Genomic DNA, 138393 nt, shown 5'->3' with positions numbered 1-138393 from the left:
CTTATGTACAATCATGTATAATACGGATGGGCAAATTTCAATTGGTTTCTCTCCATTTCTAATTTTTCCAGTCTTACATTCAGTTCTCTACATTTCCACATTGGTTTGCAAATAAATAAATAAATTGTAAGTTCTCGTGAAAATTCATCAGTATTTTGGTGAGAATTTCACCGAATAGTCACATCTTTGTAAGCACCTTAGCTATGCGCTTTTGCAAAGCAGTGTACCTAATATCATGTACTTTCCCATGTTATTTATTACTACAATGCATTTTTACACCTACTTTAGTATATGCACATTACTTGGCTGGAGAACTGCATTGCAAAATTCAGAAAAATTCAAATTTTGAAGGATGGATGTTTGGGTTTTTGGTGTATTGCTTCAGAAAGCACAAATTAGGCAGATTTGCCTTTAAATGTGAACTGAGTTAAATTTCTTCCCCATCGGTAATGTATGGTATTTTTTCTCTCCCCAGTCCCGCAAAACCTTTATAACGTTGATTGTGGTTCACAATAACTCACTCCACTGACTTAACAGTGGCTTAACTGTATCTAGCCCGGCAGTTTACCTAGGAAGTCAAGCACAGATTTCCTACCTGGTTCGCAGTGCTGAATGCCAAAATGAAAAGCAACTCTTCATCGCATGTGCTCTTGATGTAGTGTTGGGTTCCGACGGGGAAAAACACGACATCTCCAACGCCAATGGTGAAGTCAGTGGTGAGTGATGGTGAAACGATAATGCCCACCTGGAGAGAGAATGCACCAACAAGGAAATATACCCCAAAACCCATCCAACTGAATCTGTGGTTCTCAAAGGACTTCATGAAAAATGTCACAAATCCAGGCGTCTGTAATGTCTCCCAGAGCCGAAGGTTCAGAAAAGGGAAAAATAGAATGATCCAGAAGATAGAGCAATTCCCCTATGAAAAAATGCGACCACATCTGGGGCTTTTTAGTTTCGAGAAAAGGTGAACAAGGGAGGGACATGATAGAGGACATTATTCATGGTGTAGAGCAGACATGTCCAACTGGTCGGCCGCGATCGACAGGTAGATCCCCCATTGATAATGGTCGATCACGGGAATAAAAGAACTGTGGAATGAATGTCTCCGCCCCCTGCCCCTTGCTCTGTCCCTCTGGGCGGAGTTTGGCGCTATCGCTTTGCGATGTTGAATACGTTGTATGGCTTTAGCGCTGCGTGCAGTTTTCCAGGTTAGTGATTAATGTCATACCCCTGTATAGAAGCTGTTTCCCCCAAAAAAACTCAACAACTCTTGTCTCCCCCAAAAAAGCTCAACAACTGTGGTCAATCCTCAATGACAATGGGTAGATCACTGCCAGTTTTTTTATATTGGGAGTAGATCGCGGTCTCTTGGTAGTTGGATGGGCCTGGTGTAGGGAAAGCAGATAATTGCCATATTTTTCGCTCCATAAGAAGCACCTGACCATAAGACGCACCTAGTTTTTAGAGGGGGAATGCAAGGGGGGGGGGGAATTCTTTAAAGGGAGTGCTGAGCAGAGCCTGTATGCATCCCAGGCTCTGCCCAGCGCTCCCTTTCACGAGCTGTGTGGAGTGTGTGTGCGTCGCTTGCAGGCTTTTCCCCGGAGAAGGGAGAAGGGCAGCCCATCACTGATGAGTTGCCCTTCTCCCTCCTTGGGGAAAAGCCCCCAAGAGCTGTACACACGCTTCGCGCGGCTAATAAGAGGGAGTGCGGCTCTTGGGGGCTTTTCCGGGAGGTGGGGGAAGGGACTGAGGGGCTAAGCCAGAAGCTAGAACAGTGAGAGGGAGCGCAGCAATCCCTCTTGCTGTTCTGGCTTCTGGGATAGCTGTGCAGCCTCTTCAGGGCACCGGGATGAAGGCTCCCCCTGCCCTGAAGAGGCTTCATGCGGCTAAGCCAGAAGCTAGAACAGTGAGAGGGAGCACAGTGATTCTGGCTTCTGGGATAGCTGCGCAGCCTGCATTCGCTCCATAAAACGCACACACATTTCCCCTTACTTTTTAGGAGGGAAAAAGTGTGTCTTATAAAACGAAAAATACGGTATGTTTTTCTCCCTCATATACTGTTATAAAGCTGTGTAAGGGGACAGGAGGAACCAGGAGGAGCAGCACAATGGATACAGGAGAGTGGCCTTCCTCGTAGGACAGGACTTGTAGACAACCTGATGTGCAAGGCTACGGAGCTCCAAGATTTCTTTCCCAACTCTGCCTTGCAGAAAACTGGAAGGAAGCAGAGCTAGGAACAGTTTGATTCTCCTAACCCAGCAACAGTCACTGGGTGAGTACCTGATATTGGATTACAACTCCCATCATCCTAGTCATGTTTTCTGTGGCTGATGGGAGTTGTAGTTCACTATCTTGAAGGCACCAAGTTGGCTAACCCTGCAACCTCCTTGCCACCAGCCCAAAATGCTGGCATTTCTTCTTTGAAAATATTCATAACCTTTTTCTTTTATAGAAAAGCTTATAAACTGCTTAAGGAGAAAAAAACGTAATTGACGTACATAATAACATCACCAATAAAACATGATTAAATCATCAAAACTTAAAAAAGCAAATATACATAAAATAATCACCGATAAAACTCAGATAAAAAGCAGCAAAACTGGGGGGAAAGGCATAACTAAACTGTATGCCTGGGTAGGATTGCTAAAATAAAAACAATTATGGTGTAAGAGACAGAAGATAAGGTGCAGCAAAGAAGGAGAAATTAACAAAACAACACAGTGGAAATGGGATGGGAGGCTGACAAAAACAAAAGAAAACTGATTATGTATTGGAGTGTAACTGTGAAACTTGTAAAAATTTAATAAAATATAACCGGGAGGGTGAAATAAAAGTCTAAAAGAGTCCAAAACAATATTGTGAGAGTTTCTGCTTCCTGGCAATAGCTAAGCACTTGTTCCTTATCCAAGGAAAACTCAGAACAGTTTACATCGCAGTGGTTTAAGTTAAATAGCTACCTGTCCACACCCACTGATGACGTATCCCATCTCGTTGGCATTGAAATGAAAGTGAGGCTGCCGTAGACCATTGCTATAGATCCTGAGTGTCCCCAAAGTAAGAGCATCTTCCTTCTGAGAGCAAGGAGAGCAAACAAAAGCACGTGAGCATGTGAGGTTGTGCAAAATAACAACAGGGTGTCTCAAAGCATTAAAACAGGGGTTGGGAACCAGAGGCCCTGCAGACCTGTTGGACTCCAACTCCTATCATCCCTGACCACTGACCATGCTGGCTGGGGCTGATGGGAATTGGAGTCCAACAACGTTAGAAATCTCAGGTGGCTCCATGGGTCAGTGCAACTGGCTGTTAACCAGAAGGTTGGTGGTTTGAGCCCATGCAGAGACGGCTGTGGGCAGGGTTTCTGTACTGCTCCCCAAATGGAACATTTGACTCAGATCTCCATGGTCTCATCCACTATAACAGGCAGCGCTTTTTCTCTCAATACTTACTGAATGGAGAAACTCGCTGTAAATTCTTTCATTCGTACTCAAGCCTTTTCCATCTTTCACATACCGAGCAAACTGGATTATTCCCCCGGGGAAACGGAACTCAGTTGACCCTGAATGGAGGACAAACGCAGCATCCTCAACAATCAGACAAGCTTGGGAGACCTAGTTCGTGATCATCACAGAATATTTATTAGCTTACATTGCTCGCTAAGCCATCCTTGCTGTTCTGAGACATTTGCCATCACTTAGCAGCAGACCATGTGTTCTGGATATAGAAGTGCCAGACATACTTCTGTGAGGCCAAAACTCCATAGCTTAGGAAGAAAGAGAATAGACTTTCCCAGCCTTCCTCCACCCCGTCCCAAGTTCCAAGGGTGGTGGAACTACTAAGAGAGTCCTGAGTTAGGGCTGCCATTTTTCAAAAAGCGAAAACCTGGACACATAAAAATTGACATTTTGAGCTATTTTTAAGGGAAGTCAGCAAAAACAACACTGGGTTACCATACGTCCAGATTTTCCTGGACGTTTTGCCAATTTCCACCCAGACACTGCTTCTGACTGCAATATTCCGGGTATGTTTGGGTGTATGATAACCCTATCTGAGTGCCAATCTTACCACCCAAGAGGGTTTCTTTAAAAAACCAAGGCTTTAAAAAGAGAATATTTGATTCCTCCATGGGCATTTAATTAGGAATAAGCTCAGCTGCTTGGTTTCGCAAACAGCAGAGTTTCTGTATCCAGCTTTGCCCACGCTCTGGAATGAACTGTGGAACCAGAAATAGATTCCGCCACTGATTTTGGGCAATCCTTCCCTGGCTGGGTCTCTGAGATTGTCTGGAAATATCTTGGGTAGCAAGTGGATGCCACCAGCTCCTTCCTGCATCAGAAGCCCAGGAGAACGTTCCTAAGGTGATGGTGGGGCTGGTCCTCTATTGCTTCTGCTCCCTTTGCTGAAGCAACCCCGACCCACATTGCTAACTGTCTGGAAACAAAGGTCCCTGTTAATGCCATCTCAGCTTTCTCTGAAGTACCTTTGAGATCAAAGAAGTACCGCCACACAAGTGGGTCTTCAGACTGCTGGTAGTTGGGATTCTGAACGAACTCTGCTAGGTTTGGAGGAAGGTTGACAGCTTGGTCTTCTGCTTGCTTCTGGAAAGACCTGATGAAGGCCACTCCACCTTGAGGCTAGAAAACATGCAGCAAACGTTGGATTTAGCTTCTCAGCAGCAGTGACTTAAAGGAGCTCCAGCTAGAGGAGTTTGTTTTTGTCACTGAAATTCTACTCAATATTGATCCAGAGTAGATTCCAATGTGTAGTTAGCAGAGTAACAACTTAAACATGTTGCAGGATTCCCAAAAACTAGATCAGAGGCAATTAATATTTCATCCAGCAGAGCTTTTCTGCCACTGAAGGCAAATGAGTATAATGGTCACAAATCCAATACATTCAGGATTGGCACTGTCTATAAAAAATCCAGTTGCAGCAGACTTAGCTTAAACTTACAATAACTTATACTAAGCATACAAAACACCATACCAGAAAGAAAGAAAGAAAGAAAGAAAGAAAGAAAGAAAGAAAGAAAGAAAGGGTGAGACCCAGGCTCCTTCTGGCCTCACAGTCAGCATGACCTTGACAGAAAGAGATAACAGAACCAGTTTAAACCAGCTGTACTCAGCTTCTTTGAAGGAATAACCCAAACATCAGGAACCTTCTGCTTGTTTGCTTGTTTCTTTCACACAAAGAAGCTTACGGAAGCTTCTTGAATTAAGTAGAATAGGAAAGATCTCTACACATCAGATCAGTATTTTCTGCACTAAGAAATGCAAACTGACAGTTTAAGCCCTAAAAGAGATGGGAAGGGGGGTGGGAACCAAATTTTCAAGAACAAATGAAATACTTTAAAGGCTTCTTAAAAAAAGAAAAACTAAAACATCCTGTGCATTAGTGGTGGGCATATTCTGCTTTATTGGTTGTTCTGAGAAGCTTCCCCAATGATGCCACATAACTGCTTTCTAGAGGGGCTGAAGCACAACAAAAAGGGGACCAAAAAAGAACACCCGACCCCAGAACAATTTGTGGTAAGAAAAGTCGCAGAATTTCAGTAGGAAATGAACTTTGCTGCTTGGAAATGAAGCGGGGAGGGGGGCTGCCCCAAAACCTCTGCAGATGCAATTTGTATGGAAAATGGAATCTTGTGTGACAACCCCAATAGCATCATAAATGCATGATTAAAAGGCTATCTGGAGGGGCCCATACCTCATGTCATAGCCCCAATTGGCTCTTAAAGCAGCTTACAAAGATTTTCACAATACAGCTGCATTCAAGTGTAGCATCAGGAACAGAAACATCTCAGGGCTTATCGACACATTTGGTTGCCTGACCTCTTTCCCCTGGGAAAACCTGTAGCTTAGTGCTGAATAGGAATGAACAGCAATCAGCCCCCCCCCCCCAGACTAGCACTAAGGCGTTTATGTTGTACAGACCTTTAGTGACCTTGCTGCTATGTCTTCAGGTGTTAAGAAAAACGTATCATCCAGATCCAGAGTTTGAAGCTCTTCATGGGTTGTGAAGAACAGCAAGAACAGACAGTCTTCTGTACCGACGTTCTTGAGCCAATGCACCGTGTTTCGAGGGAAGAAAATGACCTGGCCCGCTGTGACGTTGTATGTGGTTACGGTATTTCCACCAGCATCAACAACCCCAATCCATGCAGTGCCCTGAAAAACACAGGTGGAGAGAGGACTAGTCTTTGCAAATCAAGTTAAGAAGGCAGAAATCCAATGCCATCACTACGACACTGCCATGGGCCATCACAGCAGTGCAAAGAGTGAAGCCCCGATGTTTTATTGTGTTTTATGAGTGTTGGAAGCCGCCCAGAATGGCTGGGGCAGCTATAGACTATTAAAATGTATCGATCAGTCATCTACATCAGAATTCTTGATCCAGGACACTGACGATCTATTCGCCACCCTGGAATCCTCCTCCTGTCTTCTTCCCAAAGCCGAGTTAGTGCTTTCCCCAGACTTGGGAAGGATGTGGGAAGGCTTTAGGACTCTGCCAGAGCCCTCATGCCTCCTTCACCAAATAGGTGCCTCCATACCCTGTCACTGCTGTTGACTGCATTTTTTTCAGCTACGCACACCCCAGTCCCTGACTAGTGAGAGATTGCAGGGTTGCCGACACATAATAACAACAATTTTATTATTTCTATGCCACACACATCTGATTGGGTTGCCCCAGCCATACCTCAGGTTTGGTTTCCTTCAAATGAAGGTCAACGGAGATGGCAATGTCTTTGTGATGTGTGATTTTATTTACTTGCCTGTACATTACAAGCTCAAAGGATGCGGGTGGCGCTGTGGGTAAAACCTCAGCGCCTAGGACTTGCCGATCATATGGTCGGCGGTTCGAATCCCCGCGGCAGGGTGAGCTCCCATCGTTCGGTCCCAGCTCCTGCCCACCTAGCAGTTCGAAAGCACCCTTAAGTGCAAGTAGATAAATAGGTACCGCTTTATAGCGGGAAGGTAAACAGCGTTTCCGTGTGCTGTGCTGGTGCTGGCTCACCAGAGCAGCTTCGTCACGCTGGCCACGTGACCCGGAAGTGTCTCCGGACAGTGCTGGCTCCTGGCCTCTTAAGCGAGATGGGCGCGCAACCCCAGAGTCGGTCACGACTGGCCCGTACGGGCAGGGGTACCTTTACCTTTACCTTTACATTACAAGCTCACAGCACTGACAACCCAACTGATTTTGCTTTTCCCATTAGTTTTCTTGTGGGTTTCCCAAAGCCATAGCTCTGGATTCAGCGCACAGAGAGCAAGTTAAGCCTGTGTGTTTACTCCACATACGACTCACCCTGGTCTATTCTCTCTTAAACCCACCAATGATATAACCTCCAACCAGAGGAAGGAGGGAGGCCTGTCCCGCTTCTGGAAACATCCAGTAACTTCCATGGCAACTAGTCTCCTTTACTCCGTAGTCATGCAAAGAGATACTTAACAGACATGGCTTGGGCCTTTAACTTAGCAAAAAGACTCCTCTGCAGAATGCAATTTTAGAAATATAAAACCATAAATTTGGAGGGCACCCAAAGATGACATAAAAACGAAACCACCATCCTAATCCTATAGCCATTCTCAGGTTCTTTCCACTAGAAAGGGGGGTAAAAACAATTTTAAGATAACCCCAAAAAGTACCTTTAAGAGGTAGCCATGCTCATTGGCATTGAAATGCCAGTGTGGTGCACGCAGTCCTTTGCTCTTAATCCGCAAAGTTCCAAACGTCATCTTGGAGCGCTGAGCATTGATGCTTCTTCCAAACTCCATCTCTTCCTTGTTCTGGTACTCATTGGCGTTTTTCCGGAATCTTGACCACTGAATGGTACCGCCCGGGAACTCATGCTTCTGGAAAGGGTAATACTTGGGACATCAAGCACTGCATAAAAAGTCTATTATCCAGTGAAGTTATTTGCGGCTCATCCTGCCTCCAGCTATGTACAAGAATTTGCGTGAAAGAGTGTACACTTGTTACAGGCTCAGGTACTTATGCTATGTCCCTCCACAGTCCAGGAACACATAATGTGGCTCCTTCTTTCCTTATACAGTAAAATAAATAATAATAATAATAATAATAATAATAATAATAATAATAATAATAATAATTTATTATTTCTACGCTGCCCATATGGCTGGGTTTCCCCAGTCACTCTGGGCAGCTCCCAACAGAATATTAAAAACACGATAAGACATCAAACACTAAAAACTTCTCTAAACAAGGCTGCCTTCAGATGTCTTCTAAAAGTCAGATAGTTGTTTATTTCCTTGACATCTGGTGGGAGGGTGTTCCTCAGGGTGGGCGCCACTACCGAGAAGGCCCTCTGCCTGGTTCCCTGTGACCTCACTTCTTGCAGTGAGGGAACCGCCAGAAGGCCCTCGGAGCTGGACCTCAGTAGAGCAACACTAGCCAACTTTGTGTCTTCCAGCTGCTGCTGAAATTCAAGACCCCAAAGCCTCGGCCAGCATGGACATTGGTGAGGGATGATGGGAGCTGGAGGCCACTACTTCTTGGCAACCCCATGGACAAAATAATCATTAAGGTCCTTATTCATAGAATCACAGAGTTGGAAGGGACCCCCAAGAGTCATGCAGGAATCTCAACTAAAGCATCCATGACAGATGACCATCCAACCTCTCCAATGAAGGAGAGTCCACAGCCTCTTATGTGAAATATATACAGGCTGGGCTTTTAGTGTTGTGGGCCCAAGCCTGTGGAGCACACACCCAGTTGAGATCATAACAGCACCCTCCTGGCTGAACTTCAGCCACATGACAAAAAAGACTATCCCACTCCAGCAGTTATTTGAAGGCAGTGTTCAAGTTTTGCACAGCTTTTTCGTTTTTTGTTCTCTGTGTGGCTCCTGGTTCCTTGTATACCGCTTAGAAATACGAATGATTAAGCAGTGTATAAACGCCTTAAACAAATAAAAATAAAACAGGATATGGTCAAATTATACCTTGGTTTTAGCAAGCTGGTGGAGAAACTGGAACTTGGGGTCCACCTGGGCAGATGTTACTCTTGAAGTTCCCAGGGAAGCAGCTCTACGCTTTTCTGCGCTAGCATCGTATTTTGGTTTGAATCCGGTGTTGGCGGTATAGACCAGAGACAAAACCAGCACCCCTAAGACAGTGGTGATGGCACAGGCCAAGAGGCAAACCAGAAAGATGTTGAGCAGGGACCAGCGGCTCTTTTTCTCCCCCGATAAACAAAGAAACAAAGAGGAATAATTAGTAGCCATTTTTATAGAACTGGCAAAACAGAACATTGCCTCTCCAGGCCTGTGTAAGCTGATAAAACACTGTAACTTCACAATGCAGAAAGTCTGTAGCTCAATAGTAGAGCAACTGGCTTGCATGCAGAAGACCCCAGATTCAATTCCTAGCTTCTCCAGGTGGGGCCGAAATTGGATCATGAAGGTGGCATGTAGGCTTCTCCAGGGCAGCAAAAACATTGACTATCAATTCTGAAAATTCTCAGTGTTAGGGACATAGATGACCTCCTTGGTCATTCAGTTTTGAGATGAGGCCATTCGGTGAAGCTCTAAAGACGTGACTCGCATCTTGGAGTTGTCAGAAACAATCACTTTGGCTATGAACTATTAGCTGTTACTGGTCGCTTCATAAGGTTCTCAACACATCGCGTGCCTGGCTGCTACGTATCTTGTAACTCTTGGAGCTATTTCCCACACAGTTCAGCACAATCTGAGGTTTCCCACTGAGTGTACGTACAAACAGCAGGGACTTGCCTCCAATCCTGTTTTTCTGGTGGTTGTCAGTGGGGAAGGGGTGGGGGAGTATGTTTGTGTAAATGTGTATAGAGTAGGGATTATATGTGTGTGCATGAAGGGATTATCTGTCTAGTGCAATACACAGAACATCCGACTCCCCGTCAGTTCTAAAAGCAACTATTACAGAGACTACGTATGTCGTGGTCTCTAAAGGCCCTCCTCCTCCATTTTTTAAAAAAGTCATTTCCGTGCGCTGCTCTGGTTCGCCAGAAGTGGCTTAGTCATGCTGGCCACATGACCCAGAAGCCGTATGCCGGCTCCCTCAGCCAATAAAGCGAGATGAGCGCCGCAACCCCAGTGTCGGCCACAACTGGACCTAATGGTCAGTGGTCCCTTTACCTTTACCTAATCCTGGGAAATGGTAGGGTTTGTGCTATGACAAAGAGTAAGGGAGCTCCTGAGCTGGGGGGGGAACCTCCCATAATACCCCATCATTTTTCATTTTCATCTGAGCTTAGTATCTTATCACACGCATACATGATCAGTTTATACCTATCTTAGAACAGGTTGCACTAGGGTTGCCACCTTTTTTGTAGCTAAGAACCTGTGCCTTTACTAGCTACCTGACTGGTAGAAATTCAGCTTTCCTCTTTCACTGCATTTCCATGCAAGTAAAAGCCTCATCAGTTGAACTTTAGGTTGTTATTTCAGCTCTGGCTATTTTCAAAGCAGAATAGCTCCACTAGGGGAAAAAGCAATTGATAACTTCAGAAGTGACCAAGCTTGTTAATATTGTCATTGTAGCAACAGGCAGTTTTTGCCTTTGATTACTGCAGTGCTGAAAGGTTCTGGGTTTTTTTAGAAGTTTGTGGAGAATAATTTGCTGGTTTTGATCTGCTCAGCCAGGAAAACTTCCTCTTTCAACTATTCTTCCCTTACTTCTGCTTACAAAAAGTTGTCCTAACCAAAGTTGCTTAAGCTATCCGGGAAAATGCCTGAGGAAGTTAACAAATCAATATTAGTTAATTCATAATTGTGCAGTAGTTTTGCACAGAGCACCCTGGTTACCTTGGGGAAGTCACTATTATTCAGAACAACATAACGCAGACACAATTATCACTGCCATATTTAAAAACCAAGTTCAGAAGTGCTTGTCCTTTTTGTCACATTCCAGCATGAGAAAGACAGATTCAAGGATGGGGCTATGCAGAAACGGATGAGCTCAGTTCTTGATGCCTCTCTGGGGCACAGAAAATGTAATGTGGCCTAACCTGACCCCACACACAGACCTACAGTAGCTGGAGGCATGGCAAATATTGATCCTAACCATCTCCTTAACAGAACCTGGAAAGTTATCTCTTTAAAAAAAAGTTCTCATTTTTAAGGTGTTGTTATTTTATCACTTGTTGTTTTCTGCCCCAGGCTCCTTTGGGAGGAGAGTTGAGATATAAATTAATAAATAAGTAGTTCAAGTCCTGTCAGGGGAAAAGCGGGATGTAAATATGGAATAATAATCAACGAAGATCATGGCCACTGGTCCCATCACCTCCTGGCAAATAGAAGGGGAAGAAATGGAGGCAGTGAGAGATTTTACTTTCTTGGGCTCCATGATCACTGCTGATCGCCGAAGAATTGATGCTTTTGAATTATGGTGCTGGAGAAGACTCTTGAGAGTCCCATGGACTGCAAGAAGATCAAACGCATCCATTCTTAAGGAAATCAGCCCTGAGTGCTCACTGGAAGGACAGATCGTGAAGCTGAGGCTCCAGTACTTTGGCCACCTCATGAGAAGAGAAGACTCCCTGGAGAAGACACTGATGCTGGGAAAGATGGAGGGCACAAGGAGAAGGGGACGACAGAGGACGAGATGGTTGGATAGTGTTTTCGAGGTTACCAGCATGAGTTTGACCAAACTGCGGGAAGTAGTGGAGGACAGAGGTGCCTGGCGTGCTCTGGTCCATGGGGTCACGAAGAGTCGGACATGACTAAACGACTAAACAACAATAATCATTAAATGGTGAATTGCTTAATTATTTTTTCCAATGATCATGATATTTAAGCTTAAAGGTCTGAAGACTCTAGGGCAGAGGTTTTCAAGGTTTTTGAGTCCACGGCTCCCTTAACCAACTACAATATTTCTGTGGCACCTCTGTGGGCCTGTTTTGTCACCCCTTGCCTGCAGAGCTAGCAGCCTCTCACCCTTTTTGAAACACCCTCCCTTGTGGAGTGTTCCTTCAGCCTCCTCTCCTCTCCCCTCTTCCTTGGGAGTCCTCTGGGCAGCTGCTGCTGCCGTCCCTGGTCTGAGCTGCCGCCCTCCCCACCCCAAACAGAGGTGCCTCGCAGGGGCACCATTCGACTGCGGAGCTCATAGCCAGGGCTGCTACAATAAGCGGATGTGCAATCCTTTGGGGGCAGAGACGTGAGAGGGCATCAGAGGAGGGAAGGAAGGAAAGAGGGATAGAAGACAGTGTTGCCTGCTGCACCGCTGGCTGAAACCCACTACTCTAAGGGTTAAAAAAATGTAAGAGAATGAACTTGAAGAACTTGAAATAATTCAAAGTTCTACCCCAAAACAAACTTCTCATTCCATTCACCCAACAATTATGGGAACTACTTGCAGGTGTAGCTCAGAGATTTTTGAACTGATTCAGTGAAGTTTGTTGAACCAAACTAGTTCATTCCAAGCACTGGTCTTTAACTGCTATCCTTTCCCCACTTTGAAATAACTAGCAGCCATTTACAAAATGGACATTTCACTTCTTGTGGACAGATAAGACAAGTGTACACATAGTACACTGAAGAAAGCTATAAATCTCCTTGCAATTCTTTATTTACCCTGAATGATCAGTAGTGGAGAAAGAGATTAAAGGATAAAAACACCACTTCTTTTGCTCTCAGCAGTCAACCTGACATATCCCTCCAATGTTCCTCCTTCTGCATGTACCAAATTTGTACCAGATCATATGACCAGGCTTTTCTTGTTTCTGCACCCAAAGATAGCAACCCTCCAGAATGGTCTGACTTGGGATAAGACTGCTTCCTTTGTTCATATAAGACTGTCCATTCTGACAATGCTGAAAAGGCAGAGAGAGAACATGGATTCTGTTTCTTCTGCTTGCCTCAGAGGCTACAACACAGTGAGAACCCCAAACCAAGTTGTTGGATGCCAACTACCATCAGGAGAGCCAGCCTGAAACAAAGAACAAGATGGCGCTCCCCCATTCCATGAACAGAAGCCAACTGGATTTGCACATCATCCCCAGACAGCAAGGTCAAAAACCAGAGATGATGAGTTGGCATCCAGTATTATCCTGAGAGCCACAGGTTCTCCACCTATGGCTGCCAACATCAACCTTTTGGTGGGTGGTACAAACTTCCAAGTGCTGCCTACAGATTAGACTGCACCTAGAAAAATTTCTACCATTGGATTACTCTTGCTGGGCCTGATGAGCTCATTTTAAAAAACAAAAATCTCCTACTCTGTGTTTTTAACTCAGCTGTTGCTGGTTTTTTTTAAAAAACAAAACATTTTTTATTAGCAGATTTTTAAAAATGCAGTTCAAGTCCTAGGCAACCTGCTAATACTTACTTGTTTATAGCTAGAGGTGCTGGATGAAGCATGGAAGCACATTCTCAAGATTTTCTATACATTTTCTATACATTTTGTAACACGTTTCCAGATCTGAGCATATAGCTTCAGATCAGCTCTCTCGTTATTTCACAACAGCAACTTACTGGGTGTTCTTGTTTTTTCCTCTCCATTTTGACTGAGGGACTTGGAGGTGTTTCTTCATGCAGTTCAAATCCTGAGTTATCCATTTCAAGTGAGCAAAGTAGAATTTTGCATGCACCAAAAGTGAAATCCGAAGTTACCTTGGATTTGTGGCCTGAACTTCAGTAGCAGAAGCAAGCATCTGTTTTCCTTAGGATATACACACGGTAATGGACAACTTGAGGAACAGGTTGCAATTCAGGATATCCCCTTTCTTAAACCAAACTTTCTTTACCAGGAAGGCTGTCACCATGACTAATGTACTTCTAATTTCAGTCATAACAGTATTCAGTTCCTCAGCATCATATGAACCAAGCAATGTAATATGCCAATGAGAAACAACAGGCTTCTTGGAAATCAAGGCATTAAATTAAGTTTTTTATCTAGGCAACTGATAATAGAATCAGAGTTGGAAGGAATGCTGGGGATCATCAAGTCCAACCCCCTAACAAGTAGGAATATGCACCTGCCCATTACGGGGATCGAACCTGCAACCTTGGCTGATGTTCAGTCACCTGAATCAGTTCTTAGGACCTACTTATGAAGTCTATGGTCCTGATAAATCATGAGCCTAATTTGTGCTGTCAACTAATAGTGTGTGTATATGTGTGTGTGTGTGTGTGTGTGTGTGTGTGTGTATATATATATATATATATATATATATATGCAAGAGTTGAGAGCGAGCCTGTTTAATTTGTGTGATTTCAGGTACTATTCTATTTATTCATCTAATAAAATATATACAACGCTTGACAACAACAACCACCACCCTCAAAGCGGTTTACAAAAAGATGAGAACAAGAAAATATTGGGGGGAGAAAATAGGATACTTCAAAACTTACAAAAATTTAAGATACTAAAGCAGGTTAAAATTCACATCACCATTTCTAAGCTTCTGGTTTATTTAATTTGAATGTGTGTGTCTATAGACCAAAACACACACACACAAAAAAAACCACAATGCATGTCCAAAGTTAGGAACTGGTTTGTTCCAGTTACTCACTTTCAAATCCATTTCTTCCTTCTGGTTTACATCATAGCTAATGCAACTTGACTGACGCTCATGAATCCTCATTTCATGTTAATGGGGCAAAGGGTGTTTCCTATGATTACCACAGGAGGGGGTCCATGCTACTGGTGTGGTCCATTTTGGTCACATTGAAGGAAACACCCCTGGGGATGTCCACACATTGATGTTGAAACCTACACTAACAAAACCAGCATGTGACCAGCTGCAGGAATGTGGGCTGAGCACAAGATCCTGATTCCTGAGCACATGGGCACGCTTGCTGAAATCAAGCTTATCTTGATTCTGGCGTCAGCCTAACTGGACATGTAGCTTTTGTAAAATTGCATGCTCTATCAAACCAATGAAGATTTGGTAATATGCTAACCAAACTGAACTGAGTACCGTAACCATCTTTTAGCCAAGCAATCAACTGAAAATTATTTCACTTCATTGACAGCCCTAATTTAAAGTGAGATGGGTGGAAAAGTACATGTACAGGATGGGGGAAACCCTAAAGAAAAATGTCCTGAGACACTAAAAAAGGTAAAGGTAAAGGACCCCTGCCAGTTAAGTCCAGTCACAGACTCTGGGGTTGCGGCGCTCATCTTGCTTTACAGGCCGAGGGAGCCGGCATTTGTCCGCAGACAGTTTTTCCAGGTCATGTGGCCAGCATGTCTAAGCTGCTTTTGGTGAAACTGAACACCGAAACCAGAGCAGCGCATGGAAATGCTGTTTACTTTCCTGCCGGAGGGGTACCTATTTATCTAATTGCACTTTTTGGCATGCTTTCAAAGTGCTAGGTTGGCAGGAGCTGGGACTGAGCGACAGGAGCTCACCCTGTCACGTGGATTCGAACCACCGGATGGGGGGAACCCTGCAGAAAAAAGTCCCTAGACACTAATGGCCTTTAAATGCAGTAGGGAATGCTGCGGACAGGAACCCAGACAGAAGATTTATGTTGACACATGGAAACCTCACACTATGCTGCCGGTGGACTGGATCACTGCTTTATGAGTTAAGTTTGGTTAACTTGGCACAGGGATTGTTTCCACAAATAAAACAAACAAATAAGAACATGTCTGCTGCTGTGAATTCCTAATGATTCAGAATTTGAATAGCGCTAACAATATTTCTGCTTAGATGCAGCCTGCATTCTCAATTCATTGCAGAGGGGGAGGTGAAGCAGGGGCATTCCATTGACTATCCTGAGAAACTAGCTCCAGCTGGCTCCTGGCTCCCTCTGCTGCCGACAGCCATTCTATCAGGCTGCTGAAGAGGGAGAGATAGGAAGTGAAGCCCACACTATCAGTTCTACTGAAAGGCCAACTCCATTCAGCTACTCCTCACCCTGAACAGTTTCCATTCCCGTTAGTCACTGTAAGAACTTCTAAGTAATTTTAAGAACTGGTGCCAGTTTTTCTCTGCCCTCTTCATCCCGTTTTCCTTTCGTATCATGGATTTTAGATTGTAAACCTGGAGGCAGCAACTGTCTGGGGTTTGCTGAATTTATGTAACTCACTATATGAACCTTTCTGGCTGAAGGCCGAAGTAAAAATACTTTGGATATATAAATTATATAATCAATATGCTGGCTATGGAAATTAAGTGAAAAGGAACTCGCTGCATGTAATTATATTCCCTGCAGATTTTGTGGAAAAACCTTCTCCCCTTGCCTAGTGCTCTATTGGATCAGAGAAAGGAGCCATTAATGCAACATACCAGGAAGGCTTCTAAACCAAGCCTGGTGGTGGATAAGCAAAACTTTTATTTAGCATGTTGAACATCTTATCCATGTGTCTTGTTTTCTCAAAGCCCGCCCACCACAGATTTGAAAAAGCACACAAAATATTGTTCAGCTGATGCTCAGGTGTCTCATCCAACTTAAGGACGATTCATATACTACTTCAGAATATCAAAGAACAGGGTTTTTTTTGTTTTGCTTTATAAACAGGCAACTCAAACTGGTTTCCAAAAACAGCACACACATTTTTTGTTTGGGAAGCACCTCTTGGCTGCAGCCCCAAACACAACCTGGAACCCACAGTATCCATCACCCAAGTATCTCAAAAGTTAGATGAAGAATGTCCTTCATTCATGAGACCAAGAGCTAGAAATTTGGGCATCAAAATTTCAGCACAGGCTAAACTCCACAAGCCCAACAGACCAAGTTCATGATGGTAGACCCTCAGTTAGACAGCAGAACACGCATGCTTAGGGTTGCACTGAAAGAGAGGCTGAACATTTTTTATTCAAGATTAAGGATTAGGGATGGTAACATTAGCTGAAAATATAGCGAAGTGTCTGGCACCAGCAGTATCAATCTTTATATATTTTTTAAAAAAATATTCCAACAGTCTTGGAGCAACAAATAATATTCCAACCTATGTGGGAAAAGGCACTTTTAAAGGTATTTGAGTTGCTTCATATGGCTATACTTTGTGAGAACTTACATTTTTAACTGCCCTCATTCTCAAGAACAAGAGCTATAATACACATTTCTATGAAACCTCCTGGATTTCATCATAGTTCCCCAAGCCTATAGCATAGCACTTCCAGACAGAAAGCGGGAGACATCACAGCTTGACTATTATGGGTTCCCAGAATGTGCCATCCTAGAAACCTCCGGTATATTTTTTACTATGCTGAAATTTAATCCTATGATGCCAAGCATGATTAGAAGTGAAAGGAAAGCAGCTTGTATTCTGAAGATCACCCTCCCACCTGTGTAAACACAGTGAATCGACAAACAAAAAGCAATTTCTGCAATAAGGCTGTTGCGACGTTCTCGTTTGATGATCTTGATTTCCTGCGTTCCCAAGGTTAGCTTTGATAGCCTGTGGGTGACACTTAATCCTTTGGACCTTGTCTCTGTTGTGCTGGAGAACAGTGAAACCTGAGAATTCAAGCAAGGTTTTAGAGTTGGCTTTCCCCAAGCAACTCATGCTGCACAGAACACAGGGGACTTGCAAAGGCTTCGTATGGTGTATAGCATGGATGAAGCCAGTTGCCTGTGGGAGTGGAGAAAAAGAGGGAGCCCCAAATTCCACTCAGTGCCACCAGCCCATTCAATGTGCTTGTGCAAGTTTTTGAAAAGTCAAAAAATTTTCAATAGAGAACATCCATCAAAACACAGTTGAGCTGAAGTGGTAGGCATACGCTCTAGTTTGAGAAGTATTTATCCCATGAATGTCCAGGTCTTGATTAAGAGACTGCCCTAGGAATTTCCCCCAGTTCACAGATTTAGGACAATGTATGCTTCATGTCTTGATAACTGTTTTTTGGTTATTCTTTGCCACTTGGATCATCAACCAGACCTTTAAGTCGAGATAAATGATGTAAAGCCCTATAAACAAAGGAAAACAGATGTATGGGCATCAATCTCTGTGCATAGTAGTGTTATATAATAATAATAATAATAATAATTTATTATTTATACCCCGCCCATCTGGCTGAGTTTCCCCAGCCACTCTGGGCGGCTCCCAATCGAGTGTTAAAACAATACAGAATTAAATATTAAAAACTTCCCTAAACAGGGCTGCCTTCAGATGTCTTTTAAAGATAAGATAGCTGCTTATTTCCTTCGCATCTGAAGGGAGGGCGTTCCACAGGGCAGGCGCCACTACTGAGAAGGCCCTCTGTCTGGTTCCCTGTAACCTCACTTCTCGCAATGAGGGAACCGCCAGAAGGCCTTCAGTGCTGGATCTCAGTGTCCAGGCTGAACGATGGGGGTAGAGACGCTCCTTCAGGCATACAGGACCGAGGCTGTTCTTCCTTCGGTTTCTCAGAGCACATCAGATCAGCCCATTAACGATGTGTTGAACCAAGGCTTTAGTGATCTGCTGGCTCTCTTTTAATGCACAGGATCCCTGCTATATCAGCCCAAAAGATCCGTCTACCCCAGCATCCTGCTTTTGGCGGTGGCCAGATAGAAAACCTATAAGCAGGCTGTGAGAGACCTAAGTTGAGGCCCCCAAACGTCGTGTTTCTTTTACTCCACAATGGAGTAAGTTAAGGCTATATAAGTGGGCTACACTTTCAGATAATCTTGCTTTCAACCTGTTACGTTATACCATACCCAGCCCAGATTTAACAGTATGGCTCAGAAATAAATATTTAGTGCACAGCATGATCCAGAAAAGGAAGCCGATGGATGGATGTAAGGAAAAGACCCAGCTCACAACTTTAAAATTCTCTAAGCAGGCAGCCCTGTTGCAGCTCGTAAGAGCTGTGACAAAGGCTCAAGCCTGAAGAAGCCCAATTTTCCTTTATTTCCCTTCCTCGTGAAGATGGTGCAGGTGGGGAAGAGAAAACCATGGAAACAGGCTTCCAGTTCCTGTCCCGCCCCATGGGGATGGCTCTCTCAACATCGGAAAGAGGCATAGGCTGAAAAATGGGGATGGAAGGGTTACAAAATCCCCTATAAGCCTCTCGGGGTACAGGAGGTATTGGCAACCAGTCATCACCTCAATTGCCCCTGCACAGTTCAGCGTGGGGACAGGTGAAGGCGATGGGTACTATGCACTTACAGCCTGATGCGAACCACCCCCCAAATCACCATTGGATGCAGAGGTTCTCCTTATAACTGGGTTTTAATTGGCATTAAGAATAGGTGCACATCGGAAGAAATGGACATTATAACTGCGAACAATCAGCTGCATGGATCTGAGGTTTGAAATTGGGAAAAGATTCTATCTTATGCTGGAGGTGGATGGAGGAGAGGGGGGCTCTCTGCTATATTTTATGGAAGTTTTTACACTTATGATTCGGCAACCCTCTCCTAATATCGAATTTTAAGCTATACACGCGAGGATGGTTTGATGTACGATGTCACACTGAGATTTAAAAGAAGATGTAAAACTGAGTGCGACTTGAAAGGAGTAAAGGGGGAAGGAGAGCACGGTTGCTTTGTTTGGAAGGGTGTCACTGGGAGTTAGAGCCTACCCCCCCCCCAAAAAAAAAGACTGAAAGAAATCATAGAGATGTTGCGATATAACCCTTTTTTTAAAAAAAAAGAAAAGCAAAATGGTATAGTAGCAACGAAAGGAAAGCAGCGTGAGGGCTTTTGGAATGTTGGAAGAGGAATGGCACCGCCTTTCCGCTCCCTTCCCAGCAGGAGGAAGAAATGGGGAATGTCTAGAACTTGCTGATTCGTTGCCAGTGGAAGGGAGGGATCTGCTGTGGTTGATTTGGAACTTCTTGAGTATTATGGGAAAGAGCTGAGCCGGAGAAAGAAAAGGGTTTAACCTTGAAGTTGCAGCTCCGCCCCAACCAGGCTGGAATACAACAACAGTGGGAGTAAGGAGATAGCCCCAAATGCCACAGGAAAATGGAAAACATCAGAGAGGCATATAAGGCCAAGAGACTAACAACTGACTTTTGAATGTGGCACATGCAGGATGAAAAGGAAAAAGCTAAGGTTCCTCACTCGAAGCTCTTTTTTTGGAAGTTGAATAATAAAGTAACACGAATAGAAATCATTAAGCTGCTAATTATGTGATAATTTTGAAAAATGGAACGTAATAGAAATAAATAAGAATATGACATGCAGTAATATTAGATCATAAGGATTCATCAAGAATGGTGCATGGGAGCCCTCTTAACAAAATTGTATTAATTTGGAACTAATTTGTGTAATTGGGTTTGGGACCAAGACTTAGGTCTGGGGATCTCAGCCTGCTTACCTCTTAAGTGATTTTACAGGGATGATATCATGATCATGCAGTTTAAATTCCACATCTTCATCTAAAAAAGTCTGAAAAAGAAGCAAGGTTTGTTTAGCAGCATCGATCAAGGACACATTTCTTTCTGAACATCCTTTCTTTCTCTCTTGGGAGGTACAGAGAAAAAGTTTAAAATTTCCTATGAATAAGCAAATAAGCATAACTGTTTTATCAGAATATAAGCAGAATCCCAAGCAATATACTGAACACAGTTCCCTCTATCAGAATGCTCGTTATCCAAATGCAAATAATTATACCCAAACATTGTTACACAAATGGCTGATTCAGATAACTGAGAACAGCCAGAGTTTGTCCACTTCCTTTCTTGTGTTTTGCTGGTCAGTGGCAGCCATTTTAGGCAGAAACAATGGACGGAGGAAGAGAAATCAGACAAATCAGGGAACAGGTGAGATAAGACATATCAGTTTTATCTTTGTTTGGCTTTTGCTGATTGGCTGCAGAAGTTTCAGGCAGAAATCAGGGAGGGAGGCAAATCGGAGACACCACGGATCAGAAATGCTCCCATAGGAATTAATGTAAAGCATTAGCTTGTTATGCAAACACTTGCCTAGCGAACTGTTTTCTGGGAATGTAATGTATTCAGAAAGCGGGGCCCGCAAGTATATGCCATCACTGGCACAGCACAGAAAAATTAGGTATAAATTTTAAAAGAAAAATACAGTATCAGCCTTGCCGTTGTTGTTTTGGGCTTCCCATAGGCTTCTGGTTGGCCACTGTGAGACCAGGATGTCAAACTGGAGAACCATGGGCCTGATACAACAGGGTTTTTCGTATCTTTTTACTTAAAACATGCTGCAGTGTTAGTGAAAGGTAGTTGCTAACACTGTGAGCCATTAAGTCCTTGGTTCAAATCACACCTTGGCAGCGGCAGCACAAACCATCAAAACAGAAAGGAGGGGAACAGCTTCAAGCTGGTTACATGTACTTGGGCTTATGTATTCATTCAAGGTTCTTTAATTCTCCCTTTCCTACAATCTGTGGCTCAAGGTGGCAAACAACCTGTATTTAAATCATTGTGCAAAATAGCACATCATTTTTAACTGTAAATTCAGCAGCAAATATTAACAGTTACAGAAGGAATGGGAGGTGTGCCAAAAGCTGGATTTTGAGAAGTAAGCCAGTGCTGGTGTTTGGAAGCAGCAATTTATTTTGCCTGAGTTATTTTAACAGGTGCTCCAATTAAAAGACGCAGGAAGACCTTCTCTCATCAAAATGAACTGGGCAATCTTCAGATAAGAAATTGCTGCTTTCAAACTCCAGCTTGTGGCCTGCCCCCCTTGTCCCCCCCCCCAAAAAAACTTATTTTGACCATGAACTCACTTGGTGCCTTAGTGCCCACCCATAACAACAAACCACCTCTCTTACTTCAAATCTCTCATTAAATCCAAACTTTTCTGCTTTTACACAATCTCTGTGCTCCGTAAAGAAGTCTAAGAATATGCAACTGAAACAACATGGTTTTTTGTCCCATTTTATCCCTGCTACACTTTCCGCACCTTTCCCTGAATCAGATTTTAGACTGTATACGCTTCAGGGCAGATACTTGGATTCTTATTTTTCGTAAAGTGCCACTGAAGATAATGATAATACTGGCCTACTTAAACAGTTGTTGCCAAGAATAAATGAAATAGTGTATGTGAAGGATGATGAGCACTTATACAAATACTTATAGCAATATTTCTATTATCTAACTGCTTGGCTCAGGCAAGTAGCATCAAGGGCCACTGTTTAAACTCCCCAGGTTCATGTTTATAGGCACAATGGTAGGTTTTTGTGTCTGCTTTTCTAAAAATAAAATAAAGCTCACATGCAATGGCATTCTATATAGCATTTTTAGCATGCCAAGTGCTTTACAATCCTTCTCAGTCATTTAGCAGATCAAGTTTTGCCCTACCGTTCTCCATCTCCATCAAAACAGAATCACCGGTTGCCTAAGAGGCTTTGTACGCTAAACATTTCCGCATGTGGTTTTATTTCCAGGTCATTTTGAATTTAGCTAGTTATGCCTCAATTTTTCAGTCAGTCTTTTCAAGAGAGGGGGTAAAAATATAGAAAATAATTAAACATCAAGGGGAGTCTCATTCAAAATTGAAGAACTTACTTTCTTCAATTCCTCTTTTTGTCCAGCAGTTTTGTTCTGGTTAAAGCTGTGCTGAACTGCTTGAAGATTAAACAGCATTAGCTTCAAAGCTTCCACAGGGCCATGATGATTCCCTCCAGAGAATGTGTCCTCCTGGAACTAAAGAAATATATTGTAATCAAAGGACATTGAACTCAATACAGCAGCTGAAAAAGTTATCCTCCCCTGTGAAGTTCAGGATTGTGATTTAAGTGGCAATTTTCCACCTTAGCTCCAGATCTATATTAAAAGGATTTCATAAATTTCTTTAAGAATGTGCTTGGGAGGGCTGTTTTTCCATTTTAGTACTATATGTTATAGGTTAAAGATAAAGAACCCCTGGATAGCACACTCCATTGTCTCTCGAGACAGATGGATGCCAACAATGATATTCACTCAAGCTTCACTTTTAACCTACCTGCCCGACATTCTTTAAGCAATCTTCCAAAAATTCATTAACAATGCCTGCTTTGGGGTTTTGTGGAAAGGTGTCCTCCTCACAACACACAGGTACTGGAGTTTTCCTGTAGACAGATATCTGGAGCTTAAGGTCTTGTCTGAAATAATTTTTCATTCTCAAAAATCTTTTAGCATAGCTGTATACAAACCACTGGGAGACTTTTTCAGTCAAAAATAGCCCTGAAACTCAGATAGTATAACAACATTGGTATCAATGAGCATTAATATTCTGTGGGTGTTATGATTTGGTGATGTTTCTGTAAGCGGAGTTAAATGGCTGACTTTTTTTAAAAAATACACTTAACAAAACAGCTTTTCCATAGCATAGAATGTTGTTTATTGATTATAGCTCGGCTTTTAATACCATCCTGGACCTTTCTTCTACCATCTGTGACTGGATTAAAGACTTTTTGAGGGATCGGACACAAACAGAGATGTGTGCTAAGTCCCTACCTGTACTCATTGTACACATATGACTGCATATCATCTGATCCATCCACAGTAATTATTAAGCTTGCAGATGATACTACCATAATGGGCCTAATTGCAGGCGGAGATGAAACTGCGTGCAGGGGGGAGGTTCAATAAGTATCTACATGATACTTAGAGAATAACTTGCACCTAAATATTAGTAAGACAAAGGAGATGGTGTTGGACTTCTAGAGGAAGAGAGGGGAATCTGCCCCATTGTATATCGGGGGGGGGGGCTATGTGGAGAGAGTCTCCTCCTTTAAATTCCTGGGAGTTTAGCTTAGTGAGGACCGCACTTGGAAAATCAACATAACTTAGGTGCTCAGAAAGGCCCAACAAAGACTCCATTTCCTCAGGGTCTTGCGAAAGAATAATGTTAAACAACAGCTGATGAACTCCTTTTACCGGTCCACAATAGAAAGTGTCCTCTCATATTGTATCACAGTGTGGTATGCTGGCCTGAGAGCCACGGACAGAAAGTCTCTACAGAGGGTGGTGAATACAGCCCATGATATCATGGGCTGTCCCTTGAGTCTGCTAGATGACATCTCAAGGGATCACTGCCTTAGGGGAGTGAGAAAAATTCTCAGGGATGACTCACACCTCGGCCGTCACCTCTTTAATCTTCTACCCTCGGGCAAGAGATATAGAAGTAAAATCAGCTGTACCAACAGGCTAAAAATAGCTTCTATCCGTGGGCTGTTAGGCTGTTGAATAAAAAATAACTCGGCAAAATTGACTTGCAAGGTGGTGTGTTGTTCGATAAGAGAGTGTTGGGGGGGCGGGAGGTTCGTTTAATTTCATTGTATATTGTATATAAAGGAATAAAGGTATATAAAGGAATAAAGGTATTATTATTATTCCTTTATTAGCAGCTCTCTGGAAATTCTCAAGCATACTGCAAGTGCAACTTCCCTTTTCTCCATTTATTTCAAACCAATCCTTGAAAATCCTGACCACAGTTCCCTCTCAAGAGGCATAAGCCAGAAACATGGCTGCTATCCTTCTAACACTTTCAAAATCATGGCTAAGAGTAATTGAAAATATAGACCATGTCAACTATAATCCTAACCCATCAGAATCAGATCATGGGCATCATGCCAGCTGGCAGAAAGGAAAGCAGTGCCACTTGCAGTTAGCCGGGTTCCCATAGCAATAACTCAGCAGCCCTCTTTAGTACAGTCGTACCTTGGTACGTTTCGGCTCCCGAATGATCAAAACCAGGAAGTGAGTGTTCTGGTTTTCAAACTTTTTTGGGGAAGCTGAACATCTAACGAGGCTTCTGAGTCTTCCGATTGGCTGCAGGAGTTTCCTGCAGCCAATCAGCAGCTGTGCTTTGATTTCCGAACGTTTTGGAAGTCAAATGGACTTCTGGAACGGATTCCGTTCAACTTCCAAAGTACAACTGTACTAGAATTCAGGGTCATATGAGAAAACTGAATGATGGAAGACTGAGGATGAACAAAAGGAAGCATTACTTCTTCACACATTGCATCATTAATTTATGGAATTTGCTGCCACAGGATATCAAGATTGCCACTAACCCCGACACCAACAGAAAAATTCATGAAGGTTATGTCTACCAATGGCAACTAGTCAAGACACCTTTTTACTATCTCCAGTGTCTGAGGCAGTTAAGTGTCTGAATCAGTGTTAGAAATCCCCCAGGCTCCAGGCACATTTTGCGACTGGTGTGGGTCCAATTGCAACCACATGGAGATCTCTGAATGCCAGGTTGGCAACTGACATCTCCATTTGGCTAGCCCTCCAGCCTGCTTAAGCAGGTAAAAAGAGCTATTTATTGCATTTATATCCTACCTTTTCCTCCAAGGAGTACATGGCTCACCTCCCTTCTCAGTCCCTACAACGACCCTGTGAGGTAGGTTAAGAGACTTTGAGTGGCTCACGGTCATCCAGCGAGCTTCATGACCGAGTGGGGATTTGAACTCTGGTCTCCCAGGTCCTAGTGTAACACTCTAACCAGTGCACCCCACTGGCTTCCAAGAATAGTTCTGCTATGGGTAAATAAATAGGTAAATAAATATGAGGAAAGCCAAATGTTACTTAAGAGAAGGATCTGGAATATTTTCCTTGAAGCTTCAGTTTATTTTATTCTGGATTGTTTTATGTTTTAATGTGTTGTAAACAGCTTTGAGATTTTTTTCCCTTAAAAATAAAAAGTGGTTTAGAAATGAAATTAATAATACTTTTTTAAAAAAAAAATCACAGTATAAAAGGCACCTAGACATTCCATTGTGGCTACCATAACCCAGGTTTAAGGTTCCATTTGGCAATCAGCTTTTAACGCTGGTCTGAATATGGGCTTTCTGTAGGCATTTAGTCACTGTGGGAAACTGGATGCCAGGTTAGATGGGCCACTAGCCTGATCCAGCACTTATTATGTCCTCTGAAAAATACCGGGAGTTCATTGCAGAAGACTGTCCCTATGTACTGCTCATGCTCAGGCCGGTTGGAGGTCTGCTGTACAAACTAAGATGGTGAAGTAACCATACTCTTGAATGTTAAACTGATGTATCCTTGCTATGCTTTCGTAACAAAGCTATGTGTATGTCTTGTTTACTCACAAACCAATAGGAACATTATCCCATGATCTTTCTGCTTCTAACACATCCACTGTACAAGGGCTGCCATCCATTTTCAGCGCATTGGTTAATTCGTCAGCAGAAGTCTCCTGAGTCTCTCTTGTCTTCTGAAGTATTAGATCAGTACCCTCATCTGAAATCATTTATTGAAAATAGCAATTAAATGCAAGTCACCTTGAATTCACATCTGGTGTATACAGTTGTACCTTGGTTGATGAACGCCTTGTGAGTCGAACGTTTTGGCTCCCAAACGCCGCAAACCCAGAAGTGAGTTTTCCGGTTTGCGAGTGTTCTTTGGAACCCGAACATCCATTTCGGCTGTTGGCATTGTTTTGGGGGCCAATCAGCCAATCGGAAGCCGCACCTTGATTTGTGAATGTTTTGGAAGTCCAATGGACTTCCGGAACCGATTCCGTTCATCAACCAAGGTATGACTGTACTGCATGTTAATCAAAATAAACATACGTATCTAAAGTTATAACAGTTTTTTGTATTATTGTTTTGGAAAATGAATAAAAATATATTTCGGGGGGAAAAAGTTATAACAGTTTTGTGATGAGAAGATCTGCTACAATAAAAAGAAGTATACTGTGTTAAAGTAAGGGCACAGTCAATTCATAACTATGTCTCTTCAGGAGTAAGTCTTATTGATTTTAATGGGGCTTACAAGGAAGCAGGGCTAGGCGTGTGTGAAATGTTATCCTCATTTGGCAGACAGAGACAAACACTGGGTAAGAGAGAGAAAATGTAAACAGCAGGACCAAAGGCCATGAAATAAGTGGAATCCAGTAGGCCTTTGACAGCTATGCAAAGGATAAATGTATACAAGATCAGGAAAATGACCATTCATAACATCAGTAATTAGTGAGACTGCTGTTATGAATGGTCACTGTTCTTATCTTAGGTCAAATGTATAGAAGATAAGAACAGTGATCATTGGCAACAGCAGCCATACTAATTACTGCTGTCATGAATGGCCACTGTTCTTGTATGCATTTGACAGAGGCACAAAAATGTCACAGACCTCAAGACCCGGAATGGTGTTATGAATATACTTAAGAGGCCTTTTTCAATTAGACTGACCCATCTAATTGACAAAGTGAGTGAGTCTAGCCACAGCTAATTAGAAAATACTGGCTGCTTTTCCAATTTCAGAATGGCATGTCAGAATTTGCAATGTTTCTCTCACTGACTTACACTGTATCATGCTTTCTGTGATAAAAATCAAACTCTGGGCAGCTTACAGATAAAACTTATAGATCAAATAAGATTAAAAGTACTCCCAACAATAAAAGAAAACAGTCAACAGTAGAAACTCATTCATAAAAAGCATTGCTATTCCATTAAAATGGATTTATTACACAATATTTCATTATGAAACACAACCTAAAACCATGCAGTTTGCCCAAGTTTTTAAATAATGCATAGGTTTTATTAGTTTCTATCATAATCTCAGCTGCTGTTTTAAGTTCTGAGTACCCTCCAAACCACCATTTAAAGATCCACCTCAAATCATGGTTTTAAACTGTGGTTTGGTGCTAACTATGGTTAGTGAAAACACAGGCTACACCATATGCTAACTGTGGTTAACTCAGATATTATAATGGAAGTCAGGAGGAGGAGGTGAGCTTACACTACTGACACCCAACCATGGCTAGGGATTGGGCAGTATTGTTTCTGAATCAGGCCAATGGGTATAAGGTAGCAGAAAGTTGTTTTACTCTCTATGAAAACATGTAAGAAACAGTCTGGATTCATGATCACCACACGCTTCAAAAACTTGTTGACCACCAAATGAAGTGCACCTGTGAGTTACCTGTAATTGAACGCCTGTGTTTTAAGCCCTGAGGTGTGAAATAGGCACTTGGAATATCATAGTGGCAGTTCCTCTGAACTTCATGCTCATGTTGTTGGTCCAACAAATCGTTATGCCCAGAACGTCCAGGATGGTTTGACCTTTCCACATCATTTTGACTCCTCATCAGTCTCCTGCTATTTTCCAAAAATGTGGTACCGTCCTCTCCACCTGGTGCCCAGGTAGAACTTTCATTGCTTGACTCCGGCAAGAGATTATGACTCTTCAGCCAGACTGGATACTTGAAACTGGGAATGCTGCTTATCCCTGAAACACTTAGGTCAGATTTCTGGCTTGTAAGCCACCTTGGATAGTTCTTATGAAATACAGACTCTGAGTTGTCTTCTTCCATGAGGTGGTCCTTCACAGAATGCCCAGAGTCATATCTCTGAAATCTGTGTTGTGTGTACACATTTCTGCTAGAGTGTTGATATGGAGGGGAACTTGGATTTTCAGGAAAATTTGATACTTTTTCATTGCCAAAGGATGAAGCCTGATGAGCACAGGAAGCAGATGCTGTTAACGACTTCCTGTTCTGGTTGATACTTTGAGGCACAGGTCTTAAGGCAGCAGCATGGATAAAAGGTAAAGAACCATCTGCAGGGAATGCTAGAAGATCATCAGTAGTGAGACTAAGCATATCTGCATCATAGGCATTTTTTCTCCTCAGATGTGGCGCAGCTGACCCTAATATGGCTTGCTGCTCAAATTTCTCCAAAGCTGAAAAACAAGAAGTAAGAGAGAAAGAGATGTCACATTAAAAAACTGTAAAAAAACAAAAACAGCAACATAAACACATTTAAAAGATTTTAGAAAGGTGCAATTTTACTAGAAATATATTAAGGTTGCTCAATGAACTCTATGGGAATTGCTTATGAGAAGACATGTACAGGATAGTGCAAATAACTGCACACAAGAGTGATCTACTTGCAAGAGTAACATAACATCCATTAAAATTCTCACGGAAGTTGGAACGCCTGCTTCTCTGAGGGGTGCATGCAGAAAATGCAGGTATCTTTGCTCATAAAAACAGCCACTTCCTATGAAAATGCTTAATCAGACATATTACTCATGTGCAAAAAACTGTTTACTGTTTGTATGATCAGTTCTTCACTAACATTAACTAAAAGCCACATGCCCAAAACTTTCTGGCTACAATTCTAAGTTCTGTGTTGTCACTTCCCGCTCTCCCACCTGAAATATCATGCAAATCCAGCTGATAGCTGTCCTGGGACTGTAGAGCAGAAGGGAAGAAAACACTGGCTTCTGCCTCCAGCGATGTGGCTGAGGGGCACTGGGAGGCTGCCTCCCTGGTATAATATCAAGGCAAGCAAGAGACCAATCTGGTCCCATCCATCACCACAGAAGGAGCAGCTGCAGAGAGCTTGCTTCCTTCTCCTTGCCTGAAAGGATGTTACTCTTGAATTGCAGAAACAAGGGGAAAGTACAACCTGACCAACAAGTAACTGGTATTCAAGCAAGAGCACCAGCAAGGGAAAATCAACCTGGCCTGGCCTGGATATAAATGCCCACTTTGTTCTACCCTTGAAGAACTGAGCACTGTCTTCTACCTTTTCAATCCACTCCCCCTTTTTTGTGTCTCTCTCTTTTTAGCTTGTAAGTCTAATGATGACAGCCCCTCTCTTTTATTACTGATGACAGCCACTTTAAAAGGCAATAATTGTATGAAAAGCAGTATAAAAATACATCCATTGCTTAAACCAAAACTCTTAAGTTAGTCTTAACTAGTTATATCATCTGCTACATTATTCACATCATCTAACATGAATGTATAAAAGAAATGACTAGTAGCTGCTGTAACAGAAATATGACCCCTTTCTTAAGCAATGTTATGAAGTTATTAATGTTATTACAATGTTTCTCATTTGTGGAGTATTATATTTCACTTTAATCCTATATACAAACTTGCCACTTATCTCTCACTGGAAGCCGCCTAAGCATCACAAGATAGGAAATGCAAATAAGATCAAAATTATGTAAACTAAGCAATAAAAAATGTACATCATCTGCCACTCTCCAATGACCCTTAACAGGGGCCAAGGTTTTGCCTGACACATACTACACAAATGGAAAAAACACTCACATACCATATTTGCGCTTGAAACTGTCCTCCGAGGACCTTAGGTCTTTACGAGTACTCTGGATAAGGCAGATTTTTCCAGGTCTTACTTCTGGCGACGCAAGGCTGAGATCGAAATCTTCAATATAGGCCTCCAATGCTTGAGATGCAGACCTATAGAACCTGTCCTTGTACTGAATTGAACTGTGGGATTTCAAGGAGCAACTACTATTGCTAAGGCTACAATCTGCCAGAAGACAAGAAACAGTTGATTCCGGAGAGTAGACACTGCCTTTTTTAATCAAGCAAGCCATTACACATTTCACCAAATTGGATTCCTGGAACAGCTAGACATGTTTCTGAAAAATGACAGCAAGTGAGAAAACCAGTGAGTCAGCCATGCTGAGCATTAATAAATGTCGTGGATTCAGAAGCCAGGCCTGTTGGCGGACTGACTCTATGTTACAAAGCATGTCTGCAAGCGTGACATGAAGGGAAACATTAACCCCGCCATGTGGGAATCCCTTGCAGGATCGTAGTGCCTGGAGACAGACTGCCAGGTTGTGTATCCACAGCAGTGACCAGAGGACCAACGAGCGCAGAGAGAAGAAAACCATGGTGCATCTGCAGCAGCAGAACAGGATACTTTCATCTGCCCCAGATGCAGCAAATCATGACTTTCCTGTATCGGTTGCTACAGACACAGCAGGTGCTGCAAGCTTGACCTCACCTGCAAAGGCAAATTCCTCCATTGTCTCCTGAGACAAACAGACACCGAAAGCATGTTTTGGTTTCTTACGAGCCAGGCACTCTGAACTCAATGTTTGTTGTTGGAGAAGCAGGACACAAATATCAAATCCAATCAAATCCTCCCAGGTGAGTGACATGCTATTCAAGTAGGTCCTCCTGCTAAGGCAGCAGCAGCAAAACCCAAGGCACACCTATGCCAAAGTTTTACTTGCTCCCAGGTAAGTACAAGCAGCCGGAATCCAACCAAAGTTCACCACTTTACGGCTGCAGTCCTATCCATCCTCCTACCTGGAAGCAACTCGGAATACAGTGGTATCTTGGTTTAAGAACAGCTTAGTTTATGAACAACTTGGATTAAGAACGCTGCAAACCCGGAAATAGGTGTTTTGGTTTGTGAACTTTGCCTTTGAAGTGGAACATATTCCGCTTCCTGTTGAGTGTGTTCCATTTGTAAATTGAGCCCCCCACTGCTATGGGAAAGCACGGAACGGATGAAGTTCGTAAACAGAGGTACCACTGTATGCAGAAGGGAGGCAAAAGAGAAGAAGTCAGAGAAGCAGAGGAAAGGAAGCCCTTAGGTGTTTTCTGTTGTGTCCCCTTGGTTTACCGTGGTTTTAATTTTTCTCCTTTTATTCTCATTCTTTTTGAACTGTATGTAAAAACGCAAATAAAAACAGGCATGGGATGGAGTGTGCTGTACTGTGAATCAGGTCTTCCTTAACGCTGTCACAAGAAGCTTGGCTGCTTCTTATAAGATTTTTCCAATAACTATTTATTTTATTTTATCTATCACATAATTCCAATAACTACCGTATTTTTCGCTCTATAACACGCACCAGACCATAACACACACGTAGTTTTTAGAAGAGGAAAACAAGGAAAAAAATATTCTAAACGAAACAGTGGATGTATGATTTTTGTGGTTCATGCTGTGGCCACAGACATGTGATCTGACAGTGAGTTTGGAGTAGCTCAATGCAAAAATCCTGAGGATCCATGCTTTGAAACCACGTTTTTGCACCACTGTGGCCCCAGGCAACAGTGGGTGTGTGATTTTTTTGGTGCAAGATGTAGCCATGGACATGCTATGTGATCTGATGGTGAATTTGGGGTGACCCAGTGCAAAAATCCTGAGGATCCATGTGGATCTGTGCTTTGTAACCACGTTTTAAGTGGGGAGGGAAGGAAAAGCACTCAAGGGACAAGGAGCACGCATGGCGTGTGTGGAGAAGGATGCTGCTAATAATGAAGAAGAGGGGTATAAGGGGAGAAGGCTCCTCTCCTCTCCCACTTTGCTCCTTTAAAGCAAGCAGGCTCTGCTTTTCTCCCTCCTCCCCGCTCATCCCCGCCTTAGTGAGCTGAAAAACTTTGCTGCTATTTAGCGAGCTGAGTGGGGAGGAGAGAAGGACAGAGAGCCTGCTTGCTTTAAAGGAGCCAACCGGACAGGAGCCGCTTACACTCGTGTAAGCGGCTCCTCTCCTCTCCCGCTTTGCTCCTTTAAAGCAAGCAGGCTCTCTGTCCCTCTCTCCTCCCCACTCAGCGGCTCTTCTTCAGCTTTGCTGTTTCAAAGCGAGCCACGGAGGAGGGAAGGAAGGGGAACCATGGATCCTCTGCTCACGACTGCAGCAGATTCCCCCCGCCACCCATAGGCATTCGCTCCATAACACGCACAGACATTTCCCCTTACTTTCTAGGAGGAAAAAAGTGAGTGTTACGGTGCAAAAACTACGGTATTTTATTTACAGTGGTACCTCTAGATGCGAACAGGATCCGTTCCAGAGTCCCATTTGCATCTAGAAGCAAATGTAACCAGCGACTGCACGTCTGCACACGCACACGTTGCTTTTTGCTGCTTCTGCGCATGCGCGTGACGTCATTTTGAGTGTCTGTGCATGCGCAAGCGGCAAAACCCGGAAGTAACGCACTCCGTTACTTCTGGGTTGCTGCGGAGCGTAACTCGAATGCGCTCATCCCGAAGCACATTCAACCCAAGGTATGACTGTATTACATTTTTACTTTTTTTCCAATAACTGTTTATTTTCCTTATTTTCATTATACACCTTTAAGCGCCAGGCGAAAATGTTCCTTTTTAACCAGGCCTTTGGTTGATCTGATTTACATCCCTATGCCCTTTTAAAATGCGTTGTTGCTTTTTGTGGAAGGGGGCAGAGGCTATTGGGTTGTTGTTTTTATTTTTATTATGTATTTTGTGGTTTTATATCTTGATTTTATTCTGTGAACCACCCTGAGACCCCCAGGTATAGGGTGGTATGTAAAATCAATAAATAATAATAATAATTTATTTTACTTATTGCATGCAACTATTTTATTTATTACATTTTTACTTTGTCCCAATATAACTGCTTATTTTATTTCATTTATATACGTGCTGCCTTTATCTCCCAAAGGAGCTCGGGATGGCGCACGTGGTTCTCCTCCTCCCAATGTCACCCTCACAACAGCCCTGTGAGGTAGGCTAGCGGCTAAATTTTGGCCTAGCCCTAGTACGGATTCAGAACCCACATCCATCTTTCCGAAATCTCCCTCAAGCCTCCTCAGAGGGTCGAAAGCGGACGTTCTCGCGCGAGGGGCGCAAGATGCGGGCGCGCACGTCTGAACCCGCGACACGCGTGTTTCCGCGGACCGTCGCGCGTCGCCTCACCGCGTGTGGAACCGCCGCCGGGCAATAACGCGTGTCTGGCGACTCCCCACCCTCTTTGCCCCGAGGGAGAGAGCCGCTTACCCGCTTCAGTCGGCGCCTCCTCCTCCCGCCCGCAAAACGTTTGAAACAACAAAAAAAGCCGCCTCTTCCCAAAATGGCGCCGTCGGCGCTCCACTGCGCATGCTCCATCGCTGAGACCGGGCGCCACCGCGCATGCCAGTGAGGCTTCCCGGCGTTCGGAGAGCAAGCGCCCCTGCGAACCACAACTCCCGGCACGCCCCGCGGGCGAAGGCATCACAATGCTGCTGAGCCACACCGCCCCCCACCGAGGAGAAACGAGAGTTGCAGCCGGGAAGGAGGAGACTGGAAGGGATGCGAGCGACAAGACCCAGGTGAGCGCTTGGTGCGGCTCTGTTGCAGCAGCATCTACACACGCCTCCAAGAGGCGAGCCGCCACCTTGAAGGCGGGAAAGCGATGGGAATTTAGCGCGCAAGAGGAACTGGGATTCATAGTTTCAATAGAAGGGACCCTGAGAATCAATGCAGGAAAATGCAGCTGTACCATACTGGCAGTGCTGGATTTACGTACTGTATAAAGCTAAACAAGCTATAACTTAGGGCCCCACTCTCTTGGGGCCCCCCAAAATAATTAAAGGGGGGGAAAGCACCTGGATGTACATTTCCAAAATATAAGATAAAAAACAAATAAAATAAAACCTGCATACCTATTAGGTCCATCAATTACCATATAGCATATATTCAACACACACAAAAACAGCGACAATTTGTTGTTGACAAAGGACAGCTGAACATATAAAGGGCCCCATTACCCTCAGTAGCTTAAAAGGTAAAGGGACCCCTGACCATTAGGTCCAGTCGTGGCCGACTCTGGGGTTGCGGCACTCATCTCGCTTTATTGGCCGAGGGCGCTGGCGTACAGCTTCCGGGTCATGTGGCCAGTAGGACTAAGCCGCTTCTGGCGAACCAGAGCAGCGCACGGAAACACCGTTTACCTTCCCGCTGGAGCAGTACCTATTTATCTACTTGCACTTTGATGTGCTTTCGAACTGCTAGGTGGCAGGAGCAGAGACCGAGATACGGGAGCTCACCCCATCACGGGGATTCGAACCACCGACCTTCTGATCAGCAAGTCCTAGGCTCTGTGGTTTAACCTACAGCACCACCCACGTCCCTTTATTTCTATATAGAACAGCCTAATGTTTCTAGTGCAGTCACACCCTACACTGTTAAGGTGCTCTGTGGAATGAATAAAACGTGCTGCATCCCCATCCTCTGTCCTTGCGACACTTACTTGTCCTTTGCTTTGCCATTTTCACAGATAGATGGACTATAAGAAACTTTCAGAGGGCCTCTCCATAAAAATTTTCTCGTACCTCCATGATCCAGTGGGATGGAAAGTGGTGAAAAGTGCAGTAAGAACAATGCAGTTCATCTTGTTTCAGCTATATCTCTCTTGCTGTTAAGCCCCAAACTGTTATTAGCCCATGGCAGGTTTTTCTTTCCTTATCAGCCTGCTGATAAATAATTGCAACTTTAAAAAGAAGAAGGAAACATCCCAAGATGCCTGGTCAATTTACAGGCAGCTCTTATTTCTCACAGGCAACCAGAGATTTAGAAGTAAAACAATAGGTTTTTTAAAATTGGGGTCTGTTTGTTTTTTAAGTTACAGATATTTCAGAGGGATTTGATTATTATTTTTTCCTTTCCTTTATTGTCAACCTGAGAAACAAATGTCAGTGTCATCAAGACCTTCAACAGATTTCCCAGGAACTCTGTAAGTATACAGGGCTTTGGTTCCTGTGTATTTCCTTCCATGCATGTCCATACTGCAGACCTCAAAACTGATTTAGTAGTCACTCCCCCATCCCATGGATTCCTGAATTTTTCATTGCAGTCAGTTGCCATGTTAAATGCTACATGGATCCCAAGATACCATGCTATAAGGTGAAAGCTTGTGTTGTTGTTGTTGTTTTTTAAAAAAACTAATTTTGTTTCATTATTTATTTAAACATTTACAAGCCACACTTTTCATAAAAGACACAGCAAGGCAATATACAACATGCAAGATTATAGCAATGTTGGTAGAAGCATCAGTAGAAGCTGGTTGTTGGTGGGTAGGAAAACATCATGTTCCAAAGGACTGTCTGAATGACACAGTTTTCAACAGACCCTCTGAAAGTAGGCAGGAATCATTCCTGCCGAACCTCTAGTGGCAGGGAGTTCCACAGGGCAGGGCCTTCCATACTAATGGCGTGGTCTCTAGTAAAGGCTGACTGGACCCTCAGGGAATCTCAGCGATCAAGATGGAGCATAAGGAATCTGGAGGTCCCAGATTATTTAAGGCTTTGTGAATTTACACCCAGAGCCTTGAACCTGGAGTGGTAGCTTATTGCAACCAGTATAGCTCTCTCAACAGAGGCAGATGGCATGTTGCCTGTAGCCTGCTCCTGTGAACAGTCTGGCTGGTGCATTCTTCACTAGCTGTAGCTTCCAAATCATGTAAGATTTAGTTGACCTTCCTGCATTGCAGAGGGTTGGACTAGATTTGTGGTCACTTCCAACTCTACAGTTCTATGATTCTATGAATGAATTATCAGAAACATAGGAAGTTGCCTTGTATCAAGTCAGACCACGAGTCTACCTAGCCCAATATTGTCCACACTGATTGGCAGCAGCTCTCCAGGGTGTCAGGCAGGAGACAAGTCCCAGCTAAGGCTGCCGTAGATGTTCTCTCTTTTCATTCATGCATCAGTGTGTTGTAAACAAAAATTGCCCTTTTCCTTTATGGGGTATCCAAGAGCCCATATAAAGTCCCTACATAGGTTCCCTATTGGTAGGAAAGAATAACAGAGGCCAACCAGAGAATATTGAGAAGCAAAGCAGCTAGTAAGCTTGATCTTTATTGATCTGTTGCAACAGGGTGCTCCCCTCACCCACAGGAGAGAGGAGGGACCCAGAAAAATGGCATGCAAGGCCTTATAAAGACCTTTGAAATTGCCACCCTGTAGATCAAGATCACCCCCAGAAACATCATACATACATCACAGAAGGGGTGTAACCTAAGACCACCCCTCAGATACATCACACCTACATCACAGAAAAGGTGGTCTAAAACAGAAATTTGAATATTGTTTTTCTCCTGTTGTTGTTTATCTCCTGTCTGGTAGGTTACTTGATTGGATTGCCTGGGGAGCCCAGCTAGTCTTTTGTAATGATAAATACTTAGTTCCTGGGCCATGTCACCCGTTCACACCCTATTCAAACACAGACATACCCTTAAGACAGGCTTTATGAAGGAAAAGACAATGGGGAGGCTTTTCCATTTTCCTTTGACCTTGCAGAGAAAACATTTGGTCAGTTTGGGACAGTTTGGGAATCAAAATGGTTCCAGATTGGTCTTCCTGTGCTGATCTATGTATGTGTTTGGTTGGTACACTTATGAACATTTAACATGTGTCTAAGACCATAAAATTCCTATCACAAGTGCCTTCCTTCCTTCCCCACCCATGCCAGTCTAAAATTATACTGCTTTGCTCTACTGCCTCATTCTTCTGCGTGCGTAGAACTGCTCCTCAATTCCCGATACAAAACAAACACCTCTCAAATACCTCTGTTTCCGTATCTAACCTAGATATCGTGCTGAAGCCCTAGTGGAAGTACCGGCTCCTAAACTCTTTCCCTTCATTTTCCGGGCTGAGTACCGCAACAAGTGGGACAGAGCAGTACAGTCGTACAAACTTGTAGATACAATTGACCAGGTGATTCCATAAGTTAATGCGGTTTTGAAGTTCTGGTGTGTGTTTGTGTCCCCCCCCCCCCTTAGCCTAGGCATTACTTTGGCTTTTCTGGCAGAGCTGAAATGGGGGACAAACAAGTCTTGTGCCTTTGGCGGCTGTATAAAACTCTGGATTTTCATAGGTGCATCTTTGTACATTATTTAGGGTTGCATCTAAAGAAGTTGTCTCCTTAGTGCAAGGACTTCCTCAATACGTTCCTGGTTTCCTGCCAACCTCCTGGAGCAGATTGGTGGGTGCACAGCGAGAGAAGAGGGAATCCCATTGCACAAGCAGATGTCATTGCGCTTACAGGATGACTTCATAGGATGCAACCCATAATGCTTAGTGGCATGTAAGGCCATACCTGCCAACTTCTGAAAGACATAGCAAATAAGCTATACACTTTAAAAATAACATACCAATATAGCTACTGTTCAGGAAAGTTAGTGAAAGCAATTCCTTTCTGATTTTAGTATTCTACACACACGGCAATAGCCTACTACTTTGTCCTCAGACATGTGGGAAGGAGGGAAATTATTTTCCCTGGCAGAGCTTTCCTAACTATGGAAAGCTCGCATTTGTTACCTCTTGTTAAAGAGGAATTTGAAGGAATTTGACTTGAACCATTTTTTTTTCCTGGTTAAGTTCCGCTGGGTTGCTAGGTCATGTGATTGAGCTGAAAAGGGTTTGGAAGAGGTGTAAGTCTCTATCTGCTGTGTTCCCACACTTCCCCATAATGGTCCCCTTTGGGGGGGATTTATGCTAGTTTAGCCCTGGGTGAGAGACTTACACTGTTGTATCGCCAGCTTAGCTGGAAAAGCCCAAGATCTGCTGAATCCAAACTCCCGCATCCTGGTGCATCTTTGGGCTGGATTGTACTGTAAGCCATCCCACCTGCACAAAATATTTTTTTTCCTTTTTTTAATCCATTTTTCTCAAATGTATTAGTGTCCTTCCGTCCAACTGTTCTGAAACTACTTAGAAAGATTGGGGCAGGGGCAACACTTTTAAAAGCCAGGAAAAAATACGGAAGAAATGAATAGGAAGATAAGAACTGTGATGTTTGCAGAAACGGGGTATCTTTAGGAAGTGTTGGGGACACATAGTATGAGGTTGGTTACCTGTTTTCGATCCCTATCCATTCCATACAGTAATCCATTCCGTACACCCCCATCCATTCCATACCTTGGTTCCCAAACTTAATCCATTCCAAAACCAAAGCATTCTAAAACCAAGGCGCGCTTTCCCATGTAAATTAATGCAAAATGGATTTATCTGTTCCAGACTTTTAAAAACAACCCCTAAAACAGCAATTTAAGGTGAATTTTATTATCAAACAAGACCGTTGATCCATAAAATGAAAGCAATAATCAATGTACTGTAGTCACACAATTAGTCAATCAGTAGCTGAACTGGGCTCCACACAGTCACAAAAACCAAAAGAGCCGCAAAAACAGACAGACCTCAGCGTAACACTCAAATTGTCAGTGTAACACTCAAAACGGAAGTGTGGTACTCAAAACGGAGTACGTTTCGGCTTCCAAAAAAAGTTTGTAAACTGGAACACTTGCTGTAGTGTTTGGGTTCCAAGTTGTTTGAGTACCAAGGTACCACTATAATTTATTTAGTTGTTCAGTCATTTTACGGAAAGGATTTCTATTCACCCTTCAGTGAAAAGCAGTGTTTCTATGTTGAACTCTGAGTTGAGCATCAGCAGTGCTTGCATGCTTGAAAATGCCAGCGTTGCTTTTTGCTGGTGAAGCCTAGCATTTTGCTGACGAAGCTCAATATCTAGACTCTTCAACTTGTTTTTCTGGTAGGCAGGTTACCCTGATGCAGCCAAGCAGGTTTAGGGCCAATGCTGTAACAATTTGTTTATTTATTTGTTTTGTATTTGCTACAGGACACTTTCGTTTACCAAAGTATTACACACAGTTACGGCTTGGGACTGGTTACGCCAAGGGACTTTGTCTACTTGCTGCATGTTAAGACATATGATGGAGATTTATTGACAACAAACTGTAAGTAATATTGCTCGCTGGGAAGGGGTTAAGAAATGGATTTCACACATAACCAGTTTAGAACCAGGTGATTCCCCTCAATAGAATACACTAGTGGGCAGGGGTACCAACTTGAATAAAATATTTGGGGGGGGCAGGTAAACTCCACCCCACATAATCACAATTTTTTAAAAAGTTTTTTTAATTCAAAATTAAAACAAGACATATTATCCAAAAACATACCATCCTTGTTCCCCCCCATTTTTCCTCCCCACCCCCCACAGAACCCCCCACCCCCAACTTCCCTCAGTTCCAGTCTTTGGTTTCTCTGAGACTGCTGTTTTCTGCATGTTACAAAGTTGTATAGCTCCTCAAAGTATTTAGCTGATTGCTATCAATAAAAAGTTTGTGAATTCAAAACCTGCCCAGGAGTTCAGTTCACTTTGTTGCGTCTTCAGATACTTTGTAAAGGGTTCCCATTCATCCTTAAAGTCACAGTTATCCTTGTCCTGTAGCTTATATGTTAGTCATCACAATATTTTATTTTATTCATTCAACCAAAGAGACCTCAGTCCCTAGGAGTTGGCTCTTAAGCCAGTGGGCTAACCTCCATATGAAATGTCTTAAGCTCTCTGGAAGAATAGAACTGTAATAAATACTAACGTAGAAAACAAATAGCGCTGTTATCCTCCTACCCCTAAAAACCCCATATTATTTTCCTAGAGAACTATACCCATATCTCTTGATGTGGGGATGGACAAATCCTGTTTCTCATATTTCCAATCTTATGTCCAGTTCCTCACACTCCTCACCTCATTTTGCTCCTTAGGGAAAAAAAAGTCCTAATGAAAATATACCAACATTTTAATGTGAATTTCTCCTAATACATTCTTTTTAAAGTATTTTTGCCTTACACACTTATTTTTGCCTTACAGAGCTTATTTGCATGTTATTTTCATGCAATTTAACTTCCTTCCGCAGGGCCTGTAAGACAGAGCTATTCCGCCTGGCTTTCAATTTGAATTTAGCCTGATCTTTTATTTCCCTTCCTTCCCTCTCCCTCCCCTTTTATGAAGATTACCCGCTCTGGGATCCCACAGCAAATTCTCCCCTGGTCTCCTCGCTGGCCCAAACAGGACTAATTTAGCCATCTAGCCCTGGTGATTATTTAATGTTTATTGGATGGATTTCCCCCCTAAATTTATTTTTGAATTCTGAATTTATTGTTATTCGTGTTTTACACTGTATTTTATGCTGTTCTTCGTTGCATCAATTAAGTGTTTTAAATTTGTTGTTAGTCGCCCTGAGCCCGGTTTTCTGAACTGGGAAGGGCGGGGTATAAATAAAAATTTATTATTAATACACACACGGTATGTTGCTCTTTTATTCTTACTGCCAATTGCTTGGACGTATGTTTGGGTCACCATGCTTGCTGGTGGAGCAGGTTTTAAATTTCGTTTTGATCTCCCCCATAGCTGTAAGTGTGGACCACCCAGCCTTTCCTCCAACTCCAAAGTATGTGCGTGGAACAAACTACCCTTCTGGCTATGCGTGCTGTCCCATACCAGGGTAAGTGGTCCTCACAGCCTGTTTATTTGCAGGAAAGGGTAAATCATCATGATGACTTCGAAGCTGGGAGGCAAAAGAGCTCATAATAATAATAATAATAATAATAATAATAATAATAATAATTTATTATTTATACCCCGCCCATTTGGCTGGGTGTCCCCAGCCACTCTGGGCGGCTTCCATAGAAACCAAAAATACAGTAAAATATCACACGTTAAAAACTTCCCTGAACAGGGCTGCCTTAAGATGTCTTCTGAATGTCAGGTAGTTGTTTATCGCTTTGACATCTGCTGGAAGGGTGTTCCACAGGGCGGGTGCCACTACCGAGAAGGCCCTCTGCCTGGTTCCCTGTAGCTTTGCTTCTTGCAATGAGGGAACTGCCAGAAGGCCCTCGGCGCTGGACCTCAGCGTCCGGGCAGAACGATGGGGGTGGAGACACTCCTTCAGGTATACTGGACCGAGGCCGTTTAGGGCTTTAAAGGTCAGCACCAACACTTTCAATTGTGCTCGGAAACGTACTGGGAGCCAATGTAGGTCTTTCAAGACCGGTGTTATATGGTCTCGGCGGCCGCCCCCAGTCACCAGTCTAGCTGCCGCATTCTGGATTAGTTGTAGTTTCCGAGTCACCTTCAAAGGTAGCCCCACGTAGAGTGCATTGCAGTAGTCCAAGCGGGAGATAACCAGAGCATGCACCACTCTGGCGAGACAGTCCGCAGGCAGATAGGGTCTCAGCCTACGTACCAGATGGAGCTGGTAAACAGCTGCCCTGGACACAGATTTGACCTGTGCCTCCATGGACAGCTGTGAGTCCAAAATGACTCCCAGTCTGCGCACCTGGTCCTTCAGGGGCAGTGTTACCCCATTCAGGACCAGGGAATCCTCCACACCTGCCCGCCTCCTGTCCCCCAAAAACAGCACTTCTGTCTTGTCAGGATTCAACCTCAATCTGTTAGCCGCCATCCATAACTTGATTGTGTCAGTTGTAGTGTGGTTTGGTTACATGAACAGAAGCATAGGAAGATGCCCTACCAAATCATAGAAGCATAGAATCATAGAAGAGTTGGAAGGGACCTCGAGTTTCATCTAGGCCAACCCCCTGCAATGCAGGAATCTCAGCTAAAACATCCATGGCAGGTGGCCATCCAACCTCTGCTTAAAAACCTCCAAGGAAGGAAAGTCCACAACCTCCCAAGGGAGACTGTTTTCACTGCTGAACAGCTCTTACCACCAGAAAGTTCTTCCTGATGTTCAGTTGGAATCTCCTTTCTTGTAACTTGAAGCCATTGGTTCGAGTCCTTCCCTTCCGGGCAGGAGAAAACAAGCTTGCTCCATCTTCCATGTAAGATATTTGAAGATGGCTATCATATCTCCTCTCAGTCTCCTCCTTTCCAGGCTAAACATATCCAGCTCCTTCAAGCGCTCCTCGTAAGGCTTAGTTTCCAGACCCTTGATCATCTTGGTTGCCCTCCTCTGCACACGTTCCAGCTTGTCAACATCCTTCTTAAACTATAGTGCCCAGAATTGGACACAGTATTCCAGGTGTGGTCTGACCAAGGCAGACTAGAGCGGTACTATTACTTCCCTTGATCTGGACACTATACTTCTGTTGATGCAGCCTAGAATAGCATTGGTTCATCCAGTTCAGTGCCATCTACACTGATTGGCAGAGGCTTCCCAGAATTCAAGGCAGGGGAAAATTCTCTTTTTAATAATAATAAAATAAAATAACAAACAACTATTTGATTTTACAAATTAATGTTTACATTCAAAATCACAAATAATAACAAATACCCAAGATTCTTCTGAATCTCTAGACTTCTCTCCACCCCTTCATGGGTTCTTTAGTTAACCTTTTCAGCTGCGTACTATAATTCACTCTAATTTTCCATTGTAACATTACAAGAGCTATTTAATGAGCTGCTAAAGAGTTCAAATGTTTACAGTGGTCTCTCAAATATAGTATAATTTCCCCCCCTTCTTCGTTGAAGTTTTGATCCTCCTGGCTTCTGATTTTCCTGGTCATTTTTGCCATCTCCGCATAGTCCAACAACTTGGTCTGCCATTCCACTCTGGTAGCGACCTTGTCATCTTTCCAACCCAAGGGCAGGGGGAAATTCTCAATCTTACCTGGAGATGCCGGGAATTGAAACTTGGATCTTCTTGCATACAAACCATTTTCTTTCCCACTGAGCTGAGTGAACCCCCTGTGGACACACTCCTTTTCTCCCCCTGCCTAGTTTTATTCATTAAATTTATATATTAATATTACATCCCACCCTTCCTCCCCAAGAAGCACAGGGCGGCAGACGCATCAGCCTTAAAACAACGCAGTAAGAATAAAATAGCAACATACCTAAAAACAACCACACACTCTCACGGTTCATTATTTCAAGGTTGCCATGTTGAATTTGTATACCACCTTTCCTTATTGATGTACACAATTTGGTTTACAACAACAAAATATGCAGCAAAGATCACATGCCCTATAATAATCTGATCCACTACGGGAAAAAGTCATAATAAAAACATAACTTTAAAATAAGCAACTTACATCAAAAAAGTAATAGACAATAATCCATGGGAATGCAGTAGTACAATGTAGAATTAACTCTCAAAATATCAGCAAGAGAACGTAACACAATCCTGAACATTTGAAATCCTACATTAAATTTCCTACATTGTTACCTACACTGGACATACTCGGAAGTGACCATCATCCAGAGGTGATGGTGTTGGTGCAAGGCAAAAAAGAAAAATTATTTAAATGTATAGCGAAGGGAAGCTTTTTGCTGAATTTTCCCTCTTTGGTTCTGTTCTGTGGGTCCCATCTCCTGCTGAGTTTGTACTGTTTAATTCTCACTGTTAACAGTTTAATTTTTTCCCCTCCCCCCTTCCGATAATCAGAACTGTTTGTTTTTAGAAGGGTATATTTTAATTGTTGTAACTCTCCCTGGAACCTTATGGTGCAGCGTGGATACGAAATCTAATAAAGCAATGCTTTGAGGTTATTGTCTCAGAGAGAAAAACTGTCTCGTTTGCTTGGGTTAGTAGAAATAAGTGCCAAACACAATGACAAAGTAATAATGCTGACTACTGCCAGGTTATAGTGTCATATTTGATTCCTAGAACTGTGTGTAATTTCCGATTTCTTAATGGATAAAAAAACAATTCCTCTCTTTCAGCAACCCAGAGCACTCCAAGTTTGTGGCGATTGTCCAGGTGGACTTAGGAGGGAAGCTAATGCCTTCTGTCATAGATTCGGTTATGCCAATGAGCATCATGAACATGATCACGGATTTCAAAGCTGGAGTTAAGTCACTGAAGGGAAACACCTTATAAAAGTCTACCAGAGAGTGGAAAGGAAGTTTCTTTGCAGTGCACAACTGTCACTGAAGTTTGGTTTAATGTAAAGGCTCAGAGAGAGTGCGCTTGGTGGGGGTCGGTGTGGACCATTTAGAAGTTGCCATGTTGGGTCAGGCAAAGATCAATCTCATTCAGAGTTGGGTCTCCAGAAGTGGGCAGACACAAGGAAGCTCGCAGGTAGTATGTGTTGGGAACAACCACCCTCTGCATTAAGAACTGGGAAGAAAACATGTAACTACCCTTAATCACCTTAAATGAATCTTCATGTTATGGCAGGGGTGAGGAGCGTGAGATCTTCCAAATGTTGTTGGACTGGTGAATGGGCTTTTGTTACCTGGCCAAGAGAGCTTTGCTGTGACTCCTTCAGAGGTCTGCTGTAACAACCTTGCAAGGCACTTTAGGGACAAAATCACTCAGATCTAGGCAGAGTAGGATGCCACAGTTGGAGCAAGTCCACACTGGAGGAACCCACTGCACCATCTTCTCCTTCTGGACCACTTTATCTTCTTGTGGCCTGAGGATGAGGACAATTTTCTTGGATAAGCGCAGCTGACCACCTGCCCCCTTGACTAATGCCTACCTTGGCTTCTTATAGCTAGCTGTAGGGTGCTGACTGGGTGGGTCCAGAGAGTGGCCAGGGCTTCATTGGAGAAGGGAGAGGTACCATCTGCCTTCAAGGAGGTGGTGGTGGTGGTGCATCTCTTCCTTGGAGGACCTCTCTGGACCCAGAAGTGTTAGACAACTGTTGCCCAATGGCAAATGTCCCTTTTGGCCAATGTGCTTGAGAACATGGCAGTTGTCCCACTTCAGGCATGCTTCGAGGAGACTGAAAATGTGGATCCATTTCAGTCTGGCTTCAGGCATGGTTGATGACATTTGTTAGGAGAGAGATATGAGGCGGGCAGTTATACTCATTCACTTGCGAGACTCAGCAGCCCCAGATTATATCCTGATCTCAATGCTGGGGATACACATATATACATTCACACAACATATATTGACCACAACCACTATGGGCGTGAGTTACTTGGGTCTGTGTGACTGTTTGGCATGAAGGCTGCATTGACAAAGTCAGCTGTGCTACACACACTTACCTGAGAGTAAGCCCCCTTGAAAACCATGGTGCTTCCTCCTAAATACACATGCACGGAGTGCCTTTACAGCATAAATGTTAAAATAGGAACACGTGCACCTGTAAAATTTCTCCCAGCTTCAAAGTTCTTTAAGGAACACAAGCTTAGTTCTAGGAAGCTGACAGTATTTAGACCTGCTCTACACAGAAGTGGGAAGAAGTTGTATGTTTGTCATAAGAATTCAGACTCTTACTCCATGGTTAATAACACACTTTATTGTGTTTATGAACGAAGAATTCTGGTTGTGTTTGTGTCAACTACTCCCACTTTGAGGATGGAAATGGAAAACCCTGTTTTCTGAATCTCCCTGCCTTACCAGAGGATGTGGGTCCACCAATTTCCATCTGCTCATGTCTGTTGTCTCATGTCTCCTGTTATGTGCTTTTCCTCGCCCATCCCATATTCTCACCTGTCTTTTCAGAGGTCAGCAGAAACCTCATCACCACAATATGCTTGATGGCGAGAGTAGGGGGAGCAATATTTCCTGGTGGTGTTCCTTTAATCCAACCCCCTCCCCCACTTCCCTTCCTTGTACCTCTTCTCCAGAGTTTTAAGCAATTTACATTTCAGAGAAAAGGGATTTTGGATTAGAGCTCACCTGCACAAATCATCAAAATCACATGGTCAGGTTCTTTCCCAATTACAGTATAGCATGTGGGTAGCTGCATTTTCTGAGCACTCCCAACATATTAAAGAAGCAAATCCTTATCATGTAGCAAAGTAGCACATTGGGGAGAAAGCTAGGCAAGAGCTAGTTGACCATGTGCAGGGATGATATCTTGAGGGTGCACTAAAACAAAACAAAACAAAACAAAACAAGCCCTCTTCTCCAGTTGCTGTCAGAAATGGCACCATCCTAGAATTCAGCCTTGTGATTTTCTTTAGTTTCAACACTGCACTGATAACCCAGTGTATCTGGTGATCATTTGGGTTTAAAATATCTTAATAAACTGTTTGAGTGGGGGGCTGAAGGAAGCCCTTTCTTTTCCCTTTTGAGCCTGTTTTGAGTTTTGCCAGCCGGCAGCTTGGAGGCAAGCTCCTGGCTCTTCCACTCCACCAACAGTTCCTTCTGCATCTCTGTAGGCAACTCGGAAAAGGTTTGGGGATCAATATTGGGAGGGAGGACAAGTTTTGAACCGTCTTTCCAACCTTCATTGCTGGCTTCTTTGTCTGGGTGTTTCTGCCCCTCTGGAATACAAAGCTGCAGAAATGAAGGCTGAGACGGAACTGGGGGTGAGCTTTTAACACACACAGTAGCGTCAGCAATTGAGGCATTTTCACCAGTCTCTAGAAGGCAGCTGTGAGTACAAGTGTTTACAGCTAGGGGTGGCTTGTCATTGGTGGATGCCATGCCCCCACATGCCAAAGAGCTTATGTCCTGTTGGATGCTTCCAGAAATCAAAGACGCATGGCTCGTTTGGTCTTGTGCCTTAGCCGGAATTCCTTCCCTCGGGACCCATAATGTTCGTTCCTGTAGAGATGCTGTAGAATCTCCTCTCATTTGGCTAGAAATAATCTCCTCCTTAATGTCTGCTGGAAGCTGGTTAAACACGTTGCAGTCAATGCCATCAGGAAATAAATGAAGCGGGAACTCAAGAAGGCCAGTATCTTTCAGGAGGTCTGGGGACTCCAGTCGACCTTTTATAGCACCCCTCACCTCTGAGGAAGCTTCACAGCAGTCCAGCTTATCTCCTGAAGTTATTCGTCCTGCACCCATACCTTCTGTTTCCTGCAACACAAATGACACAATTTTTTGTGCAAGAACATTATTTGCCAACCTGGTGCTCTGAGCAGATGTTTCAGACTACAGCTTCCACCAGCCCCAGCCTGGCTGTTGCAGAGTTAGTCAGTAAATAGCAGAGTTTAAAGCTGGGGCTAACTCTTTATTAGCGAAGCATGATACAGTGGTGCCTCGCAAGACAAAAAGAATCCGTTCCGCGAGTCTCTTCGTCTTGCGGTTTTTTCGTCTTGCGAAGCAAGCCCATTAGCGGATTAGCGCCATTAGCGGCTTAGTGGGCTTAGCGGATCAGCTGATAAGCGGCTTAGCGGATCAGCTGTTAAGCGGCTTAGCGGATCAGCTGTTAAGCGGCTTAGCGGATCAGCTGATAAGCGGCTTAGCGGATCAGCTGATAAGCGGCTTAGCGGATCAGCTGTTAAGCGACTTAGCGGATCAGCTGTTAAGCGGCTTAGCGGATCAGCTGTTAAGCGGCTTAGCGGATCAGCTGATAAGCGGCTTAGCGGCTTGGGAAAAAGGGGGGGGGGAAACCCCGCAGGAACTCGCAAGACATTTTCGTCTTGCGAAGCAAGCCCATAGGAAATTCGTTTTGCGAAGCACCTCCAAAACGGAAAACCCTTTCGTCTAGCGGGTTTTCCGTCTTGCGAGGCATTCGTCTTGCGGGGCACCACTGTACTCAAGAGACTTGGCTGGGTTTCGGGCCTAATGAGCAAAGCAGCTCATGCCCTGTAGTAGGACCTAATCCATGAAATAAGTTGCCATGACTAAAGCTCCCCACCTCCCCCTCTCCAGGGCTTCTTGCAAGCAATCAGAGACTGCGCCTGCGAGCGGTCTGTATTTGCTCCTCCCGTTTCATACCTCTCCTGGTTCTGCAAGTCAGTGTCAGAGTACTGAGGAGTACTGCTCTGATGAGAAAAGGTGGGAGCTTCCTCCTCCCCCTGACCAGGATCCTGAAGCTGCCCAGGAGCAGTGGAGCAGTATACATTTGGAACAGTGATTTACAGAGGGACATAGTTTGGAAGACAACAGCTGGGCAGAACTGAGTGGGGGACAGCTAGGAGAAGAAGCTGATAGACTCTCTCTCACTGGGAAGTGTCCAGCCTATCAGCCCAAGGCCACGTAAGGTGGCTACACAAAAAGCAAGGTGGCTGCGAGATCAGATTAAAGGGCGCGGAAGTGACTAGGAGGGAAGTGGGTGGAAACCTGAATTGGGAGCGCTTTCATTCCAAGAATCAATGTTTTGTTCTTTTGCTGTGATCATTAAAAACTTTTTAAATGGTAACAGACTCCTTTCATTTTGTCCTGCTTATCTACAGCCTAAGGGGTGGGGAGCCGAGTTCCCAAAGCCTGACAGTCGGGGGGAGGGGAGCTTATCACATCAGGGAGGGGGGGAGACACCTATAACTTCGCCAGCCTGACTCACCTCTGCCTCTTGACCTCCCTCCTTCCACTCTCCTGCTTCAGCTTCTGCCTCTCATTCTTGACTTCTCTCTGCCACAGACTGTCCCAACTCACTGAGCCCTGTTGCTGGCTCCCCAGCCAGTTCCTCCCACCATTCCTCTGCATCCAACCAGTCCATAACACTAGCTAGGGCTGATGGGAGTCGTAGTCCAAAACATCAGCAGACAGCATTAGCTTGGCAAAGGTAGACTGAGATACCCAGCAAGCATCATTCAGTTGACTGTCAATCTCTTCTAATTGCTCCTTGAACGGTACTCTTGCGAGCAAGTCCAGAAATATTTTCACTGGTCTGCCTGCTCTACACATACATTACTCATTTATAAAAACAAGCAAACTGCTGTTGAGATCTGTGCCAGAATTCTGATAGGGACCATCTATACCAGGGTTAGCCAACCGGGTACCCTCCATATGCTGTTGGATTCAACTGCCATCAGTCCCAGCCAGCATGGCCAATGGTCAGGGGATTGTGAAGTTGTAATCCAGTGGGCACCAGGTTGGCCACTGCTGACCTATACTGTATTTGTGGTGGCGACACATCTAATACCAACAGGCTAAGCTGGTGTACTGGATGAGATTCTTGTCCACAAAGTATAGGTGAGGAGCTCAGCTCTTTTTTGGTGAATTTAAGTAAACATTTCTTTGGGACAATGGCAGGCAACATCTCTCTCTATATGTATATATTTACAAAAAAGAAATACAGTTCTGAACTTACATGAATGACTTTGCTGCAGCTGGAAGAGGGCGGTGAACGAGTTAAATAAAACCCAATAGTCTGCTTGGCGGAAGCAGGAGGGGCCTTGAGGCTGGAGAAGCAGACGTTCAGAAGCGTCAGATGAAACGGAACTTGCACGTTTATCATCTTATGAAACAGTTTCATCAGGAGAGCAACCAGGTGTGTCTTGACTTTGGAGTCACCTGGATGTGAACATTGAAGCAGGAGAAACCCACCCTGAAGTTACACACGGTTTACAGTGCCGAACAAGATCTGCACCAGAATTCCAGTAAAGATCATCTATACCGGGGGAGATGGCATGGCACCCTCTGGATGTCGGGACCCCCAACTCTCACCACCCCCGGCCAGTATAACAAATGGTCAGGGACCGTGAGAGTGGTCATCCAACAACATCTGGAGGTCACCAGATTGGCTAATGCCGATTTATACAGTATGGTACTTGTAACATTGATGCCTCCAATACCCGTTGCCAGAGCTGGCGCGCTGGCACCCAATGCTCAGTTCCACGTTTCTATGAAGGAAGGGAAAGTTGTTTGCTTGGGTGGGATACAAGGGTGGTCTGAAGCCCAGGATGCAGAGAAACAAAAAATTGAAAACAATATATAGGGAGCCTGGATGCAAGGCAACTGATAGGTGGGTGGGTGTTCAGTAGGGAAAGGGATAGGCAGATGTTTTTGTGGACACTGCTAGTCACCAGAAGAGAGTATACTCAGTGGCAACTGGGAGAACCTAAAGCTATCTCTGCCTTACCCCTGCCCCCAAAGTAAATTGAGGAGGGCACCTTGGAGCAGGAAGCATCAGGCTTTCCCCCAAAATAATTGTACAGCAGATTTGCAAAGACCTTGGGCCTTTGCAAGGAGTGACGTCAGACACTTGAAGGCCTGATCTCTTTTGGGGACGGGCAGAGGGATGCTTTGTCATCTCTAGTGCAAAGAGCTGAGAGAGAGGAGCAAGGAAGGGAGGATTAAGGAGAAGAGACAGGCCACTGAGGCAAGGAAAGACTCAGAAGAAGAAGAGGAGTTTGGATTTGATATCCCGCTTTATCACTACCCGAAGGAGTCTCAAAGCGGCTAACAATCTCCTTTCTCTTCCTCCCCCACAACAAACACTCTGTGAGATGAGTGAGGCTGAGAGACTTCAGAGAAGTGTGACTGGCCCAAGGTCACCCAGCAGCTGCATGTGGAGGAGCGGGGAATCAAACCCGGTTCACCAGATTACGAGTCAACTGCTCTTAACCACTATACCACGCTGGCTCAGAGGGGACTCTGAAGATACTTCCCAGTCCTTATAGCCAGGAGAGTCTGTATGTTATGACAGAGGGAGTGAGGGGTGCTAGGAACAAAGAGACAAGGTGGATAAGAAATGGTTGCTACCTGTAGGCCTGGGATGAAGAAGCTGTGCCCCCCAAGAATATACTGAACTTACTCCCAAATAAACATCATGACTGCAACCCTAACACATTGTCTGTCATGCCTAGGTAATTGCTGCTCTTTGCTGTAGGGAGACTGGATGCTTTTCTCCTTAGTTAGGGTTCCTCAAGTGGTTTAAATGACCACACTACATTGCATAATAGTGCTTGATTAGAATGAAATGCAAAATGAATGCTGACCTGGGTCATGTACACTGCTCTCCCCAGCGCAAGGCCAACATGTGAACCACTACACCATCATTTTCCAGCTCACTGTCAGCTAATACTGGTAAACAGGGTATTGTGCTATGTGCTGGTGCCTGTGTGTGTGTGGGGGGGGAGGCATTATGTAACGGATCAAGATGCAAGCAGTTTTCTGCTCTCCTTGGAGGAATTGCTATGGCTAGTGTGATGAGCCTCTGCACCTCGGTTGTTTAGAAATGTACCCAGTGTTTGCGCTACTCACAGAAGACCCATATAAATTAATGGGCCCAACTAACCTAGCTCCATTAATTTTAATGAGTCTACTCAAAGTACAATTTCGTTGGACACAATTCTTCAGATTGGTTATTTGCACTTAAAAGCCTTAACGGAACAGTCCCAGGTCAGGATACAAAAATCTCGCAACTGCAGCAAGCACAAAATCATAATAAACATCAGAAAACAAAGCCACAAAACCAACTGGTAACAAAACAAAACCAGACAGAACAGAAAAGCAACGCAGCAAGGAGGAAAGGCGCTCAACTCAACCAAAGCTCCAAGGAGTGTATCTTGACCAATCATTGAAAAGCATGCAATGGTGGCACAAGACGCATCTTGAAGGAGAAGTCCCCCCCCAAAGGCAAGTTACCTGTTCCGATCCTCTGGACCACATGCGATGGAATGGGGCACTGGCGGCTCTCCCGATTAAACCATTTATTGGTAGGGGAAAACTGTCGGATTGTTAATCTTATGGTATGTGGCTTTCTTCCATCCTTGTATAACCTAACCAAAAGGAACAAACAAACAAACATGAAGCAGACAGAGGTTGACATGTCCACCATTTCCCAAACATCGCCTGGCTCAAGAAAACTAAACCCTATCAAGCATTTTTACAGCACTGCAGGAATATTCCAAGCGCTTCAGCTACGTGGATAAGTGGGTGACATCTCCACCCCATCAAGGGCCACATTGTCTTGGGAGGTAATTTGCTGGGGGTCACAAACTGCCTGTGTGTGTGTGTGTGTGTGTGTGTGTGTCAGGGTTGGGGAAGCTTCGTTAGCCAAAGGAGAGAAAGCAAGACTTTATCAACACTACTAAACAATGTGCTTTGGATTATGGCTGAGATTCAAATTCAGGTTCTACTGGCAGGAGCATCTTGGGAAGGCTTCTTCAACCTCGGCCCTCCAGATGTTTTTGGCCAACAACTCTCATGATCCCTAGCTAGCAGGACCAGTGGTCAGGGATGATGGGAATTGTCATCTCAAAACATCTGGAGGGCCGAATTTATGAGGAAGCCTGATCTTGTGAGCGGCTCCTGCTGGCAGAAAGAGAGGGTGGGATGACTTTTGCCAATCTCCTTTTCCTCCTGTAGCTCCTTTGCCCCTAGGAAACCTGTTCTGGAGTGAAAAACTTCTGGGAAATGATATATGATGAGATGAAAAAGATGTCGAAATATACATTTATTAAGAAACCAGAAGCATTTTTACTTGGCATTGTTGGAGATGATATTAACAGACAGGATTGTAAGCTGTTTTTACATGCAACGACAGCAGCAAGAATACTATTGGCACAAAAATGGAAGGAAGAAGAACTACCAACGAAAGAAGAATGGAGGATGAAGTTGATGGACTATGCAGAATTAGATAAATTAACAGGAAGGATTCGAAACCTGCGGGATCAGAGATTCTTCGAAGACTGGAGTAAATATATGAACTATCTGAAAAGTAACTGTGATGAACAGATTACGCTAGTAGGATTGCGAGAAGTTTTGTAAGAAGTTCCAGCCAGGCAACAGCATTCGAGGAGCTGTTGAGAGGCAAGACCTAGGGAGAGGAAGCCTGGCCTGGGCAAGAGGCCCAGACAGAGAGAGGCTTGGAGTGGTGGCATTTAGGCCCTGTGCTTGCAGGTCCCCAGTCCTGCTTGATTTGAATGCAATAACCATTGGCAGGAGAAATGACACACACATGCATGATGGTAGCCAAGTCAAAAATACATATTTGATAAGAGATATTTCAGCTTTATGCCCAGGCGCATCTCTTCTGATAAGATACTCCATAGTAAGTTCACCTGTCCAGAAGACTAGTGAGCAGCTCTTCAATTTTCTTTTTCACTTCGGCTTCGGAAGAGCACTTTCTAAAGGAGTCTTCATCGCTGAGAGACTGCAGAACATTAAAAAAAAATTACGGTAATTGTTAAAACCACAGAAACAACAAATGGGGCGGGGGAAAAATATGAAGGTCTTAACTGGAGAAAACCATGGATCTGTAAATTCTGCATGGGCTGATTTTTCACCCAACTGTCTTTGTTCTTTAAGATTTTGCATGATGTGAAATCACCTTTGAAATACTGCGTTTGGGGAAACCAAATACGGTAAGTCAAACTTCTGATGAATCACAGCCAAGCTAGTACCAAATGTATTGCTCTGCTTTCCTTTGGAGCACATCAGTGAGGCCGAGAGGGGGGTATTGTCATCTGGACAGCCCAGGACCTCCAGACACACTGCCCAGACTTGTGCCCTGAGGAGGTCATTTTGTTGCTGCTAACGCAATGGTTTGACTTCACCCCCGATGGCACACTCTATTGTCTCTTGAGACAGACAGATCCCAAAAACAAGAAAACTCAGGCAGGGAGGTGGGGAGATTCACTCTCTCCAGATATCTCTGTCTGGGCCTCAGGACTCTTCTTGGGCCACAACCCTCAACATCAATGTCCATTTCAAAGCTTTTGCTGGGATGGAAATTATTTAATCTGTGATAATGCCTCTTGGGGACGTGGGTGGCACTGTGGGTTAAACCACAGAGACTAGGACTTGACAATCAGAAGGTCGGCAGTTCGAATCCCCACGACGGGGTGAGCTCCCGTTGTTCGGTCCCTGCTCCTGCCCACCTAGCAGTTCGAAAGCACGTCAAAGTGCAAGTAGATCAATAGGTACCACTCCGGCGGGAAGGTAAATGGCGTTTCTGTGCGCTGCTCTGGTTCGCCAGAAGCGGCTTAGTCATGCTGGCCACATGACCCGGAAGCTGTATGCTGACTCCCTCAGCCAATAAAGCGAGGTGAGCGCCGCAACCCCAGAGTTGTCCGTGACTGTACCTAATGGTCAGGGGTACCTTTTAATGCCTCTTGGGGAGAGGTAGGTCTGCATTGAAACAGCTGGTGTGTGTGTGGCTGGAATAGAACCTATGACACAGAATCTAGATTTGCATCCATTGCTCTGCCCATCTTTGCCTCTGGCCTTTGTCTGCCGTGAGGGAATGTGGGACCTGGGCTGAGAAAGTGTTCTCTGCCCCCAGTGACTAGGGCATGGCAGAATGTTGAGAACGGAGGCAGAGAAGAAGAAGAAGAAGAAGAAGAAGAAGAAGAAGAAGAAGAAGAAGAAGAAGAGGAGGAGGAGGAAGAAGAGGAGGAGGAGTTTGGATTTGATATCCTGCTTTATCACTACCTGAAGGAGTCTCAAAGGGCTAACATTCTCCTTTCCCTTCCTCCCCCACAACAAACACTCTGTGAGGTGAGTGCGGCTGAGAGACTTCAGAGAAGTGTGACTAGCCCAAGGTCACCCAGCAGCTGCATGTGGAGGAGCGGAGACGCGAACCCGGTTCCCCAGATTACAAGTCTACCGCTCTTAACCACTACACCACACTGGCTCTTGGGAAGACCTTGAGCATCTGTGTTTTCCTCTATACCTGAGGGAGCCCTGATGGGTTGACTGGGGAATCATCTTCTCCCCAGCTGAGCTTCTGGATATGTTGGGCAACTGAAGATCCCAGCTCTCTCTCTAGGATTGCAGTCGGGCACGTCTGAAGGTCACGCACCGTGGTGATTCCCAGCGTCGCAAGGCGCTTTGCTGTTTTATAGCCGATACCTGCAAAAGAGAAATAGTTCACTCTACAAGCACTGGAGCAAACAGGGGAGTGCAAATTTCTCAGTATACTAGCATGAAATGGAATGGAATGCTGGCCTCGAACTAGGAAGTCCTCAATTCAAAGACAGCAGGAGGCTTCAGGCATGCCCACAAGCATATTTATTTATTTGAAAGCAAACCCAGGAAGTCCCCTTAGTATGTAAAAACTGGTCCCTTATTTCTGAACGGCCTTTTTTGCTTCCAGATTGATAGGTATTCAGCCACTAAGAAAGGTAACAATGTATGTATAGAATAGGACCTGTAAAAGGGTAAAAGAGTATTGGGAAATAATTCATAATGAATAAAAAAAAGTTTAAAAGTGCTTTTCCAACAAAACAAAACAAAACAAAACCAGAGTCCTTTTTGTTCGAGATAATTCAGATTGAAATTCCCAGCTGTCCAAAGAAGTTATTTATGTATGCCACGACTGCAGCCCATGCTTTGTTAGCCCCAGAATGGAAAGCAAGCAAGGTCCCAATTAAAGAAGAATGGCAACTTAAACTGATGGAATACACGCAGCTTGCGGACCTAACATATAGAATAAGAGAACAAGAAGAACATACGTTTAAAGAAGATAGGAAAATGTTTATTGAATATATGGGGGGAATATATACTTGAAAACGTTGACAGCATTATGATAAACTCAACAGTGTAAATATGTTTTGATGGATGTAATAATGGAATAGTGAACGGTTTTGTTTATGTAAAATATGCAGGGATTTATGATATGAAAAATGAACCATGGCAAGAGAAGAAGAGGAGTCACTGACATTTTGAGGTTGTTTAAATGAATATTTTAAATTGTAAAACTGAAAATTTAATAAAAATTATACACAAAAACAAACAAACAATGTGTGTACAGAATAAACCAAGGTAGAATTTCTCTTTTCCCGCCACCCATTCAAAAGAAGAAACCTCTTCCCCAATCCCCCTCCTCTTAAACCTAACCTATACAGGTGAGTGCACATTTAACTGGAGCAGAGGAATCTCCCCCTCCCCATCTTACCAGGCACTTTCATGACGTTGTCAAGGCTGTTCATGAGGTCCTGCCGACCCTCTGGCAACAGAACAGTTTGCTGGTTTGGTTTAAAGGTCCCGGACACCAACTTGGAGAGTAATTTGTTAGTTGCCACTCCTGCACAGCCTGTGAGGCCTAGCCTGCTGTGCATGGCTGCTCTCAACTCCGCTGCCACCTGAGACCCCACAGCCAATCGTATGTGCACTGGATCATGTAAATCGACAGCTGAGAAGCAAACAGAAAGAGTTATGAAGAGGTGCATCTAACAGGCCAAGCAACCTCACTTAGGAAGGGCGAGGTACTTACTCTGATTGTTATACACATGGCCTGAGAGAGAGATTTGAGAAAAGGCATCTTTTTTCCATTGTCCCAGCCTTTTTTCGACCATCTCAGTGATGTCTACAAAATTTTCATCCAATCCAAGCCTTTCCACCAGGGGAGTAAATTCTTCCAAGAGTGCTGTAAACAAAGCAACCAAATGTTTAACTGAGTTAGTGGAGGGTTTACAGGGAGATGCAGGTGGCTAAACCACTGAGCCTCTTGAGCTTGCTGATCGGAAGGTTGGCGGTTCGAATCTCCGTGACGGGGTGAGCTCCTGTTGCTCTGTTCCAGCTCCTGCCAACCTAGCAGTTCGAAAGCATGTCAGTGCAAGTAGATAAATAGGGACCACAGTGGCGGGAAGGTAAATGGCGTTTCTGTGCACTCTGGCATTCGTCATGGTGTCCCGTTGCGCCAGAAGCAGTTTAGTCCTGCTGGCCACATGACCCAGAAAACTGTCTGTGGACAAATGCTGGCTCCTTTGGCCTGAAAGCGAGATGAGCGCTGCAACCCCATAGTCGCCTTTGACTGGACTTAACTGTCCAGGGGTCCTTTACCTTTACCTTACAGGGAGAAGAAGAAAATTAATACCTCCTTAATAGAAAAATCCAAGGCTGATCACAGACTGATGCCCATAGCCTAGGCCTGACACTTTTTGACAAGGTTGTCTAATATTTCTGAACTGCTCATTTGAGGAACACTTAATCAACCTTCTCTTTGACTGAACAAGAATAGAGGCAGATGGGTCCAAGTCCAGACCTGAAGGATGCACTTTTCAGCTCGGGGTCCCCACAGACAGCAGCCTGGGTTGGAAGCTAAACATAAACACAGGAATGCATTGCTCCGTTGATGTAAGGAAAGTCGGAAGGCCAGCCCACCATAATGTCTACCATACCTCATCAATCCAGATCAAAATTATTTTTCTAATAAAATAATTATTCTTCTATTTATTTTTCATTCTGCCCATTCTCGCAAAAACCATGTTACTGTATTGACCTGAATATAAGCCACACTCCCCCACCCCAAATTCCGACCATGAAAAGTTAAAGTGTGGCTTAAATTCACAACCTTACAAAAACTGGCTTTTACGATATCGCTGCTGAAACAGACATACGGCAAAACGGAACGGGTGTGAATGCCTTCAAAATTTAAGGGAGCGGCTTATATTCATGTGCTGTCTTTTTTTTCTTTTTCCCCCTTAAATTTTAAAGGTGTGGCTTATTTGCGGGTGCGGCTTATATTCGGGTCAATACGGTATATGGAGCACTTTAGACTGGAAGCAACAGTGAGACAATGCATCTTGCTTAAGAAGACCTGGGGGAGTTGATAGAGTTGGCACTTCCACCCACAGCTTTCAAGTCCAAAGCCAACGCAATAAAAATCTCCTTTGCAAGGCTGATTGAAATGAACAAGATTTTGGTGGCAGCTGAATGCTCAGGCCCTAATCCCAACCCCACTTGCTGGGGAGCAAGCCCCACTGCATTACTTCTGAGTAGACATGGGCAGGATTGAGCTGCGACTTATTTCCCCAGGCTTTGAGGAGAGGATCGCTGCCATGATTCTGCAGGTTGTATGTTATTCCACAAATGACAACATTTTGGAGGTCCCAGGTCGCAAGTTAGTTAGATTGGTCTCAACTAGGGCCAGGGCCTTTTCAGTACTGGCCCCAACTTGGTGGAACGCTCTGTCACAAGAGACTAGGGCCCTGCGGGGCTTGACAACTTTCCGCAGGGCTTGCAAGACAGAGCTGTTCCACCTGGCCTTTGGTTTGGATTCAGTCTTACCCTTATTTTTCCCTCCCCTTATGTTTTTGATCTATGGGCTACTTTTAAAATAAGGCTGCATTTTAAATAGTATTTTAACCTGTATTTTAAATTGGGTTCCCCCCCCCATTATGTTTTTACTGTAATTTTACTGGTGTTAGCTGCCCTGAGCCCGGCTCTGGTCGGGTATAAATAAAATTATTTATTATTATTGTTATTGTTGTTGTTGTTGTTGTTGTTATTATTATTATTATTATTATTACCCTACCTCCCTCTACCCAACCTGTTTTCACTGTGCATTGATTTCAATGCACTCTGGGACTGCTTCAGCCATGAAGAGACAGCAAGAAATACTTTAAATGCAATAAAAGAGAAAGTTTTGTTAAGTTTCAGGCCCTTTATTACTCCAACTTCATATTTCAAGGGAGTAAGCTGTCGATGAGGGATGCGTCAGCTTCCAGGATATGCACACATCACAAGGCAACTTTATGACATCACCACGACAAGACCTTGGGAAGATTCCTCAAGTCCCGAGGTCCCCAACCAATGTCCACACATTACAACAAAAGTAGGAGGAGGAAGAGGGGAAGTTCTGGAGGTGTGAGACACAAGCTGAAGCCTTTGCATCTCATCTTTTCCCTGCTTGTGCATGACTCCTGAAGCCCCTTCAGAGCTCGCATCCTTTCCTTATCTGCTCTTGCCTAGTGGGCTTCACATCTCCTTACCACCTTGCTCTCAATACTGTTTGCACCTGCAAAGGTTTTGGGGCCGTCACACTGCTTCATTTCCAATTGCTACACATTTCACAATATTCAAGTATATCTGAAGGAGCGTCTCCACCCCCATCGTTCTGCCCGGACACTGAGGTCCAGCTCCGAGGGCCTTCTGGCGGTTCCCTCGCTGCGAGAAGCCAAGTTACAGGGAACCAGGCAGAGGGCCAGAGAACAACAACTACCAGACGGTTAGAAGACATCTGAAGGCAGCCCTCTTTAGGGAAGCTTTTAATGTTTGATGTATTACAGTATTTTAGTAATTTTTTTGGAAGCTGCCCAGAGTGGGCGGGGTATAAATAAAATTTTTTTTAAAAAAATAAAAATATATTATTATTATTATTATTATTATCATTATTATTATTATTTCCTAGTGAAATTACTCAATCTGTCATACTATGCACAAATCTTCTGGTTTATTTTTCTTGCTGTGCTTTAGCCCCTCTGGACAACAATAACATGGCAGTGTCAGGGGAAGCATTTCAGAGCAACTAGCAACGAGGAAATCCACCACTAACCCAACCTTGTGTCCAGAACATGTTACAAAATAAACCTGCAATAGAAACCTAGTCTGCAGGGGTCCTATAAAAGGAAGCTATGAAGCTATCCTATGACAGCTCAGATTATTTGCCCTTATGGCCCAGTATTTTCTACTTTGATTGGGAGTGGCTCTTCAGGGTCTCAGGAAGAGAACATTTTACATCACTTACTATCGGATCTTTTTAACTGTAGAGGCCAAATACTGAGCCTGGGACCTTCTGCAGGTAGAGTGCATTATTATTGTTGTTGATTAGTCGTTTAGTTGTGTCCGACTCTTCGTGACCCCATGGACCAGAGCACACCAGGCACTCCTGTCTTCCACTGCCTCCCGCAGTAATATTATATTATATTATTATTATTATTATTATTATTATTATTATTATTATTATTATTATTTACACCCCGCCCATCTTGCTGGGTTTCCCCAGCCACTCTGGGTGGCTCCCAACAGAATAAAAGCACAACAAAACATCAAACATTAAAAACTTCCCAAAACAGGGCTGCCTTCAGATGTCTTCTAAAAGTCAGATAGTTGTTTATTTCCTTGACATCGGATGGGAGGGTGTTCCACAGGGCAGGCACCACCACTGAGAAGGCCCTCCGCCTGGTTCCCTGTAACCTAAGGTTACCAGACGTCCCCATTTCCTGGGGACAGTCCCCGGATTTACAAATCAGTCCCCATACAAAATCCATTAAAGTTGAAAAGTATGCCCGGATTCATTGAAAAAAATCTGGTAAACTTACTGTAACCTCACTTCTCACAGGGAGGGAATTGCCAGAAGACCCTCGGGGTTGGACCTCAGTGTCCTTGCTGAACGATGGAGCTGGATATGCTCCTTCAGATATACTGGGCCGAGGCTGTTTTTAGGGCTTAAAAGGTCAGCACCAACACTTTGAATTGTGCTTGGAAATGTACTCTCCTAATTGGATATAGTCCCTTCCCCAGGTCATAGAGGTGAGTTCTGTACTCATGGCTGAACCACTGGAATAGGGAAGGATATAAATCCAAACCTAGAAAGTTAGGACAAAGTTTGCCAATTCCACATTGTTAAAAATCTTTTTATATGCGACGGCGGCAGCAAGAGTTCTGATCGCGGCAAAATGGAAGAGTAATGAAATCCCCTCTATACAAGATTGGATCCAAAAGCTGACAGAATACGCCAAATTAGACGATCTATCAGAAAAAATAAAGAATAAATCAAAACAGGAACTTGTTTCAAAATGGGAGGTTTTCAAAGAATATTTGAAAAATAAATATAGTAGTTTAAATTCTGTTGCAGCATTTGAGGAACTTCAGTAATAGTTGCAAGGTAGATATAAGAAATTAGATATATTAAGAAAAAGTTTAATTATGATAAAAGTCTGTGTTGGCAATAATATGAAATCGAAATATGGAACAGACGGAGGTTGGGTCTTTAGTGTTAAGACCAATATATGTTTTATTGTTTGTTAAGAAAATTATGTGTCTATGGTTATTCCTGTGTGTCATTTGGTATTTGTGTTTTTTCTTTTTCCTTGCTGTATCAATAAAAATTAAAAAAAAACTGTCAAGGTGATGATACCTGTAAACTTATAAGACATTTCCCGGTATTTTGTCAGATCCTCTCCATTAACCAGCACCAGTTCTGGACACTTTTCTTTGGCTTCTTTCACAGACATGCACTTCTTGACTCCAGCATTCCTGGCTTCATAATTGCAGGTGACCATCAGGTATTTCTGTTGCACACCTGGAAGAGGCAGAAATGAAGCAGCTGAAATGAACAATCCGTTTGGAGTTTTCAACATACCAAAGTATATTTCAGTAACTCGCACAGTACTGATTTTCTCCTTTTTTTAATTTCCAAGATTAATATCCAACACAAATCAATGCATAGTTAAGCAGAAGCAAGTTGCACTGTGTTCAGCGGGTCTTATTCCCTAGCAAGTGCAACCTTAGGCACTCACTCTTGAGATTGTAGTCAAGGACTGCATTTTTGGCAAATGGAAGCTTAACTGCACAACCTTTGACATATTTTGAGAAGCTAAAACACAAATATATTAAAAGTCGGTTCATTGGAAACATTTAAGAAAAACAAAATATTTATTTGGGTTTCCATCAGAGCAGAGTTACAGGTAATAATTTCTTGGGGAAAATGAAAAATGCAGGCATACCCTGATTTTCAATGTGCACACAGAAGAGCAGTCAACTATGAGATTACCTAAAGGTTTGCTTCTTAATTCAGGATTGCAGATCATTTCCACCTGCGCATAAAAACAATCCAGGTCAAGGTGCACAATGATTCTGTGCTGAGAGCTTCCCGCTGATGCCACTTTGCCATGGCAAGCTGCAGTGAAAGGTCAAAACAGAGATTAATTCATTTTTCATGTTTTCGCCACCAAGTGCTAAAGCATGTTAACATTTTAGCAGCTGTAACTACAGTTACCGGTGTTCTATTGGCCCTGCTCCTGCAATTCTAACAACAGCCTTCTAAGCAACAGATATTTGGAAAGGAAGCTTCTCTTACTATAGGGACAAGAACATCTTCCGGCTAAATTTTGGGGCCTCAAGCTGCTGTTTTAAGGGAGCAGCAAGGAGGAAAAGTGTTAATCCATGATGCAAAGAATTCACAGACATTCAGATTCAAGCAAACTTGTTAACAACAACAACAACAACAACTTATACCCCACCCATCTGGCTGGGCCTCCTCAGTCACTCTGGGCAGCTTTCAACAGGATATTAAAAACACAATAAAACATCAGACGTTAAAAACTTCCCTAAACAGGGCTGCCTTCAGATGTCTTCTAAAAGTCAGGTAGTTGTTTATTTCCTTGACATCTGCTGGGAGGGCATTCCATAAGGTGGGTGCCACTACTGAGAAGGCCCTCTGCCTGGTTCCCTGTCACCTCACTTCTCGCAGGGAGGGAACTGCCAGAAGGCTCTCGGAACTGGACCTCAGTGTTCAGGCTGAGTGGAGGGTGGAGACGCACCTTCAGGAATACTGGGCTGAGGTCAAGGGGTCTCCTCCTTGCATCTCACAGAGGATACAGCACCATTGACCCTTACTTGCCATCTTTGTAACCTGCAACATGCACACCGATTCTCATAAAAGCACAGCACCATCTTTGCATGGGGCGGGGCACCCAAAGTGGGGTCCAAAGTTCAAGAGAAAGAGAGAAAGGATGCCGAGGAGGTAACATCTTCCTCCATCCCTAGCCAAGACACATTGATGGGGCAAATGCCTTCCTCAATGGTAATATTGTGAGAAGTAGGTTACTCCCTCCTTTGCCCCAACCAGATTTGGGGGAAAGCTTACTGCTTTCCCCACCTTATAGCAGTGGTTCTCAAAGGGTGTGGCAGGAGAGGATGACAGGTGTGATGGGAAGATTCAAGGACAAGGAAACATTTAAACATTTCAGTGTAGTGTTGTATCTATAGATATATAATTTGCAGACTATGGATGGTTATCTTTTAAAAAATGAGAGCAAGAGCATCAAGTCATACCGAGGGCAATCCTAGTTGTGGTCCTTTTGTTTTCCAATGTATTTCTTATTAAAAAAAATAATCAGTGTGGCATGAGCAATTTCTTATCGTTAAAAGTGTGGCCCAGAAAAAAAAAAATGAGAGCTGCTGCCTAATGGCACCTCTCTCTGTGTGTGCTCCCAGAAGGGATCCAATACATTTCCTTCTCCACCTCTTTTCTAATGCTGCTCTTCGAGGAAGGGCAATAAAATCCAATTAATAATAAAGTAAGAATTAGCACGCCAGTCTGCAGATCTCTTGCACACAGCAGCAGCTTGCACCCATGCATACACCCCGATGACTGTCCACAGCAGTTTGCAAGTGTGCAAAATTACACTGGTGTTAGTAAACCATCAAGTACTGTATTCCTTATTCCATTCTCTCATACTGTTCTCAGCCTGCTTTCTCGAAGGCTAGCAGCGCCACCCCCACTCTCACGCTTTATTCCCCTCTAGCTATGCCTTTCTCTTTCTGCAATGAACTCCCTGTATTTTTGAGAGGGCATCAGAAGAGCCTTGCAGGATCAGGCCAGGAGCCCATCTAGTCCCAGGGAAGCAGCTGGACCTCTCCATCCCCTCGGATCATTTTTCTTTTGCCCTTTTCTGAACCGCTCCCAGTTCTACAATGTCTCGTTTGGGAAGCGAGGCGACCACAACTGCTCCCAATATCCTTGGGAGAGGCGCCAGCTTTCCAGCTCCCCGGCAGACTAAAGAGGAGCGGGTCCGAATTCTGAATTCGCTTCCCACGCCGCTTTGTACCGAGCTCGGTAGATGGCGCAGTGGAAGCAAAGCAGCAAACCCCCGCCCCCCAACTGTTCGCCCCTGTTTACATGGGACTCTTCCTCCAGCAGCAAGAGGATCTCTCCCAGGGCTGCCGGCGGGCTCCGGCAGAAGCCAATCCGGTTCCTCGTCGTCTCCGGACCCCTCCATTAGATGCGAGCGGCGTCTGCGCGGCCGCGGCAACCGGGCGCCACCTTCGCCCGCGCCCGCGCGCTGCGCATGGCCGGCCAGCTGGGAAGGCGGAGTTACGGGAAGAGACTCCCTTCCTTCCTTCCTCGTTCCGGCGTCTGGTCTCTCTGAGATCAGCATCGCTTAATCCGGATCTGGTTAAAGTTCAAGGTCCTCCCTTTGCCCCGCATCCCTTCATTCCTGCAGGGGAGGCGGAGGGCCAGAACATTGCACGCCCGAGAGAGAAGTCCCGTTGGATGGAATGGCGCTGCTTTACTTCCGAGTAAGGCGTGCGTGCAACAATGGATAATCGCCCATGGATGAACCGCTTGCTTCCCAGGGAAAAAAAAAATATCCCGAAGCGATTTCACAGCAAACAAAGCAAGTCCACACGTGAAAACACAATAATATATTTCAAGACAACTTCATATGATCAGCAGTTTCAAATCCAATACCCATCAAGTAGGCGTCGCGTGGGAATTCTAATTTATGATTATTAGGGCAAGTGTCAATTCGAAAGTGCCTTGAGTCAGGATCAAGCTTCGGTGCTTTATAGGGCAGGTCCACACAAAACATTTAAAGCATATTCAATGCACAATTGAAGCAGGTGACTTCAAAAGAATCCTGGGAACTATAGTTTGCCCCTCAAGAGAAGGAGAGTTACCAGCACCCTTAACAGGATTCTTGCGGGGGGGGGGGACATAGTCCTTTAAATATATGTGATGGGTCTCATACAATCATAAAATCAAAGAGTTGGAAGGGATCGCGAGAGTCATCTATCGTAGCCCAACCAGGAATCTCATGGCAAGTGTATTTAGGATAGCAAGACATGAGACCAATTAAGCTTGTGTAACAGGTTGTGAGCTTGTTTATGGGGCCTCAAGGTGGATCAGGCACCTCAGCCTTTGCACATTTATATAATCACTTAAAAAAAAAGGCTGGATGAGACCGGATCAACCTAGTATTCTGTCTCCAGCTGCAGTCAAGCAAATGCTCCTGGAAAATGTCACATCACATAAAGCAGAGCATGGTTTAGGGTGAAGATGGTGCCCTCTACTTCTGTTTTATTCCCAATACCAGAGACACCTTCCCTTTCTCTCCACCAAAGAGCTGGAAGCCTCCAGTACCTTTAGTAGGCCAAATTGTGTGGGTTTTGCTTAGAAACAGGATGGCAAATCCTGGAGGAGTCTAGAGGTCACCACAAACAGCTTCTAAGAATCTGCATTTTGTTTCCCCAAATTATAAACCAGGGCCATGCAGAAAGGTATGTTTGGAAGGGAATTCAGAGTTCACTGGCAGGCGGAGATAATTCATTTTTAAAATTGCCTTGCACTTCTCCCTGACCCTGTGCATAGGGAAGTCACACACTGGTTGACCCGGCTGGGTGGGGCTTTCTCAAAGCACTCTGTGTCCTTTTTGCATCAAGCCTTGCAAAAAAATTTCGTCCTGTGTGCCGTGAGCCCATTGGTTAAGGGCTGTAGCTCAGTGGCAGAGCACATCTGCATTGGTAGCTCAGTCGGTAGGGCATGAGACTCTTAATGTCAGGGTCGTGGGTTCAAGCCCCATGTTGGGCAAAAGATTTCTGCATTGCAGGGGGTCGGACTAGATGACCCTTGGTATCCCTTCCACCTCCACAATTTTATGCTATGCATGCAAAGGGTCCCAGGTCCAGTCCCTAGCATATCACCGTAGGGCTGGCATTGACCCCAGCCTGGTACCCTGGAAAACCACTGCAAGACAGTGAGCTACGTCGACTGATTCAGTATAAGGCAGTTTCTTATGCTGGCACCTGCTTGCTCACCAGAAAGCCTTACGCTCAAATAATAAACAACCTGAGGTCTTGCATGTTTATTCCCAAGTAGTTTTCACTGCATGGGCTTTGCAATGAGGGCAAGCCTTGCAGCCGAAGTAACTTTGCTCTTGTTTCTGTTTTGCATTCGCTGTATGGCAAATAAACCCCACTGATGCTGTTTTAAGCTTCAGAAGGGCGAAGATGCCCAGTTCTCTCTTGTAGGCATCTACACGTGGCTGGCACAGAAGGAAGCCTCTCCCCGCCTTGGCTTTTCCACGTAGGCAACGCCTAAGATTTGAACCCGCTCCGCGTCCCCGTCTCCTCCGCGCCCAACTGCAGGCTCAGAGAACCCGGCGGCCTCCGCCCAGGCAGACAATTCCCCGTTTCTAAAATTAAAGATGTCCGGAATCCGGACGGCTCGTTTTCCCGAAAGTTCCCGCTCTCGGAGATGCACGACCTCGCCCACAATTTCCGGTGTGTGATGGATCTGCTCAGGAGCCGGGGGGGGGGGACGGCGCTCTGCACATGCTCAGAAGTATTGCCTGAAAGTTAGAACTCTGTCCTCGAACCTCGCTAGTAAACCTGGAGTTTTGGAAACTGGAGCGCCTCAATAGCTGTGTATTTGTGCGTGTGTGGAAATCCACTTTACAAAAGTATGCAGACGTCCCATATGGGGATCGAACCTGCAACTTTGGCGTTATCAGCACCACGCTCTAACAGGGGGTTGGACTAGATGATCCTCAGGGTCCCTTCCAATTCTGTGATTCTATACACTTGCTCAGAAGCGCTGCCTAAAAGTTTAAACTTTTACCGAGGAAGCTCTCGACCAGATGTTTGGGATCTGTGCGTCTCCGTTTGCCACGGGGAAAGCGACCTACGTGCTCTCAAAAATGTTAAATGTCTTTATCCGAGAAAACCCCCCACTTTTTAAGTCCAGATGTGTGGGATTTAGAGCTCCTCACTTTGCACATGCTCAGAGGCGCTTCCTACAAATTGAAACTTTTTCGGAGTAAGCCCTTACCCTATACTGAGGGATCTAGCCCTTCGCGGTAGCCACTGGGAAGGCCATTCTGCACATGCTCAAGGACGCTCTCTAAAATGGTAAACTCAGTAAAAACCCTCGGCTCCAGATTCCAAATGTGCGGGAACTGGAGCGCCGGGCTACAATCCTAAACCAGCTCCTTTGGAAATTGGAGACACTTACCTAGGAGTAAAGCTCCATTGGAAACAGCGAAAGTCTTACGGCACGTATATCAATACACTCTTTTATTGAGTATAGTTACATTTTGTATCACGCGCGCTTTCAGAACTGCAAGTGGCTTTGAGACATTTTTGCAGCGACACAAATAAATGCAACTAATGATCACGATAATACGAAACCATCGCAGTTCGATCCCGCGTTTCCCTCCGGCTCCCATGGTCCTCCCCCTGCTCACTTCACCCTCACGACAACCCTGCGGGGTAGGTCGGGCTGACGAGCAGCGACTGTCCCCGGGCCAGCCCCGTGAGCGGGGAATCAAACCCTGTTCTCCCAGGTCAGACCCTAGAGAGTCGGAAAAGGGGGGCACGAGGGTCATCTAGCCCAACCCCGTGCCGTGCAGGACTACTCTAACCACTGGACCGCACTCTCCCTCTAACACACACGAGTCCCGCCCTCTAACAACCGGGGGACCCTGTCTCCCACCAGACGTCGACGTTAACCATTGGTCGCGCTGGCCGGCGCTGATGGGAGTTGGAGGAGCCTACCAAGATATGGGGGAGGGGGGTGTTAGAGACGCAGCCCGGCAGCCTCTAACGCTACCTCCGAGGGCGGCGCTGCGCAGCCCATTCGCCTCCTCTGTGCCGTCCGCGGCGAGGGGCGCGCGTAAAGTTGGAGCGCGGAGGGAAGGGGAGGCGGTCTTCTGGGCCGAGCCGGGTGCGTGTGCCCGGCTGGCTCGTCTGGGGGGCGGGCGCTTGGCTGGCTGGCTGGCGTGCCGCCCCCTCCCCTCCCCGCCCTCTTTGGCTGCGCCGCGCGGGCTCTATGACCCCGAGGTTCCGAGCGCCGATGACACGGATTCCGAGGCTCAGTTACGGAAGCAGCAGCAAGAGGAGGCGGAGAAGCAGGCGCTCCCGCGGCCGCCGCCGCCGCCGCCGCCGCCGCCACCGGGCAAGAGGAGAGCGCTGCGCGCGCAGCAGCCCCAACTCTGCCTCCCAGCTCTGGCCGACGGAGTTCAGCGGCGCAGGAGGAGCAGGAGCAGCAGGCGCGGAGCGTCGCCGCCGCTGAACAGGAGCCTCGACGGGCGGCCGCTGAGCGGGTCTCTCCGGCGCCCCTCGCCTGCCCAGCCTACGGCCGGCCGGCCTCCTCCGCCGGCCAAGGAGCCGCCGAACGAGCCGGCCAGGCAGCCGGACAGCAGGCCTCGCGAGCTCCGGAGCAACTCTCTTCTTGGGCTCCGTCGGAGGGGCGCCGCCGCCGAGCCCCGCGCATGGAGAAGCGGGGGAAGCGGGTGGACTGCCCGGCGCTGCCTCCCGGGTGGAAGAAGGAGGAGGTCATCCGGAAATCGGGGCTCAGCGCCGGCAAGAGCGATGTCTACTATTTCAGGTAAAGCCTCTCCATCGGAAGCGCCAGCCGCCCAGCTCGAGTCAGGGCGTGACCCCAGAGGCGGTTTCGTCATGGCCGGGTTCAAAACGCGCAGCAGGAGAAGCGCCGCCGCCCTCTGAGCATGTGCAGAGTGAGGGGCTCCCGGGGAGTTCGAGGGTTCGGCACGCCGCGCTTGGGAGCGGCGCTGAAGAGGGCAGGAGGAGTCGTAGCTTTCTGGCAGCGCCTCCTGAGCATGTGCAGAGTGAGGGTCTTCCCTCCTCAGGTGTTCTAGATTCCACGCGCAGGATATTAGGATAGAAAAGGGCGCAACTTTCAGGCGGTTCCTCTGAACGTAGTAGACTAAGTTACTCTCCTGCCTCCCAAGTTTCTAGGGAGCTCCAGGTTCCACGTGTCTTAAGTTTTAGGAGTGATTCCCGCCCTTTGTGGTGGGAAGTTGTAACTTTCTCAGGAATTGGCAACCTGACGCATTTAGTTTTTGAAACAAAGTCTGGTCTGCGTAACTTTTGAGTGGCTTTGGGAGATGAACCAACTGTGTGTTGGTGGCGTTCTCTGTCCTCTTTCCTCTCATTTTCTTCCCTGTGGATGAGTTTGATGAAACTGCGGGAGGCAGTGGAAGACAGGAGTGCCTGGCGTGCTCTGGTCCATGGGGTCACGAAGAGTCGGACACGACTAAACGACAACAACCACCATTCCAATAAGGCTTCTTTCCCTCTCTTATTTTCTATCAATGTCACCGAACCCACAAAAGGGACTGCTGACTGGTGGAGCCAGGCTAGGCTCTAAACCGGCCTTATGCGGCCTCTGGTGGCCCTACTTTTTATACTTTGCTACTCTGGTCTCTTTGGCCTCCCTTTCTGGGGTTCATAGCAGCAGTTCAGCCTCAGTGCAACCCTGTGGAGGTATGATAAAACTTCCGCCTGCAGTTTCGCTTGCAAGGGAAAGAGAACTTTTTCTCAAAGTTTCTAGGTAGGAAAAACATGCCTCGCTTCAACAGTAATATCTTTTCTTCTCCCTTTCTCCCCCTTCCGGCTTTGTGCAACACATGCATATCCATAACTGCCAGGCGGAAAGCCCGGATTCTGCAGCCTGGCCAGTTGGAAGGGTTCGGTTTGTTTGGCAAGATCCATTTACGTCCTCCAGACTGCTGCCTGGAAAAGTGACCCCCTCCCCCGAAAGCAAAGAAGTCTGCTTTCTCTGCCCTGCCCGGGGTGTGTCTGAACAGCAGGGGCGTAGCCAACTTACTGCTTTTCAGATGTTACGGACTACAACGCCCGCCACTCTTGACCACTGGCCGCACTGGCTGGGCAAGATGGGAGCTGTAGTCCAAAACATCTGGAGGGCATCACATTGCCTACATCTGTTGTATGGAGTGGCATTGTCAGGGCTGGAGTCAGGCATAGGTCAGCAACGAAAACAACAAATTGCCCGAGACCAGTGCCTAGTGCTCTCAGCAACTCTTTCTAGGAGGTCTTGTCCCAATGAAGCATTTGTGAGGATTGAAGGTCCCAGCCTTCCCAGTGCCCACTAGGACTCCTCCTCTGTAGGGTATTTCCCGCACTATCTCAGGCTCCGCCTGCGCACAACCACCCTTTACTCTGTTTGTTTCATTTCTCTGAGAGACCTGGGGGAAGGGAGCTGGTAACAGCAGCAGCAGGAGACTCCCTGGTTTCTTCAGCAGCCTGTCATCTCTGCTGCTTGCTCCCGCTCCTCTCCAGCCTCTGCTTCTGCCTTGGACTCTGGACTGCTCTCTGCCACAGCCTCTTCCTGCTCACTAAACCCTGTTCCCTCTTCAGCTTCCGAGGCCCTCTCCTCCTACCAGTCTGATCCGTCTTCTCCCTCTTGACCAGTGACAGAGGAAGGGGGATGCGGAGGGTGCAGGCCGCCCCGGGTGTCATCACGGGTGTGTATGACAAAATGACAAAAATATGAGTTCTTTTTTTTTTTTTACTTTGGGCTCACGAAACTTTTTAGTTCAGTCAACAAACCTAAGGAAACGCGGCTGGCACTGGGTGCCACACCGCGGGGGCCGGCACTTGCCACGGGGCCTGCAGCGTGCCCGAGCCACACGTCTCTCCTGCAGGCTCTATGCTGCCTGAAACAGCAGCGTGGGGCTTGTGTCTGCCCACCGCCTCTCCCTCAGCTGCCCTACAGCTGAGGGGGAGGCGGCGGAGAGGCTCCACGCAGCGCCCCCACCCCCATGCGCCCAGCACCTGGTTGCAGGACGCTTGCACCGCACCCAGCATCCGAGCGGCTAGTTACGCCACTGCTCTTGACTGCTCATTGTCGTCCTGAGTGGGGCCCCCTCCTTGTGACCCCTTCTTGCCACGATATGAACCACTGCCTTGAAGCAGCAAGTACAGCCAGCTGCTTTCCCCTGCTCTTGCTTTGAGAAGTCAGGCGAACACACAGCAAGAGTAAGCGAGTGGGTTCTGGGGCTCAGCAGGGACCCCTGACCATCCACTGGACTTTAATTTCTCTTGTTATGTTCTGTTTGCATGATGTGTTGGTCTATGGAATTACACTTTGTGAGATATTATATGTTGAATTGTGTTTGAAATAGAAGTTACCTAATCAAAAACAGCCTTTTACGTTGTGTGTGTGTTGTTAACCAGGGTTGAGGGCTTTGGCATGTGTCTCACAATACTGACCCCTGGCACTGGCCATGGCCTTATATATCTGTGGAATGTTACTTGAGCCATCGTCTGGTGGCATCTCACCTTGCAGAGGAGGCTACACAGACCAGTGTTCCAAATTCCCCAGGCGTTAGGCGCATTTTGCAACCAAGTGAAGATGTTTTTTCTTTAGGTTTGGAGCCTGCCATCTGCACCATCTGGCTGGCGTGCAGAGAAATCTCTGGAGATTTTGTGTCACTGTTTTTTAAAAAAAACGTTTCAATGTGTTGTAAACCGCTTTGAGATGTTTTCCCCCTTTAAAAATAAAGTGGTATAGAAAAGAAAGGAAGAATAAGAACGATCAATTTCACTGCCAAATAAAAAGGTGATTAGACAATCTGTTGTGCTGACTGTAAAAAAGAAAAAAAAAGGTAAAGGACCCCTGTACAGTTACCGTATTTTTTGCCCTATAGGACGCACCTAGATTGGGGGGGGGGAATAAAGGTGAAAAAATTTATTCCCCCCCGGCACGGGGCTGGGGCGGGGGAAGCCTGAGCTTCCCCAGCCCCCAGAACGGGTCCCAGAGCGATGCCGAAGCTGCGTGCAGCTTCAGCATCGCTCTGGGAGCTTGCCCAACCTTCGGGAGCCCGGCGCGGCTTCGCGCCGGGCTCCGGAGGGTTGCGCGGAGCTGCGCCGAGCCTGGGAGCACAGGCAGCTCTGCGCAACTTTGGGAGCCCGGCGCGGCTTTGCGCCAGGCTCCCTAGGGCTGCACAGAGCTTTCTGGAGAGGGAGAGGGGTCGGTGTGCACCGACCTCTCTCGCTCTCCAGGCTTCAGTGAAAGCCTGTATTTGCCCCATAGGACGCACACACATTTCCCCTTCATTTTTGGAAGGGAAAAAGTGCGTCCTATAGGGCGAAAAATACGGTAAGTCCAGTCAAAGGCGACTATGGGGTTGTGGCGCTCATCTTGCTTTCAGGCCGAGGGAGCTGGCGTTTGTCCAAAGACAGCTTTCCGGGTCATGTGGCCAGCATGACTAAACGGCTTCTGGCTCAACGGAACACTGTGACGGAAACCAAAGTGCACGGAAACGCCATTTACCTTCCTGCCACAGTGGAACCTATTTATCTACTTGCACTGGTGTGCTTTCAAACTGCTAGGTTAGCTGGGACAGAGCAGTGGGAGTTTGCCCAGTTGCAGGGATTTGAACTGCCGGCCTTTCATTCGGCAAGCCCAAGAGGCTCAGTGGTTTAGACCACAGCGCCACCCGCGTCCCAATATGTGGTGACTGTAACCTAGGTTTAAGGTGGTATTTGGCGATCAGCTTATATATCTGAGCTTCTTACACTGCTACAGAAACACACCTGACTGCCCAGTGCAAAAGGACAACTTAGGATGTGGCGTTCCAAAAGTAGTGTTACCCACTTATTCCCTGGTTGTGAAGGGCAAAGGGCTTTGTCCTCATGTCCAATTCTGCACCTCAAAACAGCGAGTATCTTGCATCCTAGTACCTTGTAGCTTTACCCAACCAGTTTGCTGTCCCAGGCAGGAACACAAGGGACATTGGTGGCCACCAGCTCACAAGGCTTTAAAAGCAGGTTAGACCAAAGCTATCAGTGGCTACTAGCCACAGTGTCCATGTTCTCCTGACAGCTGCTGGGAGTAACAGATGGGGACAGGGCTCTTGCACTCAGGTCCTGCTTGCAGGCTCCCCATGAGCATCTGACTGGCCCCAGTGAGAGCAGGATGCTGGGCCAGATGTTCCTTTGGCCTGATCCAGCGGAGCTTTTCTTAAGTCCTCAGGTTAAGCTGGCACAGTCCAGTTTGGAGCAGCGGTGTTGTGTTTGGAGCTGTCCTCTTCAGGCCTGGCGAAAGCAGGCAGCCTGTCTTCTCTCGTTTCCTTCAGGATCAGAGAGAATGACGCCTGGGCTTCTGTGATTCCCTCGTTGGCTTCTACAGGCTAGACAGAGACTGGGCAGGCTGTTTCCCCATTTATAATGCCAGCTGGGAAGATACCCCTAGAGAGCACCTCCCTCAGAGCATCAGGATTTCAATTTTCCTTGCATCTTCTTCCCTTTCCTGTAAGTCACCAGGTGACTTTCATAACCATTCCTGCCACACCCTTTTCTTACTTCTGCTGCTGCAGCAACTTTTCCCTTCTTTTCTGCTACTGTTATGCCTGTTGTTTCTACTACTGATACTACTTGTTACAGCTGCTGCATCATCGGCCTGCAGTAGGTTTTAAAAACTTTTTAAAAAGTAATAATAATAAAGTCATACCTCGGGTTGAATGCGCTTCGGGTTGAGCGCGTTCGAGTTGCACTCCGCGGCAACCCGGAAGTAACGGAGCACGTTACTTCCAGGTTTCACCGCTTACGCATGCGCAGACGCTCAAAATGACGTCACGCACATGTGCAGAAGCAGCAGAAAGCGACGTGCGTGTGCGCAGACCTGCCGTCGCTAGTTACATTTGCTTCTAGATGCGAACGGGGCTCCGGAACGGATCTCCGTTCGTATCTAGAGGTACCACTGTAATAATAATAATATTATTCAGGCTGTGACTTTTTAAGCACCATGCTACAAGTTGCACAGAGCTTCATGTAACTCTTTTTTGAAGGAAGGTCTTGGGGATTTGGTGGGGAGGAGATGCTTTAACCCAGGCATAGGCAAACTCAGCCCTCCAGATGTTTTGGGACTACAATTCCCATCATCCCTGACCACCGGTCTTGTTAGCTAGGGATGATGGGAATTGTAGTCCCAAAACATCTGGAGGGCTGAGTTTGCCTATGCCTGCTTTAACCTTTGTCAGTTGTCCTTTCATCTCTCCATTCCCCAGTTACTTTTTCTCCAAATAGGGAAAATAAAGTGGTAGCGCTCCCCCCCCATGGGAGGAAAAGCTTATGATGGGGGCATGGGGGCGCCTAATGTTTAGAGCAGGGGTTGGGAATTGTTCATCCGTAAGCCAGAGGCAGCCCATGGTTGTTTGGGGTCCAGCCTGTGACGTCTCCTTCAGCCCCTATATAAAAAAGCGCACATGCAAATTGAGCCTTTCCCACACTAACTGCTACACAGTGGGGATTTTCTGCAGGAAGGGAAAAGGGGAGACACAGCATTGGGGAGGGGAGAGAAAATGGGTGACCCACCACCAGCTCCATCCTGACCCGCTGCTGGCTTCTGCCCTACCTCCTGGAAGGTCTTGTCTCTCTACATTTTACACACACACTCCCCCCTGAAGTATTATTTTTTTTTAAATGACTAACTCCGTGTAACATCCCGTTTGACCTGAATGCAGGGAATGTGCCAGAGTATTGTAAGCAGATGGCCAACGATGGTCTACTCCAGAGGTGGAGAACAGTTTTCTAGTCACAGGCTGCTCCCTCTGGTAGAAACATCAATTATATTATTCCCATATTGCACCAATTACCTTACAGTGGTACCTCGGGTTACATACGCTTCAGGTTACAGACTCCACTAACCCAGAAATAGTTCTTCAGGTCAAGAACTTTGCTACAGGATGAGAACAGAAATCGTGTAGTGGCGGCGCTGCAGCAGGAGGAGGCCCCATTAGCTAAAGTGGTGCTTCAGGTTAAGAACAGTTTCAGGTTAAGTATGGACCTCCGGAATGAATTAAGTACTTAACCTGAGGTACCACTGTATTCCCATTTTACACCAAGAGAAAATGACTTACCAGAGGTCACACGAGAAATCAGTGGTGAAGGCGAAACCTGAACTCAGGCCATCAAATTGAAGTCCATTTCTTGCTGTCTCTCTTGTTCCCCATTGTCCAGCAGGGGTAGGGAACCTCAGGCCTGGTGGGTAGCCCAGAAAGCATCCCTCCAGATGTCCCTATTTGGGAGTTTCCGCAGGCCACGCCCCTCACCTTCCTTGCTCCACACCTTCCTTGAGAGTTTTGGGCAGACTGAGATGCATCTCTGATACTGACTTTTGCTTGCTTGCTTGAATGGAGAAGTGTGTGTGTGTGTGTGTGTGTGTGTGTGTGTGAGAGAGAGAGAGAGAGAGAGAGAGAGAGAGAGAGAGCGCACGCATGCCTAGAAACTAGCCAAAAACATGCAAAGGTAGCATTTACACCCAGTGCTCTGCCAAGAACTGTCCTTTGCTCCTCAGGAGGGACTGTGGTCTACCACTGCTGTACAGTTAGGGAAAGGGGAATGCTTTAATAGGATTCCCCCCAGCCAAAGTTGCTCTGAAATTCTTTCCTTTCCTTGGTGTAAGCACTAAGCTTATTAGCTGTTTTTGTGTGTTAAACCTCCCCCCTCATGCTTTGGGCTTTTGCAAATTTTTGTGGAGTTTATGGCATGCACCTTGGACTTCATCTTAGCACACCAGGGTTTTATGCTGCTGCTGCTTTGCTTTTTATTTACTAATTAAAATGCTTAGTTGCTTTATCCTTGACAAAGGCGGCGACTTACAAAATCGGCCATACGCTTTTGCCTTGCAACCAACCCAGCTCCAGCCCCTTCCTTGCATTGCAGGGGCTTGGATATAGACCACCCTTGGGGTCATTGCCAACTCTACAATTTGCAATGGTCCTGAATGGGGTAACTGTGCCCCTGAAGGACCAGGTGCGCAGCCTGGGAGTCATTTTGGACTCACAGCTGTCCATGGAGGCACAGGTCAAATCTGTGTCCAGGGCAGCTGTTTACCAGCTCCATCTGGTACGTAGGCTGAGAGACTATCTGCCTGCAGACTGTCTCGCCAGAGTGGTGCATGCTCTGGTTATCTCCCGCTTGGACTACTGCAATGCGCTCTACGTGGGGCTACCTTTGAAGGTGACCCGGAAACTACAACTAATCCAGAATGCGGCAGCTAGACTGGTGACTGGGAGCAGCCGCCAAGACCATATAACACCGGTCTTGAAAGACCTACATTGGCTCCCAGTACGTTTCCGAGCACAATTCAAAGTGTTGGTGCTGACCTTTAAAGCCCTAAACGGCCTCGGTCCAGTATATCTGAAGGAGCGTCTCCTCCCCCATCGTTCTGCCCGGACACTGAGGTCCAGCTCCGAGGGCCTTCTGGCGGTTCCCTCACTGCGAGAGGCCAAGTTACAGGGAACCAGGCAGAGGGCCTTCTCGGTAGTGGCGCCCGCCCTGTGGAACGCCCTCCCATCAGATGTCAAAGCGATAAACATCTACCTGACATTCAGAAGACATCTGAAGGCAGCCCTGTTCAGGGAAGTTTTTAATATGTGACATTTTAGTGTATCTTTCATCTTTGTTGGAAGCCGCTCAGAGTGGCTGGGGAAACCCAGCCAGATGGGCGGGGAACAAATAATAATATTATTATTATTATTATTATTATTATTATTATTATTATTATTATTCTGCCCTTTCCCTGGGGTCTTGTACTCGCTGGTCCCATTCTCTTCTCTGTGTGCGTGGGGGTGGGAAGTAAATGTATCAGGCCACTTTATTTTATTTTATTTTAAGAGATGCTTTCAGGTCTGTCGCTTGTCACTAAGAGGAAGCCGTGGAGGCAGGTGATAGCCGCAAGCCCATGCGCCTCCAGGCTGCTTTGCATGTACAGCAGGCCTATATAGCTGATGTAACGGCAGCTGTCTTTCCTGTGCATGGCAGGATATAACCACTCCAGGTTCAGTACTCGAGTAGTTGAGAGTTTCAGCGTAAATAGGTTGCAGTAAATTAGAAAGAACTGTGTGGCAGGAGCTAATCTGTCCTCCTCTCCTAGACATGGCAGCCAGCTCTGCTAGTGGATCTGAACTTCGTGAAAAGCACCCCAGGGGAGGGCATGCTCTTTATCAAGGACAAGGCCTTTGGAACCACCACTGACATCGCCTGTAACTTTTCGAAGTGCAACTTTCCAAACTTGTGCTTGAACTTTGCATTTCCCTCCTCCCTCCCATTACTTTTTCCTTGTGTGCTGTGTCCTAGATTGTAAATCTGAGGTTAGGAACCATCTAAATACCAGGGTTTTTTGTAAGCCATTCCAAGAGTCTTTCAACTTGAAACTGGTATTGCTATTAGTATAAAGGTAAAGGGACCTCTGACCATTAGGTCCAGTCGTGACCGACTCTGGAGTTGCGCGCTTATCTCGCTCTATAGGCCGAGGGAGCCAGCGTACAGCTTCCGGTTCATGTGGCCAGCATGACTAAGCCGCTTCTGGCGAACCAGAGCAGCGCATGGAAATGCCGTTTAACTTCCCGCTGGAGCGGTCCCTATTTATCTACTTGCACTTTGACATGCTTTTGAACTGCTAGGTTGGCAGGAGCAGGGACCGAGCAACGGGAGCTCACCCCGTTGCGGGGATTTGAACCACCGACCTTCTGATCGGCAAGTCCTAGGGTCTGTGGTTTAACCCACAGCACCACCCGCATCCCATTGCTATTTAGTGTGACAGTGCCTGAACTTTGGAACTCCCTGCCTGTTGAGATCAAGCAGGCGCCGCCACTGTACCCCTTTCGGTGCCTGCTAAAAACCGCTCTTGTTCAGACAAGCCTACCCACATGCTTAGAAAGTTGAGGTCATTTTAATCTGTTTCAGCATTTTCATTTGGTACGTCTTAAAGTAGGATCGTGAGTTCTTCTTGTTTTTATTGTTTTGTCTTTTTGTAAACTGCTTTGAAGTGAGTATTTTTTTTTAATACAGCCAGTGTAAATTGTATGATATAAATTAATCCTATAAGTAAACAAGTGTGGCAAGCCAGTTCTGGTGCCCTCTGGCTCAGTCTGGTGAGCGAGATCCTAGATTTCTGCCCTCCCATCAGATGTCAAAGAGATAAATAATTACCTGACATTCAGAAGACATCTTAAGGCAGCCCTGTTCAGGGAAGTTTTTAATATGTAACGCTGTACTGTTTTTAACACTGATTGGAAGCCGCCCAGAGTGGCTGGGGAAACTCAGCCAGATGGGCGGGGTATAAATAATAAATTATTATTATTATTATTATTACTAAAGTACTGCCCAGATGGCACCACTGTCTGGGAATGCAAGCTTGTTAGGGCAAAATGCTCTGCACCCCTCTTCTGAGTCAATCATACTTCTGTTGGTGAGCCGTCCTTACTCATTCATTTTGTTGGTGTTTGAGAATCAGGCTGCACTTAATTGTTTGTTTGCTGGAGGTAATAGTCCATGCTCTTTTGAGGATAGGCGTAAAGGATACACGCGACTTAGGCAGCGTCAGAACCTCAGATATACAAGCTAGGTGCAAAATGGCTCCTTAAACCATTTTGCCAAAATGTAATGTCTAGTTGCCATTTTGGGGCAAGGCGGCTCTAAAGTCTAATTTTTCAAAAGATGGACTGACTGTGTTTGATTCTCGGTTAAACATCTGGTTAGTTCAGATGACAACCTTGAACTAGGCTAGGAACTTTGAGAACTTAAAGAAGAAAAGTCCCTTGATCCAGGGACATTTCCCATATATATTGGCCTACTCCTACCTCTTTTAAAGGGTGACATGGATCATTCATAACGTAGGAATATTCTTCGCAACTGTGAGCAGGGCAGTGGGGTGGGCTAAGTGAAGAAAAGCGACAACAATTAACTACAACGTCGTTCACTGCTCCTGCAGTTGCTGAAATTTTGTTGCTGAAATTCATTCTGATTGTTCAGATAAAATACAACGGAAGGATTCTGCAGGATGTGGTATTAGTGTGTGAAAACAGTCAAGATCCAAGGATCCCCAGATGGATCTTGGCTCCCGGGCATGTTCCACTTGGTTGCAAGTGGCCAGTAGCCAGGTGCAAAATGTGCCTGGCTAATTTCTAACACTGCACTCAGGAGTGAACATAGATGTTATGCAGACCTCCCTCTCTGTGTCCTTGCCCTTATGTGACCCACAGACTGACAAACAGCACTTGCAGGAGAGTGGTGGAAAAGAGCATCTGGCAAGAGCTGCTCCTGCGTTGCTTTCTGCTGCATGTGTGCAAACGCAGTTGGGGTTCTCATCAAGTTCAAAGCAGGCTATGTTAAGATCCAGATTAGCAGCACTAGAAGCAGTCTCCATATCAGGGGCTTCTGTACCCCAAATTGGTTAACCCTGAACAATTATTTCTGGTTGCTACCCACTAGGATAGGGTCGCGGGTGGCACTGTGGGTTAAACCACTGAGCCTAGGGCTTGCAAATCAGAAGGTCGGCGGTTCGAATCCCCACCATGGGGTGAGCTCCCATTGCTCGGTCCCAGCTCCTGCCAACCTAGCAGTTCGAAAGCACGTCAAAATGCACGTAGATAAATAAGTACCACTCTGGTGGGAAGGTAAACGGCGTTTCCGTGCACTGCTCTGGTTTCACCACCAGCGGCTTAGTCATGCTGGCCACATGACCCGGAAAAACTGTCTGCGGACAAACATCGGCTCCCTTGGTCAGTAAAGCGAGATGAGTGCCGCAACCCCAGAGTGGTTCACGACTGGACTTAATTGTCAGGGGTCCTTTACCTTTACCCACTAGGACATATGCAGATGGCTTCAGAGGAGGATCCAGTGGCAGGGAAAGCAAGTCCTATGAGAAAATGTAAAGAACTTGGGATATTTACCTTGGAGGGAAAAAATGCTGAGAAGGGGTGATCATGATAACACACTTGAAATACCTGATGGACTGCCTCATCCCTCAGAGGAAGGAGCAAAGACTTGTCTCCTCCACTGCTCCAGAGGGCAGGATTAACCTTCAGGGGCTGAAGTCACAGGAGGGTAGGTTATGACTGTACCTTCTGCAAAACGTGTTAATAGTATGAGCAGTTTGGCGATGGAATTGGTTGCCTATAAGAGTACAGTGGTACCTCGGGTTAAGAACTTAATTCCTTCTGGAGGTCCGTTCTTAACCTGAAATTGTTCTTAACCTGAAGCACCACTTTAGCTAATGGGGCCTCCCGCTGCCGCCGCGCCACCGGAGCACGATTTGTGTTCTCATCCTGAAGCAAAGTTCTTAACCTGAAGCACTATTTCTGGGTTAGTGGAGTCTGTAACCTGAAGCGTATGTAACCTGAAGCGTATGTAACCTGAGGTACCACTGTAGTGGGCTCTTCCCTCACTGGAGGTCTTCAAGGAGAGCAGGGGGCAGCCATCTGTTTCTGATTTCTCAGGGGTAGGTGACCTCAGTTTCAGGGGCCAAATTGGGCCTCTGCCCCTCTCCACCTGGCCCTTGGGACACTAGACCACTCCCGTTTCCCAGCTAATCTCTTCACCAGCCTGCTTTTGCATGTCCTCAAACAGTGATAAAGCCTCTTGCTTGTCTGATGAGGGATGGTGTGTGTGGATTTATACTGTGGTGTACAAAGGTAGAAGTTGCATCTATTGCTCCAGTGGCGTAGCGTAGGGTTGGGAGCCTCAACGCAGCGGTGCACTTCCGTCACTGAGCTTCTCCATGCTAACCAGGAAGTGAACTCTCCAGACAACAGCCTCTCCAGCCCCTTCTTGTTTTAAATCTCTGTGTCTGGGATCTCCTGGGTGACTCAGACACCATAAAGCAGTTGAATGTGCATGCGTACTCCATCCGTTTCGCTCCCTCCCTCTCTCCCAGTTCCGTACAGCCCTGGGCACTGGCAACCCACGCTATGCCACTGCATTGCTCCACCCACTTTATGCCTCTGCTCCCCCCATCATTACATGCCCCCCCTGAAATTTCCTTGTGAGAGAATGCAGTCCTCTGCATTCCCCATTCCTGCTTCAGCTTTTTTGGAAGTGCAGCCCCAGTCTCCTCTGTTGCACGATTGTAACTACATGATTGTACTCACATGAGGGAGAAATTTGTCCTGGGAAGATGGTAGCTTGTTCCTGGACCCCAAGCGCTTCCCCTCTTAGAAATCAGTAGTAACTGCTCAGATTTCCCCCCAGTATCCCAGGGCCTTTGTACTTCTTGGTTAGAACAACTTGGATGGCAGAGTGAGGCTCACTTTTCTTGCACACAATGTTTGTTGCAATCGGTCAGTAAGTTTTTCCTTCTTCTTAAGTAAAAAGACTAGACAAAATTTCAGGCTTGGGCTTGAAATTTCCCTGTGGGTGCCAGACACCTCCTCTTCAATTTCACTTCTTCCCTGGATCACATTGTCTGTTGTGGCTGTCACGAGGCCTCATGAAGCGCCACTTTCTTCTTCTGTACATTGAAAAACACACAGTTGCCAAAAGTGTGCATTGCCCATGCATTGGGAAGGTGACGAGGACTGGCCACATGTTGAGTGAGAAACCCATCTGATTCTGTGCAAAGTGTGAAATGGCCCTTTATTCCTTAGGTACTGTCTGTCCGAAATGACAGGCAATGAACAGAGTCAGACACATGCTCTTTTTACCCTGCAGAAGCTGAACTTGGGTGGGGAAGGGAGGAGATAATGCTGTTTGTATTGCAGAAATGGGTCATGACGCCAGACGTCCTTACAAATTCCGTGTTGGGGGGGGGGGAGAGAGGAGAGAATGGAAAGTGGTTTTACAGCCTTAATGGAAGCTCAGCATTAAATAACTGCGCTGCGAACCCTCCCCCCATCTCCCTGTGATGAAAACACACCCAGGGGTGCTGTCCAGATCTCTTTTATATGGGTGATGTAGCCAAATTTCAGGACTGTGGTCTCCTTTCCCCCTCCAACTTCTGTAAAGGTGGGGGAAAGGAGGAGATAGAAACTGCTTTGTAATTTTAGAGGATGCTATCAGTTCAGTTTCCCTTTATTGCCCAAATTCCTAGGGCTCATAATGAGCTGTAGCCAAAAGGCCATGCTATCACTTTTGTTTACTGTGTGCTGTTCAAGTGCATTTAACAAGCAAAGGCATTTAGCTTCCTCTCTCTCCCTGCTTCGCCCCCCCTTCTCTTGGGAGAAGGAATGTTTCATCCCGCTTGCTCTTTCACAACTGTCAGATTGTTTGAAAAGGCGCCTGTGCTGTGGCTGCTGAACAAGAGGGAGCTGACAAATGTCTGTCCAAATGAAGGAGTAAAAAAAAAAGAAGAAGCAGAAAAGGAGCAGGTCTTTTGTCTCTGAACTATGTCTCACCATCAAAGCTCGCTCTTCTCTCTCTGTACTCCCCCGCCGTTTCCGGGTTACTGCCTTTGTTTGACCCGGGGTGCCACCAGCCGTATGCAAATGTGCTGGCCGGTGATTGGCCAGCGTTGGGCACCCGCTCTCATCTTTGCCTGTGGTGTGTGGCAGGCTGGCGAGAAAGGCTGCTTCGAAATGGGAGACCGGAATGATGTCCTAAGCGTGCAGGGATGCTAACATGCAGCGGTTGACATGCTTTTATATTCCTGGTGCTCTGTTTAATGGGGAAGTTGGAGGGGCTGCAGGCCTCTTTGAGTGCTGTGAAATACCGTATTTTTTTGCTCCATGAGACACACCAGACCACAAGACGCACCTAGTTTTTGGAGGAGGAAAACAAGAAAAAAAAATATTCTGAATCTCAGAAGCCAGAACAGCAAGAGGGATTGCTGCGCAGTGAAAGCAGCAATCCCTCTTGCTGTTCTGGCTTCTGGGATAGCTGCACAGCCTGCATTCGCACCATAAGACGCACACACATTTCCCCTTACTTTTTAGGAGGGAAAAAGTGAGTCTTATAAAGCAAAAAATACGGTACTTATTCCCAAATTGCAGCAAAGGATATTGCACTCCTAAGCCTCGCTTCATTTCCCTTTTGCTTTATTTTCCCTCTTCTTTTTCTGTGTTGAAAAACCTCCAGCCATATAAGAGTTCCAGAAAGCTCGTTTTTTGGTCTTCAACAAATGCCTCGCTTTAGGGTTGACCCAGACATTAGGAAGGACGCAGGCCCTCTGCCACAACCAGTGGTTCCAGTGCTGAGTGTCTGGTGTCGGTAAAAGTCCAGTTCAACTTGTACCATGTCCTAAAGTCACTGAGGCTTTTTAGACCTCACCCCCCAACATTTCCAGTGCACATATGACGTGCAAGTATTATTAGCATTAATTAAATTCAGTGATTTTTTCCACAAAGGGACGCAGAGGTATACATACCCCTAAACGTTTTGTGAATTTTTTTACTTTTGTCCATTTACTGTATTTTTCCCCATTTGAAGTATAAAATGGTGATTTTCTTGAGTCAAAATGAGAGTACTCCTAAAGATTTTATTGGGGGGGGGGGGGAGAGCCCTGATTAAATTTGCAAATCTCCCTACACCCACAGGTCTCAGGGTGGTTTGCAACAGAAAATCACAAAATACACAATAAAAACAAAAACAGGAACAACCCAATAATCCCTCCGTTTTTAAACCCATTTTAAAAGGGCATCAGTGAGGTTACTCTGTGGAATGTGCTGGCGCACATTTTGTTTCACATGAAGAAGCTGCAGTGGGTGCTGATAAACTAAAGCAGGGGTGTTCAACAGGTCGATCGTGGGGTGTCCCTGGTTGATCATGGTCGATTGCGGGGCCAAAAAAACTCAACACCTTTGGCTCATCCTCCCCCCAGAAAAGCTCAACAACTCTGGCCACTCCAATGGTTAGATCACTGCCAGTTTATTTTTATAGTGGGAGTAGATCGCAGTCTCTTGGAAGTTGGATGTGCCTGAGCTAAAGGACCAAGTTAACCTGGCGCTGTGGGTTAAACCACAGAGCCTAGGACTTGCCGATCAGAAGGTCGGCGGTTCAAATCCCCTTGATGGGGTGAGCTCCTGTTGCTCAGTACCAGCTCCTGCCAACCTAGCAGTTCGAAAGCACATCAAAGTGCAAGTAGATAAATAGGTACCGCTCCGGCGGGAAGGTAAATGGCGTTTCCGTGCACTGCTCTGGTTCACCAGAAGTGGCTTAGTCATGCTGGCCACATGACCCGGAAGCTGTACGCTGGCTCCCTCGGCCAGTAAAGCGAGATGAGCGCCACAACCCCAGAGTCGGCCACGACCGGACTTAATGTCAGGGGTCCCTTTACCTTTAACCTGGAAAATCCTTTAACAACTTGGGATCAGAATATCAGCATCCTTGGGGTGGGCCTCAGGCTCACTGCTGCCACCGAAGCAACCCAGGTAAGGGAGCGGCACAGTGTCCCACTGCCCCTCAGAGCAGAGGAAAACCAGTGGGAAAGCTGTGTCGCCAGGCGGAAAGCACTGCCGCCCCACCTGGTGAAGTGTTGAGGCTTTTCTTTGAGAGGAGGCCCTTTCAGAGCCTGAGGCCCCCAGCTCCATCGTGGAGGAAACAGTGGGGAGTTTTGCCTCAGGTGGCAAAATGTCTTGCACCGCCCCTGGTTGCCCTGAGCAAGTCAAGGTCTACCAGCTTCATTTATGGGGTTGTTGGGTGAAAACACTGCCTTGATCACTTTGGAAGAAAGGAATAAGAATGTGTGTGTGCGCATAATTTTATTTATTTATTTTGCATTTAATAATATACATTCACATCATTATTATCCACTTTACCTCCCTGGCTCTTTAGAGCCTATCAACTTCCTTCCCTCCCGCCTCATGGCTTTCAAAATTAACTTTGTATCATTACATTTTGTGCATTTTCCAATTCTAATTACACTACTTACAAAATAGCTCAACATTTAAATAAATATAGAAAGGTAGAAAATTTCCCATTACAAGTCTTCAGACAACCCTGCTAATGATGTTAATTGTTTACAATAATCTTCCAGATATAGTATAAATTTACTCCAATCCTTTCAGAATACTTGATCATGCTGGTTTCGGATTTATCCTGTCAGCTTCGCCAGTTCTGCAAAGTCCATCATCTTCATCTGCTACTCTTCTTTTGGTGGTACTTCGTGTTGTTTCCATTTTTGGGCTAAAATAATTCTTGCCTCAGTTGATACACACATAAACAGTCTCTTATCTTCCCTTGGTATCTCTTCACCTGCTATACACAGTAAAAAGCTTCTGTTTTCTTAACAAAAGTATTTTTAAACATTTTCTTTAACTCATTATATACCATTTCCCAGAAAGCCTTTACCTCTTCACAAGTTCACCACATGTGATAGAAGATACCTTCCCAGAAAGGAACAAGATTTAATTGGGCAGATAAATATATATATCCTGCTCTTCCCCTCTGCCTTTGAGGAGCACAGTTGCATTGTAGTTTCACCCCCTTTGTGCCCCCCCAATGGTCTCCCATCCCCAAGCTGATCAGGCCCAGTCTGTTTAGCTTTCTAGTCAACAAAATGTGTGCGCCATTTGATTGTAATAAAACCTCCAAGCAGTTTACAAAAAAAGCTAAAACTGAAAAAGGAACATAAAAGAGCCTTCCAGATCAGGCCAAGAGCCCACCTGGACCATCGTCCCGTTCACACAGTCGTGAACCTGCTACCTTGGTGGAAACCTTCAAGCACAAGAGCTTTGTCTTCTATTTCCTTGCTTATGTGCAAATTATTTGGAACAGAGCTTCCAGCTTGCTGACCTTTATTTTTTCCCCCTCAGCCTTGCACAATAGACCACAGTTATGCCCATTTCAGAGATAGGAAGCTGAGGCTGAGAGGCTGTGACTTGCCGGAAACTGCAGAAAAGATTGCAAGGCGGATGTAAGTGTGTAGCATTCAGGGCCACACAAATTCAAAAGAAAACAATGCAAGTTTTGGTCCTGGTGCTGATCCAGCTCTCCATAGTCTCCTGACTATGCTTAGGATATTGTCTTCCCTGAGTCGCGGAGATGAGGAGAAGGCAAGTGAAATGGAGGAAGAAGTTTTCAAAACTCTTCAGTTATGAAGGAAATCTTACGCAAGTCCAATAGATACAAGGCAAGTTCACAGTATTATTAGTGTGTTGCAATCTGAACTCAAACACATTTTGTAATTATTTCTTTTAGGCTTGCAGTACATACTTTCTCCATTAATATCACATATGAGTTCGCTGTGTGGATGTGTGTATTAGGCTGTGTACCTAATACATCACTAAGGCCATGTAGCACAGGAGAAATGGATTTTCCCAGCCTTCAGATATGAAACACTGATTAAGTTTACATTCCCCAAAAGTTGGCTTATCGAAGCCAATGATCTTGACGGTTATTAAAATGTGCAATACTGCTATACGGAAACGATCTGGGTAGATCTTAGTGCTATAAATATGTGGTGTTCATAGTGCTGAGAGCTTTACTCATTTGACTAATCAGTGAAAGCACTAGCCAATTTTTAGTGTGTAAAAGGTTTCCCTTCATATCTATTTTTGTTTGAAGTGTGTTGCAAGAATATAAAGTGTGTTGCAAGACACATGTATATGGTATATGGCCTGTCACGGCCTTCCAGTTTTTCATCATTAATTAATTCCACGAAAAGGAGGATGACTGAGCCAGTAAAACTTCTTTAGGGAGCAACATATAAATGGCAACTCACTGGTAGTTAGAAAAGACAAAGGCAGAGTTGGGAGTTGTGTGTGAACCTCAAAGTGGGAAGCTGCAGGCTGCAGACTGGGAGAGACAGAGCCATGCCTGATTCCTACTTGAAGCCAAGGCTGCAGCTATGAGAGAAGCACGACTCTCTTGGAGTGTTAATGCTGTGAGCCCCTCCATTGTAGGTTTGGGCTGCATATATGTGTAAGTTAAAACTCATACCCTAAAGACACTGCAGTCTCCGCTGCCCCTCATTCCGAGGAAAACGAACCCTGGGTAAGAGCCTGGAAGAGTTTGGGGTGGCATGCAACAATACAGTGGTACCTCGGGTTAAGTACTTAATTCGTTCCGGAGGTCCGTACTTAACCCGAAACTGTTCTTAACCTGAAGCACCACTTTAGCTAATGGGTCTTCCTGCTTCCACTGCGCCGCCACAGCATGATTTCTGTTCTGATCCTGAAGCAAAGTTCTTAACCTGAAGTGCTATTTCTGGGTTAGTGGATTCTGTAACCTGAAACGTATGTTACCTGAAGCGTATGTAACCCGAGGTACCAATGTACCATTTTGCGATTTTATCTTGTGACGCGCGGGTATAGGGCGGTATATAATTGTAATAAATAATAATAACATAATAACAACTCAGGTCCAACCTACACAAGCTGCAGTATGTGGTTAATATTATCAGCCTACCTGAGAGGGTTACTGTGACAATAACTGGAGATATAAGAAAATCACTTTGAGCGCTCAAGAATTGCACTACAAATATCAGGAAGGGGGAAATCTCCGGACCAGAGGGCCAGATGTGGCCCTTGGCTCTCTTACTAGGTCACGCCTTCTCTGTAAGCCACACCCCCTCTTCCCAGATCACACCCCTTTCCACTCCCTCTTTGTGTCCTCCTTGAGTGCTTCTGCCTGACTGTAGAATGGAGGGTTCTGTATATGCAGACACACCTGAACTATGTGCCTTCAAGGCTCAGCCCATTCATGTGACTGCAGTCTGTTTTCACTATTTCTTATACTGAATTTTAAATTATTAGAACTTGACCTGGGAGTTGCTGCTAAAGGGTGGGTCATCATAATAAAAATTATAGACTGAATTAGAAACATCAACAATACTCTTTTGCTTGGGAGTAAGAAGGTCGGCGATTCGAATCTCCATGACGGGGTGAGCTCCCGTTTCTCGGTCCCAGCTCCTGCCAACCTAGCAGTTCGAAAGCACGTCAAAGTGCAAGTAGATAAATAGGTACCGCTCCAGCGGGAAGGTAAACGGCGTTTCCGTGCACTGCTCTGGTTCACCAGAATGGCAAATGACCCGGAAGCTGTACGCCGGCTCCCTTGGCCAATAAAGCGAGATAGCGCCGCAACCCCAGAGTCGTCCACAACTGGACTTAACTGTCAGGGGTCCCTTTACCTTTACCTTTGAGTAAACATGACAGGATTGCACTGTAATACTGCCACCCTGTATGCACTTACTGAGGAGTAAATCTGATGACGCTGGGTGGATCTTACTCCAAACTGAACCTGCAAAGGTTTGCACTTTGAGATCACCACTTCAAACGAGCTTTCTAGGGATTAAGGGTTGTTTTACTTCTGAGTAAATGTGTTTAGGAGTCCCAAAGCAAGCTGATTTGAGAAACGGCTGCTGAGCAGATTCTTAGTGTTCTTCAGTAAGGTTGAACATTTCCCACACGAGGAAGCTGATTTGTAGAGCCTCCTAATATGTAGAGAGAACTTTTGATGTTGGAATTCCACATGGGGGAAAACAGGCTGTGAGTGGGTTCAGTCCCAGGCCCTGAGCAATGATGTCAGTCTTCTGCCAAACACACACACACACACACACACACACACACACACACACACACACCACATCCCCCAAAACAAAAAAACCCTTAAATGAAATGCAAACTAGACAGCTTGGGGCTTGTTGTTTGAAGTGTTCTTCTGTAGACTCCAGCATCCCAAAGCTAAGGTCTTGATCTTGCAAATAATCTCTGTATATATTTAAATGCCAGTTGTGGGATGGCGCCTAGAGAAATATTGTGTGTATGTAGAACACAACTGTTTAACTAGATACAAACTGGCATAGAATGTATAGAAATTCACATTATTACTCTTTTCCTTTTTCATACTTGGGAGCCATAGTTAGAAGCCACCTTTAAATGTTTTTCTTCTATGAATTATATATAGATTTTCTTTTTTAAAAAACCAAAGTCTTAAGCAGACTTTGGCAAAATACATAAAGCAGAGGAAAGGTTAAAAAGAACAAAGATGCCATTTATTCTAAAAAGGGGGGCTAAGAGAGGTGGGTATAGAATGAATATGGTAGTTTGCATTTCAGGCTCATCTCAAAAGCCTAAAATTAGTGTTGTCCTGAAATCTCTCCTCTAGTTTCTCAAACTGTCTTCTCCCCCCAACTAGCCCTGTGAAAGAGGCTTGTATTTTCCAACCTCATTCTCACGGCTTGTGAGGTTTTCTTTAGAACTTTGTTGGATATGGAGTCCTTATCGTTGAAAGGTGGACAAGGTCATGGGGTATGAGTTTTTATTTCCATTAAGCGTTTCTCCAGCCTGGCTTTCCTGCACTTCTTGAACTGAAACCTCCTCATGGCACAAGACCTCAGGGTGGCTGTGCACACACACTCCTGTTTACTCAGTGAACAGTGTTCTCCCACTGCTGGTTTGGGAAGCAGTGTGCACGCAGCTTTGGCCACGATCTACATATCCTGTTGTTTCTTATGAAATGCTATGTTTCAATGCATTGTATCCCAAACAGGGGCGTGGGTGGCACTGTGGTCTGTGATCAGAAGGTCAGCGGTTCGAATCTGCACAATGAGCTCCTGTTGCTCTGTCCCAGCTCCTGCCAACCTAGCAGTTCGAAAGCACACCAGTGCAAGTAGATAAATAGGTACCGCTGTGGCGGGAAGGTAAATGGCATTTCCATGCACTCTTGTTTCCATCATGGTGTTCCATTGCACCAGAAGTGGTTTAGTCCTGCTGACCACATGACAAATGCTGTCTGCAGACAATGCTGGCTCCCTCGGCCTGAAAGCGAGATGAGTGCTGCAACCCCACAGTCGCCTTTGACTGGGCTTAACCGTCCAGGGGTCCTTTACCTTTACCTTTTATCCCAAACCAGCTTTGCTCCGAATTGAGCAAAAGAACAATCTCGCAGCGTATTGAGCTAGTAATGTGTACGCAGCCGATGTCTTTGACTGAGCTTTAATTGAAATTGAAAACGTGCTTAACATGTGCCTGAAATCTGTGTTTTGCTCCAAGTGGGACAATAACCAGCAGTTACAAATTTCACAGAAGTGAATTTTGCTGAAACATTGCAAGGAGGTGGATTGAATGACCGTTGGGGTCCCTTCTGTGTTTCTATATATGCTTGCTTATTTTGTTCTTGGGGAAAGCTCTTCCCTTTAATCTTTCTGCTACCTTAAACCCACACCTTTACTATAACTGTAAATTTTGCTAATGTGTGTTACAGTTCTAAGGTGCCGTTAGTCTAGCGATTAACACTCCCAGTTGCTTGTTACTGAATGCAATTGCTCTGGGCTTTTAATTATATGTGATTTAAAAAATAATAAACTTTGCATAGTGCTATTAAGAGTTCAAAGCACTTCTCATGCATTATCCAGTTATAACCTTTACAGAAGTGCTGTATTAAGGGGGTTCATGGCAGAAGGTGAAATATGGCGTTTGACAGTTGGTCAGCGTAGATGGATGATTTGCACCCTCACTTCTGCCTAAAGACTGATATTGATTCACTGTAACGATAATACTATGCCCCCCTTTGATCAATGGATGGAATATATGACGACTCTTGCAACATGTGAACAGATTGCTTTTAGACAAAGACTATATATGCAAAAATATAATGATACTTGGAATGCATTTACAAAAATTATAATGCCTTGTTAATAATTGTATACTCATAGGAATAATAACATTAGATACATACATACATGTATACACACACACACACACACACACACACACACACACATATATATATATTCCAATCAAAAATTGATTGACTCATCACCTATCCCCCATCAATCACCCCTCTCTTACTACCCTCCTGAGAAAACCCCCACTCCACTCTCCCACTATATATAAGGGTCTGGCGACTTCTGTTTAAGTGTATCTGAAGAAGTGTGCATGTGCACAGAAGTTTATACCCAGAACAAACTTAGTTGGTCTCTAAGGTGCTACTGGACATTTTTTTTTATTTTTTAAATATATTTCGACTGTGTCAGACCAACATGGCTACCTACCAGAATCTGTTACACACACACACACATATATATATCGTACTTATATATAGTACTGGGTTACAGTTTCAAGCACCTTTTTGGTTTTCCCCCTTTATTTTTTCACTTCCGCCCCATGAAAAGTTTCAATATAATATAATTTTATTTTTATTTTTTTAAAAAGGAATTGTAACTCTGTGAGGGGCAGACACCAATGCCCAGAATTCTCCCCCTTTTTTTTGGGGGGTGCGCACACTTTGAAAGCAGTTTTAGAAACTCAGATATATAAGCTCCTCAAAGCAAGGTTGCAGTCGCCAAAACTGAATGTCTAGTTGCCATTCTGGGGCAAGACAGCTCTAAAGTCTTATTTTTCAAATGATGGACTGACAGTGATTGATTCTCAGTTCAACACCTGGCTGGTTCAGATGACAATCTTCAGCTAGGTTAAGACCTTTGAGAAGAAGAAAAGTCCCTTGATCTAGGGACATTCCACATGGCCTATTCCAGCCTCTTTTTCTTAATGGTGAAACGGACCATTCTTTGCAACTGTGAGCAGGGCAGGGTGGGGTAGGTGGAGACGAGCTTTAACAATAAGCTATACCGTTGTTCACTGCTCCTGCTCAGGCTACACAGAAAAGGCATTTTGATTCCTGGAATTCAATCTGATTGTGCCAATAAAATATAACTGATAGAATTCTACAGGATGGGGTATTAGTGTATGAAAACATAAAGATCCAGCGATTCCCAGGCATGCACCTCCAAATGGTGGAGACGTCATGCGCCCAGTCATCTTCATGTGGCCGCAAGTGGCCGATAGCCCAGTGCAAAATGCTCCTGGCACCTGGCTAGTTTTGAACACTGTTTGAAGGCATTGTAAAGGTAAAGTGTGCACTCAAACCCGGTCTCTTAGCTGCTACACTGCGCCAAATGACACCGCAGCACCCCACTTTTTCCAAGAAAATTCTGTGGTTGAACAAAAAAATGGGAATTTTTGACAGAGGTAAAAGCAGCTGCTTGCTTGAGCTTCCTTCTTTCTGCAGGACTGTTAAAAGCAGGAATGTGGAACCATTTTCAGACCGAGGGCCGCATTTCCTTCTGGGCCAGCTTCTGAGGGCCAGAGGTGGGCAGAGCAGTGAATGCACCAGCAAAAGATCAGGGACTTTCAACAGTCGCACCATTGCTAGCCTCAAAACAGTCGGCCGGCACGAGCGCCGTTGTTGCTAGTTGAATGTGATGAGTGCTTTTCATGATCTTTGCAGTGAAAGGTAATCTGAGCTGGTGGCACGGCAGTGGGTGTGTGTTTTGACTCTTAGGTAATGGGGTTTGGCAGTGGGGAAGCAAGCCTTCAAGTGCTGTTGTACTCGACGAAGTTTCCCTTTCAAGCTTGGTTCCCTCTGACTGAGCAAATCCTTCACTTTTAAGTATCGGGTTGTGCATTCCAAGCTGCAAAGGCGGCGTCTGGAAAACCTGCTGTCAGGGCTGTTGTGGCCAGGGAAATGGAGCTGGGAGCTGGTGCCTACCTGTCCCTTGTCAACAGGCTTGTTTGCCTTCTGACGCAGTTGCGCTGTGCAAACCCGCTGAAAGAGATGAGATTGCAGAGGCGTTGTTTAAGGCAACAGGGTGTGCAGTGGTGGCTTCCTGGTTGGTTGAAAAGCAGCAACTCTTCCATAAAGGCCCAGAGGTTCTTTAGAGGGCCTTTTTTGCGAACCTGGCACCTTCCAGATGTTTTGGACTACAACTCCTGTTATGTACTGCATTGAATAGGATCCAAAATGCAGCGGTCTGATTGGTCCTAGAACAATAGGATTCAGAATGCAGCAGTCTGATTGGTCCTAGAACAATAGGATCCAGAATGCAGCAGTCTGATTGGTTCACAGGAGCCACCCAATCCAGCTCCAGGTGGAAGTGAACCTGCAACCTGATTGGCCTACTGGAGAAACCCGGAATTAGCCAATCACGTGGGGCCCATTGTGTAAATAATGTATATATTTGGTGCTGCTGCTGATGATACAAGGATAGGCAGTGCTTTTTTCAGCCGGACCGTGCAGGAGCGCAGTTCTGGCGCCTCTTTGATGGGTACCATTTTGAACCTGCACTCCTCCTGCCCGCTTCCTGCCTTTACGAACTGCTGAGAAGCCCAAAACAAATATTTCAAGTCGAAACAGAAGCTGGCCGGCATGTGCGAGTCTACACTTTTCAAAGATCTGTGACTCCACCTGGCTTCTAGCTGCTCCCAGCCTACAGAGCGGGGCCAATCCTATTCATATTTCTTTTTCTTCAATCCTTTTGTGTAGCGGCTGTGGCCTTGAAGCTTTCTAGCCAAGCCTCTACCATTGCACGAAGGCCGTTCTGAGCTGCCCTAGCCACCCACTTGAATCTAAGAGAACGAGGGCTGTGGGGTGTGTGTGTGTGATTTTAGCTTAGTTGAATGACGCCCTATTTGTGGCAGATGGAAGGTTATCTATCTTGTGTGTGGAGGAGGAGAGATAATATGACTGGTCTTTCACATTAGGAAATGACGTGTCACCCACATGAATGAGTGGCCTTATTAATGGAGGTTGGTTCCTTGACTAATTACAGTAGTAAGAGCCACTGTGTAATTCTTTAAAAAGTCCATCTGAACAGAGTATCTCTTTTCAAGTGGTTTTATTGGGTGGACTTCCTCTTCAAGCCTTCTTCTGAAACATTGGTTTTATAAAGGCAAATAATAGGAACCTGGTTCTTAAAACAGGCATTTAATTCTTTTTATTTTTGCAGTATTTCTGTCCATGTTTCATCCAGATGTTCTGAATTTTGCTTGATAGTTCTACTTCCTCCACACACACCCCATTCACATCTGCTGTACTTCTGAACCTGTTGCAAATTATTACCAGGTTCTAGTGAGCTGTGCCGTCTGATCTGTGTGCCCGTTGCAGGGGCCTTTGCCCTTCCAAAATGCGTGGAGACAGAAGGAACTTGTAAAAGCATCCAGAGAGCCAGCATGCTGCAAATGGTTAGAAGCAGGTGTTGGGGAAACCTTTGGCCCTCCAGATGTTGCTAAACTACAGTTTGCATCAGCTCTGGCCAGTGGCTGTGCATGCTTTTTTTTATTTTATTGCGCCAGCAGGCCTGTGAAACAACAGTGGCTTTAGTCAGCAAAGGAAACTAGGAGGAGAAAACTGCTTTATGGTTTAGTTATACAGTGGTACCTCGGGTTAAGTACTTAATTCTTTCCGGAGGTCCGTACTTAACCTGAAACTGTTCTTAACCTGAAGCATCACTTTAGCTAATGGGGCCTCCTGTTGCTGCCGGAGCACGATTTGTGTTCTAATCCTGAAGCAAAGTTCTTAACCTGAAGCACTATTTCTGGGTTAGTGGAGTCTGTAACCTGAAGCATATGTAACCTGAAGTGTATGTAACCCGAGGTACCACTGTATATTTAAGGAGACGTGTATCAGGAACCTGTAAGTGCAGTTTTAATTTCGAAGCGTCTATTTTAAAGCGGCGCCACTTTCATTCTGACTCTTTTGTGTGAGCCTAGGAATCCTAACGCTCTGCAAAAAAGAGTCACACCACTTCAGCTGGGCTCCTGGAGCCACGTGGCTTTGTGGAAGCTTCAAAGCCGCATTGCAAAGAGAATACCTGATCTCTGGGCATTTGCCCTGAAGAACAAGCTTCTGAACTGCGTTTGAAAAGGCAGAATCCTTTTGTATGCTGTCAGACGCCTGCAATCTTTTTGAGGACCGTTTTAGCCAAGCTGCAAAGGTGCAAGAGGTCTTTGATGAGAATGAGCACGTCCAGTAGCGTCTGTAGGCGGGTTCGCACAAGTATTGATCCCTCGTCACTCAGCTGCTTAGCACTTGGGGCTTGATGTACATGCTCATTGTTTGGCAGTGGCACCGTGTGTGAATGAGCTGTCGTGGATCTTATGCATCAGCTCAATGGCAGCATTTTCACCCCCATCAGTGCTTGCACTCAATTGGCAGTTGTCAAGTGGATGAAAACTGGGTGATGGACAAGAATGTGTGAATGAGGTCTTGATGAATTTTGAACATGACAGCTATCTCCATTAGGAAGTATCTCAGATAAACTGTGGGATACCCCTGAGGGGTCAAACGGTTCCTCCCAAAAAAGTGAATTGGACTTTTCTTTTTTTGCTATATTTAACTACTGTATCTGGCAAAGGAGCTTAGGCTGAGAGATGGTGGCTTGCCAAAATCCACCCACCGAGCTGCTTGGTTCAGTAGAAACCAGAACCTGAATTTCTCACGTCCTACTCACATCCTGTTCACTGCAGAGCAGGGTCGATTGCACATTTCATGGCAGCCAGCTGGCCGCGTTTTTGCCCTGGTGTTTCCTGTGGAGAGCACGCAGAGTGCAAAGGAGTGGTGCATGTTCCCCTAAATGCACATTAGGCGTGTTCCAAGGATACACTGGTAAGTGTGTGTCTGCCTTGCCCTTACTGCAAAGTATTTGGAGATACACAGCTCCTCTTTGTAAACCATGTGCATGGTCCAAACAGAAGCGTAAAAGCAAGTGTGTCTGGTGCAAAGTGTGGATTGGATGCAAAAATGTTGTTTAAACACCTGGTAGAAGCCCAGATGGGACGCAGGTGGCGCTGTGGGTTAAACCACAGAGCCCAGGACTTGCTGATCAGAAGGTCGGTGGTTCGAATCCCCGTGACCGGGTGAGCTCCCATTGCTCAGTCCCTGCTCCTGCCAACCTCGCAGTTCGAAAGCACGTCAAAGTGCAAGTAGATAAGTAGGTACCACTTCGGCGGGAAGGTAAACGGCGTTTCCGTGCGCTGCTCTGGTTCGCCAGAAGCAGCTTAGTCATGCTGGCCACATGACCCAGAAGCTGTCTGTGGACAAACGCCGGCTCCCTAGGCCAGTAAAGCGAGATGAGCTCTGCAACCCCAGAGTCGGTCATGACTGGACCTAATGGTCAGGGGTCCCTTTACCTTTAGAAGTCCAAATGCCCCTTCATTTTTCTTTTAAAGCAGGCTTGGCCAACACGAATCTCTGCTGAAAGACCAGCAACTTTAGCGGCCTTGTTTTCTTGACAGCTTTCGATTCCAGCTGGTCATTGTAAGACTTCTGTTAATGAAAAAAACTGTCCCCAAGCTTGCTTTCTTCCTCTTCCCTCCCACTCCCTTTTCCTTTGGTGTTGTGACTTCTGGCCCTGGTCCTTGGGTTTACAATCAGTCTTATAGGTGGCGTTTGTAACCTACTCTGCCCCTCTCCTTTTTTGTGCTGAAGCGAAGGATGAAAAAGTTGTTTTATATTTATTCGATTTATATACTGCTCTTTATTGAAAGATCTCAGGGTGGTGTACAACATTAGAAACACGTTGCAAAACATCACTGACAAAAAATAAATAGAAAGCACACTGACAGGCAGCCTAACAGTAAAATAATCAACAATCTATTAGTGATATAAATCAATTAGTACGTATCAATTATATATTATAAATCAGTTACTGATCTAGGGACCGGTGTAGGCTCAGTGGTCAGGAATGAATCTTTCGCAAGCTCAGGGAACCTCTTGCCTGCAGGCTGAATGTGGCCATTCCGTTCTATTCCTCCAGTGTTCAGGATTCTTCCCTTCCTTGGCTCAACTTGGTGCCTCCGGTGACTACTTTTGTCTGGCTGGAATGTGTCCTTGAACAAAGGATGGAAATACAGTGGTGCCTCGCAAGACGAAATTAATCCGTTCCGCGAGTCTCTTCGTCTTGCGGTTTTTTCGTCTTGCGAAGCACGGCTATTAGCGGCTTAGCGGCTATTAACGGCTTAGCGGCTTAGCGGGTATTAGCGGCTTAGTGGCTATTAACGGCTTAGCGGCTTTAAGAAAAAGGAAACAAACTCGCAAGAACTCGTAAGACGTTTTGTCTTGCAAAGCAAGCCCATAGGGAAATTCGTCTTGTGGAACGACTCAAAAAACGGAAAATCCTTTCGTCTAGCGAGTTTTTCGTCTTGCGAGGCATTCGTCTTGCGGGGCACCACTGTATGTTTAAACCTCTGACCTTTGCACAGCTGGGTTGTAACTGCTATACATAGGAAGGTCATAACCATTCCTTTGCTGTCCTTTAGACTCTGACCTGGCTTGTCATGTCTCCCCACCCCACCCCCGGCGAGAAAAAGGTTGCTTATAAGGAAATGTGGCCTTTGGGCAGAAAAAAGACGTGTGTTAAAAGCTCCACAATGCCAGTTAATGGAAACCATGGCGGTGAAAGTGCCCCTGTGTTGGGTCTGGTTTGCAGTTTTTCCTGCAGGCAACTGGTTGGCCACAGGATGCTGGATTTAGGTGGGCCTTTGGCCTGATCTGTTGGGACGCAGGTGGCGCTGTGGGTTGAAATACAGAGCCTAGGACTTGCTGATCAGAAGGTCGGTGGTTCGAATCCCATCGACGGGGTGAGTTCCCGTTGCTCGGTCCCTGCTCCTGCCAACCTAGCAGTTTGAAAGCACGTCAAAGTGCAAGTAGATAAATAGGTACCACTCCGGCGGGAAGGTAAACGGTGTTTCCGTGAGCTGCTCTGGTTCGCCAGAAGCGGCTTAGTCATGCTGGCCACATGACCCGGAAGCTGTACTCCGGCTCCCTCTGCCAATAAAGCGAGATGAGCGCCACAACCCCACAGTCGGCCACGACTGGACCTAATGGTCAAGGGTCACTTTACCTTTACCTTACCTTGGCCTGATCCAGCCAGGAGTATTAAGTTCTGAATGAAGCATTTCTCATTCTCCTCTTCTTTATATTTGCAGTCCGAGTGGGAAGAAATTCCGAAGCAAGCCCCAGTTGTCGAGATACTTGGGGAACACTGTTGACCTCAGCAGTTTTGACTTCAGGACAGGGAAGATGATGCCTAGTAAATTACAGAAGAACAAGCAGAGGTTAAGGAACGATTCCCTCAGTCAAAACAAGGTTTGTTTGCAAGCACACTTTATAGATGTGTCAGTTCCATAAACTCTGACATCTCTCTCATATATTTATATATATAGGAACAATAGTCTTTGTTTGTTCACACCTCCTATCAGCTTCCCCCTGACATCTTTGCATTCATCTTGATCAGTGATGGAGGCGTTTGCTTGGGTTTTCGGTTTCATTTTATTTCATTTTTTTTGCAATGCTCCAGCAGTGACAAAATAAATAGAAGTAAGCCTGGAACATAACCCTTGAAAATAATTCAACAAAACTTCTGCGTGTATAATCAAAAGTACCAAATGTCGGTGCTTTCCATCTGTATGATGAACAACGATAAGGCTGACAAAACACTTCCAGGGAACATTTTGATGCGACAGGTGATGCCAAGAGATTACCTGGTGCATTTTCACAATGTTGTCAACGCCGTTCGTCATCGGGGGAGCGAAAGTAGGTTTTTTGGCAGGAAGGCTCCCTCTTGCCAGTGTGTGCATTAAAGGGCATTGCAGGGGCCGATCTTCAAACCAGGATTCCACTAGTTAAGGGATCAATGATCTGTATTGCTCTCATCCTCCCTGCAAAAGGTCAGAAAGGCAATGGGCTGAATTCAAAGCGGTTTGGCATTCCATTAACTCCCTGGCACCTCCATTCTCTCTCTCCTCCCCAGATAATAATAATAATAATAATAATAATAATAATAATAAATTTTATTTATACCCTGCCCTCCCCAGCCTAGACCGGGCTCAGGGTGTCTAGCAAAAGAAAAACAAATTGATTGAAATACAACTTAAAAACAAGATTAAAAGACAACATAAAAACATTTAAATACAGCCTCATTTCAATGGATACTCAAATCAAAAACTTTTGGGGGATGAAAACGTCAAGTCTTCACCAAGGCTAACTATCCAGACTGGTCCTACGTGGGCCAGAAAAAAGCCAGGGAAGTCCCCAAATAGGAGTTCCAACGCAGAAGGAGAAAGGAAAAAGGAAAGAGGGGGAGGGGATCAAGTTGATTCCAAGCCAAAGGCCAGGCAGAACAATTCTGTCTTACTCTGCGGAAAGAAATCAGACCCTTCGGCCCTGGTCTCATGAGATAGAGCGTTCCACCAGGCCGGAGCCAGTGTTGAAAAGGCCCTGGCTCTGGTTGAGGCTAATCTAACTTCCTTAGGGCCCGGGACCTCTAGGGTTTCGCTATTTATGGACCTTAAGGTCCTCTGTGGGGCATGCCGGGAGATCTTCTCCAGAGGCTCCCATCTCCCTCTGGGTCTGATATAGAGGGTGCACAGGAAAGGGTCTGCAGGGGAAAGGAGTGAGGTAGTTCTCCTTTTGTGCTAGCAGAACAGAAGTAGTAGATCATTACATTTGCATGGTGGATCAGTGTTACTTAGCGCAGGAATCTTTTTTCGGTTGGTGATACAGGTCTGTCTCAGAGCAGGGCTTTCAGTGTGGCTGCCCCTGTTCTGAGGAACAGCATTCCTGTCGAGAAATCACTGGAGTGCCCTAGCTGCACCTACAAGGAAGCAAACAGAGAACAATCTTGTTCTGACAAGCTTTTCCAGCTGTGCAAAGAGGCCTCTGCCAACAGGTGTCCGCTTTGTATTGTTTCAGGACACTTCTGCCTTGCTAGCTCAGTTGGTAAGAGCATAAGACTCGTAATCTCAGGGTTGTGTGTTCAGGTCCCTTGTTGGGCAAAACGTTTCTGCATTGCAGGGGTGCCTCCGACTCTAGGATTCTGTGATCTTCTGTTTAGTTGTTGCTTTCTGACTGTTTTTCTTAGATTTTGTACATCAACAAATATCAAGATATTTGTAGAAGGCTGATTGATGGATAATAAATTAGGAATGGAGCCATTGCTTCTCTCGTAAAAACATAAGAAGGGCTTGCTGGATCAGGCCAATGGCCCATCAAGGCCAGCATCCTGTTCTCACAGTGGCCAACCAGAGGCCCCTGGGAAAACAGCAAGCAGGATTCAAACACAAGACCACTCGCCCCTCCTGGGTTTTTCAGCAACTGGTATTCAGATGCATTTCTGCCCCCCACTGTGGCGACAGAGCATAGGCATCAGGGCTGGCTAATTCTCTTTTAAAGCCATCTAGCTTGGTGGCTGTTTAAGTGCTGTTTTGTCCTCTTTCCCCTTCCTTCATGAACCTAGACCAGCGGTTCTCAACCTGTAGGTCCCCAGATGTTGTTGGACTACAACTCCCATCATCCCTGAGCTCTGGCCTTGCTAGATAGGGGTGATGGGAGTTGTAGTTCAACAACATCTGTCAACCCACAGGTTGAGAACCACTGCCCTAGACCATGGGTAGGCAAACTAAGGCCCAGGGGCTGGATCCGGCCCAATCGCCTTCGAAATCTGGCCCGCAGATGGTCCAGGAATCAGCGTGTTTTTACATGAGTAGAATGTGTGCTTTTATTTACAATGCATCTCTGAGTTATTTGTGGGACATAGGAATTCATTCAATTTTTTTCCAAAATATAGTCTGCCCCCCCACAAGGTCTGAAGGACAGGGGACTGGCCCCTGCTGCAAAAGTTTGCTGACCCCTGCCCTAGACAGTCAGGATCAAGTGCAGTGAACGCTATATATATCCTGTCAGTTTCTGTGATGTGAAGACGTCACTGAGGTCCAGACAAAGCGAAGTGAGGCATTGCTTTCCTGGATCAGTCACATGGGTGTTCCCTGCCAATTGGATCATTGATTGACCTCATAGGATATCAGCATTCCAGGCAGTTACAGCCCCCTTCCAATGTGATCCTGAAAAACCACTCCAGGAAGGGGATGCTTTTGGCTACTATGGAAAACGTTCTACATATGTTCTTTCAGCTTGGCTCCAGGTGAAAAACATCCTTGCATCAAAATGTCCCCACATAAAAACCTTCCTCTTCATTAACCTTGCATGCAGGCAAGCAAAAGGCAGTATCACGTGGGTAGGCAAACTAAGGCCCGGGGGCTGGATCCGGCCCAATCGCCATCTAAATCTGGCCCCTGGACAGTCCGGGAATCAGTGTGTTTTTACATGAGTAGAATGTGTCCTTTTATTTAAAATGCATCTCTGGGTTATTTGTGGGGCATAGGAATTTGTTCACCCCCCCCCCAAAAAAAAATACAGTCTGGCCCTCCACAAGGTCTGAGGGACAGTGGACTGGCCCCCTGCTGCAAAAGTTTGCTGACCTCTGCATTATCAGAATTCCAACCAGGCAGAAATCTCATGGAGGATGTGAAGCAGGGACCACAGCGGGTGTGTGGCTGTGGCTGTGATGTAGTGAGAGTCCCGAGGGCCAGGTAAAAAGGCTTGGAGGGCCACATTTGCCCCACCCTTGCTGTACATGCATAGGTAAGCTGATCCATGAAATTTCCCCAAAGCGTATTCTATCATGGTGACTCTTTCTTTAAAAAACGCTTGGTGTTCAGGAGAAAAATACGAGCAAGTTCTTGCATGTCCCGCCGTGATTACCAGCCATGTAATAACTTCTCTTGTTTCCCCGTTCTGCTTATCAGCTGTGCGATAACATGTGGTTTTTCTCCTGTCTTCGAATAGGGCAAACCAGATTTAAACACAACACTGCCAATCAGACAAACGGCGTCTATTTTTAAACAGCCGGTCACCAAAGTTACCAACCATCCTAGCAACAAAGTGAAGTCCGATCCACAGCGAGTGATTGAACAGCCCAGACAGGTAACTGGGGGCGATGGGTGGTTTGGGGCTGATACGGCCCAGAAAGACAGCAATTGGAAACTATTTTGTCACAGAGGAAATGACGTGAAATACTGGGACAGCTGCCAATTGGCAGTTGTGGTCAAATATCCACCACTGTATTCCATTTTTATTACAGAAATACAAAATCGACGCCGTCTAAATATCAACATGATGCTTAATGTGCAATATACTTTGCATTAATACTTTTTTATATAATTTAGACAGAGAAAAATGTATTTTGTATGAAGGAAAAACAGTGCCAAATTATTTAAACGACTGGCTCATCTTAAATGTGTAACAAACAAGGCTAACAAAGTGTTCCAACAACTCAACAAAAGAAATAAGAAAGTTATGAAAGCTAATTTATTTTTATTTATTGCATTTATGACTCGCCTTTCCTCCAGGAAGAGCTCAAGGCTACGTGATACCACCCTCACAATAGCCTTGTGAGGCTGACAGATGGTGACTAACCCAAGGTCACCCAGTGAGCTTCATGACTGAGTAAGGATTCAAAGCCGCCTCTCCCTTTTTCTAGTCTGATGCTCTAACCACTACACCTCTGCATCTTGTATTCTGGGGCACCATAAGGAGCTTCCCCTCAGAACTGTTTTTATTCAGAAGTTCCACTGGTATTGCTGGGGCTTGAACTTCCCGTTCGGATTGCAGCCTTAGGACCAGGTCACGGTTTCTTTGTACGTGTGTGAGGATCTTGACATTTCACATATCCTGCGAGCCCATACTCTTGATTCACTGGGAGCTTTTTTTGGGTGAGTCAAAGGCTTTTCCTGGATGTCTGTTTCTTCTCTGCCTCCCAGATGCATCATGTTGGAAGTCCTTTTGATCTTCCTGGATGATTAAAGGTAAAGGGACCTCGACCATTAGGTCCAGTCGTGACCAACTCTGGGGTTGCAACGCTCATCTCGCTTTATTGGCCGAGGGAGCCAGCGTTTGTCTGCAGACAGCTTCCGGGTCATGTGGCCAGCATGACTAAGCCGCTTCTGGTGAACCAGAGCAGCGCACGGAAATGCCGTTTACCTTCCCGCCAGAGTGGTACCTATTTATCTACTTGCACTTTGACGTGCTTTTGAACTGCTAGGTTGGCAGGAGCTGGGACCGAACAACGGGAGCTCACCCCGTCACAGGGATTCGAACCGCCGACCTTCTGATCGGCAAGTCCTAGGCTCTGTGGTTTAACCCACAGCGCCACCTGTGTCCCCCTGGATGATTAGGTCCTCCTAAAATAGGTTAACCCTTCGAGATGACTTTGGAGGCCTGCGGGAGAAACTCTTTCAGTTCTCCAGCAGAAGGCATGATCTGGTCTGTTAGAAAGGATATGTGGGTAATATTGGCTCTGTTGTGGGCCTGGCTGTTACCTTTTGTAATTCCACAGTGAGAGCTGTTGTTCAACAGTGGAACAGACTCCCTCGGGAGCTGGTGGACTCTCCTTCCATGGAGGGTTTTAAGCAGAGGCTGGAGGACCATCTGCCATGGATGCTTTAGTTGAGATACCTGCACTGCGGAGTTGGACTAGGTGACCCTTTGGGTAACTTCCAACTCAGGCATAAGCAAATTCGGCCCTCCAGATGTTTTGGGACTACAGTTCCCATCATCCCTGACCACTGGTCTTGTTGGCTAGGGATCATGGGAGTTGTAGTCCCCAAACATCTGAAGGGCTGAGTGTGCCTATGCCTGTCCCAACTCTTCCAGTTCTGTTGTTTCTTTCCAATAAAACATTAGGGGTGTACACAGTGATTATGACTCGTGTACACAAATGGATGAGCTGTACAGCAAAATCTCAAGACAGTGGTCTTCCCTGTCACCCTGATAACTGACCCTTTTTACTGGAGATGCTATGAACTGAATCTGGGACTTTTGGTATGCAAAGCAGATGATGATGAAGATGAAAACCGCCCATCTGACTAGGTTACCCCAGCCATTCTGTGTGGCTTCCAAAATTAACCGTAGTTTTCTGTGTATAAGATGATTTTTTATTAGTATAAAATAATGTTAAAAATTGGGGGTCGCCTTATACACGGATAGTGCAGAGTGGGGGATGGGTGATTGGTTGCAGTCGCGAGCAGGAGATTGTCAGCTGCGATTGGGCGGGTGATTGATGGGTGCGGCAAGGGCTGCTGCCGATTGGCTGCTTCTGTGTCAGCTGGGCATGTGATTGGTAGCTGCTGCTGCGGCAATTGGGCTGGCGATTGGTGACTGCTGGGGGTGAGTGGGCAGACGATTGGTGGTTTTGGCGACGTGTGATTGGCAGCGTTGGCCAGGCGGGCGAGTGATTTTTGGCAATCCCCCCGAAAAAAAGCTCAACAACTCTTGGCAACACCCCCCCCCAAAGCTCAGCAACTCTGGGCATTCTCCCCCCACTTTCTTAATTTGGAGTCCCCCAAAATAGGGGTTGTCTTATACACGGGGGGGTGTTATACACAGAAAAATACGGTAAACATCAAGACATCAGGACTGCCTTTAGACAGATGCTCTGTCATTGAGCTCTAGCCATCTCCCCTTTTCTGGCAAGCCTCCTCTATTTATTTATGTATTTTTGTGCCTTATCGGGTCACTGTCCTTATATTTATTTTAAGTAATAGTTTTAATAATAATAATAATAATAATAATAATAATAATAATAATAATAATAAATGGTGATGTAAATATTGTTGTATGGTATTTTATCTGACAGTTATGATATCATTTTTTTGCAAGCTGCATTGTAGATGGAAGGGTGAGGTGCAAATATTTTTCATAAATATCTACATTAATGAGGATTTCTGATAAGTTTCCCACAGTGGTAATGCACAGCCTGGGCAGCTGCCACATCTCAGATTAAGACCCTGCCACCTTCATTTGTGTGGGGAACTACTTCTTCTTCTTTGAATAATTTTAATTAGAGTTTATAAAGAGAGATACAAAACTTAATACCAAGTATATTTTTTCATCCAACCGTAATCTAAATAAAATAAAAATGTGGAGGAAAAGAAAAAGGATAGGAGGAAAGAAAAGAAGAGGGGAAAAGAAACGAGAGAAAATGACAAGAAGAAGGAGACAGAAAAGAACTTAAAAGAGAGAATAGTAAAGATAAAGTACAGAAATTAAAGAACTTCGGATTCTTCACCTGTCTGCTGTCTATAAACAACAGTCACTTCATTGGTGTGGAACATCTGACCCATAGGCTGTTTTGGGTGAGGCACGCCTTGGTGACAGAAAAAGGCATCATATTCAAAAAGCACCTACCGTATTTTTTGCTCTATAAGATTCACTTTTTCCCTCCTAAAAAGTAAGGGGAAATGTGTGTGCGTCTTATGGAGTGAATGCAGGCTGTGCAGCTATCCCAGAAGCCAGAACAGCAAGAGGGATTGCTGTGCTTTCACTGTGCAGTGACCCCTCTTGCTGTTCTGGCTTCTGAGATTAAGAATATTTTTTTTCTTGTTTTCCTCCTCCAAAAACTAGGTGCGTCTTGTGTTCTGGTGCGTCTTATAGAGCGAAAAATACGGTAATTCAAGTCGCTGCAGAGGAAGGCCTACATTTCTAAGCACACGGTTGATTGTTCCTTTGCATCTGCACCTTGAATTGGGAAAGCACTGACTTCAAGCCAGGGCTGCAAAGGAGAAAATGAGACCACACTTAAGAGCAGGTTCCGGATTCTTCTTTCACAGCCACAGTTTGAAGCGTCAGTCACCTGGCATCCTAATGACATCAGGCAAGGGACAGGTGGCTCACCCACCCCACCTGTTGAAAGTGGCCCACACAGGGTTAACTGCTCCTGGATCTGGCCCTAGTAGCAGAGATGGGGGTAGACCTCTCTGCCTGCTGAGAGCTTAAAGAGTTGCTTCCAGCCAAAGTCGGGATGATTCATTTATAAGGCAACTTCTCCCTCTGTATATATATATATATTCATAATGTTGGAGACCATTCCATGCACAAAACAATAAAGAACATTTGGTGTGACTTCTCTCAAGTCCAGCAGTGTCCTCCAGACCCTTCCATTTCCCAGTAGCTACAGATCAGTGCTCCCAGCGCAAGATCTCCAACATGGATTTCTTAAGTGTTCTAGAACTGCAAAAGCATTGTTACTGCGCCAGCTCTGCAGAAAAGCTTGCGAAGAAGGCACTGAGCTTTGAAACCTAAGGAGCAGTCTAAAAATGCTGAAATGGGAGCAGCTTTAGGCTTCAGGTTAATCAAGTGTCTTTTTCTTTGTTGTACGAATATGCTGAATAGGGAAGGGGCCCAGTTCAGACATTCAGACCTACGTTAAAAGCTGTCCACATTAGCAGAGAGCCAGCCTTGAGTGTTTGCATGTTTGGAACCACTCAGACAATATCCTTGTGAGTACAGACTGTTTGTCTGATATAAATGAGACTTCCTATTTGTCTACGCAGCACCTCGTTTCATTTTGTGCGGTGCTGAGCTTATCACGAGGAGACTGTAGCTCAACCGCAGGCCGCATGCTTTGCATTCCAAGGTCCTGGTTTCTCAATCCCCAGAACCTTCAGTAAAAACAGAACCGAAAATATCACATATTGTAGAAGCTGACTAAATACCAGCTCCTTCAACTGTTCCTCATAAGGCCTGCTTTCCAAACCCTTGGTCATCAACCCTTCCTCAAGCTTGTTAGTATCCTTCTTAAATTATGGCGCCCAGAACTGGACACAGTATTCCAGGTGTGGTCTGATCGAGGCAAAATAGGGTGGTACTATTACATCCCTTGATCTGGACACTATACTTCTGTTGATGCAACCTAGAATAGCATTAGCTTTGTTTGCCACTGCATCACACTGTTGACTCAGGGAAAGAACTCTGGGGAGCCACTGCTGTGAGCTGAAGGGGCAAATACTTCGTAAGGCACCTGGCAGGACCCAAGCCACCAGTAATTCACCTTGAGCGAGCTGGAGTTACCTCTTTTTTAGCAAAACAGGATCAGCACAGGAATTTCAGGCCCAATGAGCACAGCAATTCAGGTCTTCCCCCATGAAGCAGTTGCCTAGACCAGGCACCCCCAAACTCGGCCCTCCAGATGTTTTGGGACTACAACTCCCATCATCCCTAGCTAACAGGACCAGTGGTCAGGGATGATGGGAACTGTAGTCCCAAAACATCTGGAGGGCCAAGTTTGGGGATGCCTGGCCTAGACTAAAGGTCCCTGCCTCCCCACAGCCAGCTATGTCTCCTCCTCTCCAGGATGTATCCCAAGCAATCTGAGATTGTGCCTCCATGCCTGCCTTTGCTCCTCCCTCTTCATGCCTCTCCTGCCTCTTCACAAGCCTGACTCATCTCTGTCTCTTGGCCTCCTCCTCTCCTGCTTCAGCTTCTGCTTCCGATTCTGGACCTCTCTCTTACTAAGCCCTGTTATGTCTTCAGCTTTCACCATCCCACCCTTCCAGTATTCCCCCTCTGATCACTCATTGCCGTCCCACCACCAAACCCAGGGCTCTGAGCCTTCTTCCCTTTGGGGTTCTCCAGCTGGTTCCTCTCCATTCCTCTGTGTCCAACCGGTCTATGGCATCATCTTTATCTGTTTCCATCACATGATAGATGTTGCTGCAGGCCTAGATGTCTGATACAGACAACTGATTTCTCCTCTTCCTCAACACCTCTGGCATTGCTTTTAAAAAGGCGGCATCTTGTTCACTGCTGCCCCCAAACTGTGGCATATCTTGCCCTGCAAGGCTTGGATGACCCCCTCTCTTTAACCATCTTCCATCTGCTAGGAAAGTCATTTTTGTTCGGGAAGACATTTTGCCCTGTCGAGCAGAGAGTATTTTCCTTCCAGATTTGCTGTGCCTGTTCTGCCTCTTACTACGTTCCATGCATGTTCAATCTGTGTACACCATTGCTTGAACTGGTACACCCGGTTATTCAAGTGTGATATACGACAAGTGTACCATCTGTGTATCTGTGCTCACAATTGTTGAACAGTAGAAATCAACGAGTGTGTGCTCTTTTGTACAAACACTTTTACATGTGCAGAGACAGCTTGTACCTGGGTTCAGTGCAATGTGCGAACACGCTTTGTATTTTCTTGATGATGTTGTCTTTATGATGATGTGGTTTTAATTGATCTAAGCTGATCTGAATACCTATATGCAGTAGAAGGGTAGAGATAATTATATACATGTATCCATATAAACACACAAGGTAAAGTAGCAAAGGCTGTTGATGATGGTCTGGTGAAGGAAAACAGGAATGAAATAATTGAGTTGTCTTGCAAAATGTGTAAATATGGACTGAAGTTGGTCACTGCCACGATTGTCTTAAAAGTGATCTTAATTGGACAACCAAATATTAATGGCTTGTGTAGAGAGCACTGAAACAAAGCAATTACGTTGCGTGCAAAACTCATCCATCACATTATCACTCTGACCAAGGTCTACAGGGATCACCAAACTTATCTGACATAATTGTATCCTAAATTGATTTTTTAAATCGGCTAAATGGGAACATTTTATATAGTCCTTACAGTAATCATGCCAATTGTATCATTTTAGTTCCTATTTAAGTTAAATTAAGTAGATGCTTCAAAAATTGTACTGTCATTTTCACAATGAAAAATTACTTGGGGGTAACAAAAAATGCTCCAATTATTAAGTAAGGAGTTGCAATTGAATACCTTGGTTTTCAGGAAAGGAGATCATTTCAAAATAATCTAATTAGGTGCCATATGTAAGATCTCCATTTGCATGATACATCCACTTGCTTAGGGTAGTATTCAGCTAAGTTTTACTCGCAGTAGGCCGACTGAAATTAATGGCAATGTCTTAGACATGTTCATTAATTTCAGTGGGTCTCATGGTAAGTAGCAAGTTTGGTAATTCAACTAAGTTTTACTCAAACGTAGTTCAACTACTACCCTTGCTGATTACTCTTATTTTTTTCATTTTGTTTTTCTTCAATGTGTACTCTTCCCTCTCTCTCTCTCTCCATTAGCTCTGTGAAGCTTATTAGACTGAGATATAGTTAACTGGTCCAAGCTTACCCATGGCTGAGCATGGATTCGAATTTGAGTCTCCTTGGTCTACAGTCCTTGCAGATTTACCTGCATGTGCAAGTTCACAAGCACCTTACCGATTCACGCATTTTCAGGGGCTGAACTTAGTCACCCTGCGCCACAGGGCAAATTACACTTGCACTAGGGCAGAATTAGCAATCAAGATGCCAAATCAAAGTTTAGCTGGTCCCAATGAGTGATTTCCAATGCAGATAGCACCTTTGGAACAAGGACTCTTATTTAGGACAGCAGCAGGAGAGGAGAGGGTTAAATTCTTCCACCACACCTGCTATGCTCCTTGTAATTATCCATTGCTCTCCCTGCAGCTGATGCTATCTGCATTTTTTAAAAACAGCAAGAGCCCCCAACAAAGCTGCCTTCTGCATCACACGTAGTTTGGTCCTTGGCTGAGCAGCCTTGAAAACTACCCCCTTTTAAGTTGACCATGCAGCCCTAGTGTATTGGAAGCAATCAAGGGCTCAAGACGATTGTCCTTAACTGGAAAAAGTGTGCGTATGCTTAATTGTTGCTTAATTGTTTTTGCATCAGTTTAAAGTTAGCAAGTATAGCCGGCGCTCGTCTGCATTGGAGCAATCAGGTGTTGGTTTGCCCTGTGCACAAGTCCCATTCAGTTTGTGGGGAAGCAACTGTGTTACTGGGCAGCGACTGTTCATTTCGCAAGTCTTTGTGCAAGAGAACTTCCCAGAGGATAGTTTCTCTTCAGTAGCAAAGCTCCGTAGGGAACTGGCACCCAGAATCTGCCCTGGAAGTAACCTTGAAAAAGAATAAAAACAAGAGATGTTTGCTTTAGTATCACCGCAAGCTGCTTTTGAGAGGTTGATTGCGTCTAAATAAATGGGGCATAAATATTTGAACTAAACCCGCAAATAAACAAAACGATTCCTTCTGCTTTTTCGTCAAGTTGGCAGCATGCAGAGGCTGTCTGTAAATCTTCCAGCGCTGTTGCAGAAGGGATTAAGTTTATGCCTATAAAATGAATATTCCATCTTGGTTTCCCCTCCCCCCCCCCGCAGTGTTTTTGTTACTTTTCCATTTTAAATTAACCCGGCAATCTTTCAATCTTTTCAGCTTTTCTGGGAGAAGAGGCTGCAAGGCTTGAGCGCATCAGATGTGAGCGAGCAGATCATAAAATCCATGGAGCTGCCAAAAGGCCTTCAAGGTACTCTTTGCATCAGCAGTGTTCTAAGAAATGGGTGGCTCTCAAGCTGGGGTGCAGAGGGACATTTTGTGCACGTGTGGATGCATCTGAAGGGGTGGGGAGAGTCAGGAGTTCAGCCTACACTTGAGTAGGACTCTGGCAGAGACACATGCCCGACTGGCATGTTCTCTCCCTCCTGGTCGATCGTTTGGGAGCTTCATAAGCTTTCTTCACCCCAAACATCACAGCGACCGATGCCAACTGACACTGGCACACTTAGGGATCCGCAGAGTTTGTGCACCTTGCGTGACAGACCTCAGCAACTCAGCATTTTGGCTAATCTACTTTATTTACATATAAACACACACGGAGCACTGCAACATGGCTCCCTCTCTCTCTAGCATCAGACAAAACAAAGAACAACAGTCACACTTCACGGAACACAGTAACAGAAACATCCTGTCTCCGTTACTTCCCACTTTGTGGAGTCAAAGCATATACCGTCATGTGAAAGACAACAATCCCATGACTGCAATCATGGAGCAGGAATTCTAACAGGGAGGACCCACATGCTTGACTTTGCCCCCAGTGTCCACATTGTAGCTTCACATCTTGGTACGCTGGTGGAAGTCTAAAGGGTGATAAGAACATAACAGCAGTAGCCCTGCTGGTTTAGACCAAAGCTTCATTTAGTCCAGATTCTCAGGTGCGCAGCAACGGCCAGGAGGAGGAGAGGAAGTCCTATTCTGTGAGCAAAAGCCTGTTTGGTGTGGGGAGAAATTCCCTTTGAGGGTTCATTACAGAGTCTGTCACCAAATTCCCAGCTTGTCTATTTAGTACTGCATTACAGGACAGAGTCCAGAGAGTCTACAAGAACTTCCCATTAGGAAACATGGTATATAGTAAAAGATAGTCACCTTAGGTATTTCCTCCTCTCCCCTACCATCTTCTGCCACCCCATTGCCTGTCAGGATGCTGTCAGTGGCTCCCGGCTGGTTGCCCAGGAATGTATAAAGACAAGGGAGAGTTTCTTACCATCCTTTTTTTTTTTAATCTTTACAGAGAGAGGCTATAGAACCCAGCCTCTTGGACAATGGCATTGTCCCAAGTGAATCTCCACCCTCTCTCCCACTTCCTCATTCGTCATTCTCACTGTCATTCTCACTTCTACGGGTGCTACTATGTGTCTTGGAGCTCTTTGCTCTCCTACTTTTAAGGCTTGCTGGGCTCTGGGAGACAGGGGGTCTCGAATGCTTTCCAATGACAACATGTCAGCTGGGTGTTGTTCTGGCTGTTCCATGATTTCCCAGCTTTTCCTCTCATCTACCTCTGAACTGCAACCTCCCACAAACCACTGTTGTAAATCTATACTGCCGCTTCCTCCTCCCCGGAAGGGTCAGGATTGGGAGGCGGTCTCCATCATTCCTCCTCTTCTCAGTCCTGAAATTGCCCCACCATCTTTTAGTCAACCATAGTCCTTGGAAATGGCATGTGTTAGAACCCTCCTTGTACCATATCTGGAGTTGCTTTGGCCATTAGGTTCCTCCGAAGCTGGTTCTTGCCAGTTTTGTGGTTAGGCTGCCCTCTTGCCCCACAGATAATTGGTTGTCCAGAATTCCTAGAGTGTCAAGCTGAACCTACACTAAGCAGGAAGGTGAACTGAATGGGGCCAGCACGGTGTGGGGTGAGACCCATGTGTGTGCGTGCCCCTGCATGCTTCATCTCCCTCTCATGTGCTCTTTGATACCTGACTAGGCTCTGGGATGGGAGGTTTGGGATCCTTGCCACCGGATCCTGCCCATTGAACTCTGCTCTGGTGAACCTTATTGATCAAGTGCTGCGTTCGCGTTCCAGGGGTTGGCCCGGGGAACAACGATGACACCCTCCTGTCTGCCGTCGCCAGCGCACTGCACACGAGTTCTGCCCCCATCACAGGACAGCTCTCTGCCGCCGTTGAGAAGAACCCAGCCGTGTGGCTGAACACCTCCCAGCCTCTCTGCAAAGCCTTCATCGTCACAGACGAGGACATTAGGTAAGTCCTTGCCCCCACTGCTGTTGAAGGGCTTTTCCTCTCACTGCAACCAGCTGTGGTGATCACACAGGGTCCCCGGACGTTTCACCGTCTCTTGATCCCTGTGCCACCACTTTTTTCTTGCTGCCACCACCCAGGCCCTACCTGGTACAATACTGAGTCCAGTCAGGGTTATATTGGAACATAAACTTCTGTTTATTTATTGCAGTTTAACAAGTGTGTGGTTTCATAAATGGTATCGGTCAATTACCATCATGGGGTGCCTATCCAGACCTACAACTTCCGCTACCTGCTCTCACTCACTAAACCACCTCTCTCATATTTACTTGTCTTCCTAGCTCCTAACTGTTCCTGACTCAGCTTATTTCACTACACTAACTCAACCTACCCACAGACTCTATCCCAATTCACTCCCACTCCAACCAACCACCCAACTCCCAACAAACTCTCCCTTCGCCCTTCCCAGAGCTGGTTTTATAGTCCCTCTGACTCCACCCCCTAGGTTCTGATTGGGTAACTTGTTTAACTATTTCACCTCCAGCACTCTCATATGTTAACATCACACCAGCCCCATTCTCTGTGAGGTGAATGGAATTCTCTCCTTTTATCACTATGTGTGTTCACATTGCACACACTTCCTCTCCTTCTCCCGAGTTGATTTCTGGATCTTACCAACTTTTCAGACTTCTGACCTTACAGTTTTACCACACTCTGCTGTTTCGAAGGTCTTCTATGAGCTCAATCTTGTCCATTGCACCTCCTCACAGTTGCTTGAAGAACCGTTGAAATTTCAGACGTTGGGCTGCACTGGGAGGACCTGTAGCTGGAAGCGCAAGTTGGGCAAGCAGTGGTGCCACGCTTGCTGGGTTGATCGACTTGTAAAAGATCTTAAAGTGGATGGGATCAAACCTGCAACCTTGGCGTTATCAGCACCACACACAAACCAACTGAGCTATCCAGGCACAAGCAAGCCTCAGAAAGGACAGGAAGAGAAAAGGATATCGAGCAACTGCAAATAGAATAAAATAAACTCATGCATGCTCCCTTAATGTAATGGACTTGGTGATATATAGAGGCAATTTCCATAGTGTGAGAGACTTTTGGTAACTAGAGGTGTAATGACTAGAAAACGATGTCTAAAAAAAGTTACCGTATTTTTCGCACCATAGGATGCACTTTTCCCCTCCTAAAAAGCAAGGGAAAATGTGTGTGCGTCCTATGGAGCGAATGCAGGGGGGAGGCAGGCGGGAAAAGCCCCCAAGAGCTGCACACAAGCTCCGTGCGCTCTTGCGGGCTTTTCCACAGGAGGGAGAAGGGACTGACTGGCCGCATCAGTCCCTTCTCCCACCTCCCAGAAAAGCCAGGAGAAGCTGCGATCTCTTTAAAGGAGTTGCGCGGCTTCTGCCGGTTTTGCGGGAGGTGGGTGAATCCCCCCACCTCCCAGTAAAGCCAGGAAAGCCCTGCACAGCGTCTCCCGGCAAGGAGAGGCTGCACGGGGCTAAAGGGGAAGCCAAAACAGCGAGCGGGATCCATCCCGCTTGCTGCTTTGGCTTGCTCCATAGCTGCGCGCAACCCCTATGGCAAGGAGAGGCTGCACGGGGCTATGGATTCTTTAGCCCCACGCAGCCTCTCCCAGGAGGGAGAGGCTGCACGGGGCTAAAGGGGAAGCCAAAACAGCGAGCAGGATCCATCCCGCTCGCTGCCTTGGCTTGCTCCATAGCTGTGCGCAACCCCTCCGGCAAGGAGAGGCTGCATGGGGCTATGGATTCTTTAGCCCTGCGCAGCGTCTCCTGGCAAGGAGAGGCTGCACAGGGCTAAAGGGGAAGCCAAAGCAGCGAGCGGGATCCATCCCGCTCGCTGCCTTGGCTTGCTCCATAGCTGCGCGCAACCCCTCCGGCAAGGAGAGGCTGCACGGAGCTATGGAGTCTTTAGCCCCACACAGCCTCTCCCAGGAGGGAGAGGCTGCGTGGGGCTAAAGGGGAAGCCAAACAGCGAGCGGGATCCATCCTGCTCGCTGCCTTGGCTTGCTCCATAGCTTCGCGAAACCCCTCCGGCAAGGAGAGGCTGCACAGGGCTAAAGGGGAAGCCAAAACAGCGAGCGGGATCCATCCTGCTCACTGCCTTGGCTTGTGCCATAGCCGCGCGCAACCCCTCCGGCAGGGAGAGGTTGTGCGCAGCCTGTACGCTGCTCTTTGGGGCTGGGGGGGGCAATTTTTTTTCTTGATTTCCCCCCCTAAAAACTGGGTGCGCCCTATGGTCCGGTGCGCCCTATGGTGCGAAAAATACGGTAGTAAGAATGATGGTTTGAGCTGATCTATTTTCTTTGAAGGGCCAGGTTTGCCTTCCCTTTGCGAGCAGTTGGAGGAAGCCTTAAATCGGGTGTTTAGTGTCACCAGCCTCCATGCTGCAGACCACCCTTCTAGCAGAGATTTGGCAGGCACCCCCAAATGTCTCTTGACCTCTCTGTGCCAACAAGCCTATGCAGTGGTTTAAAATTTCCTTGGGTAGCCAGTCGTTTTAATCATCACTCTGTATTGCTTTTGTTTTGTTTTTTTATGTTGTTGTACAGTAGCCTGATGCTTTTTCAGATGACCCCTATAAAATAAATAATAAACCTCCCTCCCCAATGGGAGATTTCTGTCCCCCCTGCAAAGCAAGGTCAGGATCAGGACCTTGCTGTGTCGGGGCTGAACACTGCATCCTCGCCTGCCCTCACTTCCCCCAGATTCCTGCATCCTTTCTACCCATTGAGACTCTTTCCTGTTGATGCTTAGAATGTTGCACCTGAAAGCAGGTAGCTGAGATAACCTTGTTTCATGAGGCTGCTCTTTGTGCTTTGTGACTTAAGAAAAGGTGTGCCCTTTCTCTTTCCCGTCCTGTTAGAGCCCAGGTTTTGAAGGGCGTGTTTGAAGCTTCTGCCACCTCAGCAGCAATGCAGCGTTCGCAGAGCTTTGTGTATTTCTGCTGACACAGCAGCCCACGGCCGTGCCAGTTCATAAACAAGGAAGTAAATCAAATGGGGCCATGTTTGGCCTGTGCTGGGTGAAATATGAGAGTGGGCACTTTCCCAATACAGTGGTACCTCAGGTTAAAGATGCTTCAGGTTACAGACGCTTCAGGTTACAGACTTCGCTAAGCCAGAAATAGTACCTCGGGTTAAGAACTTTGCTTCAGGATGAGAACAGAAATCGCACGTTGGCAGCGGGAGGCCCCATTAGCTAAAGTGGTGCTTCAGGTTAAGAACAGTTTTAGGTTAAGAACAGACCTCCAGAACAAATTAAGTACTTAACCCGAGGTACTACTGTAAAAGTTTGCACTGTGGAGTCAGACTCGATTACAGCTGCCACATGCCTTTATATTTAATGCTCTATTTACATGTGGCTTTTGAGATGAGCCTCACAGTGGCCCATTTCCAAATCTTTGTGTGATGGTGTATCACCGGGGTGGGTTGTCCAAATTGCATGGCTCCTTTCCACCCCCTTAAAAATACTGAGATAAAAGCTTTCAATGACTATCAAATGAGGCCACTTTCCCCATCTAGCTGAGAACAGATAAATGGGCGAGGTAAAAGCACTGTGGGGCACACAGTCTCTTTGCTAAGGATGCTTAAGGAACCTCTGTATTTCCAAATTCCCATTTAACTTGACTTGCTCCTCACCTCCCGTATGTGGATTGAAATGCAGCTATTATGTGGAAGATAGTTCAAGAATGTCAAATGGTCCAAAATGCGGCCATCAGAGGCAGTCAATGTTGATGATATCGTTGCTGTAGCAGCTTCACCGGCTGACAGTGAGTTTCTGGGCCCAATTTAAAGTTCTTTTTTTTTAACCTTTAAAGCCTTAAATGGTTTGGACTGAAGTTGTTCCTTGGACTTGCTACACCTGTATAATCCTGCCAGCAAAGAGCAGAGTGTGGTTTTGCTCAGGTCTTGCTTGAAGGCATCTGGTTGGCCATTGAGAGAGCATTGCCTTCTCCAGCTCCAGAAGGTAGGATTCGAACCAATGGCTTCAAGAAAGGAGATTCCAGCTAAGCGTCAGGAAGAACTTTCTGACAGTAAGAGCTGTTCGGCAGTGGAACAAATTCCCTTGGGAGGTGGTGGACTTTCCTTCCTTGGAGGTTTTTAAGCAGAGGTTGGATGGCCATCTGTCATGGAAGTTTTAGCTAAGATTCCTGCATTGCAGGGGGTTGGACTAGATGACCCTCGGGGTACCTCCCAACTCTACAATTCTATGATTCTACAATGCTGGACTGGTTGGGCCTTTGGCATGATCCAGCAGTAGCTGAGCACCAGAGAATCTTCCTGCAGGTTCGCTTCGTAGGTTGCTAAGATGGGTGGCCATGAGAGAGCGGTTGTTCTCCATGGCAGACTGCCAGTGTTCAGCTTTTGGAAAATGAGGAGGACTTAAACCAGGCTTTCTCCTGAAGTGCTTCCTTTTTTGTGCAGGAATTATTTTTAAAAATACAGGGGATTTTTGAGAAATCCAGTCCCCTCCTCCCCTGCAATATGAATTGATACAGCCTGGGTCCACTTTTACTACAGTGGTCCCTTGGTTCTCAAACTTAATCCGGTCCGGAAGTCCGCCCAAAACCAAAGCGTTCCAAAACCAAGGGCCGCGCTTTCCCATAGAAAGTAATGCAAAACGGATTAATCCGTTCTAGACTTTTAAAAACAACCCCTAAAACAGCAATTTAACGTGAATTTCACTATCTAACGAGACCAATGATCCATAAAATGAAAGCAATAATCAGTGTACTGTACTATAAAATAAGACAGTATTGTAGATGATAAGAATTAAAATGAATATTTTTTTCTTATCTGCACTGATGATAGTCATTGTTTGGATGGGGGACTTTTATCCATTTCCGCAGTCACACAGTCAATCAATAAATCAGTAGCTGAACTGGGTTCCACAGAGTCACAGAAATAAATTAACCGAAAACGCCTCAAAAACAAAAATGCAAAACAAATAGCAAAAACAAAAGGGCCAAGCTTAATCCATTCCAGAGGTCCATTTAACTTCTGAAATGTTTGGAAACCAAGGCACAGCTTCTGATTGGTGCAGGCGCCCCGGAAACAATAGCCGACAGCCGCATCGGACGCTCAGCTTCTGAAAAATGTCCGAAAACTGAAAGACTTACTTCCAGGTTTTGGGAACCAAGGCGTTTGAGTACCAAGGCGTTTGAGAAGCAAGGTACCACTGTATATGACCTGTGCTTGTGTTTGAATAATAGAATTGTAGAATTGGAAGGGAGCACAAGGGTCAATTATGCCAATCCCTGTAATGCAGGAGTGTTTTTGCCCAAAGTGGGGCTTAAGTGTCTCATGTTCTAACACTGAGCTATCCTGGCCAGTCCTAACGTACAACAATTTTGCAAAATTGCTCTTGCAACCTTTTGCTTTAGTAGACTTTGCTCACAAAGATTTTACCCAAATAGGCTCGAACTGTTTGGTGAATTTTGAGCAGTCCTGGAAGCTCAGAGATGAATGCAGATCCTTGATGTCACAAATCCCTCCCCCACTCCTTTATTTCTCCCTTTGAAAATTAGTTTTGTTCAATAGTCTCTACCATCTTCTTAAAGTTTGGGACTAAGCGTTTTTTCGGCTTCACTGTGTCCCGAACGATGTAATGGAGGCATAAAAAGTTAACACAGCATGGGTTCCCCCCTCTTATTATTTCTGCCGCCAGCAGGAGACGGCTAACACATAAAAAGAAATGTTCCAAAGGATTTCGGGGTGTTTTCTGTTTTGTTTTAGCAGTTGAAATCCCAGACTGCCTCCGGCAGAGGGCAATGTTGAACCACAGTTCTCTAATAGCAATGGAATCCTGATCTGTCAAGAAAATAGTGTTTCCAAGGTTCGTTTGCTTTGAGAAGTCATATCTCTTGTTCCTTCTTTTCTTTTCCTCCACATCACACTTGCATTTAAAAAAATATTAATATTATGTTTGCACGGGCTACCTTTGATTCAGTTGCATATTCAGGGACTTTTGTTTCCAGAGTGCCTTCTCTGCAAATTAGCATAGGAAATCAAGCTGAACGTATTAATGGGAAAGTCATTTGCTTCAGGACTGCAGTTCTTACTTAACTTGTGATGATGCGTTTTCACTTAAAGGTAGCTGCCTAAGTGCAAGTCGTTTTGGGTTTTTGTGACTGCTGAGTCCCTCTCTGGTGATATATATGCAGGACAGGGTTGAGCTGTGTAAGCGCAAGATATAATAACAGGGAAATATTTTGTGATATTTTCCCCAAAATATCTGTGCTCCCATTCTCCTTTGACAGATTCATGTGCTTCATCAATACAGTGGTACCTCGGGATGTGAACGGGATCCTGAATGGAACGTAAGACGCGACGGTGCGTCTGTGCGTGCGCGGGTCGCATTTTGCCGCTTCTGCGCATGCGCGTGATGTCATTTTGAGCATCTGCGCATGCACGAGTGGCAGAACCCGGAAGTAATGCGCTCAGTTACTTCCGGGTTGCCGCGGAGCGCAATCCGAAAGCGCTCAACCTGAAGCACATTCAACCCGAGGTATGACTGTATTATGATGCTGATATCCAAACACTCCTCATCCAAACATGGCCAAGACTGTAGTTCAGTGTTAAAGCATCTTCTTGGCATGCAGAAATTCCCAGGTAGGGTGGCAGAGAATTTCGATTCAGTTTGCATTCAAAAGACAAAACTACCTAATTCAAACTTTCTGAAGCAATACGAGAACCAAAACACAGGCGTCCACCAGAATTCACACTTCTCTGAATTTTGCAGTGCAGTTCACCGGCCAAGAAATGCATGCAAAATAGCATACACCAGGGTAAAGTTTTCATAAGCTACATATATTAGTGAAAAGAATGTACAAAATTGGACTGCATTGGGGTGGGAGGGCTTGCTTTGGGTATATTAAGGCAAAACCGCCAAACAAGAATGTATAGATTGAGAGAAATTTGTACTAAAATGTTGATAAATTTTCACGTTTTTATTTCTTTTAAATTGCAAACCAATGTGGAGAACTGAATTTAAGATTGGAAAAATAAGAAACTGCAAGAAACCAAAAGCAGGGGAAACGGAGGAGGCTACAGGAAAAGGGGAAATAAAAGTGGGCAATGGAACAAGCAGAGGGCAGCCTGGCTGAGATGCACTTGGCTAGCATTGACATATTGATATGGAAAACCTGCCAAGCCTTTGGCTGCAGTGGTCCTCTCGTATGTGCAAAAGGCAAGGGACCCCAGCTCAGTTGTAGAACATGAGCTTTGCATGCAAAGGGTCTCAGGTTTGATCCCTGGAGCACCCAGTTTTTGAAAAGGGCACAGGTAGCAGAAAAGCCATTTCTGCCATAGATCTGGGGAAGGTCAGAGGTATACCCGTATTTTTCTGTGTATAAGACGCACCCATGTATAAGATGCCCCCTATTTTGGGGGACTCCAAATTAAGAAAATGGGGGAAGATTGCCCAGAGCTTTTTGGGGGAGCCTTGCCCAGAGTTGTTGAACTTTTTTTAGAGGGGATTGCCAAAAATCGCTCACACACCAGAACTACACTAATATCACCCACCCAATTGACGCAGTGACAGCCAATCAACATAAGCCCTTGTTTCAGCAACAAACACCCAATAGCCACTGAGAATCTCTGGCCCGCAGCAGCAACCAATCACACATCTCCCCCCATGCACTACCCGTGTATAAGATGCCCCCCAGTTTTAAACATAATTTTAAAACTAACCTAGTCTTATACAGGGATGCGGGTGGCGCTGTTGGTTAAACCACAGACCCAAGGACTTGCCGATCAGAAGGTTGGCGGTTCGAATCCCCGCGACGGGGTGAGTTCCCATTGCTCAGTCCCTGCTCCTGCCAACCTAGCAGTTCGAAAGCATATCAAAGTGCAAGTAGATAAATAGGTACCGCTCCAGCAGGAAGGTAAATGGTGTTTCCGTGCGCTGCTCTGGTTCACCAGAAGCGGCTTAGTCATGCTGGCCACATGACCCGGAAGCTGTACGCCGGCTCCCTCGGCCAATAAAGCGAGATGAACGCCGCAACCCCAGAGTCGGCCACAACTGGACCTAATAGTCAATGGTCCCTTTACCTTTACCTTTAGTCTTATACAGTCGTATCTCTGCTTACATATACATAAACTTTGGGATACGTAAGTGGCAAACCCGGAAATATATTTCTGGGTTTTTGCCGTGCACGCATGCGCAGAAGCGGTCCCTCCAGTTGCGGAAACCTCGGGATCCGACCAGAGCTCCGGAACGGATCCCATCTGCAACCGGAGCTACCACAGTACACGGAAAAGTACAGTAATTCCGGGCTCCCATATACATTACATAAGCTTTTCATATACATTGCTTTTCACTGCCAACTTCCCACTCTCCCCAAAGTGATCCTCAATTGTGATTTGTACCCAGGCCAGAAGATTCCTTGTGCAAATACACATACGTTAGTGCCTTCCATTCGTTTACTTTAATATCACTCTCTAAATGCCGGCGGATGATTTGGTGACACGTTCTCTGTCTTGCACCTTTTAAATCAGCCTCGGCTCTGGAATCTGGGACACCCCCCCTCCACAGCTCTTCTGCATGCGCAGGGCGCCTCTTTTGAGCTCCCCGACCTGTGCTTTTGCAGAGTTATCCTTACATCGCCTGTGTGTTGCTCAAAAATAAATCTCATTCATCAGCCTTGACATTACTGCCCCCCAACACTACTAAAGCCTGACCCAGCGCGATGTACTGAATGGAAAGATAAAGTAAAAGATCTGTAAACAGCAGCATAAAACATCTTTATTATTTAGTGAGATGCTTTTTACGAGGCACATTTGCAGTCTCCGCGTCAGCTTGATCCAAGAGTTTCAAAATAAACAAAGAAAGTGTGATCGCTTCTTATCCGTGACATAAGGGCAGCGGCTTTAAAGGTATTAGAAACATAGAATTTTAGAGCTCAGAAGGACAGGGCAGGAACTAAAATTTGAGACTCAGTCACATCATCCCACGGCTTTATTTGCACTAAAGCCAAATCACTGTCTTTTTTAAAAAACAAAAAACCCTTGATGTTTTAAAAGACCATGTTTTTGGCCAGCAGGGGCTCTGCCAATAGTTTTTAGTGGTAAAGGTAAAGGGACCCCTGACCATTAGGTCCAGTCGTGATCGACTCTGGGGTTGCAGCGCTCATCTCGCTTTATTGGCCGAGGGAGCCGGCGTACAGCTTCCGGGTCATGTGGCCAGCATGACTAAGCCGCTTCTAGCGAACCAGAGCAGTGCACGGAAACGCTGTTTACCTTCCCGCCGGAGCGGTACCTATTTATCTACTTGCACTTTGACATGCTTTCGAACTGCTAGGTTGGCAGGAGCAGGGACCGAGCAACAGGAGCTCACCCCGTCGCAGGGATTTGAACCGCCGACCTTCTGATCAGCAAGTCCTAGGCTGTGTGGTTTAACCCACAGCGCCACCCACAGTTGGCTTTAAAAACCTGGTTTGCTTGTTTTAATTACTTGAGTTGGGAGTGGGGAATCTGGGACCCTCTAAATGTTGTTGGACTCCATTTACTGCTAGCTCCAGCCAGCATGACTAGAACTATAATCTAGCAACACCTAGAGGGTTACAGGTTCCTCATCCTTGTCTGAAGGCAGCTAGAATAATCAATTTTGAGTTTGCTTTGAACATCCTGCTTTTCAAACATGGCTTGTGGGATTGTGAAATGTTACAGAAGAATGCTTGAAGATGGGAGCTCTCTGCTCCTTTCAGTTATCCAGTGTTCATTGCGCTCATTCCTTTAAAATAAGAAAATCTCTGGTTCATAGTAAGGAAAAGTACATTTGGAAAAGTTTTGGGGATTTGCGTTCAGCTTCTCCATCTAGGTTTATTAAAGCCATACAGGTCTTTGTAGCTGCTAGCTTTTCATCACTCTCAACAATGGAAGTGTGGCAGAGAATCCCAAGAGATTTTTCCACCCTGACATCACATTCAGTGCTGGCTTTCAGCATTCCCCCAGTGACTTATTCTTCCTGAATTCAATAGTTCCGCGTTTATGTTAATTCTTCTTCCAGGAAAAAAAAAGATGGTGGATGGGCTTTCTTTTTAGTCTTAAAGTCAATGACCTCCAAACTGGTATATGTATTTGGCTTAGTTTGGCTGAAATTCTTTCTTCTCAACTGCTACATCAGAGTTCATAAGTGAATGTTGATGAGATTAGTGGTGGGTCCCTATTAAGCTACCTATGAAGAGTTTCATTAAAAGAATCACATAATTTGCCTCAGTGGGGAGCATGGATTTTAATTTGTAGCGAAAAATACTGTATGCAGATAGTTTTCACATTGGCCACAGCAGGTGTTTTTATTGATGTGGAAACTCTTCTCATTGACTTGAATATTTGTACTTTAAATGGATGTGAATTTGGGCTTCTCTTATGAAATCTACCTGATCCCCAGTAAAAGGTATCCATCCACCTGATCTACGGGTAGAACCTGAGATCTATGGGTATAGGGCAGCATACAAATAATAATAATAATTATTATTATTATTATTATTATTATTATTACCTACACAAGCAGTGTTTAGAGCATCTCATTTGTCAATTATTGTTCCCCCCCCCCAGATTGTCAATTATGGCTCTCCAGGTAGCTCGGTTGATAGAGCTTGAGATATTCAATATCAGAGTCATGGGTTCAAGCCGCAGGTCTGCCAATTTTCCTGCATTGCAAAGGGTTGGACTAGATGACCCTCACAGTCCCTTCCAAGTCTACGATTCTGTGGTTCTATGGGAATGCCTTCTTTTAGATCAGGGCTGGGGATCCTGTGGCCCTCTAGATGTTGTTGTACTCCAACTCCCATCATCCTCGGCCAGTATGGGCCATGGTCAGGGAGGATGGGATTTGCAGTTTCAGAGGGCCACAGGTTTCCTCGGGGACTCACTTTCACGTATAAAGATAGACTGAAGACCTTTAGGATGGTAGAAGAAGCAGGAAGTTTCTAGAGGAAGTACTGGAAAGATCTAGGTGGAGAGAGACTTCAAGAGCTAGAAGAGACAAGACAGGAATAAAGTGGAAAAGTTTGTTTTATAGTTATTTCTTGAATGTGGTAAGGTAACGTGAATACAATAAATCTGTATGTCACTAAAGTGTATCTCATGCAATGTAAGTGGGTTGAATAGTAAACTCAAAAAATGAAGATAGTAAATTGAAGGAGTTAACTGCATTAGAAAGATGATCTTGGAGAACTGTTACAAAGGTGTCACAATGAAATTCAGTTAGGGGGGATTAGAGGAAGTCAGATAACAATGAAAGTTAATTTGGATTTTAGAAGTATTAAGTGTTTTTTATTTTTCTTTCTTTTTTCTTCTAGTATTGTAATGTGTTTCATTTTGAGTCTTTTAGATGTTATATTTGTTATAAATGTGGAAAATTAATATTTTTTTTAAAAAAATCTCAAAAGAAACAAAATAGAACATGTGTTAAGGGGGGAAAATGGGATATTATATGTCTACAAGAGACTCATGTCTCCAGTAATCACACAAGAGTTTTACAAAATGGGAAATTAGGAATAGAATTTATTGCATCAGGGACGGAAAACAAAAGGGGGGTGGCAATCTACACAAAACCTAGTTTGGACCCGAAGTTGTTGTTCAAAGATGAGGAAGGAAGAACTATAGGGGTGGAGATTAAATTTGATAACAGAGGGCTACAGGTTCCTCACCTGCTCACCTTCACTCCCTGATTTATACTGGCTGGCTGATTGACTTCTCTTTCCATTTGCGGAGATAATATTTCAGTGATGTTTTTCCCCTCCGGGTTATTCCACAGGAAGCAAGAAGAGCGAGTACAGCAGGTACGGAAAAAGCTGGAGGAGGCGCTAATGGCAGACATCTTGTCGCGAGCTGCAGATACAGCTGACTTGGACGAGGTTGAGATGGACGATGGCGAAGAAGCATAAGAGGCAAAAGCATCAGGTACAGTCACGGGTTCCTTGTGGAGCGACAACGCCGCGTGTTGGAGTGTCTCCCTTAGTTACTGTGATTGCTGCTTTGCTGTTCAGCATGAAAAGCCTGCAATTTGTGAAGTGCTTCACAGAGCACAGAAGTGGCCCGGCTCTCCTCTCCAGGCCTGCCAAACTGATTGGCTAAAGGTGGAGAGACAGAATAGATCTTGATGAAAGGTGCCAGGCAAGGGCCATTCTCAGCAACAGAGCCCCTGCGTTTGCATGCAAAAGGTTCAGTTCCTGGCGCCTCCAGCTAGGGCAGCAAATGTTGAGTTGGTGAAATGCAGCTTCCTATGCCCCTGTGTCCTTCCCAAGGCCTTCAAGGTAGTCCCTTCTTCTTAAATGTTTGATTTAAACTACATTCTGAATGGAATGCGGGTGGCACTGTGGTCTAAACCACAGAGCCTAGGCCATGCTGATCAGATGATCGGTGGTTTGAATCCCCGCGATGGGGTGAGCTCCCGTTGCTCAGTCCCTGCTCATGCCAACCTAGCAGTTCAAAAGCACGTCAAAGTGCAAGTAGATAAATAGGTACCGCTCCGGTGGGAAGGTAAACGGCATTTCCGTGCGGTGCTCTGGTTCACCAGAAGCGGCTTAGTCATGACCCGGAAGCTGTACACCGGCTCCCTTGGCCAATAAAGCAAGATGAGCGCCGCAACCCCAGAGTTGTCGACGACTGGACCTGATGGTCAGGGGTCCCTTTACCTTTACCTTTTTTACATTCTGAATAGATACAGTGGTCGCCATCTTGCCCTCCCCTGTTCTTTTTAAAAACAAGTAAGATTTCTCCATAACTGAATACCTCAACATGGTGGTGTGTATATAGCATGAGTGGGAAACATACAGGACAATCTTGACCCACCAGGAAGCCCAGTGGCACAAAAGGGTATTTTCCACAAACCGTGCCATCAGCTGGTATCACTGGCCATTATGTTTTATAGCTGGTTCAAGCAAGAGCATATGGTCAGAAGCCTCCAGGTGACAGTAGCTGTCGCAGCTTCTAATAGTTCCTGTAGCCCACTGTGGAGGCCCTCTTCCAACACGTCCATAGTGCATCCCATCTGCTCAACCTCAGGCAATGCCTCATTTCTTGCAGCAGAGGTGAACAAGGAAGCTGCAAATCTCCTGGTTCTTTTTGTTTGCTGTAAGTAGTTGTTGGAGGGTGAGTGTCCGGCAGCTCAATTCTATATATTATCCAGAAGTTAGCTCCATTGACTGTACTGGGGCTTACCGGCTGGTAGTTGGATACTGAGTGTGGCAGTGTAGTTCGATATTGAGTGTACTTGTGAGTAAGCAGCCCTGAGTGAAGAGTAGAATATGTCTCTTCTCGGGAAGCTGTAATATCTGTCAGAACCAATAAAACTGCTATAGGCAATTTGAGGCTTCTGATTATGTGGAAGCTTTGTTCTAGAGCTCCTGTGGTATAGATCTTCACCGTTAGAATAAAAGATGTCTAACCATTGTCATTCTTCTCCATCTCCCTCTCCCTCTCCCTCTCTCTCTCTCTCTCTCTCTCTCTCCCTCTCTCTCTCTCCCTCTCTCAAACCTGTTTCATACCCATTCCCTACATTCTACATACAGGTACTTAAAACAGAATGATCCCCAGAAGAAATTCCTGGAAGCTGAAGGCGCTTTTGTTTTGTTTTGTTTTCCATTGGTCTTTTATGAAAAGAAGAAAAGGACCTGTGCACATTTATATAGCTTTCTAATAGCATTAAAAACCAATGCCTTTTTTGGGCTCTTTTTTATGTATATATCTTGGGGGGGGGGGGAGGAGGAAACAGAGAGACCAAGAAAGAAAAAGGAAAACCCACTTTTTAAAAGTTTGTGTCTTAACGACTTCAAAAGTCTTGTTTTTTATTTTTATTTTTTTGTTACGTCAGACAATTCCCTAAACTCAAAGCTGAGCTTTCAACGCTAGGCTGCAATCTGGAACTGTATGACTAGCACTAAATATTTAGGGTTTTTCCCCCTTCTTCTCTCTCTCGCTCTTCCTTTCGTGTGGATGTATGTGTGCTGGTAACAATGGATCAGGCAAACGGAATGTTCGCTCCCGATTTAAAAAGAAAGAAAGAAGTCTATTGTGACATGTGTTGTACATATATTGTATAAAAGATTTTTTTTATATACCGGAGTTGAGTGGAAACATCTGTAAATTGACCCATCGCCACCCCTTCTCTAAAAGAGAAATAAATAACTATATTCGGAGCAACTAAATTTGTAGACTGTGATGCGCTATAATTAAGTGGAAATTATAGGCATCCGTGCCCAGATCGCCAGATGGATCGGTGGGCAGAGAAATAAGGGCGTTAAGTGAGTGGACTGTATCCAAGACACCCGGGTTCAAGTCGCTGACTTTGATTTGCACTTCTTAAGGGCCCAAATGGGGATTTGGCATCCCCAGCCGAGGCAACTATCCTAAGTTCAGCGGGAACTGGATGAGCACTGTGATGCGAGTATGAATGCACACACCTGCCGAGTGTGTGCGGATCAGCCTCAGTTCTCCATTTGTGAAATGGGAATGAGTGACCTACCTCACAGGGTTGTTGTGAGGATGAACCTAATAAAGATTGTAAAGCACTTTTCAAATGAAATGGTTTGCGCAAATGTTGTAGCAGTCGGTCAGCGCAAGGAGAGAAAAAGTCGCTAGTGGTATTGGCTGGGGTGGGGGTGAGGCCATGATTTGGTGGGAGTGGGGTGCTTGCTGCTTTTGTGGACCAGATGTGGGGAACCTGTGGTCCTCCATGAAGTGATGGACATGAGGCAGGAGTTGATAATGCAGGTGAGCTGTGCACAGGTGGGCTGCATGCAAGCTGCTGGCCAGCCCTGTGGAGCCTCCTTTTATTGAGACAAATATGCAAACCAGGCAGATACATTTTGGGCTGTGACCTTTACACATCTTCCGGTCCCGAGATCGTGGGGCGGTACAAAGTTATTTTGGCACCTGTTTCCACCGTGTCATTTCCCCCTTGCACAGTGTATGACGAAGGAGACAAAAGGTCTCAGAGACAAAGGTTACAGACAGGACACCACAGACTACTGAGACCGCAAAAGGTTAGACAGAGGCAACAATGTTCAGACAGCCATGGCTTTGTCTGTGTGTGTGTGTGTGGGGGGTGCCCCACACCCCAAGGTCACGCGTGCAGGCAGACTGTGGCTGCCTGCGGGTAGGGAGTCTGCTCCCTCCGGACCCCACTCCTCACTCCGCGATCATCCCTACACTCCAGACGTTGCTGGACTACAGATCCCATCACCCCTAGCCATTGGCCAATGCCAGCTGAGGCTGATGGGAGTGGCAGTCCAACAGCGTCTGGAGGTCTCCATTTTCTCCCTCCCTGGTGTCGCGGTTGGAGCAGTGTGCTTGACAAATTTGACCCTCATGAACTCTAAACTGAAGTGCTCTAATCTGCACCTTCAGGGCTGATGTATGGCTCAAAACTGAGCTATCTATCGGTTGCTGCATTTATCAGAAAGCTGCAACACATTGCTAAAATATGCATTTTCCAACGCTGAAAGAAAATATAGTTAGAATGCTATTTTGAGAGATGACACATTTGGGAACGTGTACTTAAATGTATATTCTTTTGCAGGTTTTTTCTTTTTTTAATTGTGGATCAGTGTGGAATTGGATCAGAGTAGACTTTGGAGCGAACACGTCTGAAAGCAGCACACCCCCCAAATAGGCTGATGAACAGGTTCAGAGCAGGCTGTTCATTGCCCTATCCTGATGCCTGCCCTCTATTCACGACATTGTATTGTGTTCCCCTACAAAATGCTGCCCTGGGGTCTCCACCAATTACAATCAAGCTTGTTGATAGCTAAAATGAGAGGAATACTGATTGCGGAAAGCCAGTCCACAGGAAGACATCCATCTAGCAGAGTCTGAATCTGACGAGCCTTTCAAGGCTTCTTGGTAGCAGGGAAGATAATGCTTGTTGCGTGGTGATTTTTCATAAAAGTCGCCCCATAGACACCGTAGTGAATAGAATCTAGTGGCTTTATAATAATGTGCATTGAACTTCTGCAGCCAGAGCCATTTATCTTGGACTTTGCCGTTTCCAGTAGTCTCTCCTGGCCTAAGTTGTTTCCAAATAAACCATTGATCACGGGACTCCTCAAAGCCTTGCAAAGCAACCTGCTCTGCGGGTTTGCCTCCCTTGATACTGATGGGTAATTTATTCTTGTTACAAGACGGAATTGGAAGCCTGTTAAACATGCATTGAACAGTGACATTAAACTCGGGATCTGTCTACTTTTGCAGAGGAATGGATGGCTGTGATGCAGAGAAATGGTCTGCTATGACAGGCTGCAGTTTTCAATTAATGAAAAGCCTGTTAAATCTGAATTAATTAATTGGACAGCATGCTTTTTTAAAAAATACATTAAAATCTAGATGGCACGCGCCAGTTGAAAAGAGGCACCCCCTCTTTCAATCGCTTGGGGAGAATGCCTCTTCTTTGCATGTGTGATGGTACCAGGTTGTCTAAAAACAAAGGAAACATTTCTTCAGAACTACTATCATCAATTCATCCATAGATGAAAACGTCTTCAATCAAGTTTCAGCCCTAATGTATAATTAGGGTGCAGAATGCCACGTCGCAGGATCACATTCACGCGGTGCTATACCAGCTGCACTGGCTCCCAGTGGAGTACAGGATTGGGTTTAAGGTGCTGGTTTTAACCTTTAAAAACCCTATACGGCCTAGGACCCTTGTACCTACGGGACTGCCTCTCCTGGTATGTCCCACGGAGGACCTTACGGTCTTCAAACAAAAGCATCTTGGAAGTCCCGGGCCACAGAGAGGTTAGGCTGGCCTCAACCAGAGCCAGGGCTTTTTCGGCTGTGGCCCCGATCTGGTGGAATGCTCTGTCACAAGAGACTAGGGCCCTGTGAGACTTTACATCTTTTCACAGGGCCTGCAAGACAGAGCTGTTCCACCAGGCTTTTGGCCAAGGCACAGTCTGACCCCCTCCTTCTGTAATCCTCACAGAACTCTAGCCCAATGGTTTCCATTAATTTGATTCTGAATTGATTTTAAAATGAATTGATTTTAGAATTCTGTGTTACTTTTATTGTTGTTAGTTGCTCTGAGCCTAGCTTCGGCTGGGGAGGGCGGGATATAAATTTTTATATATATATATATATATATATATATATATATATATATATATATATAAAAAATATATATATTCCACCTTTATATATATATATATTCCACCTTTTCCTCCAAGGAGCTCAAGGTGGCATTGATGGTTCCCCCCCCCCATTTAATTCCCACAACATCCCTGGAAAGGAGGAGACTGAGTAGAGCTATGAAGAAACCCAAGGGTCATCTAGTCCAACCCCTTGCAATACAGGTGTCAGAGCTGCCCGAGGTCCCAGCTCACAAAGGACCAACACCGCTTCCTTGTTAAGTACAAAAGTCTTTATTGAAGTTCAGTTTCACTTTCACAGCCGCAGCGTGCAGCCCCACGTCTCAAACTCTAGACCGCTGAAGCTCCGTCTGAATCTCCTCCCCCCAGACACCAGTTTAAGACTCTAGCCTTGCTCCACCTCTTCCTTTGCTCTCTCCTCCTCTGGTTCCGCCTGTCTGTCGGGTTCTCGCCCTTCCTAGACTCTTCTGACGCTGAATCCCCTGAATCTTCCCCCTCCCTCCGGCGGGCTTTAGGACCTGGTTCCCAATCCGGGTTTCCTGCTGTCCCGCGCGCCTGTACATTTGAACTTGGCGCGCGCCCAGCCTGCAACTTTCCTCCTGACCGTTACACTGCTGCTGTCACTGCTTCCCCCTTCGGGGAGGCTAGCTGGAACTGACCTCCCCTCCGTTCCCCCACTCTCCGATGGAGGCGTGGTCAGCCCTGACTCATCTTCTCTCCCCGCTGGAGGAGACGCTGGTCCTGACACATGTGACTCTTCCCCCCCACTACGCTCTGGTGGGGAAGCTGGTCCTGATCTCCCGCTGCTGCTTTGGGAGTCCCCGCTGGCCCCTTGTTTCTGGTGCGTCCCCCCTGGGACCCCCCTTGCCCTGATCATCGGCGCCCCCTTCTGGGAATCTTCTGATTCGCTGGAGAAGCTCATGGAATCTCTCGGGTCACTGTCATACTCCCCTACGCTCCCCTCGGATCCCTCCCCTTCGCTCTCCATTTCCTCTCTCCCCTGTGCTTCTGCTCCTGAGTCCCTGACAGCAGGAATCTCAGCTAAAGCATCCAAGATAGATGGCTAATCAACCTAATCAACCTCTGCTTAAAAAAAACCTCCAAGGAAGGAGAGTCCACAACCTCCCGAGAGAGTTTGTTCCACTGTCGAAAGTTCATCCTGATGTTTAGTCGGAATGTCCTTCCTCGTTACTTGAAGCCATGGGTTCGAGTCCTACCCTCAGAAAGGTAACTCTTGGAAGTACTATAGGAGTTGCCTTCCTGAGAGTACTTACCTGAAAGTAAGTACTGCCCTTGCCCACAAAGGAGCCCAGGGCTCCAAACAGAAAGTAGAAAAGCAGTTCAATTAAAAGAAAAATATTTTAAATTGCCACATATGCTTCACGGTGGAGAATAATTTCAAGGCTGCTAGGAACAGCATCTTTCAGCCACCAGATGCCCGCGGAGCATTTTGTACCAGCCAGCTTTGGGATCAAGTGCAAGGAAAGCCCCTCATGGACTGCACTACAGTAATCCAACCTTGAAATTATTAAGTAAGGAACTCCAGCAAATCAGGGCAGAGTCCGACAGCACAATAACCATCCACTCCCCTCCCCTGCCATGCATGTTGAAAGGAACCTTAATGATTGCATCAAACTGCAGTGCTTTGACAGCCCTGCATTTTAGCCCTTTGCCACAGTTGCTACTTTAGCAGATAAGGCTGCTTCCTGTCTTGTATATATCTATTTAGTAACTGGATTTCCAACCCTACAGCTTTTTTTTTTTATCCTATATGAAACCGACAGTTGATTCAGGAAGGGCAAAATGTTGTATTCGCACGTTGTGCACTGGATTTATGAAACTTGCTGCCGCAAACTGTGGCAAATGGACATAGGCTTAGGTGGCTTTGAAAGGGGATTAGACAAATCCATAGAGACCTGTCAATGGCTGTTAACCATGCTGCATATATGGATCCTTCGGGGTCAGAGGTGGAATATATGCCACTGGATATCGGCTGCTAAGGAACAATGGGAAAAGGTAGTGGTTGCCTTTGCAACATGCTTGCTAGTTTGCTGGACACCTCTTCTTGACTGCTAGGTGCTGCACCAGATATGACATTTGATTGCATCCCCAAGCTGCTGTTCTCTTAAGACAGAGCTTGAGTCTCACCCTTTGGTGACCTGTCCAATAGCAAAGGTATAAGGCTCTCCAAAAGGGACGCGGGTGGCGCTGTGGGTTAAGCCACAGAGCCTAGGACTTGCCAATCAGAAGGTAGGCAGTTCGAATCCCTGCGATGCGGTGAGCTCCTGTTGCTCGGTCCCTGCTCCTGCCCAACTAGCATTTCAAAAGCATGTCAAAGTGCAAGTAGATAAATAGGTACCGCTCCAGTGAGAAGGTAAACGGCGTTTCCGTGCGCTGCTCTGGTTCGCCAGAAGCGGCTTGGTCTTGCTGGCCACATGACCCGGAAGCTGTACGCTGGCTCCCTTGGCGAATAAAGCGAGATGAGCACCGCAGCCCCAGAGTCGCCCACGACTGGACCTAATGGTCAGGGGTCCCTTTATTTTAAGGCTCTCCAAAGGTGGGGAGATGTTGTATGCTGCACAATTATGGACGGCTCTCTGCAGTCATAAACAGAGGTTACATGTTTCGCCAGTGCTTCCATCGCTTTATATTGGTGCTGTAAACAATGAATTTTGAATAAAGATTTCTCCCCCCCCCAAGAGAGAGAAAGGGAGAGATCATAATGCTGTGCTGAAACTCTTGGCTTACCTCTCACGATCCCTGGGCCCTCAGTCAGACCAGTGAAGATTGACTAGGAAGGATTACCATCCATCTGGGGAAAATAATATTTCAGTCATTTTTTGCTACCAGATTTAATATTGTAATGCATGCATGGATACCAAAGTGGTAAGTGCATAATGTTTGTATGCCTGCATTTGTGTGATGTGGTCTTCGCGTACGTGCTGTTTATCTGGCCGCAAGATGAAAAGCAAAGTCAAGAGGGTCAAATCACTCCAAAATGCTTGGGAGTTGTTTTGAAACACAATCTTAGAAGCTCAACTGAAGTGTGTACAGCAGATCAGGAGAAGTCCCACCGGAGTCAAGAGAATGTCAGCATCCTCCTCTAACAGCAGAATCAAAGAAGCTATTAGAGGCAAGAAGGCTTCCTTCACAAATAAAATAAAATAAGACTGGTCCAAATAAGGACAAAAAGGAACTCGAGCTTCTGCAAAATGAATGATAACAGACAGTAAGAGATTCTTAAAAAAGAATTTGTGGAGTACGTCAAAGTAACAATAACGATAACCAACAACAATGTTCAAATTCATTAGTAGCAGAAGAACAGTTAGGGCGGCTATTGGGCCCTTGGATGACAAGGGAGGCAAAGGAGTGCTAACGAAGCATATAGAACGAGCCTTGCTGAAGCAAAACCATCATGGTTATGTCTTGTCTCACTTGGTTTGGGATAGCTCAGTTTTGGTAGAGCATGAGATGTCAGGGTTGTGGGTTTGAGCTCCACATCAGGCAAAAGATTCCTGCATTCCAGGGTGTTGGACTAGAATGATGATCCTTAGAGTCCCTTCCAACTGCAATTCTATGATTCTACTGATCTATTAGAGTTCTTTAAGAGTGACATCACCTTGCCAACAAAGGTCCGTATAGTTAAAGCCATTGTTTTCCCAGTAGTGATGTATGGAAGTGAGAGCTGGACCATCAAGAAGGCTGATCGCTGAAGAATTGATGCTTTTGAATTCTGGTGCTGGAGGAGACTCTTGAGAGTCCCATGGACTGCAAGAACATCAAACCTCTCCATTCTTAAGGAAATCAGCCCTGAGTGCTCACTGGAAGGACAGATCATGAAGCTGAGGCTCCAATACTTTGGTCACCTCATGAGAAGAGAAGACTCCCTGGAAAAGACCCTGATGTTGGGAAAGATGGAGGGCACAAGGAGAAGGGGACGACAGAGGACGAGATGGTTGGACAGTGTTCTCGAAGCTACCAGCATGAGTCTGACCAAACTGCAGGAGGCAGTGGAAGACAGGAGTGCCTGGCGTGCTCTGGTCCATGGGGTCACGAAGAGTCGGACACGACTAAACGACTAAACAACAACAACAACAACAAAGAGTGTCAACAAACATAGATAGATGTGGTCCAGCTGGCATAGTTTACTTGGATTTGGATGGATTATACCAATGCATGTAAGATCAGGCTATCAAAGGATACTAGTTGTGGTGGCTGGGTCCTAACCCACTGTGAGCATTATGTCTCTGAATAACAGTTGCTTGGAATCACAGGTGGGCCAAGTGCTGGTCCTGCTGACAGGCCTCTCATGGGCACCTGGTTGGCACTGTAAGAACAGGCTGCTGAACAGGCCTGATACCATAGTGCTATTTTTATGTTCACGCTGTTATCACATGGAAATGCATCCATCTACAAGCAGCTGGTGCTGTGGGTTAAACCACAGAGCCTAGGGCTTGCCGATCAGAAGGTCGGTGGTTCGAATCCCCGCGATGGGGTGAGCTCCCATTGCTTGGTCCCTGCTCCTGCCAAGCTAGCAGTTCGAAAGCACGTCAAAGTGCAAGTAGATAAATAGGTACCACTCCGGCGGGAAGGTAAACGGCGTTTCCGTGCACTGCTCTGGTTCGCCAGAAGCAGCTTAGTCATGCTGGCCACATGACGCGGAAGCTGTACGCCGGCTCTCTCGGCCAGTAAAGTGAGATGAGCGCCGCAATCCCAGAGTCGGTCACGACTGGACCTAACAGTAAGGGGTCTCTTTACCTTTACCTTACAAGTAGCTGTGGATATTTATCCAGTGCATTCAGTGAGATTGCACAGCCGCGTGCGTGGTCCCTATAAAGTCTTTCCATACCAGCAGAAGCAGTTAGCAGACCGTCACATAGCCCATCTGAAGAAAGTTGATACAAGAGTTGATTTAGCTAAGAGTTGATTTAAGCTATGACAAAGAAAGGAGACTCTCCGTGGGATCAGGCTGAGCCATGTAGCAAGCCAATGGCAAATATTACATCTCCCTTGCAGAGCTGTAGTGACCACATGGAAATGGATTTCAGTGGCTCCCCTGAGCATATTTTACATGGCAATTCTGTTTGCTGTACATGTGCCAGTGTTTACATTAAATGTGGACGACAGACTCTGATTCTCAGCAAAGGACTTTTCTTCTATCTCATTCCTGTTTTCAAGTTATCCTAGTGTCAGATAATTCATATTGGTTAATGGGCTGAGTTGAAAAATGGAGGTGATCAATATAAGATCAGACTGAGATGACATCTGGGCTGAGACTAAAGGAGTTAATTTTAGGACTTGCTCACCCTCCTAAAAGACAAGAGGACATACAGGAATTGGTGGAGACGGCTCAACTGACTAGTAAACTCAGAGGAAACTCAAAGCAAAAATTTGCAGAAAAATGGGATGGTTATAGAAGATATGTTCAAAAATACAATAACAGTTTTGACTCCATGCTAGCATTTGAGTGATAAAGGAACTAAAAGGAGGTGGACAACAATTAAGGATTTATTATGTTTTCAGAATTTATTAGAAAAATTATATAGAAAGGTTTATTGTTTTGTGTACATTCAAATGTAAGATAAAACATATGCAAAGGGACTTGACAGGAAGTCAAAGTTGAAGAAAAGATTTTGGAAGATAAAAGGGGAAACTATTTACTTTCATTATCATTTTCTGTGCAGGTGTGGGTGTGTGGGTGTCTGCACATATGTGTGTTGTTGTATGCAATGTTTGGGAGGAAATAAGACCGTAAATAACAAATAACAAACTAAATATCGATGTATGTAATTTTTATTTCTTAATTATATTTAGTGGTAGTATGGCTGTATATTTTTTTTTTGTAACATAAAAACATTCAATAAAAATTATTAAAAAATAAAATAAATTAAAAAAGACAAGAGGACATCAGGGAAAGGCTTATATATACTGTTGAGCCTCATGATGAGGAGACCTGAACACAGCTGTACTTGCTACAGTATCAGCACCTTGAGATGCCAGGGAACGACCTTTTCCATATATATTGGTGCATCCAAACACTGCTGGATGTGCTTGTGCCAGCAGACCTCAACCTGAAGCCTATTGCTTCCTGCAAATTCTCCCCCATCGCTTCCCCTGGTCTTTGATCAGTTTAAGAAAGAAGGGAAGCAAGGCGAACTCTGGGCCAGGAGAAGGATAGCAAGGGAACCTCTTTGGTCCTGCTGCACTATGCAGTGATATCAGACTGCAATGAGGTATTCAGCCTCACCAAGTGGGTTAGCAGGCAGTGGAGGGCAGAATGAGAGGTGAGCAGAACTGAATTGCGTTACTAGCTTGGGATGGGCCTTGCAGATCTCATTTCTGCTCACTGCAATTCCATCAGGAGTGACTGCTTTGCCAGGGACCTGTTTTGGATTTTTTTGCCTCCATTCCCAATCCCTGCTTGCTCGCTCACCCATTCTGAGTCAGAATAAATGCATGAGCAAGCAGGCAGCAACAGGAGGAACAGGTGAGCCAGGAGGTTCTTGGCAGAGCACTAGGGGTGTGCACTGACCACATGGCTTTCCAGTTCAGTGCTTTGAAAAACAGTCCAACTTAGTCTGAGGCACTTTGTAGGCTGCCCAATTTGGCTTCATCCCCACACCTCTGCCCAATCACTAGTGGAAATAGCTATTAACTTTTCCCCTTTTGACAGAAGTGGAGAAAATTTGCAGGTATGCTAGCATCTCCAGAGTACATAACTCCTGCCAAATTTGAGATGCCCTCTGCAGGCATTACACCTGCCACTGTCCCTGTGGATGGGATCTTGAGCCACCCATCCCTAATTCAAATATTCCAGTCTTCCAAGCAGAGTCCCTCTGCTCTTTGCTAGTCAATTTTGTTTGTCCCAAACAGGTTCTCAGGAATCTCAGGTTCCAGTGCCTCTCTTGTGCATGTTCATGGATGCTTATAGACACACACCTGTTGCATGTGTTTACTCCAAGAACAAATCTATTGTTTAATAATAATAATAATCATCATCATCATCTGAATGAAAGAGGGATAGAGCTCTTGCTTTTTATTTTTGTTCTATTTTTTCTTTCTTTAGGGATTTTAAATTATTGTTGTTGTTGTTATGCTGTTTTTTATTGACAAACAGGATGTTGCACTGATAAGTACTTGTTGGATCTCCTGCCTGCGACAGCACAGATTATTGTGAAATAATTCTTGAGAGGGAAAAACACACCCCGCCTATTGTAAGTTGTGGTACATGATTTTGATGTTGTTTTTTGTGACTCGGGAAATATGACTTGTTCATCCTCTCCAAATGATGAGATAAGATAATTAAGTGATAATGGTCCCTTTTCCCCCCTCAGGGAAAGATAAATGGCTCAACAATAAATAACAGGGGCACAGGCTGAGTGTTGATTCACAAACAGTTTACCTCCTAGCTCGAAAACCTAATGATCTGTTATACTTCAGCAGCAATACTAATTATTATTACAGCTGTTTATGTAATTGCTGACATTCCCGGCTGTAGGAACTAAGAAGATCTAATAGGTCATCTCATCGCATCCTAATGCCAATGCTGGATAATTTCCTGCTGTGTTATAATTTTCAATGAAAGTCGGGTCTTTAATATGCAGATTCTACATAATCACACTTAAATGGCTTCCTCTAAAGCTGGTGGGATGCCTTTGGCCAGTCCCAGCCTCTGTGATGTCACATTTTGTGATTCTGTGCCCCACAGCTCTTGTTTTCTGACATCTTAGTTTGGTATAAGGCTGGGAGGTGAGTGCTGTATTTGCTTTGAAGAACCTAGTGAAGGAAGCTAGTCTTTGTGGGAAACATAAAGCAGGGGTGGGAAACATTAGGACCAGGGGCTTAATGTGGCCCTCCAAGACTTTCTATCAGGCCCTCAGTCTAAGCTAAACCCCTTCCCAAGACCATAGCTTTCAGTGGACTTGTTCTGTGTCCTCCTCGAGGGCTTTTGCTTGACTGGAATGTCCTCTTGAACGATGGTGATGGCTCTTTCTTGCCTGGGCAGAAGGATATCCCGCTTTATCACTACCCGAAGGAGTCTCAAAGTGGCTAACATTCTCCTTTCCCCTCCTCCCCCACAACAAACACTCTGTGCGGTGAGTGGGGCTGAGAGACTTCAAAGACTAGCCCAAGGTCACCCAGCAGCTGCATGTGGAGGAGTGGAGACGCCAACCTGGTTCCCCAGATTACGAGACTACTGCTCTTAACCACTACACCACACTGGCTCCCACAGGGCACCAACTGGCCCTGCCCACCATTGGCATAGAAGGTTCCCCATGAGGGAATGTGGCCTTCTGGCTGAAAAAGATTCCTTCAGAAGATCTGCTTCCTTGAGCATGCTCAAATTTCTATACAAGGGGTTAACAAGGGGTTAAACAGGATAGCCTTGATTGATCAGCCGTAGGCTATTCCCACACACAAAACATTAATAAAAACACATGTTTTTCTTCTGAGGATTGTTGCACATTCACAGCATTGATATGTGTCACAAAACATGAACAAGAGACCCTGAGATATTTCCTTGGAATGCTTTGCAGAATATCACAGAATTTTGGTGTACTAGAGTTCACTGGAAGTTTGGAGATCATCTAGCTCAGGTGTGAGAAACCTCAGTCCTATGGGCCCACCAAGGAGTTCAGTTTGGCCCATGAAGCCATTCCACCCAAACCACACCCACTTGCCAATCACATGTCACTGGGTGCTATCAGCTGATGGGAGGGGTTCTATTCTGTATTGGTTGGATTTGCAAGTTCCCCACAGGGAACTGGTTGTCACAACATTCCTCATCTCTGGGTTAGATGGATGAATAGTCTACCCTGGTGGAAAACATCTTCCTATGTTCACATCTTCCATATTCATTTATTATACTGACGGCCCACCTTTTTCCCATAATGAAATCCACACGTAGAGTTTTGAACCAGTCTCCCATCCAGGACCTTAGCAGACCTGTGAAGCTTCAACCAGGTTGCTACATTGTGGGGTTTCAGACTATGCCCTTTAGAGATCTTTGGGACTGAGCTAAAACCTGAAGTATTCTAGTGTGCCTTTCTATATCCCAACAAACATTTTGCAAGGGCAAAACGGAAGAAATTGTGGGCAGAAAATTACTGATGACAGTTACCAGAAAACTGATGCTGCTCCAAGCTCCATCATCTCTAGATGTCTGGAGATGCCAGGGAGATCACCTCATCCTGTCACCAATTTAACTCAGAATTAACTTGGCTTGGGGTATGTGTGCGTGGATTGTGTGTCTAAGAAAAAGTTCTAAGAAAGCTACATGGAGGACAGTTATTTTTGACCCTCTCTTGCTGAGCAGTCGGATAGAAAAATGCCAGCATTATGTCCTGTTCCTCAATTTCTTTTTAACAAGAGGAACTTTGAAAAGGTCCTCTGTTAGTTGAGTGATTCCTCATCGGGGATGCGAGGAGGACAGCAGAAAATACTGGCCTGATGGATTATGATGGAACTTCCAATTTCACCTTTAAGAAGAACAGGAGATGAGTAAACGGTCTGCTGCTTTTACAAAAATATATTTCCTAGCACCAATAAAGTTCATCACAAAGTATAAATGTGGGAAGCAGCCGTACGCTGAGTCCAACTAGGATAGAGATGTGTGGCCTCCAGATATTGCTAGACTACAACTTCCATTATTCCTGGCCATATTTACACCATACATTTGAAGTGCTATGATTGAAGCAGCCATGGCTTTCCCCAAAGAATTCTGGGAGCTGTAGTTTGTTAAGGGTGCTAGAGTTGTTAGGAGACTCCTTTCCCCCTCAGGGTGGTTTAACAACCAACCCCTCATCAACTCTGGGAATTGTAGCTCTGTGAGAATAATTGTTGTTGTTTAGTCATTTAGTCATGTCCGACTCTTCGTGACCCCATGGACCAGAGCACGCCAGGCACTCCTGTCTTCCACTGCCTCCCGCAGTTTGGTCAAACTCATGCTGGTGGCTTCGAGAACACTGTCCAACTATCTCGTCCTCTGTCATCCCCTTCTTCTTCTGCCCTCCATCTTTCCCAACATCAGGGTCTTTTCCAGGGAGTCTTCTCTTCTCATGAGGTGGCCAAAGTATTGGAGCCTCAGCTTCATGATCTGTCCTTCCAGTGAGCACTCAGGGCTGATTTCCTTAAGAATGGATAGGTGTGATCTTCTAGCAGTCCATGGGACTCTCAAGAGTCTCCTCCAGCACAATAATTCAAAAGCATCAATTCTTCAATTCTTTTTCAATTCTTCAAACCACTTTCAGCACCCTGAGCAAACTATAGCTGCCAGAATTCTTCGGGGGAAGCCATGAGTGTCGAAAGTGGTATCATGCTTTAAAGTGCTCTAAATGCATTGAGTGAATGTGGCCCCTGTGCTGGCTGGAACACAATGTTGGCTCCTCCAGGTTAAGAAAAGCCCACGGTACTTCTGAAAAATGGAGTTCTGTGTACCAGTTCTTGGTGTTGCGCTTTAAGGACAAAGACAAACTGAAATGTGTTCAGAGAAAGGCAATAAAGATGGTCAATGGTTTGCAGAACCAAGTCCTATGAAGAAAGGTTTAAGGAATTGCTTCTGGGCCAGCTCTGCGATGAGGCAGAGGGAGGCAGCTGCCTCAGGTGGCAGCTGCTGAGAGGCAGGGAGGCGAAAGAGCCATGAGTGCCATGGGCTCTGCAGTTGCACACTTT

General features: G+C 45.5%; 5 protein-coding genes across 11 annotated transcripts in view; 2 read left to right on the top strand and 3 right to left on the bottom strand.

Moving 5' to 3' along the window:
• The window catches only part of LOC128423678 (uncharacterized), a 14086-nt gene extending 317 nt beyond the window's left edge, over positions 1-13769 (bottom strand). Inside the window, exons 1-8 of the mRNA XM_053409118.1 lie at positions 13466-13769; positions 8960-9196; positions 7644-7850; positions 5934-6167; positions 4481-4634; positions 3450-3559; positions 2961-3074; positions 596-745 (exon numbers count right to left, since the gene is read on the bottom strand). Coding sequence (XP_053265093.1) covers positions 596-745; positions 2961-3074; positions 3450-3559; positions 4481-4634; positions 5934-6167; positions 7644-7850; positions 8960-9196; positions 13466-13549 — 1290 coding nt within the window. The 5' untranslated portion in view covers positions 13550-13769. The remainder of the gene's footprint in view (positions 1-595; positions 746-2960; positions 3075-3449; positions 3560-4480; positions 4635-5933; positions 6168-7643; positions 7851-8959; positions 9197-13465) is intronic.
• A 2953-nt stretch (positions 13770-16722) lies between these two features.
• Positions 16723-33440, bottom strand: C11H18orf54 (chromosome 11 C18orf54 homolog). 4 transcript variants are annotated; one of them, XM_053407945.1, is made up of 8 exons: positions 33333-33440; positions 29868-30198; positions 27721-28479; positions 25887-26037; positions 22790-22895; positions 22354-22491; positions 20193-20263; positions 16723-17854 (listed from the first exon to the last, which is right to left on the bottom strand). In XM_053407945.1, the coding sequence occupies exons 2-8, from the start codon at positions 30151-30153 to the stop codon at positions 17794-17796; spliced, it is 1572 nt and encodes a 523-aa protein (XP_053263920.1). In that variant the 5' UTR covers positions 30154-30198; positions 33333-33440; the 3' UTR covers positions 16723-17793. The 4 variants fall into 4 exon arrangements, with proteins under 4 accessions (XP_053263920.1, XP_053263923.1, XP_053263921.1 ...); XM_053407948.1 differs by having other exon boundaries at positions 22354-22485; XM_053407946.1 differs by lacking the exon at positions 33333-33440 and adding an exon at positions 33252-33272.
• Positions 33441-33456: 16 nt separating this feature from the next.
• STARD6 (StAR related lipid transfer domain containing 6) lies at positions 33457-43970 on the top strand. 2 transcript variants are annotated; one of them, XM_053407950.1, is made up of 7 exons: positions 33457-33643; positions 34591-34684; positions 34997-35046; positions 36904-37030; positions 38952-39069; positions 40524-40617; positions 43800-43970. In XM_053407950.1, the coding sequence occupies exons 2-7, from the start codon at positions 34595-34597 to the stop codon at positions 43954-43956; spliced, it is 636 nt and encodes a 211-aa protein (XP_053263925.1). In that variant the 5' UTR covers positions 33457-33643; positions 34591-34594; the 3' UTR covers positions 43957-43970. The 2 variants fall into 2 exon arrangements, with proteins under 2 accessions (XP_053263925.1, XP_053263926.1); XM_053407951.1 differs by lacking the exon at positions 33457-33643 and having other exon boundaries at positions 34601-34684; positions 34987-35046.
• A 1924-nt stretch (positions 43971-45894) lies between these two features.
• On the bottom strand, positions 45895-63488 carry POLI (DNA polymerase iota). 3 transcript variants are annotated; one of them, XM_053407942.1, is made up of 11 exons: positions 63287-63488; positions 61157-61282; positions 60521-60685; positions 55874-56026; positions 55556-55792; positions 54332-54510; positions 52719-52810; positions 51301-51434; positions 49022-49224; positions 46006-46842; positions 45895-45969 (listed from the first exon to the last, which is right to left on the bottom strand). In XM_053407942.1, exons 1-10 carry the CDS (start codon positions 63384-63386, stop codon positions 46036-46038), a joined length of 2196 nt encoding a protein of 731 aa, XP_053263917.1. In that variant the 5' UTR covers positions 63387-63488; the 3' UTR covers positions 45895-45969; positions 46006-46035. The 3 variants fall into 3 exon arrangements, with proteins under 3 accessions (XP_053263917.1, XP_053263918.1, XP_053263919.1); XM_053407943.1 differs by having other exon boundaries at positions 61157-61199; positions 63287-63364; XM_053407944.1 differs by lacking the exons at positions 45895-45969; positions 49022-49224 and having other exon boundaries at positions 46698-46842; positions 63287-63487.
• A 4054-nt stretch (positions 63489-67542) lies between these two features.
• On the top strand, positions 67543-125162 carry MBD2 (methyl-CpG binding domain protein 2). Its single transcript, XM_053408146.1, has 7 exons — positions 67543-67774; positions 96576-96735; positions 100273-100410; positions 108512-108602; positions 110436-110617; positions 122398-122539; positions 124150-125162. The coding sequence occupies exons 1-5, from the start codon at positions 67659-67661 to the stop codon at positions 110615-110617; spliced, it is 687 nt and encodes a 228-aa protein (XP_053264121.1). The 5' UTR covers positions 67543-67658; the 3' UTR covers positions 122398-122539; positions 124150-125162.
• Positions 125163-138393: the final 13231 nt, after the last annotated feature.

The sequence above is a fragment of the Podarcis raffonei genome, chromosome 11, assembly GCF_027172205.1.
Source record: "Podarcis raffonei isolate rPodRaf1 chromosome 11, rPodRaf1.pri, whole genome shotgun sequence".
Lineage (NCBI taxonomy): Eukaryota > Metazoa > Chordata > Lepidosauria > Squamata > Lacertidae > Podarcis > Podarcis raffonei.
This window is presented reverse-complemented; position numbering and strand designations above follow the sequence as displayed.

Excerpts from the sequence above, each read along its gene's own strand:
- C11H18orf54 (XM_053407945.1), bottom strand. The coding sequence starts at position 30,153 with ATGGCTTGCTTGATTAAAAAAGGCAGTGTCTACTCTCCGGAATCAACT. Across the intron at positions 20,264-22,353 it reads AAAAAGAGGAATTGAAGAAA|ACTTTTTTAGATGAAGATGT; the intron begins GTAAGTTCTTCA and ends CTTCTTTTTCAG. Across the intron at positions 17,855-20,192 it reads CCTGTAAAATCACTTAAGAG|GGCTTTACATCATTTATCTC; the intron begins GTAAGCAGGCTG and ends CTTTGTTTATAG.
- STARD6 (XM_053407950.1), top strand. The coding sequence starts at position 34,595 with ATGGACTATAAGAAACTTTCAGAGGGCCTCTCCATAAAAATTTTCTCG. Across the intron at positions 35,047-36,903 it reads ACAGATTTCCCAGGAACTCT|ATATCGTGCTGAAGCCCTAG; the intron begins GTAAGTATACAG and ends TATCTAACCTAG. Across the intron at positions 40,618-43,799 it reads GCGTGCTGTCCCATACCAGG|CAACCCAGAGCACTCCAAGT; the intron begins GTAAGTGGTCCT and ends CCTCTCTTTCAG.
- POLI (XM_053407942.1), bottom strand. The coding sequence starts at position 63,386 with ATGGAGGGGTCCGGAGACGACGAGGAACCGGATTGGCTTCTGCCGGAG. Across the intron at positions 55,793-55,873 it reads CCATGTGTATAACAATCAGA|CTGTCGATTTACATGATCCA; the intron begins GTAAGTACCTCG and ends TTTGCTTCTCAG. Across the intron at positions 52,811-54,331 it reads ACCCATCAGGGCTCCCTCAG|TCTCTCAGCGATGAAGACTC; the intron begins GTATAGAGGAAA and ends AATGTTCTGCAG.
- MBD2 (XM_053408146.1), top strand. The coding sequence starts at position 67,659 with ATGGAGAAGCGGGGGAAGCGGGTGGACTGCCCGGCGCTGCCTCCCGGG. Across the intron at positions 67,775-96,575 it reads AGCGATGTCTACTATTTCAG|TCCGAGTGGGAAGAAATTCC; the intron begins GTAAAGCCTCTC and ends TTATATTTGCAG. Across the intron at positions 96,736-100,272 it reads ATTCCCTCAGTCAAAACAAG|GGCAAACCAGATTTAAACAC; the intron begins GTTTGTTTGCAA and ends GTCTTCGAATAG.